The sequence below is a fragment of the Dendropsophus ebraccatus genome, chromosome 1 (assembly GCF_027789765.1).
Source record: "Dendropsophus ebraccatus isolate aDenEbr1 chromosome 1, aDenEbr1.pat, whole genome shotgun sequence".
NCBI lineage: Eukaryota > Metazoa > Chordata > Amphibia > Anura > Hylidae > Dendropsophus > Dendropsophus ebraccatus.
Genome location: NC_091454.1, coordinates 190,890,039 through 191,010,433, shown reverse-complemented (window position 1 = coordinate 191,010,433; position 120,395 = coordinate 190,890,039). Strand labels below are relative to the sequence as shown.

The following is a 120,395-nucleotide window of genomic DNA, read 5'->3' as shown; positions in this document are numbered from 1 at the left end:
ATCTGGAGGGTCATAGGTTCCCCATCCCTCATTTACTGAGACTTTTATTATATTTATTATAAGAGAAACGCATGCAGCATTTCACCGTGTGACCTGTAGCGCATGTTCCCATTGAAAACAACTGGCGCACGTTGTACGTTTTTTATAATGTGTTTTGTCGTGTAATATACGTCACTGTCTACACTGAGACACTCAATGTGAGTATAATCATGGGCTATAAGGCTTCTTTCATATCACGTTTTTCCATGCACTCCATTAAAGGGGTAGTGCGGTGTTCAACATTTATTCACTAAATAACACACATTACAAATTTATACAACTTTGTAATGTGTGTTATTTAAGTGAATGGCCCCCTTCCCCGTGTCCCACCACCCCCAGAAGTGTGATGCCGTATACTCACCGAATCACTGTCGACCCCAGCTGCCATCTTGGGTAAAACACGTCATCTTCAGGAGGCCGGCCGGACCGCTCCAGCACGTCATCAGCTGCTCAGCCATGATTGGCTGAGCATTGTTATGCTCAGCTAATCGCGGCTGAGCAGCTGATGAGGCACTGGGACCATTTACTTAAATAACACACATTACAAAGTTGTATAACTTTTTAATGTGTGTTATTTAGTGAATAAATGTTGAACACCGCACTACCGCTTTAATGTAATGCTGCTTGAAGAATTCTAAACCACAGATTTGTATGTCAACCGCACACGACTGCAGAGTTCATGCTAGTTACGCCATCTTTTATTACTTTTTAAATCTCAAAGGCAAAATTCAGATACAGTCTTTCACATGTTGTTAGTATACCCAATCAGGGCAACGTTTGGTTGCTTTGACCTTTTTCAACCAGGTATACACTTGTGTGATGCAGTGGAGAAAAGATGAGAAGAGGCCCTGAGATGTATATGATACAGCTAAGATGAGTGTCTGAGATGGACAGTGGTGCCTTGGATAACGAGCATAATTTGTTCTTGGACCGCGCTTGTAATCCATATTTAAGTTTTAGAAAAAGAATCCCAGTGCTGCCCATCAGAACCCTGGGAAAATGAATCTGCGTACTAGGAAATACGGCAATCTGCACGCCGTGGGTGAAAACAATATGTGGTTATAAATAATTACCTTTCCGCGCTATGCTGGTGTGGTTACATGCAATAGATATAGTAGCAGTGTATTATATTACCCACTCTGGAAGTGGACCACCGTGCTCAAAACGCTAACTAACCTGTTGCTGAATGTGAGCGGTGATCATTCGCGTCGGGATGGTGAAACTGGCCGATGCTGTATCCAATGAGGGTCCTGTGCGTGTACTATCTACGGCATCCACGTCGGAGTCCAACAGTTTGGAGAGTAAGTTGGTAAACAAGCACTTGATTCTACTTGTCCCGTAATAGAACAAGATGAGAAGGTTTTTTTTTTTGACAGATGGCGCGCTCCTGCCGGTAGCGTGCACACTCTGTCTGTGGTAGGATTCAGTCACTGATAGACTGCGTGACGTCACAGCAGTTGCAACGGATCCTGTTGAGGTACAGAAGGCTAATGCACTTCTACGCGTTTCAAGAGTCACGGCTCTCTTTGTCAAGAAGGGATACAGTCTTCAGTGCTATTCCTTATATAGGTAAGTTCTAATTGTTAGGAGACGTCTTTTCTGATCAGAGTTCTTTCCTTTTCATCTTTTCCATCCGTCCTGGGCCGTTATGAGAACTTCTCCGAGCCACGAATCCACAGAATCTTTCAGCCCAGATGCTGCTGCCACTGCCGCTGCTGTCGTTGCTGTCAGCAACAGGTTAGTTAGCGTTTTGAGCACGGTGGTCCACTTCCAAAGTGGGTAATATAATACACTGCTACGTAATCCATATATACTCTTAAACCAGAGCAGATTTTCCCATATGCAGATAATTGGTTTCACCCCCCCCCCCCCCCCCCAAAAAAATGATTTTTTTATTCTGAACAAAAGTTATTGCACAGTATAGTAATCAGCATGTGGAAAATAATGTATAGTAACTGCACAAACCTAAAAAAACAGAAGCAGTTTGTATATTCAGAATGGTGGTGCAGATCCCCATAATGCAGTAGTGTAGTACAATAGCCTATAATAGAGAAGCAGGGCTGCTGTCAGAGGTCTGTGTGGTCCCATGACAGCAATGGGGAAGGGGGGGGGGTGTTTAGCATGGACCAGGGAGTGAAAATCACAGAGCTGTGCAGGAGGACAGAGAAAAAAACTTTATATATAGCAGTGTGTATAGCTGAGGGTGAGTGCAGGCACATTATAGCAGCGATGTGTATAGCTGAGTGTAAGTGCAGGCACATTATAGCAGCGATGTGTATATCTGAGTGTAAGTGCAGGCACATTATAACAGCAGTTTGGATACCTGGATGTCCCAGTGGAGATGTATAGAACTGTTGTAAAATCTAATGAATCCAGCCTTAGAGGGAACCTTTCACCCCAGCACCTGGGGCAGAGCCTTTCCGACCCCTCGGTAGAGCCCCAGATACTTACCCCCTCCTACAAATCCCACTCCAGAGGCTCGTCCTGCCGCGGAGAAATCGACGCTCAACGGAAGATATGTAAATGACCAGAGATGAGTCCAACGTCCATAGGAAATCACTGGAACAGACAGTACAGCATGTAAAATGATGGACTCCTGACAGACCCTAGTCATTGCAGTGGAGGCTCCATTGGTGTCCTACATGTAAGGCAGGGATAGGGAACCTCCAGTTATTGCAAAACTACAACTCCCGTTATACGATGTAAGGAATCTCGGCCTCTGTTATTTACATTCTTCTGTTCCTATGACAGAGTGTAACAATGACAGTGGTTTGAACCACAAATTTCTGTCAGCTTCCAATATGGTGGCCAACTTCTGTCAAAATAAAGGAGATGTGTGTTCGGTTCTGATATTTCGGCATTTGAATACCAGTGACTGAAGAAGTTTGATGGAACTCATGGGAGTCCTGGAAAGTGTTTATGCTGAACGATCGCACTTGAGCATGCCTGAGTTACAGTCTTCTCTGCAACTTCTTCTGCAACTGATGGAGCCTCTAATGCCTATGATCTACAGGACATTGTTCTGTGTAGCTGACACACAGTCAGTTTTCACCTCCAGTCCATGCCAAATTCACCAAAGATTTTGCTTTGACTTGCAATAAAGCTCCATAGCAATGCAAAGGGCTACCTTGCCTAATGGCCAGGTAGAAGGAAACAGCATAGTAGGGAGGTGGCGTGGCCTCCTCCCATGCCTAATTTGTCATAGTGTATACTTAAAAAGGAGGTGTAAACCATTGTATAGATCTACACCTTCTCTGGAGCAGGTGTAGATTTCTGCGTAAGCCCTGTGACAGATGCATGATCCACCAGATTTACTAAGAGGTGGGCAACTCTTAGTAAATCCAGTGGGGGTAATCTAAATAAAACCCACCCTCCAATAACCTGCTGGTAATTTAGGTCAGAATTTCTTTCAGTATTTTGGTCAGTATTTGTAGCCAAAATCAAGAGTGGAACCAACAGAAAAAAATTATAATGGAAAGATTTTCCTAGTTCCTTCTCTTCCTTTTCCCTGGTTGCCCATTACTCTGAAAGTAAAATTTTTAACAAACGGTCCCCTCCATAAATCTCTGACCTAATCTCTGATCCTTACAAGACCTCCTTTTAAGATCACCTCTTGTCCATCCCTCTCTTCAAGGTCTTGAGTTTTTATACTCTGGAATACACTTTCCAACAAATCATAACTAGGCTTGATCGAACAGTGGAAAAAGCTAGGATCGATCGAACTCGAACCTAGCCGGACCTTCCGCATTTGATTCCTGATGCCTTCCTGGTCCATGGGGAAGGAGGAGACTTCCCGGGTACTGCCTGAAATTCCGGGATACAGCCTATTACCTAGGCTGAATCCCGGAATTCCAGGTGGTCCCCGGGATGTCTCCTCCTTCCGCACGGACCGGGAAGGCATCAGGAATCAAATGTGGAAGGTCCGGCTAGGTTTGAGTTTGATCCTAGCTTTTTCCACTGTTTGATCAAGCCTAATCATAACCTCACCAATGTCACAACTTTCTAAAGCAACTTGAACCCCATCTCTTCATAAAAGCTTCCAACCTAGAATAACCCTACTGCCATTACACTACCATATGAAGAGCTTTTACTAGAGATGAGTGAACTTACAGGAAGGTCAGGTTAGAACAGTGATTTTCAACCAGTGTGCCGCGACACATGGTCGGGTGTGCCGCGGGGAAAGTTCCCCAAACTATGGTGCCCCTGTGAAACAGGAGAAAACAATGGTGGAGAGAAACCTGGGGATGAGGGAGAAAAGGGAGAGAAGCAGGGGGGAGAGAAACATGGGGATGGGGGAGAGAAACAGCTGAGAGAAGCAGGGGGAGAGAAGTTTGGTGGAGAGAAGCAGGGGGGAGAGAAGTATGGTGGAGAGAAGCACAGGAGAGAAGCATGGGGGAGAGAAGCATAGGAGAGAAGCAGGGGGGAGAAGTATGGTGGAGAGAAGCACAGGAGAGAAGAAGGGGGGAGAAGTATGGTGGAGAGAAGCACAGGAGAGAAGTATGGGGGAGAGAAGCACAGGAGAGAAGCAAGGGGGAGAGAAGCATGGGGGAGAGAAGCACAGGAGAAAAGTAGGGCGGAGAAGCATGGGGGAGAGAAGCATAGGAGAGAAGCAGGGGGGAGAAGTATGGTGGAGAGAAGCACAGGAGAGAAGAAGGGGGGAGAAGTATGGTGGAGAGAAGCACAGGAGAGAAGTATGGGGGAGAGAAGCATGGGGGAGAAAAGCACAGGAGAGAAGTAGGGCGGAGAAGTATGGGGGAGAGAAGCACAGGAGAGAAGTATGGTGGAGAGAAGCAGGGGAGAGAAGCACAGGAGAGAAGTATGGTGGAGAGAAGCACAGGAGAGAAGCAGGGGGGAGAAGTATGGTGGAGAGAAGCAGGGGGGAGAAGTATGGTGGAGAGAAGCACAGGAGAGAAGTAGGGGAGAGAAGCACAGGGGCGAGAAGAAAACAGGCCCAGGTTTCACACTGAGTGAGTATAAATACATTTAGAAGCTATATTATTAACTATGTGTATAATATGTACTGTTTTAGTGTGATTTTGTGCCATTTTGGTTGGTGGTGTGCCCCGGGATTTTTTAAATATAAAAAATGTGCCGCGGCTCAAAAAAGGTTGAAAATCACTGGGTTAGAACACTCGGCATTTGACTCCCAGTGGCTGGAGAAGATGCATGCAGCCGATGGCTGTGTTCATGTTTTCTAGGCAGTCGTCCTAGGTCTGCATCCATCTTCTCCAGCCACTCAAATGCCGAACATTCAGTGGTTCACAAACCGGAAATTACTGTAAGTTTGTTTATCTCTAGCTTTTACCCTTACCTACTGCCCCTTCCCATGTAGAGTGCAAGCCCTTGTGGACAGGGTCTATAGCAGTCTCCCTCTTATTAGTTTCCATGTATTGCACTAGTTTCTTCTCACATGCGCCCTCTAATAATAATAATAATAATATGAGAAAAAACAAAGATCACGTCAGGGTTATACATCCCACTGTGAATTCAGTTTATTTTGCAGGTACAGCAGTAAAGAGAGGCTCCAGTGGATGAACAGCGAGAGAGAGAGGCCCGTGCAGTAAAAGAGATAGTATTTACATGGTCTTTAGATATCACAATAACAAAGTCATGGCATCTGTGAAGGTTTATATACATAAAAAGGAGCGAGACACTAAGGAACACCATTGTTACGATTGTCAGACAGGTGGAATACAAGACACAATAATATCCTATTGGGCCCATTCAGGCAAAGGGCGAAGGGTGAAATTGCGCAAAAGCAAAATATTTAGCGAGACGCTCAGCATTTACCAAGGAGGTGAGGAGCCTCTGAGCAACTTGTATCAGCTTCTTATAAATAAGGCAGAACTAGACCCCCCTGAGACATAGTCCTATATGAGTATATATAATCGTGTCCTCCACACCAGGGAGCAGTCACTGTACTCATAACCAATACCAGTTGGTAGACTGGCCATACTATGCCACAGCTATGGGGCTCTGGAATACCTGGTACCAACCTAGGCTTCTCGCAAGGGCACCACCTGGCTTGGAGTAACCAGGTTCTACAGAATAAATGCACAGATTTCCATTAGCTCATGGATTATTGAGGGCCTACATTTTCAGGGTGGTTCCAGATTTCTCTTTCGGAGCCTTCCCTATATGCTCCTTTAAACGGCCTCCATTGTGTATAGTGTAAAAGTGAACCTTAAAGGGGAACTCCGGATAAAAAAACTTGTTTTCTATTAAAAGTACATTAAAAGTCATATAGATGTGTCTATACAATGTATTACCGTATCTGTACGGTTCTGCCACACTGGTAGCTGATAGAAATCCAGGAAGTGAAGAAAAATGGCCCCTGTGCCAATTCACATTGTCTCCTGCTCCTGCTGCTACCCCCCCCCCCCCCCCCTAGGAGACAAATCTTTCATGCCTCTGTCTGACATTGTGTGTGTTTGCTGAGCACAGGCTGATGATGCAGGCAGGGGGCAGGGCGTGATGTCACAGGAGGCGGGGCTGGATAGCCCAATCCCCTGACTGATTCACCATCTCTGACGGAACAGAAGCAGCTGCTGCACAAATTTTAGAAAAGCTTTGCATTCTGGGAAATGCCAAACCAGGAAGAACAGAAACACAAAACAGAGCAAAAAACCCCCAGACAAATGGATTTTTGGTACTTTCAAAACTGGGATAGATAGGTAAGTAATGCCTTATGCTTCTGCATAACCTGGAGTTACCTGGAGTTCCCCTTTAAAGCAAGTATCCAGTAGTACAGTCATCATTTCCTGAATAGTTACAGAGTAAATACTGATTTTTTTTTTTATTATTAAAAATTGCTACCAAGGATCCTCTTTTGTGAGCTGTGGAAAAGCCGGTGTGTCAGCAGACGCATAGTATGTCCCATGCATGTATACACTGAGCAGAAGTATGTAATGTAAACTTTTACTACAAAAACAAGTGCGTGCAGAACACTTTCGGTTTGGTCCCAAAAGCTACAAAGTGTGTAAACAGAGCAGAGTCATCTGGATTATTGAGATTCCTCCATTGTATGCACCATACCTACACCTCCGATGTGTTACCCATGTGTTTCTACATACATGCATGCATGCACATACATATGCAACCACCTTTCAGATTATTATATGGTGTATTATGATGTCTCTTTACAATGCTTCAATTATTACTAATGTGAAATTATGGAATCAAAGTGAAGCTGCCATTAACAGAACCTTCAGAATGGTTACGTACATAGAAGAGTCCATTGGAGGACCCTAAGTAGTAGACAAATTGTCTGCTACTGTCTACTACTTCCTCTATTATGGTGCAGGGTTTTGTCACCATGGCCCTTTGGCTACCGCTCCATCCTCTTTTTTTTGTAACAATGTAGTTCATCTGGAGAAGGACCTCCAATAGCGTAGTAGCAAAGGGAATAAAACCAACCATTGTTGGGTCCTTTCCTTCTAAAGGCCACATGGTTTGCCTCTACGTATGTATAATAGAATAGTCCCTTGACATTGAGATTGTAAGTAACTGTCCTTGTGCAAGGAATCCCTACAATCACATATATAATCTGTGGGGAACCCCAGCAGTACGTTTCCAATTTCCCTGCAGCACCACCACTGGAGAAACTAAGAATTACACCATGCTCATTCAAATCAAAGATCTATCTGTATAAAGCAGGACAGCACAGGTCCTCCAGAGCTAGAGACGCTTTTTGTAACCCATGCTCCATTCTGGCCACAAGATGAAGATCCTGAACAGAAGATTCTTTTATATTATCTCAGAATTCCCATATAGGGTACAAGCAAATTGGTTTTCCAAACTGGACAACACCTTTAAGGATGCACATATTGGTTTATCTGCTCAGCACAACTGGTTATTACAACATTAACAACTTCCCCATACCGACAGAGGTTCGGCGATGGGTTCAGCTGCTGGATCCACTCCATATATCTCGATACATTAAATCAAAGCATAGCAACGCGTCCAGGGGACGTTAGGCCTCAATCTGATATTGCTATTGGCCCTTTGCCCACCAGTGTATGCTTGTGTCTCCCAGTAAAGTCAGCATTCCACTTATGCCACTTTTGGATGTTTTTACACATGGCACCAATGTACAGTAGAAAGCAATAATGCCATACATATCTTATGTCTATTATACATATATGAAAAAAGTATTTTTATATTTGATATTGGATTTTATTAAATATAGATGTAAATAATGATTGTCCAATGAAATCTCTTGGTAAGGAATGTTCACTTCTATATTACCTCTGATTGTTTGTTGGCAGGATGGTACAAATGGGCAGCATATATTGTGAAGATAATGCCCCCCTCCCTTCAGTATATAGGAAAGACAATAAAGGTATGTGACACTGTCCTATATTCACCTATTGCTTATACAATACTGCCTAGTAGTGACACTACTAAGTGGTCAATAGTATATGTTTTCTCTTGATACATAAGTCACTATTTTTTACATGGGGTTTATTGTACTCACTAACTCCCCCCTCGCTTAAAGTGGTTGTAAACAGCAAAGAATTTAAATTCTATATAATAGTTGTTGTCCTGTATATACTTGTATACTGTGAATAGAAGATTAGAAGCTTCTCCTCCTGTCCATCAAACCACGTCTTCTCTCTCTGACCAGAGAAGTGTTTGCCAACTTCTTGGGTTGGTATGTTGTCGCAGGGATACTACACGGGCTGTTGTAGATTTTGCATTAGGGTCCAGGACCTCAAGTTATTCCTGGTAGTTTACTATAGAATGAATATGCTTACATGCAATTGGCTGGGTACAATTCATCTGCTGATTGGTTCTGAAAATTATGCTGTGACTTCCTGCTGGATAGAGGAACATAGAGCAGCTTTATTCATTGTCTGGACTCTAGCTGGTACATATGGCGGCTGCAGAGAACACATGAACTGCTGATAAATTTAAGAAAACCATATACATTTACATGGGGGTAGTTCTCACACGCATCAGATGCCTGGGGTTTGTTTTTTATTGTTTTAAGGGGCCATTTTTCCTGCATTTATAACCCCTTTAAATTAAGTTCCTGTATGTCTAAGTGCTATAACCAAAGTAATCTACTGACATCACCATGAACAGAGAAAGTATAGAACAAACAATGCAATAAACGATAAGATTAAACGTTAGCCGCTGCCCTACAGGATTGGTATGAGTTTATGGTAGTGACTTGTCGACTCTTATTATTGCGCCATGTTTGTCAGGGCAGGCCCTTGGCAGCCATGTTGTAACCTTCACCACTTTCACATGACTAAATTAAACACATTGCACTCCTAAATACTCCAAAAATAAACTTAAAAAAAAAAAGAAAAAACCCACAAAACCAGTAATGTTGTCGTAGATGGAGTCTGTAATGAAGCCGGCTAAGAGGTGGACGATTATAAAAATGTATTTTCTTTGTGAGCCAAGCAGGTATCTGTCCCAAGAGTCAGAGACATGCTGCGCTATACAGACACAGGCAGTACAAATCCCCTAAAAAAAAAAGACACCTCAGGGATAAGCATCCCCTTTAAACTCTTAAGTCCATACTTAGCAGTAGTAGGTGTAACTCCCGTCACTGTCCCAGCCTGGACAGCAGAGATACCTCATCTGACAGAACAGTTTCATGGATCAGGAGATCAAGACTCTGCCTTTTCTTTTTCCTTCTTTTTTCCTTTCTTTAGGAATGAGGGAGTACGGAACTTCTTTTTCTTTTTGGAGGGTGATTTAGTGGGGGAACCTTCCGGAGAAGCATTGGGCACTGTCTCGTTTTTCCCTTTAGGGGTTTCAGTGACTTTAGGAGGTGTCTCCCCCGGGGGAGGTTGATCCTCCTCTTTGCCGTTGAGCACCACAGCTGGTTGGACCTTCGCTTCTGTGGCTTCAGTAGATTCCGGGACAGACTCCTTCTTCCCTGCTTCTTTAGAAAGACACAAGGACGATTTCTGGTTATTATCATGTTTACAATCTGAAGCATTTTCAAAAAGCTCAATGACTAACAATATTGCGGCCACTAAAGCTCCCACCAAGGTTATTACCGAGCTTTTCCTAGCTATATAGCAGTACAGGAGCAGAGGATGTATTGCTACAGATAAACCATGAACGGGTTGTCACCTAGCTTTCTACGGAACAGATTAAAACTGATTGATAAATTTTAGTAGCTTTTAGTAGTAGACATGAGCAAACCTTGAGCACGTTCGGGTTCATCTGAATCCGAACACTCAGCATTTGGTTACTGGTGGTTGAAGAAGTTGGATAAAGCCCTAAAGCTGCCTGGAAAACATGGATACAGCCATAGGCCATACACTGTATCCATGTTTTTTAGGACTACCTAGGGCTGCATCCAACTTCTTCAGCCACCGATAAACAAATTCTGAGCATTCAGGTAATTTTTTTCAGGAACTTTTGTCTTGCTTTGTGAGCTTGTACGTTCAACTAGAGATGAGTGCAACTCAAGCATGCTTGAGTCTGATCTTTAAGCGTTTGAATACTGGTGGGTGAAGAAGTTGGAGGCACCCCTAGGGAGTCCTGGAAAATATGGACACAGCCTATAGCCATGTTCACACAACATATCTGTTGTATAAATCACGGCATTATTTATACAACACATACGTTGTATGGTAATGAATGGAATCCCGGCCAGAGTGTATACACATATACGCTCTGGCCGGGATTCCATCCGGCTGCACAAAAAACGGGCGCAGAAGACATGTCAATTCACACAATGGAGCATGCGGCTTCGGCCACACACTGCATTGTGTGCAGCGGTGAATTGGGATGCTAGCGCACACGGGTGTGCCCACATCCAAATTCGTTAGAAGTGAAGATCATCCGGCTGGTACTGCAGTACAGGCCGGAATGATCTTCAGTAACACCGGACATTCTGTGATTTGGCCGGGTGATGCATAGTGTGAACATGGCCTATGGGTGTATCCATATTTTCCTAGAATCCCTAGGGCTGCATTCAACTTCAGCCACCAGTATTCAAATGCTGAAGTAGTGCTTCACACTTGGGACTAAGATGGCATTGCCCTGAGTGACTGACACTTTTTGGTTGACCAGTACAGCACTAACAGAGCATACTTTTGACAAGCTGATACAAAGTGGCATCCTAGAACAGTGCCCTGGTATTATATGTGCACATGCACCTTACAACTTAAAGGGGTATTCCGCTTAAACATAATTTTTCGTCTGTTGCTGCCCATAGTGAGACTAACAATTCCTTCCATACTTGTTATCATTTATTCAGTCTCCTTCTCCCAGTTCTGAGCTGCTGCTTTCTGCTGAAGACACAAAAACCTGTGTGAGCTTTTCTCTCTGTTCCCCCTACTTCCCCCTCCTTCTGAGACAGCTGATGTAAACAAGTCTCTGGCAGGCTTTATCTGCAACTTTGTAGCTTCATTGTATTGCTGGGAGGTTTAATCTGAGGTCAGGTTGCTAACTCACTGTGATTAATCCTCCCAGCATTGCAAAGAAGCTACAATGTTGCAGATAAAGCCTGCCAGGGACATGTTTACATCAGCTGTCTCAGAAGGGAGGGGGAAGAAGGGGAGACAGACAGAAAAGCTCACACACTGATTCTTTTTGTTTTAAGCAAAAAGCTGCAGCCCAGAACTGGGGGAAGGAGACTGAATAGATAATAACAAGTGTGGAAGGAATTGTTAGTCTCACTACGGGCAGCAACATATCAAAAGTTATGTTTGAGTGGATTACCCCTTTAAGTCTCCTTCATTCAAGAAACCAATGGACTCCATAACACATTAGATGTATACTTTATAAGATCTCAGCTATTAGGCCATGGGAGATGTTAGTTACAATATCTGATTTAAGCACTACATTCCCTACAGCAGCGCACACTATTGTTCCCACCAAGGGTTACTTGGAGATGCAAGTTCACAAGTAAATTATGAATGCAGCTGTAGAGGTACACAGATTTAAGGTATGTTCACACTGAGTAAATAAAAGTGGAATTCCACAGTGTATCATATGATCTCAATGGGAGAGCACACGCTCCTCCGTTTCCGCCGCTCTATGCTCCAAGAAGTGACATGTCACTTCTTTGAGCGGAGAGCCGCAGCAGTGGAGGAGCGCATGCTCTCCCATAGACGGGCTATGACACACTGAGGCAGGCGGAATTCTGTGGTGGAGAGTTCAGCCGCATAATTCCACCTATTTTACTCAGTGTGAACATACCCTTATCATTAAAACAGCTAATTATTTGTTAATTAGATGTACACAGGTGAATGTAAACCTTATCACTACTCAAAAATATTCCCAATTTCAAGCTTCATTTTTAAGGCAAGCAGCTAGTACACACCATGACTCTGAGTTAATACGTGTTATTGCCGCTCTGGCAGTTAGTTGAAAGGGAATGCATTAGTCTGTATGTGCCTGTGGCATCAGACATCACATCATAACAACATGCATCTGTAGGAGGGTCCTAAAGAAGATGTAATGTGAATACCTATACCTCAGAGCTACAGTGATCAGGACATTTAGTATAGGTGGGGGTGATGTGCTGTTAGAGAAGGCTTGATATACTGACCAAGAATTTGGGTACCATACAATAAAAGTGGGCCTGATATTAAATACAGTGTGGAAACTGCAGGGCGGGATTTCATTTTTAAAAGATAGATTTATAGATAGATTTAGCTAACATCTTGCATGGTAACCAAATGTTCGACTTTTATAGTAGGTGACTTTAGGGAGCAGAAGCAAAAGGGGTGAAAAACGACAAGCCAGGGCATCTATACTTACTACAGAGACAGGTATTCAGAGTCTGAGGTGACTCCTGCCATGAGACAGCACATGGAAAGAGAAGGGAAACATTGTGGCGACACACACACACAAAGACACAATGACAACGTATGATCACAATGAATACAGATAAAGCTGAGAGGGAAAAAGAGAACAGGACAGAGGCAAAGATCACATTTTAGGGAGTGACAGTGATATTCACAATCTATGGGCTCACATCAAGACTAGTGCGAGACTTAGGCCCGGACTGACAATCTGCCCAGCCGGGCAGATTCCCGGTGGGTTGGTCTTCCCATATTCACAGTGGGCCTCCCACCTAAAACAGCGCACAGGGTATTGACACTGGTATTAGGTCAGACTGCACACCATGGTGTAGGACCAGAGTGAGCTAAGCACCATTCCACTAATTTAGAGCATCTATTCCACTAATTTAGAGCAGGGATAAGACAGATTTGCTAATAATGTCTCCAATCTGATCCATCACTTCGTATCACCAGTGCCGGTACACACATATCTACCCATATAGTCTATATTATAACACTGAACATGATTGCTAATTCTTACCAAACACATGTAATTTACCTTCAGAGGACTTGGAAGGAGACACGATCTGAGGGGTGGTCTTTGTTGGACTCCTTACAGGAGAAGTAGGTGGTGTCACCAGTGATGGTTGTGTGTCCTCATCTGCAGCTTCTTTGTCTGTATATTGTAATAATAGAAGTCATATTGCAAAGATGTAGTATACAGCTATAGTGCTGTGTGTTGTGAAGTAACTGCAGGCTGGTAATAGGCTATAGCTGGTATAGCTTTTACATCTCAGACATAGACATAGTATAATGTTGCTTACCATCAGTTCCATGCTTCTTCCTTTCCACCTCTTTCTTATACTCCTCCAGCTCTTGGTCTGTCAGCTGACTAAAAGGGTTAGGAGGCTCGGGTTCTGGTGTGATGACTTCTACAGGCTGCTCCTTCAGTTCTGCCTCTGTTTTGGTGGCCAGGTTACCTTCTGCAGACTAAATAAAAAGAAATAAAAACAGTTTTTTAACTTACTGTACAATACAAACAACTAATAAAACCGATCACAGTCTGTACAGTCCATACATTTTCTACCATCTTGTCCTTGGTATCTATGTAAATAAAGCTTAAAGGGGTTATCCAGGCTTAGAAAAAACATGGCGGATTTCTTCCAGAAACAGCTTGACTGCTTGGATAACTGCTTTAAAGTGGAGAATTGTAAAAGGTATCACCTTCCCTACACGCCACTTCCTACCCCATACCAATATAGCCTGATGGGTTTTCCTATCTTAGGGTATGTTCACACTGAGGAATAGGTGAGGAATTTCAAGCATAATATGGGCTTAATTTTATGTGCATTCTGCTTGAAATTCCGTCTGTAAAATATGTACAGAGCAATGTCCCATTGTGTTCAATGGGATTTCCGCTCCGTTGTTCACACTGCGGAATTTGCGGAATTTGTGTGCGGGTTGTTCTTTTCCCCCTACTATTGTCTCCAGTTGGGGGGGGTTGCAGTTAAGCTCCATTTACTTCAATGGAACTGAGTTTCAAAACCCCACTCAATCTGGAGACAACAGTAGGGGGAAAGTGGCCATGTTTTTGTAGCGCTGGATAACCCCTTTAACATGACACTGGTATCTGTTCCCAGTTAGTTTATAGGCAATATATACATACCGGACTTCTGCTTTTATCCGTTATCACACTGGCCAGCAACTGAGACTGAGGACCAGCAGACTTCACGTCTTGGCGATTTTGCTCCCGAATCTGTTTAATACAATTAATAACATCAGGACATGTAGCCGTATCGCCCATCTGGAATTCCATATGTTATTGCTATCCTGGGGTTTTCCAGGATGTTTTTTTTCTATATAAATTATGAAGCAGGAGATTACAGTATGTATGATAATTTGGTTTGTTTTAGAATATGTGATATAAAAGCCCAGGATAGTTAAGATCATAGGTGGAGATTTATCAAACATGGTGTAAAGTGAAACTGGCTCAGTTGCCCGTAGCAACCAATCAGATTCCACCTTTCATTTTCCAAAGAGTCTGTGAGGAATGAAAGGTGGAATCTGACTGGTTGCTAGGGGCGACTGAGCCAGTTTCACTTTACACCATGTTTGATAAATCTTCCCAATAGAACGTCATTGATTAGATGATATTTGTTCTGATTATACACTTCTAGTACATTATACCAAGGGCAATAATAGCCAATATCAGTCTCTGCATTTGGTGAGGATGGAGAGTTTAAAGAGGACCCGTAGCACCCACCTTGTTTCTGGTCTCTAAAACCTCACGAGGATCGGTGAATAGCGGCACAAACTGGTTGGGGTTCTCTATGCGGATAGGCATCCCGCTGGTGGACTTTATCACTTCATCTGCTTTCATCCACTGAAAAATGGATCGCAAAAAATAACAGATTGGTACACACAAGTGTATTAAATATATAGATTGTTATGGTCGAAATTTCACAAATATCAAAAAGTGATAAGTCTAAAAGATTTGGGATGAATTGAGTTTGGTCGAGGTGCAGCTGAAAACCGCCAAGACATACAGTTTTAGGTTATGTTCACACACGGTATTTTGGTCCATTTTCCTTCTCAAAATGGACAATTTTTTAAACTTAGAGTTCCAAAAAGACAGCTGGCAATTACTATTAAGTAAATATCCTTTTTTTTTTTTTTTTTTGGAAAGTGGCATGTACTGTAGTTTTTCCCATAAAACCTGCTGGTTTGCAAGTTGCAAAAATAGCATTTTTGTGTAAAAAAAAAAAAAGGATGAAAATCTCCTCAAAAAGTCTGACAAATATTTTAAGAAACAGCAATAAACAGCAGTAAATGGCATTTTTGAGGCTGAAAATAAGAGGCTAAAAAACTGTTTGCACAAAAACTTTTCGGGAAATCTTTGTCGTTTTTAAACTAATTTTTTTTGTCAATGGTCACTGGTAATGAACCCACCCTATGGAGCCTCCAAATCAAACCTAAGGGGGAATTCACACATTCATTATGATTCCTGGAGCCCCAAAACTGTTTAAACCTGTTCTAAATTCTGGCCTACGGGCTTCAGCCTTGCACGGACCTAAGTTACAGACCACGTGACTAGCCACTAACTCCTGCAGATGGCAGAGCAGACTTCTGCTATGTGTTAAAATTGAAGAAATAAGTTCAGCGTTGTGTTTTATTAATTTAAATCTTTGCTCATTCTGGGTTTAGGAGTCAAGTAGGCGGTCCTATTCAGGGACTGACAGCTATGTCTAAATGCTTGTACAGGGAAAGCTGACAATCACCAGGTTTAGTCAAAAAGTTTTACCTTATACTCAATCTGTTCCCATAAAATATAGACTATATATCAGTCTTATTAGCTGTTCCTGTTCTATGACATGCTGCCACTAAATTAAAGGAGAAGTCCGGCCGTTTTCAAAAACGGTCATGTAATCACAGCATTTTGGCACATTATTTACACTTATGTGTGGTACAGGTGGCCATATACATTGGATTTCTGTTGTGATATCAAGCAGTGTCTTTTAAAAATCGGACGTGCATGGCTGACAAGTAACAAAGGGATGATAGCAAATTCCTAGAATAATATCTAAAGTCTATAGTGAACTATTTTGCTTTATCTTATTTTGCAGGTAGATAAAAAATATTCACCTTCACCTCTATGGGTAGCAGGTGTTTGCTGAGCAGAGATACTAGATGTATTATTTTAATGGCTGTTATTTCTGGATACAGAATTAGCACAGCAGGTTTCACTACTGACCTTCATCAAGGGAATGTGCTGTACCTGTATAGTGTATGGGAAATGCATCAGACATCTGTTTCCTATAAGAATATATTTCTAAGCAGTATATGTGATACTAAACATTGTTCCTTTTATCTCTATGGGGTTTACAGAACTTGGCGCCAAATACATCCCATTCAGACTGTGCTGAATGAACTGCTTTATACTGTAACTAGATCTGCCCCCCCCCCCCAATGTCTGGTGGTTGCTCACCGTGGTCTTACTCCTCTGGCTGCTCACATTCTCCTCAGCCACATTGACCCTCATGTAAGTATTGGGGGTATTCAGCCATCGGGTCTTCTCCTTCTGCTGTTTCTGGGCATGTTGTCTTAATGTTGAAATAGGGATTCCTTCTTCTTCAAAGACAAATGCGGTTACCGTAGCGGGTATCTCCACATCGCTCTTGTGTCTTGTCTTCTCTTGTACGAATGGGTGCCGGTATGTATAGCCTGTACGGTAACCCTATGGAACAGAAGTCACATTTTCCTAAATATTATGTATGTGGGATCCCATCAGTTTAAAAGTTTTAAAAGTTTTTTTTTCAGGCCATAATACTCGTACGGATTTCCTTTTTTCGTGACCAGTAAATAACAAAATAAATTATCCTAACAATAGAGGCATAGCAGAATCAGAGAATAACAGAATCCACATACGTTTAAAGGGGTTATCCGACGGTACAAAAACATGGCCACTTTCTTCTGGAGACAGCCCCACTCTTGCCTCCAGCTTGAGCAGGGTTTTGCTGCTTAGTTCCATTGAAGTGAATGGAGCCTAATTGCAAACCGCACCTGAACTGCAGACAAGAGTCGTGTTGTCTCTGAAAGAAAGTGGCCATGTTTTTGCAATGCTGTAACCCCTTTAATCTACATTCCTTATTACAGAACCTAGACAGGTAAGGTATACAAGAGTATACAAGAATTGATAGCATTAGTATGCATATTAGTCATAATTACTGATCTTATCCTGATAAAAGAGAACAGCAGAAACAGATACTTATTGTTGGATAACAGGACTTAGATAGGTTTGGCCATTATTCCTAATAACAGAACCTAGATAGGCAAGCCATACAAAGAGTTGTTACTTTATCCCTAACAACACAAATGACATATGGGCCCAGATGTGTAAAATATAAACTGGTGTAAACACAGCAACCAATTACAGCTCCTGTTTCATGTTACCAGAGCTGAGCTGTGATTGGTTACTGTGGGCAGTTTACACCAGTCTATATGTTACACCCTTTGATAAATCTCCCCCATGGTTTCCAAAACCTTTAATGCAATTCCATATTTAGATCATTTCAAACTTTAACCACAACTAAGCTTTTCGCAAAAGGAATAGAAAATGAGGATGCACACATGTCATATAAAGAAGTGTACAATTTATGGTATCAGAGATTAGCATTGCTTTTTTGCAACTTAAAGGCCCTATTACACCAAGTGATAATCAGGCAAATTCGGAAGATTATCAGCCGTTACATCCGATAATTGCATGGTGTAATGCTGCGTTTACACGAAACAATTATCGTGCGACGAACGAGAAATCGTTCATTTTGATCTTACAACATGTTCCAAAATCGTCGTTCGGCGTTCACAAAAAATTCGCAGATCGTTCCGTGTAAACAGTCGTTCGCCAATTTAACCAATGTGTGAGATAGGCTTAAGCGATCACAAAATGATCGCAAAACGAATTTCCGTACGATATATCGTACCGTCTAAACGCTGACCGTTATGAAAAAAAAATCGTTACTCCGACATTGTTAATCGTACGATCGGGCCAATTATCGTTTCGTGTAAACGCAGCATTATAGCTCCTGATAAAAGGCAATGATCAGCCGACATGCACAATGTTGACTGTTAAAATTTTAGAATGATAATGATGGTCTGCTGGCCGTCGCTCTGTGTAATAGAAGCGGCAGCAGAAGCGACCACCACTATCTCCTGGGGGCCCCCTGGACGATATAAAAGTCGTCCGGGGAGCTCCCGCCACAGTGGCGCTATTTCACATGCTGACAGTTAGCAGGGAACCAGGAGCAAGCGATCGCTGATCTGACAGGTTGGCACTCGCTTGTCCCTCACCATCGGCCTATGTAAAAAGGCCTTTAGTGTCCTTGGTGGAATAGCTCCTGTGAAAAGGAAGTGATCAGCCGACATGCATGATGTCCTTATCTTTCAACATGTTGAAAATTTTTAGAACGATAACGATGGGCTGCTGGCCGTCGCTCCATGCAACAGATCTGCAATCTCCTATGGGCTCCCCGGGTGATCTAAAAATCGTCACTCACTTGCTCCTCACCATTGGCCCATGTAATAGGGCCTTTAGTGTTCTGTGTGATGTACACCTGGATTAGGCCATATTAATTGCATGTTACTAGCTTGGTTTTTTACATTTATTCACATTTCCTATCAGTAGTGGATTATAATAGGTCTGTTTCGGGCGGTAGCCCTGGGGCCCTGAGCTCCTGGGGGGCCCATGGTCACCCTAACAGACTTACTGTATACTTTCAGTGGTGTATTGTTCCTGGCTATAGTTCTGCCATGATTTTGAAACAATCGCTGCTTTTTGTCCTTCGATTTTGCACAAATCAGGGCATCATGACATTATCTATCCTGTACTATGAACACCCCGCTAGTGCTACCATAGTTACAGTGGGGTGGGGGGGCCAAGGCTTGGTGAACAGCCCAGGGCCTACGGTAAAGTTAATCCACCCCTGTTTGCTGTGTATCCTTTAGACTTTGGTTACTTGGTTAGTTAATGTGGAGTTTTCCCTAGATGCCTGAATTTGGTGCCTCCTTGTTACTCCATGTACCTTTCTTTGGGAAAGTGGTTTGAGCTGGTGACTTCTGCTCTCTGGACTTGGTTAACTGGGTTAGGCTTTTGGCACCTACAGAGACTCTATTCTTGGCCTCTGTCACCAAATCACTTCAAATAACTGGTCGAGACAGCGCGGTCAGCACTATTTTATGCCAGTTAAAATCCAGTGAAATGAGGAATACCAGTTGGAAACCGAATGGTAGTCTATTAATGTCAATGAGGTCTGTTGGGTTCCTTTAGTGTCCATTGTGTAGCAGACCAGCCGGTCTCCGTGTAGTGCTGGCACATATCTGCGACAGAGGCCTCTGAACAGACGTTACAAACGCAAACCAAGTCTTAAATTACCCCTAGTGTGAGTATATTCTCTGTACAGCCCTATTGTATATATTGCCTCACTTGTTCTCATCAGTTAATGTGTGTTACAAACAGAAATCAGATGTAAGGATGATATAAACTCACCAAATTATCCATCATTCTCATCAAAGCCTCAAATTCATGTTCACCCAGTCTGCTCTTCTGCATGGGTCCAAACATGCTCCCCGCCCAGCCAACCGTGCCCACTTCATGTGGACGATACTTTTCTCGATCTAGTACAATGAGGTTCTCCGGTCCTCCGGCACTAGGCACAGCAGAGACCTGAAACATATGGTTTTATAGTAAGATCTCACAGGTCAATCACATTTACATGGCTATTACACTCCATTATAATGTTACATTTTGTAAGGTTAGATTATACAGGCTGATGTTTTACATGTAATCTCTTCTTAGACTTTCCCTACAAGCTATATGTAAAAGAAAGAGAGGGTTGCACCAGCGTGTTGGTATACAGTCCCCTGGGGCACACCCTGGTTAGCAATGTTCTGGCTGCTGGCAATTGGGATTCCCTTGATGGTATGAGTGCTGCTATAAACCATAATACTGGGACTCAAGGAGCTGTGTTGCAAATGGTTAACTTTACTAAACTGCAGGACTTTATCCATCACTTCTGAGAGGGGTGAAGGGGTATTCCCATAAGGGCTTGTTATTCCCTATCAATAGGATAGGGGATAACAAGCTGGTCGCTGGTGGTGCTACCACCTTGACCCCCACTAAGCCTGATAACAGGCACATGATCAACGCAGAAGGAACTAATTCTCTATTGACCAGCCAAACACTGAAGTAGAGGATAACAATTTAAAATGAGAATACCCTTTTAAATCTGTGAGGTAACAGAAATCACACTGCTTGGCTCTTGGAGGTAGAAGAGTTAGTCTATGCCTGACTGAAGCTTCACAAAGGCAATGGACAGCTAAGGGACCCTCGACATGTAGTAGATACAGGAAAGAAATGTCCTTTGGGTCATTACAAAGCTGATATCCAGGGTGTCTGTAATCACTTCATGCTGTGACCAAGGCTAGGCTTCACACCACCCTGGTACAAAATAACTGAACTCAAGACTTGAGACCAATGTTTGACACCAGGACTCCCCAAAGACCTTGAGGTGTGAAAAGCTGGGTATTTATAGACAGATAATATTGTTCTCTCCAGTGTGCATCTTAGAACTTAGTATAATTATTAATTATATTAAGTTCTAAGATGCAAACTGGAGAGAATAATCTTCACCAGTAGGTGGAAGTAGAGAGCGTTGAGGCCACTCCTACATGTGGTTGCCACTTGGGCTAATCACTTCAGCCAGCAGTCGAGGTTGTCTCCTTAAGCAGTGAAAAGTCCAGCTAGCCACTAGTGCTCAAAAGTCCCACACCTGGACTTCATGCTGTTTTAAGGGCTTATCCAGCATTTAATTTATTTTTATATATTGCTGTACTGTAAACATAATAAACATGTTATCCTTACCTGTCCATACTCCCCTGGTGTCCTGATGTGGTCTCTCTTTGGTGTGTCCACTGACTGCAGCTCCGCTTCTTCTAAAACAAACTTGTCTTGGAAGTGACAGCCCGCTCAGCCAATCACTGGCTGAGACAGGACAGCATCGGGGCCAGTGATTGGCTGAGTGAGCAGTTACACCTGAGGCAAGTTAGTTTAGGAAGTAGCAAAGCTGCAGTTAGCAAGGACACTGTAAAGGCCGCATCGGGACACCGGGGGAGCACAGAGAGGTAAGCATAATATGTTTATTATGTTTACCAACAGTGCAGCAATATATAAAAAATATGTAAACACCGGATAACCCCTTTAAAGCGTCAACTCAGGGTGCCGGCTGTGGTGATTGACATACACGGCAGCTGCAGGCTAATGTGGCCTAATGTGCCCGTGTGTTATGTGATTTACATTAACTTACAGAGCACACGGTAGAATATAAAAGTGCAATTAACCATCATCAATGGCAATATGAAAGTCCCATTATACAAAACACTATTTACTTGCTTCGTCAGATGGGATACTGCACTGTTACATGTATTTTTCATTACAGCCAAGGCACCACAAGCTTCTATATACAAAGCTGCCATTAAAGGGGCTGTTCACCAACATTTTTTTTCTTTCAAATCAACAGGTGCCAAAAAGTGCCAGGGATTTGTAATTTCTATTAAAAAATCCAGTACCTATCGGCTGCTGTATGCCCTGCAGGAAGTAGTGTATTCTTACCAGTCTGACACAGTGCTCTCTGCTGCCACCTGTGTCCATGTCAGGAACTGTCCTGAGCAGTAGCAAATCTTCATAGAAAACCTCTTCTGCTCTCCAGACTGGAAAGAATACACCACTTCCTGCAGGACATACAGTAGCAACAAATACTCTGGCATTTTCTGAGCACCAGTTGATTTGAAAGAAAACATTTTTTGGGTGAAAACCCCTTTAATTTAGACTATAGAATAAATTTACAATACAAGATGACAACAACATATGTGTTTGCGACTTTGATATGAGATATAGCATGTACGTTACAATAATATATACCCTACCTGGATTTCACAGGCCGCCTGCAGGTGAAAGATTTTATAAAAAGCTTCTTCTACCGATTCACCCAAAGCCACAACCCCATGATTCCTTAGGACGAGCACCTGGAAGGTTAAAAAAATCCACAATTTGTCAAGTCGCTCTCTACAAGACCTTCAAAGACTGTGTTGAGGGAGATCCAAATGTAGGAAAGTCGGACTCTGACCTTGCATGTTGGACCCAAACACTTCTGCAGTTCGATCCTGTCCTTCTCTTCTTCCATGTCTCCGTTAAAATCATAATACACCACTTCTCCTGCCAGCAAAGCATCATGTGAGATGGGCAGGAGGCCACATTTCATTGCCGACACCTGCGATAAACCAGAACAATTTCCTCAGACAGGAGATCTCTGTGGCTGGCAGTGATTGATTCCCCCATCTTCATAGGAAGGCAGGGGCTATAATACTATCTCACCGCAGTTGTGGCTGCTGTATGGAGCTGGATGATACATCTCACATCTGGACGCGCTGAGTAGATAGCAGAATGCAGGCTGAAGTCGCTGGTGTCCACCTCAAAGCTTGTGCTTCCGACTTCTACCATCTCTCCCAAAATATTAACTTTCACCTGTGGATGATATCGCCCAAGCATGAACTGAATATCAAGGACTCTGGATGAAAAGTTGTACAATTTCTCAAAATAATTTTCTATGAATTCTTTGTAGAGATGAGTGTGAATCAAGCATGCTCAAGTTGGATCATTTGACATTTGAACACCAGTGGCTGAAGAAGTTGGATGCTGCCCTTAGGAGTCATGGATATACACATGGATATAACCTATGGCCTATGGCTGTATCCATGTTTTCCAGGAAGCCTTAGGGCAGCCTTTAGTCACTGGTAATCAAATTCCGAACGATCCCAGTCCAGCATTCTCAAGTTACGCTCATCCCAAATCCTCAGGGACCAATGGTGATGTGGCATATGCTGGAACCTCTGCTTTGGGAACTAACTGATATGTCTTGTCACCTTGTGATCAGTAGTGGATTATAATAGGGGCGTTTCGGGCAGCAGCCCGGGGCCCTGAGCTCCTGGGGGGCCCATGACCACCCAAAAAGACTTATACTTTCAGTGGTGTACTGTCTCCTGGCTACACTTCCACCATGATTGGCAAAGAAAACACTGTTTTTTTATGGCGATTTTGCACAAATCAGGACATCATTATCTGTCCTGTACTATGAACGCCAGGCTAGTGCTGCCATAGTTACAGTGGGGTGGGGGGGCCCAGACTTGGTGAACAGCCCGGGGCCTATGGTAAAGTTAATCCGCCCCTGCTTGTGATTATGTAACCGATGGAAGTCACAACATCTGGCTAATCTTCACTTTGTTTTATTGCTTTTGAATAGCAGAGATAGGGGGTGAAAAATAATAGCTGTTATACATATATCTGTTAGGCAGCTATTCTTCTTCTATTCCCCATATACATTCATGATCAGTTTGTCTGAGCATGCATGTATATGAGGAATAAGATGCCACCAGACATAGGCTGCCCAGCTTTGTACCATGGGCACTTTAAGACAATATACTGATACAACAGTTCTATAGACTTTCAATATTTCAGAACTTACTAGGGTTGAAGCAGACACTTCATTACAAGCCACTCCACGCGGGCTAAATAAGAAATGATCCTGTTCTTTATTAACCCTTATCTGGAAATAAAAGTTTAAAAAAACAACATGAGATTTGTGACAAAAGAAAATTATTATATAACAATTTGGTATATGAATGTATTACCTGAAACACATGGGAAAGTTACTTCTCAAACATTAGTATTCTTATTACTTTAAGAGACTCTGTCAGTAGGTTTATGGTGTCCTATCTCAGGGTAGCATAAACTAGTGCCAGAGAAGCTGAACAGAATGAAGTATCACTTACATTGTTCTGTGCAGCTGATCTGGAGATATCCTCCTGAATAACATAGACAATAAGTAGTCCTCTCCATTATGTGTGTGAGCTCAGTAGTCCTGGATATTCATGAGAAGCAGAAAACTCCGCCCACCAGCTGCTGATTGGCAGTTATCTATCCATGCTGTGTATAGGCAGTCAGCTGTCAATCAGCAGATGGAGGGCGGAGGAGGGGTGTGGAAAGAATCCTATTCTCCTGCATATTAGGAGAACAGCTGAACAGAATGATGTAAGTAATACACCGATCTGTTCATCATTTATATCACTAATTTATGCTGCCCTCATTTAGGGCAGCATAAAACTAGTGACATATTCCCTTTAAAGAGAATCTGTGATATTGAACATGCAAGTTATAGAACTGGAGGAGCTGAGCAGAATGATATACAGTTTTCTGGGAAAAGATTGTATATAACTTTTATTACATTCATTGAAATCCATGCTAATTCTTGGTTTAGGAGTCCAGTGGGTGGTCCTAATCAGTAATTGACACCTGTCTATGTGCACTCTATAGAGGGGAAAGCTGTTAATTACTGAGTAGCACCACCCCCTGGACTCCTGAGCTAACAGGATTAGCAGGGATTTCAACTAATGTAATAACAATTTTATACAATCATTGCCAATAACAATATGTCAGTCTGTTCAGCTCCTCCTGCTCTATAACATGATACAGTCAGGATTGCATTAATGTGGCAGGTTCCCTTTAAAGAAGAGAGTCACTGAAAACTAAAATTGGTTTCATACTAGTAAATTGTAAGTTATCACTGCAGCCAAAGTTTGGGAATTCTACTTGCATTACAGTGACGTGTTTCCAGTGTCTGACTGGGATATCTGGGGCCCACCAGAGGAAATGATCCTGGGGGCCCACCAATGAAGTACCAGTGAGAATTGACATGTCAGTCAGTGTTTTTGCAGGTTCTAAAGCTGGGGGCCCACCCGAGTATCCTCCGGTCCTCTGGCAGGCCAGTCCGACACTGCATGTTTCTATAGCTCGTACCTTCATAAATTCTCATTTTATTACTACTTTATATTGGCAGTTTCCAAGAAGCCAATTTCTCGCATAGTAGAGTAACTGTAGCAACCATATCAGACATCATCCTCATCAGCAGAGAACACGTGTAAGAGGAAAAGATCACTTACTGAAGCAAAAGTACCGGAGAGCTGCCCCCAGCCGTTGAGGTCTATGAGCCTATAGATGCTGGCCAGCTTGCACCTCATTAACCTTTCACCCTTTGCCAGAGGAACCCCCGGATCATTACAGTGGAGGTCATTGATAGGCGCCACCATGGATGAGTCTGGAAAATAAAGGTTATGTTTTTAAAGGTTGAATCTGGGAACAAATTATAGCAAATGGTTCTCCAAAAATTCCATATAAAATGCTTGTAAATCCTAGTAAATGTAATTATATAGAATATCTTTTCTTGCCATGACCTACATTATCATTATATAAATGTGTTACAGTCCAGGTGCAGTACAAGGAGTATTTGCACAGTCACTGCTTGTTCTTAACCCTTTTGTGTTAGCATCCCTGGCAAACTTTTTTCCACAGTGTACAACCCCTAAATAGTCCCTTCATCTCAGATATAATACTGACACTTACTTTTCGATCTATCCACCAAGCCACAACTTTGAACAGGCTGAACATCAGTCATTGTTACTAGAGATGAGTGCAACTGGAGCATGCTCAAGTCCAGTCATTCAGCCTTTAATTACTGGTTGCCAAAGAAGTTGGATGCAGTCCTAGGGAGTCTGGGAAAACATGGATACAGCCTATGGCCATAGGCTGTATCCATGTTTTCCAGGACTCCCTAGGGCTGCAACCAACCTCTTCAGCCACCAGTATAATAATGCTGAACAATCGGACTTCAGCATGCTCAAGTTGCGCTCATCTCTAATTTTTTTTTACTAACAGCTCTGTTCTCCTGTTGATGGATCCATAATAGTGAGATCATATAGCGGATTAAGTTATCCCTTATTCACAAGATAGGGGATAACTACCTAAGGGGCCGACCACTGCACCTTCTCGAGAAGAGGACCCCAGCAGCATGTGCACCACCACTCCAATTATTCTCTATGTGAGCTGCCAAAAATAATGAGCCGTTTCCGTGGCTCCCATAGAGAATGAATGGCTCATTTTAACGTAGGACTCTGGCCCCGTTCTTGAGATTGAAGTGGGTCCCAATCAGCTAGTTTTTCCCTTGTACATAGGGAATAACTTTATCAGGTAGGAATGCCCCTTTAAAGCCACACCATCCTTGTTCTTAGATCCTGTGTGGAAGTATTGCAAATTTCTACCATCGGGGAAGCAGAAGTCCACAATAACTATGCAGGTGTTGGAATTTCTACAGATTTTGTGGGGGGGATTGTTAGCAAAATCTGCAAACATTGTACGAAATATGGTTTAGATGTAGGAACAAATATGCTTATATTTTATAGATATTACTGTCTCATCTGCATGGCAATGGCAGAAGAATTCTGGTTCCCAATGCAAATGATGCAACATCTAATATATACCATTTATATTACTCATGTGGCTGTAGAGCCTTTGGGCCCATGATGCCCCAGCATCCCCTATGGCTACATGCCTGACCATGGGAGCAACTGAAGTCTACAGCTAAGGGGCAAAAGAGAACATATTCAATCCTTCTGTGGAAATTTCCTATGAAGGTCAAGTTGTTCTTTAAATATTTTTTTTCTATGTAATGATACTCATTAGCGTCACCCTCCCTAGCCCAACTCCCTAGAGAGAAAGTGGAAGAACGTACTGACTGGACAGGTGGGGAAGACAGATGGTGCGGTGCTGGCCATAAAGTCAGCGATTTGCCTGAGAGCCCAGATATTGGAGGAGTTGTTTCCTTTCTTCATCTGCTCCTGAATTAAACTTTCCAGTTCCTCCCTAAAAGACTGAAAGTAAATTGAAGCCAATGTCACTATGAAGTGAGAAAACAAATATAACATCATAATACTACTACACAACACTACTACACGCATGAAGGGTTCCTGCAGTAAACATTTATTGGATATATGACCAGAGGGCCCAAAGACTGATGACAGGTATCATTATCACTGGTCAATAAGAAGTTTTTTTTCAGTAGGAATAGAGAGTAGTTTAGGGCTCCTATATATATGGTAGAGGCAAACCATACCACTACTATGGGGCTCCTGGGATGAGGTGGGACAGTCCTGGTTGGTCTTGTTTCTTTGTTAGGTATGAGCGAATTTACAGTACTAGTGAATTCAAGTGCTTCACTAGGCTCACAGTCTGCTGCCATTAAATTCTATGCCACTGTATGTTGCCCCGCTCCACATGCTGGGAAAAGTTGGATCCAGTCCTGGGAACCTATGAGAAGTTTCCCAGGACTTGATCCAACTTTTCCAGGCACCTGGAGCAGCATGGAGTTCAAAGGTAGCGAGTTGACAAGCTGTCCACCAGCCTAGTGAAGCACTTCGCTTCACTATTACTGCAAATTCACTCATCCCTATTCTTTGTATTGTGTGGTGAGAACCTGTGCAGGAACTGCATTGGGCTGGAAAAATATCCCAGGGAGGACAACAACACCAAGACCTTCTCTACTGAATACACAATACCATAATTCCTGCCTATGCTGCTCTTTGCTTTTAGGCCCCGTAGGGTTCTCTATTACCTACGCCCACTGAAGGGCACATTCAGTGTCCCAGAACAGAGTATTTTTCTGTGGCTTTATGTCTGCACCTTTATTATAGTCAGTTCTGGAAATATAGTCCCACTGCAAACTGTGTATATTGTGTCCCCCCTCTCGGTATTCAGGTCTGCTGTTTCATTTATTTCTCATGCATATTCAGTTATCAGTGCCTAATGGTATTATGCCACCCCCCAGTGTTCAAGTATGGTACTTCTCATGTATATTCAGTCCAATATGCCTAATGGTGTGATGATGCAATGGCTTGATGTCACGTGACTGCCCCTGCTGCCATGGCCGTCAAGCTTTGGCTGGGGATACCAATTGACTTTCTGTCCTACCTCAGTCTTCTCTCCACTTTTAGGGAAAAAGGGTGTGTTGCTCTGTTGTTCCTGATAACTGTCTTCTACCTTCAAAGAGACAGGTCGTGTGTGTGTCCTTTCTCCACTGTCAGGAGAGGGACATGTGTGCTCTGCTGCTTCAGCGTTACCAGAGGCGCTCCGGTCCAGTCGGGACCTGGTTTCCTATCCTCAAGTCCTTCAAGATCCTCATCTCCACTAAAGATCTGGGTGCCGTCTTCATTCACTACTTTCATCATCTCTCTCATCATCAATAGCAAGTATTCGTCTCAACTCCATTCCGCCCAGTATCATAACTCCAGTACTACTACTCTCATCATTTAATTTCCTTATTGCAAGTAACGCAACCATCACAGCCTATTGCAGCATCACCCATTACTCTGCCTTATCCACGTCTGTCTTATTTCCGGTTGCATCCGGAGAGACTGTTGCTACTAGTTATCACCGTTTCAATAAATGCACAACTACCGTTGTTTCTGAACCCTGGCATTGGTTTAATTATTGGTGCCTTGACTAGGGGCAACGAAGAATTGCTCTGCCTCTGCATGGTCAGGTGCCCGCTGGTTAGCTGCTATCCCTTGTGCCAAAACCGTGACCTAACATCAGGCAAGCGGCTACCCGGGTTCCTACCCAGTACTACCACCTACTACTACCCTCGGCGGAGTGGCCCGGCGCACACATATTACTAATATATTTCTGCCTGGACGTTGTAGGTTGGGTTGACGCTACCATTGTTCATTCCATTGTTCTCCTCCATCCTTGCAGCAGAACATTGGGAAAAAAAGAGATCAGGTGGGTTCTCCGCATGCATCAGGGTCCCAGTTGATTTTAATGGAGTTTGTTGGGTGTCTGTCCTCTTACCAGACAAAAGGCTGTACTTTGTCCAGACCGTGTGACAGAGAAACCTGAAGGAGCCCCCAGTGGCAGTGTAAAGCAAGCCTACACAAGTTGTGGAAGCATTTTCTAGTTCCTGCAGAAGTTATTGGGATGTGAAGCACCAGGAGAGCCCTGACTGTGGTCACAAAGGTCCATGGAATTAATCCATACAAGCTAACAGTATACCGTGCATATATATTTAACATATTTTCAAGAATAGTTATAGCAGTTATTGTAAGGAATATTCAGTGCAACACATATTTCTTTGTTCCCCATCCCAGGTAACTACTTACCGGGCTCTGTAGAATCATGGTTACACGCTTCTTCTGCTCCATGACATTGAAATCCTGTCTCAGGTCGGCTGCCATGTTCCTAATCCGCAGGTATTCTGGATCATTCTCTGTATATCGCTCAAAGTATCTTGGTCCCTCCGCAGGAGGGGAGGACACAACCTCAGGGGTGGTTTGGTTGCTCATCTTTATGGGTTATGTCCTTCTCTGATGCACATGAGTCCTATGAGTCACAAAGAAGATGGGTCAATATCTAATATCAGATGTGCCCATCACACTGTTATAAATAGTATACGGCATGCTTTCAAGATTAATGAATAGTATAGCTGTCTGGATTTTGTTAGGTAGGCTATGAATGTGTGATCAATAAAAACAACCTGGATCAATATGAGTCAGGTCTTCAAAGTGATACTGTCACCCCCCTCCCTTACTCTATGTGTGGTTCTCCGCACCATCCACAAGCTTAGATGCTGCACATATGATATATACCTGGATAACACTTGTCTGTTTCCTCTTTCTGTTCTAAAATTGCTTAAATTCATAGCTGGACAGTGTCAAATAGGCGGAGCTTCATGACAGTTGGGCCCTCCCCCTAAACAGGAGATGGGGCCCAACTACCTTGAAGCCCCGCCCAGCTGACACTGTTCACTAATGAAATGAAGCGAGAGTAATTCAGTTATTCAACCTTCATAATGTTGATATTTTTAGTCCCAAAGTTTTATTATTTAAAAAACTCTTTTTATATAAATATAGAAAGTTTAGTCATTCTGTAGGAATGTCCTACAAACCAAAGCTGCATGCAAAATCTTGCCGATTTCTATTGGAAGTAGCTTCTAGATAAAGTGGTTTGTCATCATTCTTTCTACATTATATCACTATGCATTCCTTGCTGGGATGACTTTACTCTCCAGTATTCATCACCAGATTTTGCTCTTCACAGATGCTGAAGAAGCAGAGGTATTAGAAACAAAGAGCTCTGACCTTAATAATATATGTTAGGTGGGGCACAGCAGCTTCACGTCAAAGGGGTAAAAAAAAAAATTACATATCTAATATAACTTAAAGGGTCACAGGAAGTAGTGTATTGTTTCCAGTCTGACACAGTGCTCTCTGCTACCACTTCTGTGCATGTTAGGAACTGTCCAGATCAGTAGCAAATCCCCATAGAAAACCTTTCCTGCTCTGGACAGTTCCTGACACAGACAGAGGTGGCAGCAGAGAGCACTGTGTCAGACTGGAAAGAATACACCACTTCCTGCAGGACATACAGCAGCTGATAAGTACTGACAGAATAGCGATTTTTAAATAGAAGTAATTTACAAATATGTATAACTTTCTGACACCAGTTGCTTTGAAAACAATTTTGTTTGCTGGGGTTCCCCTTAAAAAATAGTGTCATCCATAAAAAACTATTGGTTTTGACCTACTCCAGGCTATACTCCTCCCTGCTGAGAAAGGAAATCTTTTCTTGTTCTAATCACTCCTACTCAAACAGATTTGTATGACCCTTACGTAAAGGATCTAACTGACCCAGGACAAAACATCTCATTTCTCACTTTTTACTAACATTTCCATATGTTAATATATAGAGGTGGAAAGCTGTGGTCAGTATCACATGACCTAAATTTAACAGAGTCACAAACGATACTTGGCTTTATGTCAGGGCTTGTGGCCCTCCAGCTGTTACAAAACTACAGTTCCCATCATGACTGGACACCTTAACCTTAGGTTGGGGACAACTCATAAGAATAAAAAGGACCCAGTTTGAGTTTGATGGAATGGATTGACTCTATATAGATGACATATAGGGGGTTCCCCCTCTTAGGACCACCAAGAGTCTGCTAAAAAGTGCCAACCATGTCTTACATGAAAGGCCAGCTATCGTCACTTCACTGAATCCCTCACAGTAAAGGGATTGTCTGTAATGAGACAATGCCTTTACAGGGGTTTTTCAATGGTGGTCTATAATCCGGATAGGCCATCAATATCTGATTAGTGGGGTTCCGGCACTCCTGACGATCACCTGTTTGCTAGAGCTGCTTTGCCCACATACAGACTGAATGGAGCCAGCGGCTGACAGCTCTGTACATTGGGTAGTGGTTGTGCTGTGTAATTGCAGCTCAGCTTTCATTGGGAGCATTTCAATGGGAACAGCCGTCGTGTGCCATTTCTGTTATGTGGGCACTGTGACTCTGGCAAATAGCTGAGGTCTGCTGGATGTCAAACCCCCTCTGATCAGATATTGATTACCTATTCTTAGTATAGGCAGTCAGGGAAAGAACTCATTTAAAGGGGAACTATCAGTATGTTAGACGAATCTAACCTGCTGATAGCCCCCTACTGCACATGTGGTGCCAAGGAGGAGTGTATGCCTCTTACCTTCCTCCTCTGCGCCATTCCTGTGCAGTTAGCAGAGTAATCCTCGGTCCGGAGCACCGTTAGGATCACTGCCCCACCCCCTTTGCATAAGCCAGTCTGCTCCTTCTAATGATAATTAGTGGAACGGACGGGCAGGACTAGAGCTCTGGGGGTGAGGCAGTGCTCCTAACGGTGCTCCAGACCGAGGATTACACTGCTAACAGCACAGGAACGGCAACATACCATCCTACTCTGTGCCTCATGCACAATAGAGGACTATTAGAAGGTTAGATTCGTCTACATGCTGATAGTTCCCCTTTAAGGAATTTCCAGGCAAGCTGGCAAAAATCAGAGCATTGGTTTCTGATTTGTCCATTTTAATAATCTGGACAGGGCCGGGATGACAATGGTAAGTATTACTATCCAGACCATCAAACTTCCAGTATTACACACATACATTGTGGCACTGGCTCCATAGGAGACTGTCTCCTCCTCAGCATCTGTTCATTATAACAAGGACAATCTGATGGCTGACATACAGCTCTCACAATATTACATGTCATACAGCAAATCTCAACTATTTTCCTTAACTCTTTCACAGTCTGAGCCGCCTGGGCTCCATGGGCTCCAATCTCACGTGGCAGACATCATGGTAACGTCACAGGTTTCCATGACAATTGTTCAAATGTGGATCCTTCCTTCCTCCGTTGGGGCTGTAATGTTATATATAGCGTTCATGTACAGCTTTGTGGTTAGAACTTTTTGTGACAGGAGGCGATCCTGCTAATAGGAACTGTCTAACCTACAGAACCTCTTTAAAGAGACTGTCAGTAGGTTTCTGCTGTCCTATCTCAGGGTAGCATAGACTAGTGACAAAGAAGCTGAACAGTATGATGTATCACTTACATTGTTCTGTGTAGCTGATTCAGAGATATCCTCCTGAATAACATGGCCAATAAGTAGTCCTCTCCATTATGTGCATGTGTTCAGTAGTCTTGGACATTCATGAGCACCAGCTGCTGATTAACAGTTTTCTATCTATACTGTATATAGGCAGACAGCTGGCAATCAACATCTGGAGGGTGGAGGGAGTGGTGCAGCACAAAGCCTACATATTAGGAGAACAGCTGGACAGAATTATGTAGGTAATATATCGATCTATGCAGCATTTCTATTACTAGTTTATGCTGTCCTCATTTAAAGGCAGCATAAACTTAATGACAGATTCCCTTTAAGTCCAGTGAACTTTATAGCATGATCTACCATTATAATGTGGTCCTTGCTGGTGAACGCTGTGGCTACCACTCCAGAATGGAAGAGCTTTACAGATCGCTCCAACCCCTTTGTCACAGCCCAGAGATTCTGTTACAAAAATTCTGAAGCTAAACACGTGTTTGGCCAACAGCTACCTCCTGCATAGGCATGTATGGTCGGCTCTGCTGAGCAAGCATGTGTTCCCCGTGGTAAGAGGCGTGAAAGCCAATGCCAGTCTCCTCTCCCTAAGACCAAAAGGATCAGGCAGCTAAAATCCAGAAGCCTGATCCTGCTCTCATTGACATCTGTATCAAGAGAGTTGGGAGGTTGGGGTTAGGCCCCAATGGGTTAGGCCCTTACTTATCTAATATCTATGATCAACTTAAGGGGAAATTGTGATCTTAAAAATGCAATCGCATCTGCAGGGATCATAATATAGAGCAGGAAGAGCTGAGCAGATTGATATATAACTTTGTGGGAAAATTTCAGGATAAGTTCACATTAATTTATGTAAATTTCTGTTCATTCTGGGTAAGTAGTCAAGTGGGCGGTCCTACTCAGTTATTGACAGCTCAGTTATTAAGTAGGGCCACCCATATGACTACCTAGCCCAGAATGAGCAGAGATTTACATGAATAAATGACAAGTTATCCTGGAATTTTTCCTACAATACTATATATCAACCTGCTCAGCTGCTTCTGCTCTATAAAATGATGTCTGCAGACTGGGCTGCATTTTCCACAATACAGTTTCCTTTAAAGTGACTCTGTACCCACAATCTGACCCCCCCCAAACTACTTGTACCGTCAGATAGCTGCTTTTGATCCAAGATCTGTCCTGGGGTCCGTTCAGCAGGTGATGCAGTTATTGTCCTAAAAAACAACTTTTAAACTTGCAGCCCTGAGTCAAGTTGGTGTGGCCTAAAGTACCCATGCCCTAGGATTGCAAAGCCCCTCTATCCCTCCTCCCCACCCTCTTCATCATTAGGAATGCCCATAGAACAATTTCTCCTATTCATCACCTTTGTGAACACTGCACATGTGCTGGATCGTTGAGGCACTGAGGCACCTGTGCAGTGTTCAGATAGGTGATGAATAGGAAAAATCCTGCTATGGGGCATTTCTAGTGATGAGGAGGGCAACGAGGAGGGACAGAGGGGTATAACATTTCTAGGGCATAGGTACTCTGGGCTAATTTGGCACAGGGGTGCAAGTTAAAAAGTTGTTTTTTTAGGACAATAACTGCATCCCCTGCCGAACGGACCCCAGGACAGATCTTGGATTAAAAGCCGACATCCAAAGGTACAAGCGGTTTGCGGGGGTCAGATTGTGGGTACAGAGTCGCTTTAAGCAATGAACCATGCACACATCAGTGAATGCTGCGTCAGAAATCCCTGAGCAGTGCAAAAGGGGTTGTCCTTCAGCTGTACTGAATCACTTTGATACCCTTATGATGCATTTACACAGGCAGATTTATCTGACAGATTTTGGAAGCCAAACCCCGGAATGGATTTGAAAAAGGGAGAAATCTCAGTCTTTCCTTTATGACCCGTTCCCTGTTCATGATCTGTTCCTGGCTTTGGCTTCAAAAATCTTACAGATAAATCTGCCTGTGTAAACGCACCATTAGGGTCCATTTACACAGAAAGATTATCTGACAGATTATCTGCCAAAGATTTGAAGCCAAAGCCAGGAATGGATTTGAAAAGAGGAGAAATCTCAGGCTTTCCTTTATGACCTGATCTCTGTTTATAGATAATCTGTCAGATAATCTTTCTGTGTAAATGGACCCTAATGCTACGTTTACACGGAGCGATAATTCGCCCGATCGTACGATTAACGATTTCAAAATAACAATTTTTATTTTATTTTTTATAACGATCAGCGTTTAGATGGAACGATATATCGTACAGAAAATTTGTTTTGCGATCGCTTAAGCCTATCTCACTTATAGGTAAAATCAGTGAACGACTGTTTGCACGGAACGATCAGTGTATTTTTTGGGAAAGACGAACGATGATTTAAGAACATGTTAAAAGATCAAAATGAACGATTTTTCGATCATTCGCCGCGTTTACACGTACGATTATCGTTCGAATTTGATCGTTATCGCTAAAATTCGCCCGATAATCGTTCCGTGTAAACGCAGCATTAGTCTCACATCTATCTACAATAAATCAGAAGATCAGTTTGGGGAAGGTAAAGAGGCATACAGGGCAGTGCAGAAAAAAATCTAATAGCAAATCTGGGCCTTGCTATTAGTCATAAAACATGATGCTTTCCAAAGAGCGGGTATGTAACCCCATTAGTCTTCCTCCCAGTCCATTAGATCTCGGCACATCACTCTGGCGCTTTCTGGTCCAAGCACTTAGCACAATGATGCTGATGAGCCTGTGAGTCCAGCCTCCCTGCTCCATCAGAATGGTCTGCGGAGAGGATTAAAGCTGTGAGATCAGCCTGTTGTCCCAGAACTGCACATCCACATGCCATTAAAATGCACGCCTCAGCACATCAAAATTATACTATAAATCTAACGTTGAGTAACTGGCACCAGGTTATGAGCCGTGCTGAATGTGCTGTCTGCAGAGAGGCCGGGGGTTTAACTATTTATGTTCTGGACATTTGTAAACCTCTATGTGTACAAGACCCTATTAAATGGATTTATTCTTTCATCACTAAATCACAAGATGAATGCACTGCAAACCAGTGAATCTAAAAGATGCCTGTGATGTGTACTAAAAGGGTTAACTTAGAGGGCTATATAACACCAGGCTTCAAGGGACAGCACCACTGACTTAACCATGCATTTCAATGAATCGTATTGCTTCCAAGGGAGCAATAAAGCAATGTTTCTGACATTAGAGTCCTTCATCTTGCTTGTGTCATGTAGTAATGAATGCTGGGCTCCTAGACCACACGGGAGCTTAGTGAGCTTGAAGGAAGCTTGCACAGTCTGGGGGCAAAGGATGTGACTTTCACTAAGGAGATGAACAGGATTACAGAGCAGAATAGCATTAGGAGTATGTTTCCATATGCAGTACACACATATGAAGAACAGGACTGGGACTCTTACTAGGATGCAAACAGCATGGGAAGCGGGGGGCAGCCCTCAGGTTCTCATTGACTTTAATGGGGGCTTCAGTGCATAACTGCATTGAAAAGTTTTCATATTTTATATTCCCTATTAAACTTGCAGGGTTTTGACAGAAACACCACATCTTTTTGGATGCAAAAATGGGCATCCGCATCATAAACCTTGTGTATATTGCCAGTGTGAACATACTCTTATGAAAGGCATTCAGGAAAAAAAGCTCACTACAATGCTATTGGGGAGACTCTGAGAGGCACGGATATCCTTATAGATGCCCATGGGATGGTATTGGTGCCCACACATTTTAGTTTACTTATTTGACAACATGCTGAAACCAAGTTATGATGAGGCCTAAAGACAACTGCAAGCTACTATAGACTTGCTTCTTTTATTGGATCTGGAGTCTGGTACTATAGCTGTGCAGATCCTGGTTCTGGTACCATATCTACTGCACTTTGTATCCAAGGGATATGCCTAGGAGCCATGTGTTCTGTGATATACAATATCTGGTACACTATATCCATAGGCCTTATCCATAGCTAGTTAGCCGCATTTAGATACTGAGCACTACTATGTGGGTCCTCTGATGCATGGCTGCTTATACTGCTTTCAGTTTCTAGTTACTAGGTGGTGGGGGCCCATATCATTTTGAGTTTTAGTTACACCCCTGATTATATCCTTTCCCCAATCCCATAAATCACATAAATTGCCTGTGGAAATCTATTATGTATTATAAATCTCGGAGGTGGGCATGGTGTGACTGTTATGGCCCACAGGGTTAAAGGGGTTGTCCAGCAAAAATCTTTTTCTTTTAAATCTGGACAGTTCCTGTCTCAGACAGAGCAGAGGTGGCAGCAGAGAGCGCTGTGTCAGACTGAAAAGAAAACCACATTCCCTGCAGGACATCCAGCAGCTGAAAAGTATGGGAAGACTTGAGATTTTTAAATAGAAGTAAATGACAAATCTATATAACTTTCTGAAACAAATTCATTTGAATGAAAACGATTGTCACTGGATAACCCCTTGAAACCTCAAAGGAACCTTTATAATAAGGTTTTGCTTTTATCCGTTTCAGAAAAGGATCTTACTATGGATCATCCTATGGCTCTTCTTGTTGTTGTTCCCAAGCCATGGAGGATATACAGAACATATGACTGCTGATATATATATATATATATATATATATATATATATATATATATTATAGAGAGAGAGATGTCATGTGCTTGCAGTATAATAGGGGGCAGAGGTTATCATAGCAAATAACCTGTAGTATTGTTTGCATGTTACTCTAGTGTCATTTTACAATGACATTCATACAAATTGGAACAATAAATCCAGCGTCACGATTCACGACTCCATCTGGTGAAAACATCAGCCAGTAATGAGAAGATGTCAGATGACAAATCACTATGTGAGGCACTCGACATGGCAGTGAATCAGTTACTTGCATATGGTACCCAATCCCCTGTTGCCTCCTCCTCCTCCTTCTCCTCCTCCTCCTCCTCTCCCGGGTTGCAGCATCTCTGGAGTTGCTAGGACACAGACAGGAGGATGGATGCTCGCACAGCTCCCGCTGCATCCCTGCACACACACACACATATATTACAAGTACAGGCCCAGCTGCTGCCAGCCACACACACCTATCACCGCCAAACCAAGGCACACATGCCACTCCAGCTGAACCCGGCAGCTCCGCTCTAGATGTCACAACTTCTGAGTGGCAGCCAATTTGCAGAAATACAAACGCAGCAGAAAGAGATGGGAGATGGCACATGTACAGGATCAGGAATTTATAGGATTTATATATTTGTGCCATATTCTGCAACCAATGCGATATACAAAACACAAAGATGGTAGAGTCCTAGCGCTATACACACTCCGCCTAATAGAGACGGTTTAACATTTAATGGAGTCTTCAAGGACAATCCCAGGGCTGTGGGAAGGAACAGGGCCATGTGTTTACAGGGTTTCATTATGGGTGTATACCATCCGCAGAGCAGCAACTATGGACTATGGGGGAGATTTATCAAACATGGTGTAAAGTGAAACTGGCTCAGTTGCCCCTAGCAACCAATCAGATTCCACCTTTCATTTTCCAAAGAGTCTGTGAGGATTGAAAAGTGGAATCTGATTGGTTGCTAGGGGCAACTGAGCCAGTTTCACTTTTCACCATGTTTGATAAATTTTCCCCCATGTGTTTACAGGGTTTCTTTATGGGTGTTTTCCATCCGCAAAGCAGCAACTATGGACAAAGGGGGAGATTTACCAAACATGGCTCAGCTGCCCCTAGCAACCAATCAGATTCCACCTTTTATTCCTCACAGACTCTTTGGAAAATGAAAGCTGGAATCTGATTGGTTGCCGGGGGCAACTGAGCCAGTCTCAGTTTACACCATGTTTGATAAATCTCCCCAATAATGTATAAACTCAGCAAACCCTTCCCTCCATCATAAGTCTGAGGACTGTGTTGTAAAAGTATATAGTAGAACATATGAGCGCTCTCCTATTTTAGGCTATGGTTACATGTGAAAAGCAGCCTATGTATCAGGTATTCCCTGGCATACCCAGATGAACCAAGCGGCAACTACTAGTGACTACATTCAGTCCATTGCAAAACATTATACTGTTATTTGGAAGGACTAAAAGAATGCAGCTTTCTGGACTGTTCTAAAAATTAAGTATATCCTGGAAATGTATGTTGGGCCTAATAAACACAGAGAACTTCCTGCAGGATATACAGCAGCTGAGAAGTACTGGAAGGTGTGAGATTTTTAAAAGGAAGTAAATCACAAATCTGTAGTACTTTCTAACACCATTTGATTTCGCTGGAGTTCCCTTTTAACGCCGCGTTCACACACAATAAAGTCGGAATTCCGTGGCAGAGAGCGGAGGAATCCCGCCGTGCTCAGTGTGCTGCTTTGATTGAATGAGAGTGCGCGCACTCCTCCGCTCCGTTCAAAGAAGTGACATGTCATTTCTGTGCGCAAAGAGCAGCAGCAACGGAGTAGCTCTCCGCTGCGGAATTCTGACGTTCTTGCTCAGTGTGAACGGGGCCTAAAAGAGAAATCTGGCAGATTATAAAATCAGGCAGCCAGCAGGGGCAGGGGGGAAATGGATTACAAGTATAGACTTACCTTTCTCGGGACCCGTGGTGAGCGATGGGACCGGCCCTGGGACCCCCCGCCGGAAGGCATTTTCACCCGAAAATGCCTGTCCCTGCTGATGAACTGGCCGCTCAGCCAATCAGTGACTGGAGTAGCATCCCGCCCCAGTCCCTGACTGGCTAAGCGGCCAGTCCATCAGCTGGGTCGTGAAGTGTCATCCCTAGAGATCCAGGAGCCCGACGGGGGTCCCAAGGCCGGTCCTGCTGTTCACCGTGGGCACGGGGAGAGGTAAATCCATACTTGTCATCAATTTTCCCCTGCCGGCTGCGGGATTTTATAATCTAATCTAATATTCCAGGCTTTACTACCATACCATGATATAACACTTATATTATAGCAATGGCAAGTCATGAGGTATTGCATATGTCCTTGGCAATGTATACTAGCTTGGCTGTAATTTCCCTTTAAGCAGCTTGTAACATTCCACATTATAATGAAACATATAAATCATGCAATGGTTTTGTTATATTACGGGTTCCTAAACATCTAATAGGGTATACATTGATTTATTACATAAATCAGAAGCCTCTATTGCTAAACAAGTCCATAAAAGCTTAAATTACTTAGAGCTGCCAATGACAATGACATCAGGTATAACTCTGATCATATTGGTATGTATATATATATATATATATATATATATATATATATATATATATATATATATATATATATATTCGCATATTCATACAAGGGATTTTTTTGCTTGATAATTCAATGAAACAATAGAAGTTGTGATAACGCAGACCATTATGTATGGTGCAATACTTTGTACTCTCTCAAGTTACTGTATGACAAGTTTAGGCTATGCTCACAATGCATCAGAGGCACCTTCACAGTTGCCATTTGCACTGACAAAGGTACTAAATGACCCAGCAAGCCAACCCCATTGAATTTAATGGGGTCTGTCTGTTTTCCACTCTCATGTCTGTCATTTTACAGGAGTGTTACGGCAAAAAAAACGCTACATTCAGTGTTCTTTTTTTGGCCTATAATTCCAAACAAAACCACTTACACAGTGCAAACTTATCCTTAGCTGTAAAGAAGATAGGCACTACTCAAGAGCACACCAACACATTCCATAATGTAAATCTAATTAGAGCAAAGAAACATGGCAATGAAAACAAGGCCGTGCTCCTCAATCAGACAGAAAAAAATCCATACAACTAAATATCAATGCATTACATTAACATAAAAAACACTTTAAATGCATATAGCATGCAGCTCCAATGTGATGGCCCATGGTGAAGCCATAAAATCCTCACTGTGGAAATCATAAAATACCCAACCATAGGGAAAAGAATAAATAATCAATTAAAAAATATATAAAGTAAAAATAATAATAAAGATACAGAGAATCATAAATTGTGATGTGATATTTATTAGCACTCTGCTGAAAATAGGACCATATATAAAAGTGCATAAAACTTACTAGTGAGCGCATAAATAATGTAAGGACTAAAATGCAATAAAAACAAATAAATAACGTAAATAACATAAAAGAGAACACGCAGAGGAGTAGAGCTTGAATACATAAGTATCTGTCCATGCAGGTGGTGCACAGCAGTAACCAGCTTTTGTAGTCACGTGTAACCAATGCACATGGATAGTCTATAAGCAGAGCGTGGATTTGACTAAATTTCTATACAGCAAAGTTTTACATAATAAATTATCAGCTTGGCTTAAATATCTATAAGTATGAATGCAAAAAACAACAAACACCTGTTAATGCTGCGGCTGTCTGAAAGAAACAGTCCTCCTAGGGTATATCCTCAACCATGTGCAGTGTCAGGCTATGTTCACACTACGTAAAAGTACTTTATGCAGTATAGAACATTGCCTACATTTCTATGGGATCACGGCCGGAGCGCATACACACTGTATACGCTCCGGCCGGGATCCAGTGCAGACCCGCAAATAACTGACATGTCAGTTTTCTGCGGCTGCAATTCAATGAATTGCGGCCGTAGGAAACCCTGTCAGTTCACACAATAAAGCGAGCGGCTCTGGCCGCTTGCTTCATTGTGTGCTGTGGGAGGTTTAGATGCAGGCGAGCACTGATGCGCCCGTATCAGAACCCTGCAGCCGGAAAGATCATCCGGCTGGTACTTAAGTGCCGGCCGGGATGATCCGGGCAGAGACCGGCCATTCCGTGACACAGCCGGTCTCTTCCAGTGTGTGAACATGGCCTCACACTGCAGCTTCCTCAATACTTGATTTTAATAGGAGCTTTCGAAAAGCACCATGCACAAAGAAGTGGCATGTCACTTGTTTGTTTTTGTTTTTTTGCATCATTTAGGCTGTTCACACAATGTTTGGTTTTGGTTGTATTTTTGGACGGCTGTAATTTGGAGATGAAAATACAGCCGTATTTTGATAATTACAACTGTATTTTTACCTCAAGATGACGACTGTCAAAAAATACATCCAAAAACAAACGCTGTGTGAACATAGCCTCAATGGGGGACATTTATGAAGTCTGGCGGTTTTTACGCCGGGCTTACAAATTTCCCCGCAGCTCCGGAGCTCAGGGGATTTTTCAGGAGCCTGTCCGTGCGAAAATTTTGAAAACTACGCCAGGTCAGAGCTGTCATAGGTTTCAGTACAATTTTTCTGCCGGAAAAATGATAAATGCGGCGCACCCCCGTAGCGCACCCTCTCCGCCAAACTGATGAAGGTGGCGCAGATGCGAAAAAAAAATTGCAAAAATACCCTTTGCAAATATTTTACGCCAAACAGCCCTATCTGCGCGTAAAAAAGGCATTTTCGCCTTTTCATAAATGTACCCCAATGTCTCCAATACAATGGAAGATGGGAGTCAGTGGGAGATTTTTTTAAATTATAGTACGTTATGTTAGTAAACAGAAATAGCTAAATGCAGTTGTAATTTTTAATGGAAAGATAAAAAACAATGACTGTAATTTCCAAAAGAAGGTCGTAAACAATGAGCATGTTCCCTTTTTGGATGGTGGTAATTAATTATGTTATTCTATGTAGTGTGTGCGCTGCTGGCCAATTTCCCTTTGACTTTGATGGAGCACATTATTACAATGAAAATACAGCTGTATTTCTACCTCTAAATCATGGCCGTATTTTTATTTTATTTTACTGTGTGTGAACATAGCCTTAAAGAAGCAGTTCACTTTTTTTTTTTTTTGCCCCCCCGGGTAGCCGCTGTCATGTATACTTACATAAGATGATCGGTGTCCCGTTCCCGTCGGTCAGTTCCGTCCCGCGGTGCCGTTCACATCGGGCGCGCGCTCACTTCCGCCGGCGCTGTGACTCCTCTTCTCTGCCCAGTGATTATATGCCGGAAGTCACTCGCTTCCATGCATTCTCTATGGAAGCGCGTGACTTCCGGCGTTCAAATGACAAGGGAGAGAAGAGGAGTCACAGCGCCGGCGGAAGTGAGCGCGCGCCCGATGTGAACGGCACCGCGGGACGGAACTGACCGACGGGAACGGGACACCGATCATCTTATGTAAGTATACATGACAGCGGCTACCCGGGGGGGCAAAAAAAAAAAAGTGAACTGCTTCTTTAAAGTGTAAGTTTGGGATGGTTTTGATAAAGAAAAACAAAAAACACACAATGTCTATTAATAAATAGGTACATTAATATAAATCAATCAAATGAATGAACAAAGCAGCAGGCTGTGTGACACCTCATGGCTATGCAGCGATCTGTGAACGGATAAACCCACATCTGGCCACAGAATGCTGCATAATAAGTCCTGAATAATATCATCTGGATATATTATTATTTTTTATTTATCATGGTATGCGGCAGAAATCAGCGAGACATAAAAAATTTGACTCCTAACACTATTCGCACCCCCAATTTATTTTTTTTCCAAAATTAATTTTCAATAAAGATATACATAAAAAACAACTCACACAAACCTATCTACAAATAAAAAGGCTCATATGTGCAATTTCTGCAGTATAAATTACATAATCCCCATATTCCCCAATGCCAGCAAATGTCATCGATCAGTGATATGGAGCCCAGCTCATCCATTACTCACTCAGGGTGTACAATGACAGACCAGGGGCCCAGTAATTGGGGTCCGGCTACTGCAGACTGCCCTGTCCTGGGCTCAGATGGCAGTCCCATAAGGTACTGTCTACTTCCTATGGAACATGCGGAATCACATGTGTCGCAGTTCTGCTGAGAATCTACTCTGTAATCTGGTGACAGAGGGAGGACAGATGGCTGTTTTCGTGAGATAAACCCATTGCCTACTCCACCCACATTTTAACACCCCCTGCCAGAGAATCTTAAAAAAAAAAAAGTCAAATCAAACATCTCGGAAGAGACATTGAGTGATATCAGCCTCAAGGATTATCTCTCACAAGAGGACATGGCACATCAATGCATTACATGGACACTCCATTGATTTTAGTAGGTACTATGTTAAACTTAAAGGGGTTATCCAGCGCTACAAAAACATGGCCACTTTCCCCCTACTGTTGTCTCCAGTTTTGGTGGGGTTTTAAAACTCAGTTACATTGAAGTAAATGGAGCTCAATTGCAAACCGCACCTGAACTGGAGACAACAGTAGGGGGAAAAGTGGCCATGTTTTTGTAGCGCTGGATAACCCCTTTAATTTCCCCTGTGATGATGCTGAATATGCTGCTGGTTGTCCATTCTTCCAATGACCACTTTGGCAATTGTTTAAACAATCTCTTTTTTGTTAGAATTATCCACAAAAAAAGCTGGTCACAGACAAGAACCCATAGCAGTCAGGAGTAATTTGCATGGGAATTTGGATACTTGGAAGTATTTTCTCTACAGCGCCACCACAGGAGAAATGAAGGATTACACAATGCACATTAGAATCAATTGCACACAAAGAGAATTCCTCGAATTTTTTTTTGCATTTCTGATTTCCCTCAGATGCAAACTTTTTTTTGGCTGAAAAAAATGTCACAAAAAATCCACAAAACTGTTTGGCAGTTTTTCTGGCGTTTTCTCATTTTTAGTGTAAATAAGTATAGGCGGTTTATCCCCTGCAATTTTTTTTATTACAGTCATGTGATTCCAGGATTTCTATTTATTTATGAAAACATACATAAATAAATAAATATGAATATAGACATGGCACTCTTTTAGACTTGGACTTGGGGATGGAATTATAGTGCAGCATCCTGCCCCAGTCACTGACTGGCTGTGCAAGCTGTCAATCAGCCTAGTCTCATGACTTCGGCTGAGAGGAAGATCAGGGGTCCCTGATTAACAATCTGGCACTGGACAGGCACAGGGACGGGTTAGTAGTTGTGGTTATCGTGTTCCTGTCTTCTCACAAAATAATTGCACCCCCTGGACTTCTCCTTCAAAGAAATTTTTTCAAAATCTACATTTACAATTTACTTACATGGGATAGGTGATGTGTTCACTTGATGGTCAGTTGGTCACTTGATGGTCAGCCCCTAGCAACCAATCAGATTTCATCTTTCATTTTCCAAAGAGTCTGTGAGGAATGAAAAGTGGAATCTGATTGGTTGCTAGGGGCAACTGAGCCAGTTTCACTTTACACCATGTTTGATAATTCTCCCCCTATGTGTATAGTTGTAAGTTGGAATACTAAATAAATGTTAAAGTGTCTGTAAAAACAATAAAGAGTCACAATGACCGCAACTGGAACATGCTTGAGTGCAATCGTTTGGCATTTGATTACCGTGGCTGAAGAAGTTGGATGGAGCCCTATGGCTGTCTGAAAAATATGGATACAGCCCTAGGCCATATCCATGTTTTTCAGGACTCCCTAGACTGCATCCAACTTTGAGTTGCGCTCATCACATAAAAAGAGGCATTTACCCTTAGTGGTGCTCCATAGCCCCCTCACTTAGAGGTTTATAGACTATCCTGGGCATACAACCCCAGAAAACAAACAATATTTGAGTCTCAGAAAAACCCTTTAAGCCACTCCACAGACAGAGACGCTGACACTGAAGGCACCAGGCACAGAGGAGCCTTCATAAGAGAAGGATAAGGCCATCCTGACCCACTTCTGTCTCTGCTCCAACTTCTTCTCATCACTCAGCAGCAACAACATGCAGCACAGGGATTATCAAATCCTTGTACCAGAGCCCAAATTTGCCTGGGATTATTTCCGATGCAGTTTTAATAGGTTAAACCCTCCCAGATATCGCATGTAGACATTTTAATGCTTATGCATTAGTAAAATATAACCCAGCTAAACAAAATGTAAGTCGTCCCTGCAGGACTAGAATGTGCAATGACTGTACAGGGTTTCTTAGGACAAGGCCGGGATCAGTAGAACCCCCCCTCCACAGATTGCTCTATATAATACTGTAAGAAGAAAGTCAGAAACATAACAGGATGTCTCCTAACGTGTACAGTCCGGAGCATGACGGGCGCACCGAGAGGATGTCTGCCACTTAGCTACTCACCATTACTGGCAAATGTAATGTTATAGGAGAGGTCTGAGACACAGCAGCATCATAATAGGATTGAAAAAGTTACGGGACACAAAGGGGCAATTTATCATTCGATTTAGCATATAAATAGCTGACCATGTACTGGACGAGCGGCCAGTCTGCCAGAGCTCTTAAAGGGCAATTCTCCATTCTAGCTCCTAGAAGGGTTTTCAGTGGGGTGGGGCATCCTCTTTAATGTATATTTGCCCTAATAGACCATATATATTTCCCCCTCCAACACATCATTCAATGTTCTGTACAGATGAGGGTCAGACCCCGAGACAACTATGTACAGACTGGCAACTCTTAGAGTATGTTCACATACACAGTAGAGAATCAGCAAGGAATTTCAAGCAGAGTGGACTCCGCTTGAAATTCCCCGCAAATTCCGTAGTGTGAACATACCCTTACTTTAGAACGAGATCCGGTTAATGCAGAAAGTCAACGGCTCACCACTAGTGCCGGGAACCATTCACCTGTGCTTGGATCTGCTGTCTGTCAGTGTGAATAAGTGCCCTACTTATAAAGCCTAGTATGAATATAGGCTTTCTAGGCTCAGTGTAAATGGGTGTTATACCCACTAAGCCTAGTGGCAACAGGTACCACACCGAATCAAGATCAGTGTGAAAAGGTGATATATCCACTAAGTTCAGTGTGAATATGGGTTATGTCTATCAAGCCCAGTGTGAATATGTGCCATGACAATACATGTAATATAGGTGTTATAAATATGTTTAACATCAGGTATAATGTGATTTGTAATACTGTCTCTCTAATATGTAATAATGTTTAGATATATACGTTTATATATAAAATAGCACTTGTGCCCACAAACGCTTGTTGTTTTTCCTTATTTTTTTAGACTATGCAGGTTTTTAATATGTTTGTGATATGGGCGGAGTTTGGGAGTCACATGACCCCATCCCACATCTTGTTATTATACCATGACTAAGGGCCTACAAGCCTGAAACACGTTGGTCTGTAGATTTTGGAGCGTGTGTTTTTATACAATAAAGACGTATAGATTGGTCAACAGCAAGTTGCTGGATATTTCTTCCATTCGAGAATCTAGTTATGCTGATATGAATATGAGTTTTCTTCCTTCTGAATGAGAGCTATCCGCATACTTTTCCAATGGGCATTGCCTGAAAATACACCACTGTGTCTCTTCAATGAGAGTCATTCTCCTTCTAATGGTGTCCATACATTTTATACTAAAGTAGGCTAGGGTTAGCTTCGCACTGCCTTAAAATCTTGGAAAAACTTTTCCTGAATTCTATTTTGGCAAAACAAGTTAAGTATACTTTTTTCATAGTTTTTTTTTAATAATAATTTTAATAATAAAGAATTTTTTTTCTTTATTACAACTTTAAACATTTTATTAAACTTTTACTTTTCGCTCAGTACCTTGACCGTGTACTTATCTGAAGACTGATACAATACGATGCAATACTTCATCGGCCATAACCTAAAGAGCAGCACCTTTAAGGGTGCACCACTCTGTTATTTCTTCCCAAAAAGAAAATCAATCATCGTGCAAATGTAATGATTGTATTATGCAGCAAAATATTAATGATTTTGTCAACTTTTACCCTTTACACTGTTATAATACAGGCACTTGTATGAGCATTTATACAGGGATCCTTCCTCTTCTCCCTATAACTAATAAATCCTGGTAAAACCACAAACCTAATACAGATATAACTGTGCACAGGATAAGATTCTATATTGGGCCCTGGCCTCATAGTCCATAAACTTATAACCAAAAAGCTAAAGACTTCCATTAATTTTAGTTCTTGCGAACATAAAGCGAAAAGCTGCAAAACAAGGGGATCCAAGCCTTCAGTACAACCGTTCAGACTAAAAGTAAAGTCTGCACCAAATGAGAACAGGGGGGGATAACAAAGCAATGTTATTACATGTAACCTTTCCGGAATGAGTCACAATCCCCCTCTTGGCTCTTCATTTAGTACACCAGTGGGGGACTGTGATGGTGCACTTTCGCCTAAGGGCTTGAAGGCATTATTTTCATAGTGTAATTAATGGCTGTTAAAGTGACATTATACAACAGTGAAGCAGCGGGAAGGTAGTATAAGGCGGCACACTGTGTCCATGGCAGATTAGTAGCTGGAACTCCCCGGCTGTTGCCAAGACAGAGAAAATAGGTTCCCAATGTTGCTAGGTAGAAGCAGCTCCCATTGGGGAAAGCTGTTTTCTCAGGATAATAAAGTGGTTATGTCTACGACTTCACCCCAGATCCTCTTAACAAAGATAAATTACTGTAGGAGCGTCTCTATGCGGAGGACTGGTGGGAGGACGAGGGCTCCAGGGCAGACAGTACACTACCCCATTTACATTAGTTTCCCGATTTTATGGTTATTTATACATCTAAATAAAAAGAGGAGAAAAAGGTAAAACCTGTTTACAAAATTTCCATGGAAGCATAAAAAAGCATTAGAAACATATTTTGTGAATAGAAAATGACAAAAATAAAATACACAGTTAAAGGGCAGCAGGGTGGTACATGCAGAATAAATACTCCTTTTCTCAGTTAAATAACCAGAGATTTTTTTTAAATTATCTGCTTCTCTCCTTTGTTATTTCTCCTTGAAGATGGAATAAAATGATAACTGAGTAATACCAATCCTTTTGTCACATCAGTATACAGTGGTACCTGTAACCAAGAGTAACTTGGTTAAAGAGCGCTTTGCAAGAAGAGCTTACAGTTTTTTAAAATTTTGACTTGGTTTAAGAGCATTGCTTTGGTTTAAGAGCTCCCTGTACTGGGTGGGAGTTGGAGTGGAGGAGGGGCATGGTCTGCACAGCGGGGTCTACAGCACTGTACTCTGACCCAGGAAGTCTCCCTCACCTTCCAAATCACAGCAGATCCACTTCAGGCTGGGGCTCACATCAGGGGACAGGACTGTGGAGGTAATCTCTCCATAGCTGTAACCCCTCTCTCCCCGGACAGAGAGCGCAGCATGTACAGTATGTGCCCACATATGTCCTGCTCATTCCTTCATGCTCCCTGCAGTCTCTGTCCGCCCTTGTGATTCCCATCCTCTCCATTACTGTACAGTAATTTATAATATCACATATTCTGCTGTTTCTAAATGTTTGTTTCATTTGTTTTACATGTTATTCAGAATAAAATAAACTATTTTTTTGGGTGTGGAACCAATTGTCTGCATTTCAATTATTTCTTTTTGGGAAATTTACTTTGGTTTAGAAGTAGATTTGGATTACAAGCGCGGCCCGGAACGAATTATGCTCATAATCCAAGGCACCACTGTATTTTGTTGGACAATATTTTGTATCCATAGTGCATCTGTAGCATCGTCTGTATTTTTTGAGAACCCGTAAAAGTGGAAAGCACTGGAATGTCAGAGTTTGTAGGGACAAACACCATTAACACTACGTTTTTCCAATCCATTTTTAAATCAGTTTTTGCAACTGGAAAAATGGATGCATTTGTGTGCATCCGTTTTGATCCATTTTTCCATTGACTTCCATTCTAAAAAAATGGATCAAAACGGGCCTTTTTTTAACATACAAAAAAATTAGGTCAGGTACGTTTTTTGTGAATGTAAAAAAAAAATGGATGCGTTTCGATCTGTGCTTTTTTTTTTTTTAATAATGAAGGTCAATGAAAAAATTATTAAAACTGATGCACACAAATGCATCAGTTTTTCAATCCGTTTTTTAATACATTTCCAGGAAAAATAACAGAGGGAAAATAATATGCAAAATTAAAAGGAAACAATAAGCTCCGGAATTGTTATTTCATGGAGAATGCAAGTGTTTAATAAAATAGATCAGGGGGGCTCACATGTTCTAGTGGATGCCAATATTGTGCCCATTAATCAATGTGCGGAGTAGCATGCAGTATATGCAAATAACACTCATTGCTCCATATCCATGATGTGACTTAATGACATGATTCTCTTTGACTTTGACATGATGAACTCTTTTTTTAACAAGTTTATACCAGAGGCAGCTTGAGCACTCTCAGCACTCCAAGTAGACACCATAAACCCCATCTGCATATAGTAAATGCTTCATATTGTTCCCCATACCAGCCCATTGAGGAGGAACACACTAAGTCCTGTCTATAGAGCATCTTACAGCAGCTGTCACAATTAAAGGGATTTTTTCCACACACTTGCCCTTTCAGAGGGGTGAGGGTCCCTTTCATGTTGGCACTAACCAATGTGAATAACTAACTAGCAAGAATCCCAGTCTGCCCTGAGTCATTGTCTAGTCCTTATATTACATGAGTAATGAGCGAACTTGCCGAACATTCAGGTTCATCCAAACCCAAATGCTCGGCATATGACTCCCGCTGGCTGGAGAAGTTGGATGCAGCCCTAAGGAGTCCTGGAAAACATGGATATAGCCCTAGGCCATAGGCTGGATCTATATTTTCCTGGACTCTGTAGAGCAGCATCCAACTTGTCCAGGTAAATGCAGAGAGTTCAGGTCTCAGAACTCAAAGGTTTGGTGAGTTCACTCATCGCTAGTCATAATCCACACCGACCCTTTTCATGCGACCATCTCACAACAACAAGAAAAAGGACAGCAGTGAGTCATGTAATGAGCATGAGGCTATGTTCCCACAGCGTATCTTTTCGTAAATGTACGGCCATTGTTGCAATCTGCTACAACGGCCGTACTTTGTACAAAAGGACACGCTGCCTTATCTTCTATGGGATCCCGGCTGGAGTGTATACACATAGTATATGCTCCGGCCGGGATCTCTTGCGGTACCATAGAAAACTGACATGTCAGTTTTCTGCAGCTGCTATTCAGTGAATAGTGGCCACAGAAAACCCTGTCAGTGCTCGCTATGGAGCGAGCGGCTGCACGTTTCATAGTGTGCTGTGGGGAGTTCTGTTGCGGGCGCACACGGATGCACCTGCATCAGAACCCTGCGGCGTGAAAGATCATCCAGCCGAGACGATCTTTTCAGAGACAGTCCATTCCGTGATCCGGCCAGGTCACGGAATGGCCGGTCTAATACTACATGGGAACATAGCCTAATACTACATATAATGCCCAAATTTCTCCCACTTGTGAAATCAGGTCATATCTAATCCAAGCTGGGGCTATTTAAATTGTTTAAAAGGGTAGTTCCCCAAAATCTTTTTTCTTTCAAATCAACTGGCGCAAGAAAGTGCCAGAGATTTGTAATTTACTTCTAATAAAATATCTCCAGTCTTCCAGTACTTTTCAGCTGCTGTATGTCCTGCAGAAAGTGGTGTATTCTTTCCAGTCTGACACACTGCTCTCTGCTGACACCTCTGTCCCTGACAGAAAGTGTCCAGAGCAGCAGCAAATTCCCACTGAAAACCTCTCCTGTTCTCAAGACTTGAAAAAATACCACTTTCTGCAGGACATACAGCAGATGATAAGTTCTGGAAGACTTGAGATTTTTTAATAGATGTAAACAAATCTCTGGCACTTTCTGACACCAGCTGCTTTGAAGAAAAAAATTATTTTTTGATGAACAACCCCTTTAAAGACTCCAGTGAGTCGAAAAATAGGCTGGGATAAATAACATGACATTAAAGGCCCGACAATAGTTTTTTAGATAGATAGGTGGATACAGTAGATATCAGAGAATAACAAGACAGGTAGATAGATAGATAGATAGATAGATAGATAGATAGATAGATAGGAGATAGATAGATAGATAGATAGATAGATAGATAGATAGATAGATAGATAGATGGATACAGTAGATATCAGAGAATAACAAGACAGGTAGATAGATAGATAGATAGATAGATAGATAGATAGATAGATAGGAGATAGATAGATAGATAGATAGATAGATAGATAGATAGGAGATAGATAGATTTAAGAAAATAGGAGAGATATAAGATAGATACTAAGATAATTGACCAATAAATAAATATACAGACATGAGATGATAGATAGATAGATAGATAGATCCCACATACTGAGACAAAGATATAAGTAATATGGCATCACTATGTTAGCTAGATTTATACATTCCCATCCATGAGCCCCAATATATATAGCATACACCATATGCATGGAATCAATTATGAACACTGAAATAGATGTAAATATAATCGCCCTGCTTTTAGCGATCCACGTCGCCTGCGGCGTCTGCAGAGCTCTTGAGGTATAACTAATCCTTTTATCTTCCCCGGTTCACTACCTGTCTAAGTGACTTTTTTTTCCTGAGTATGTAAAAATTTATGTTGTGACCAGAAAATTAATAAAAACACAATGAAAGAGCGAGTATGTGATCACGTTCCACAGCACGACTAATAAGAACCCGGCCAAACCTTTATACTTCTTTTATGTGACCCGGTCATATAAAAGTTATGTTGGCTATTAAGTCTTATGGCACAGAGGTTTAGGATGCAAATGGGTGTGCTTTATAGTCTAAAACCCCTCATTTCCACATTGACATCTTGGGGATGGCTGCTGAATAGTCTTTTATGTCTTTTGTATATGCGTCTATGAAGCTGCTGCATGCTTTGACCAGGTTTTATCATGCCCATACCTATTTGGAGCTTGGTGCGGCCCTTTGCTCATGATATGCGGCTGAGTCTGCACTGTAGTCATGTTTGTGTTTCAATTATATATTTTTGCATTTGTCTGAGCTCTGTCTGAACACTGTCCTACTCCTTCTGCTTTGCTGATTGATTTATCTGCCACACCCGTCTCCTCCCTGCTGAGTTCCTTCTGGCCACTTCAAAGTTAACCTCGGTTTTCCTTAGGTGATCGACATCTTCACTTCCCACTCATTCTAGCTGTATTCTGGACCTCTGTTCCAATCACGTTCTGGATCGGAACCTCACTATATATATACTTCCTCAGTTTGTTGACCCTTTTCCAGCTATTAGTCTTCTTTGTAAGGCATGATAGCATATCTTGTGTTCTCTCGCTGTCTGCTATTTCTGGTTTCCTGACTTTGGCTTATCCTGGCCTCAGGTCTGTTACCTGACTATTCCCTTAGATTTTGTTTTTGTACCTTGCAGCCCATTTGGTTTTGACCCCGGCCTGTTGACTATCCCTTGTATGTAAGTTTGTCTTGTCCCCTTTTGTGTATCACCATATCGCACTGGAAAACATTTTGCACTGGTAAACAGAGCTTAACAGTCCACTGCCCCAATAGACATAAACAGAACCCAACAGTTCCCATTTTCTTTGATAGGGTCCATCAGGATTCTTGCTCATGTCCTTCTATGTCGATATATTGGGTCTTTATACCTGCTGCATACTTAGGTTAATGGACCTATAGCATGTTTAGCCTTTTATGTGGTGGGTCTATAGCCATGCCACATGCCTAATCTTTTATGCCTATATGGTAGGTCTATGGACCTGCTGCATGCTTCCATATATATATTGTAGATGTATGGACCTTCTGCATACTTTGTCCTCTATGTCTATATGGTGGATGTATGGACCTGCTATTGTATATCCATATAGTATGTCCATTAAACTGATTCACTTCTAGGCTTCTACATCAACTTAGTAATACTTATTAAAGACATTTTCTCTAAAATGTTTAACAAACTTGCCGACAGTTGAGGACCTGTAAAAATGAAAAAGTAAATACTAAACTCAACCCCTGAACCCTCACCAGTTTTTCCCTTCTGTTTTTATGTTGTTTTTTCAATTTTTGTTAGATATTGAAAATTACAAGTATTTCTGGACCAACCATGAGAGTAAGAGCTTATTTCTATGTCCTGTATTTTACAGATGCAATGGACGGGGAAGTCCTCTAGTGGAGTGTTTCCCCACCCGGAATGATCATGCTGGGAGCTGGGAAACTGTTTGAATCTCTGCAGCACTGTAGTCACACTGTGAAACAGTTTCCCCGCTCCCAGCATGATATTGATAAATCTCCACTACAGGGCTTTCCCGTCCGTAGCATCCATAAAATACAGGACGTAGGAATGAGCCCTTACTATAGTGCACTCCAAGAAGAGGATTGTAGTTGCTGTCCAGAGTGCTGAACTAAGAATCTGAGCTCTATTAAATAAGAAAGAATTATGGGTGGTATTGGGTGTGGTGCTCTGGTCTGCAAATGATAACCTCTGTCTCTCCAGCTTCTAGGACGCTACAACTTGCAGCATATTGAGAAATCTATTCTCACATCAGGAAGCATTGGTATCATGAGGCTGGACAGCTACTTGATGCAAAGCACTGAAGTAGTAAACGCTGCTAGTAAACCTGGTGTAAGATACAGTAGTGAGATGGTGGAACAGGGATGTTTGGTTAATTTTTAGTGAATAGAGGGGCTGCCATTTTAGTGCCATTATCTTTTAGCCAAAACTAGTTATATGCTGAAATATTTATTTTATCAAGGGTAGGATCATAGATCGGCTTCAAAAGTGCCTTGACAAAGGTAGCTGTATCTGCTGAAAAGGGCGTTGTCCCTAATCTTCAGGATAGGGGAAAATGGCTGATGATGGGGAGCCTGACTGCTGTGGTCCTGAGGAGGGGGACACAAGTCTTGGTGTCACGGTTATAAAGGAAGGAACTCAGCAGGGAAGAGACGGGTGTGGCAGATAAATCAATAATCAAAGTAGAAGGAGTAGGACAGTATTTAGAGAGAGCTCAGACAAATGCAAAAACATATAATTGAAACACAAACATGCCTACAGCGCAGTCTCAAACGCATATCAGCGCAGTGTCTCTTCCTCAGGAAGACCTGTATTGTCCTGCATTAAATATAAAACCTATTGATTGGAATAGGCTCTTTGTAATGCTTGTGTTCTCCTGTGGTGGCAGCTGATTGCTGAGGGCACCAGCAGTGGGACACTAAAAGGGAGATTCATCCAGGCTGCTGTACTCATACGCCAATATTAAACAAAGCCCCACCTCCATTCACCTCGCCTCACCTCTTAGTAAATCTGGCAGGACCTGAGCCTGCTGAACAGTGCTGCAAACTCTGCTTGTTAGCCACGGCAGCGTGCAAACTGCATTGTGTGAACAAGTGTGAGTGGGGTGCTGGCTATTCGTCTGCTTTTTTGTGTCACGTGTGGTGTGTTGCTACCTCCTTTTAGCCTATATGCCCATTTTTGTAGACTTATAGTCCAAGAGAGGCCAATAGCTAAGTAAAGGGTACAACTTTTTGTGGGGTCACCTTAACATGGTCAGTTGGTACATTCTATTTGATTAAATGGTTGGCTAAAAAAACTAAAATTCTAGAACAGGTCTTATTATGTGTTCACTAGGGGGGGGGGGGAGAGTATATTCGATGAGGCCTGACACATGTAGTTTGCTGCAATTTTCAATTTTTGCACTGAAATCTACATCTGCACGGAACCATGCATAAATCATGATAAATCAGGTGCTGGATGAGCCCACGCCTCTTCCCTGCTGTGCTTCACCCCCATGCCCGCCCAGTGGGCAAGCAGGGCGTACACCAGGGAAATTGTGCAGATTTTTGCGCAAACTGGTTTATTTGATAAATGTCCACCATAGTGTCTAGGGGAAATATATGGACTGTCTAAAATTCCCTTTGTACTGTATATTTATTTATTTTTTATTTAAAATTCAGCTATTAACATTGCCTTATAGTTGGTATCAATAATAAGCATAAGGTTGGTCCCACACTGCATTTTCTTGTGTGTCATTGCATTTAGTTTATCTGAATACAAAAACATATTCAATAAGCCAACAGTATACAGCACTAGAAAAAAAATGTTGCAATGCATCTTTTTTTATGATGGGAAATGGATTATACCATATGGCTTCCAAAGAATCAGTATGTGGCATTCATTTAATGTATACGGCACACTCAACATATTTTATGCATATGGGGAGTATGCCAGAAATCTCCAATTTGTCTTAGAAATCTGTCTAATAACACGTGCCAACAATTCTGGCGCACACACTTATTTATCTGTAGGGCACGGACTGCTAACATGTAGTTTATTGTTCGTAGGAAGGAGATACTGAGCCCATCACACCCATAGTACACCAGTATGAATTACAAAACACAGACACATAATAAAACTAGATTCATCAGCAACATCTTCTTCTTCAAATGTCACGTAGAAAGGCCACACGTATCGATCTGATGATATAAGGGCAGGCTTAAATGTCGCTTCCCAATCATCCGCTCATACTGAGGCAGCTTACTGGACAATATTTCCATATATATACAGTATATGCACAAGATTTCGATAAATTCCATCTAATAAAATTTTAATAAGTCATCTTATTTTCAAAAACTATTTTACCTATTTGCGCAGTGATCAGACTCTATTCAGACAGTGTTGTGTGGCTTCCATTTATAAATGAAGTCACAGCTCCTTCTATCCATTGCCTCTGGCAGCCAACAGGCCTCGCTGACTCATACTGGGGTCCCTAGGGTTCCATTGTGGTCGTGTTCTTTTGGTGAGAAGAATAGCGCTGAATGCAGTGGCATTCTCTCTGTCACATCTGCAAAGGCTTTTGATGGACAGTCTGAATAGAGCCTCTAATGTCAGTGTGAACAGAACCTTATTGTTAAAATTTGACGTCTACGGTAAGATGGTAGAATAGATCAATATGAATAACCCAGGCTCCATCTAGGCAATTGCTATTTTATAGGAGAGTACTCTGACAATAAACTTATTACAATGAGTCTTCCTGCACGGGTTCCTAGTGATCAGCTGTAAATCTGAGCGAAATCCTGGCAGTAGGGGTTAAATTTCACTGCGGCGCCATCACCAGGGACATTAAGCATTACACAAAGCAATGTGACAGGACAGGTCCTCCAGACCCAGAGACTCTCTTTCCGACCACTGTCTATTCTGGTTGAGAGATGAGAGTCCTGAACAAGGGAAACCCATTTATTATCTCAGGATTCCCAAATAAAGTGCTCTCATACTGCAAATAGTGGAACATTGGAAATTTATTATTTTACAGATTCTAGATATGTACAAGATAAGTATGAGGAATGAGGTATAGTCACTACGAAGAAGGATGAATCCAGCACACACTGATCAAAGTAAAGTCCAGCCTTCATCCCGGACATTTCATAGGACGAATGGGTTAAAGGGGTTCTCCAGCGCTACAAAAACATGGTCCCTTTTCCCCCTCTCTTCTCTCCAGTTCAGGTGCGGTTTGCAGTTAAAGGGGTATTCCCCCCAAGAGCTAAAAAAATAAAATGCTCCCAAACCTAGCCAGTCTTACTCACCAAGTCCCCCTGAGTATTTTGAGCCATCTCCCGTCTTTCTAGCTGCTTCCGTTCCATAGTTACAAGTTTTTTAAAAAGCCCAACCATATCCAACATGGTGCCGGCCAGAAAACTACATCTCCCATCATGCAATGCTAATGTCTGATTGGTACATGCTGTAGCAGAGCTGAGTGAGTTGTATAACAGAGTTGAATAAGTGATACAGCAGAGTTGAGTGAGCAAAACAGTAGAGTTGATTTAGTTGATGTCTGATTTAGTGGAGTTGATTGTGTGATGCAGCAGAGTTGATTGTGTGATGCAGCAGAGTTGATTGTGTGATATAGTAGAGTTGATTGTGTGATGCAGCAGAGTTGATTGTGTGATGCAGCAGAGTTGATTGTGTGATATAGTAGAGTTGATAGTAGAGTTGATTGTGTGATATAGTAGAGTTGATTGTGTGATATAGTAGAGTTGATTGTGTGATGCAGCAGAGTTGAGTGAAATAGGGGGGGGGGGTTGTATCTAGGGGGGGTGTGATGTGAGTTACGGAGGGCGGGGGGATTGCTGGGGGCGCTTGCTGCGGGCCGGGTGATTTCCGGGTGCGGGGGGGGGGGGGTTATATGGGCGCTTGCTGGGTGCGGGGGAATGCCGGCGCTGCTAGTGAGTTACCGGGGGGACTGCTGGGGGCGCTTGCCGCGGGCTGGGTGATTTCCGGGTGCGGGGGGGGGGGTTATTGCTATGGGTGCTTGCTGGGTGCGGGGGAATGCCGGCGCTGCTAGTGAGTTACCGGGGGGACTGCTGGGGGCGCTTGCCGCGGGCCGGGCGATTTCCGGGTGCGGGGGGTTCTCGCCGCCGTGGGTGAGTTAACGGGGGCGGGGGGGATTCTGAGATTGCCGGGGGGGGGGGGGATGCCGCTGCGGGTTAGTAAGTGGGATGCCAGTAACAGAGTTCCCTGCGGCTGGACAGCATCTGTAATTAGATGCTGGGAGCGGGAGACGACTGTATTCATAAACGCCGCGCTGTACTGACAGTGTCACATGGCTGCTTCAGTACAGTGCGGCGCTTGTGAAAACAGTCTCCCGCTCCCAGCATCAGCCGTATGATTGTGCACAGACCCGGTCACTCGCGGCACCCCTGAGTCCAGCGGCACCTCTGTCACCCGCGGCCCTCACGGGGCGGAGGGGTATGGGGTGCCGCCTGTATACCCCGCCACGAATGACCCGCAGGGTGAGCCGCCGCGGATGTCAGGGGTGGCGTGAGTGACCGGGTCTGTGCACAACCATAACGGGGGAGTGCGCCAATGCCGCTAATAACACCAGCGGGTGTGTGGGGGCCCGGAGGGCGGTTGCCGGTAAGCGCCGCCGAAGTTCCACAAATGAGCCCAGTGAGGGGCGGTAGCCGCTGGTGACGGGGGGAAGGTTGCCGATAAGCGCCGACACGAGTGAGGGGGCATAGTCAGGGGATGAGCTCTGGGGCTGGGGGCACACGGTTCGGGTGACGGGGTGGCTGCTGTTAGAAAGGGAGACAGTTTCAGCTGCACTGATCACTGTCTCCCTCTCTAACAGCAGCCACCGCTGTCAGTGTCCTCCATCACTTCGATTTGGCTGGGTTAGAAGCGATAACCCGGCCCATTGAAGAGATGCAGGACACGTGATGCCGTCTCGGAGGGTCGGGGCCAGGAGCAGGGAGCGGTGTCGGAGTGGACTGAGAGCTGATGATTCTATGCAATCCATGGGGGTGGGGGCACCTAGATAACAGCAGAACTGTGCAGAATCCGTAATAACTTATTACGGAAAGATGGAAAGCTACGGGTGGGCAACGTATTAATGCAAAAATAATTTTGGGGGGAATACCCCTTTAAGCTCCATTTAGTTTAATGGAACGGAGTTGGAAACCCCACCCAATCTGGAGACAGGAGAGGGGGAAAAGTGGACATGTTTTTGTAGTGCTGGATAACCCCTTTAAAGACAAAATGCACCATTTGACGCGTTTCAAACATGTTTTTTGAGGTATAGTATAGGTCCATAATCATACCTCCAAACATTTGGGATGGCCAAAGAGGGCGACTTGTTCATTCTAGGAAAATTTTACAGACATTTATTTTTCATTTAAGAGTGCTGTTACACATACAGGATCGGATGCAGATTGATGCATTTAGTTACATCGATATCTGCAAATCTGGAGCAGATCCTGTATGTGTGGATGCATCTTTAGATCCCATTCACACATTAGTAACACTGTCTGTAATTACGGACCCGAAACTGCGAACAGGATTACAAATGTGTTTCAGTTCCTGTCTGCATTTGCAGGGACCCCTTGTTAGATAGGTGACACAGACGCACAATGGCTTCATTGTTTTGTTGCAGCATGGATCATGTCCCCAAATGGATCAGAAACAGATGGGCCATAGAACTCAATGAATCTGACTGCACAGATCTCATAGAGGCCGAACAGACCGAGGCACGGACTACCGCTACAATACCGCATCTGACCGTGAGAGCTACCACCAACAGGGTGAGAGGTGGATACTCCACCACTATTTATTTGACTTTCATTTTACTTGAATAGCTACCGGCTATGAACCATACATGATTACAAGGTCTGCTGTTTACATTACAACTACCCTCTATAACACGTGAACAACTACCCTTTATGACACGTGATCAACAAGAGTTATATACCTCTAATGTGTAAAACCTGAAAGGAGAGACTATCTTACCAAGGCATAAGCATAACTACTACAACGGCTTAACAGCGATACGAGCTCATGTCAGACATCGGGATTCGGGAATACTGCTAAATCCATTTAAGTGAGGTATCTGCGCTGGGCCCGGCGCAGGTAACATCACCAGGCTCTTTTCACACATATACTCTTTTATATATATTTTTCATTTTTTCATCTTTTTTTTATTTTTATTCTTTTACTGGATATGAATTTTATGAATCTTCTATGTATCTAGATTGTCATTTGTCATAAGCTTTACTTATGTTATGGGTTTTTTACAGCTATGATCGGCTGATGAGATTCGGACCAAACACTCTATATGAATTTTAGTAATAAATGTTGATGTATAATCTACACAGGTGCATAAGTATTATGTCTTTATAATTTTTGCAACTTATCACCCGCTTCTGGAGAGCCTACTATATTGGTATATATTTATTCATTTATTTATATCCCGTTAGCGCTGGGACAGTGGTGCATTCGAAGAGGGTGGATTCCATTCGTACTGGTTAGGTGCAGCAGACCTCCACTATTTTTATTAAAAAGCTTAGCTGCTGTATGCCCTGCAGGAAGTGGTGCATTATCTTCAGTCTTTCAGTACTTATCAGCTGCTGTATGTCCTGCAGGAAGTGTCTGCCTGACACAGTGCTCTCTGCTGCCACCTCTGTCTATGACAGGAACTGTCCAGAGCAGTAGCAAATCCTCATAGAAAACCTCTCCTGCTCTGGACAGTTCCTGACATGGACAGAGGTGGCAGCAGAGAGCACTGTGTCAGACTGGAGATAATACACCCCTTCCTGCAGGACAAACAGCAGATTATAAGTACTAGAAGGATTAGGATTTTTTCCTATAGAAGTTTCTTTGGCTGGAGTCCCCCTTTAAATGGCACTGTTAGCCTTGAAAGTTGCATTTAAATGGTTAAATAGCAGATACAGATTAGTCCTTAATGACTATTAGAAATGGCAACTAAGAGGCACCAAGTAAGTATGGTTTGATTCCCCTGTTCAATGTACAGACAGCGGCTATTGTATTGAATGTCAAACAGCAGCTGTTGTGGATTGATTTCAATGAAATTTTCAAAGCAACAGCGGCTGGAAATAATTGACGTCAATTATTTCAATGGCCGCAGCAGTAAACAATACATTGTGTGAACAACGGCCGTTGTTTGCATTGACTTCAATGCAACACATTTCCCTATGAAAACAATGGCCGTTCTTTTCATAAAAAGTACATTGTATGAACATAGCCTAAAGGTACTATTACACGAAGCGATTTTTCGATGATCAACGAACTCAAACGACCGCTATGGCGAAATCGTACACCCAATTACACTGAACGATGATTGTTACTTATGATCGTTATTGCGTCCGTCCTGTCGTCGCCACTGCGTTCTCTGCCACTACGAACGACGTCTTATTACATGTAAACGATCATCGATAAAAATAGGTCCAAATTATATTAAACGACTGACGATTTCTCATTGGTCGTTTAATTGTTGTCTGCTATTACACTAAACGATTATCGTTCAAATCCGAACGATTTTTCAAACAATAATCGTTCCGTGTAATACCACCCTAAGGGTATAGTCACATGTCTAATTTATTGCAGAAATGTCAGCCTAAAAAATATTAGCTCAAATCATCAGAATGGAGTTGTTTCTGCTGCAAGAACACGTAAGCTCCATTCAAAGTAATGGGGCAGTCACCGAAACTTCTGCAACAAATATGCAACAAAATGTGTGACTACCACCATGACGAGATGCTGGCCTGATGCAGGTAAAGTACCATTCCCTATTAAGTACAGCTAAGAAACTGTGTATACCAAGGGTAGGGAACCTTGGCTCTCCAGCTGTTGCAAAACTATAACTCCCACCATGCCTGGACAGCTAAAGCTTTAGTAGTTTTGCACCAGCTGGAGAGCCAAGAATCCCTAGCCCTGCTCTATGCAGACCTATAACACTATAGGAATAAACGACCTTGCATCCAACATGTTCCATCACTTGTCATAATTACTTTGTTAGATTAATCAGCTCCACCACCATGAATTTTGCTGCCGTGTTCTGTACAATTCTCACAAGTAACAATTGCAGATTGCTGTCTCCTCTAAGGTGGTCATTTTCTTAAGTTGTTTCCATTAGGTGGAAAATGAGATTACCCCAAATGTGTGTCTGAGTTGATGAAACAAGTAGATTGTTCTTGTAACGACAGACATATAATTACAGGCTTGGAACCAATTCCACATCCAGGCAATCGGTGATTAATGGGAAATGGATGTTTCATGATGGGACCAAGTGGTAAATACAAATGAAAATTAATAATGCAACAATCCCAGTTCCTGCTGTCATACTGCCAGGCAGACATCATAGTGGAGCCCAGTTAACACTGTCCTAAGCAACATTGTAGGATCAGCTTATATTTAGTGAGGGACATGTATCCATGCTGTGTCCTTTATATTGTAATTCAAATTTTCATATATGGACTTGGTTCAAAGTATATGTATCAAAGTAGGATATAATATAAATATATTATATAATATAAGGCTAGGTTCACATTTGGCGGGGTCATGGAATGGCCAGTCTCAGAAAAGATCATCCTGGCCAGTACTGCAGCACCGGCCAGGTAACCTTTAGCGACGTTGTTTGCAATGAGTTCTGATGCGGGCGCATCCGTTCACGCCCGGATGAGAACTCCCCACTGCACACAATGGAGCGTGCGGCCGGAGCCGCTCGCTCCATTATGTAAACTGACAGGGTTTTCTGCAGCCACTATGCAGTGAACAGCGTCCTGCAGAAAACTGACATGTCAGTTTTCTACAGCGTCGCTAGGGATCCCGGACGGAGTGTATACCATGTGTATACACACCGGCAGGGATTCCCTCGGCCTGCAGCACAACGTAATATCTTACAATATATAATAATATATGGTTCAAACTAATATGTATCACTATGGCATCTAGATGACATTGCATAAACATTCCCTACATGAATTGGTGGGCAGTTGTCTTACCAAAGCTGCTGTAATTGCATTAAGATATATGCCGTAAAGTCACATGGACCATAGGAACCTGTAGTCTAGAGATGATTGATTAACTTGTATGGGTGTTGTGGGCATGCTCTGTGACCTGTGTGGTAGTCAATGTACAGGAAGGGGGAGGAAATGAGCTGGTTTTGTAACCTATTGTAAATGGTGAAGCCTTTGTTATCTATATATAGGTGTTACCTTCCATTGTAGCTCTGTCTGTGATGATAATCTCTCTATAGAATCTGAAGTGTCAGCTTATTATGAGGCTCAGTGGGCAGAGAGAAAATTTCTTTTGGCTAATGGACGTAGTGGCCCTGCCAACCAAATGTGATGCGATTGCTTAACCAGTTAATTGTCCTGGATTTTTACAATGCAACATGTACACTGACAATACTAATGTATGATCATACAGTGCATAATATGATAGACAATTATGCATTTTACAATATGATACAATGGGGAAAATAAGTACTTGATACACTGCCAATTTTGCAAGGTTTCCCAGTTTTATCGTATGTACACTTCAAAAGTGAGACACAGAATTAATTTTAAAAAAATCCAAAAAAAATCACATTGCATAAATTTTACATATTTATTTGCAAGAAATAAGTATTTGATCACCTACCGACCAGTAAGAATTCTGGCTCTCAAAGAACTGTTTCTCTTTAATAAGCTCCTCCTACTCTGCACTCATTACCTGTATTAACCCCTTGCCTCCGCAGCCTGTTTTGGCCTTAATGACCAGGCTCATTTTTCAAAATCTGACCTGTCTCACTTTATGCGCTTATAGCTCAGTGATGCTTTAACGTATGCTAGCGATTCTGAGATTGTTTTTTCGTCACATATGGCACTTTATATTAGTGGCAAAATTTGGTCATTCCTTTGTGTATTTTTTGTGAAAAACATCAAAATATCATGAAAAATTTGAAAATTTTGCATTTTATGAACTTCTGAAATTCTCTGCTTCTAAAAAAGGAAGTCATAGCACATAAATTAGTTACTAAATCACATTACCAATATGTCCTCTTTATTCTGGCATAATTTGGGAAACATATTTTACTTTTTTAGGCTGTTATGGGGCTTAGAAATTTATTAGCAAATTATCACATTTTGTGAAAGTTTCCAAAACTGATTTTTTTTAGGGACCAGTTCTTTTTTTAAGTTGATTTAGAAGGCTTGTATACTGGAAACCCCCATAAGTGACCCCATTTTGGAAACTAGACACCTTAAAGAATTAATCTAGGGGTATAATGAGCATTTTAACCCTACAGGGGCTGGAGGAAAGTATTCACAATTAGGCCTTAAAAAAAATCGAAAATTTTAATTTTCCAATAATATATATGTTTAGATTAAAGTTTCTCCTTTCCAAAAGGAACATGAGAGAATCTGCACCCCAAAATTTGTAACACAGGTTCTCTTGAGTACAACGGTACCCCATATGTGGGCGTAAACCACTGTATGGGCACACAGCCGGGCTCAGAAGGGAAGGAGCGCCAATTAGCTTTTTTAATGCAGATTTTTCTTTAAAAGTTTGAGCGCCAGGTGCGTTTGCAGAGCCCCTGTAGTGTCAGCAGAATAGAATCCCCCCAAAAGTCACTCCATTTTCGAAAGTACACCCCTCAAAGAATTCATCTTGGGGTAGGATGAGCATTTTGACCCCACATGCATTAGAGGAAAGTATTCAAAATTAGACAGTAAAAATGAAAAACACGTATTTTTCCAATAATATGTTCGTTTAGTTTGAAATTTCTCAATTTCACAAGGAAAAAGAGAAAAAAAGTACCCCAAAAATTGTAACGCAGGTTCTCCTGAATACAACGGTACCCCATATGTGGGCATAAACCACTGTATGGGCACACAGCCGGGCTCAGAAGGGAAGGAGCGCCAATTAGCTTTTTCAGTGCAGATTTTGCTGAAGAAGTTTCTGAGCGCCAGGTGCGTTTGCAGAGCCCCTGTAGTGTCCGTAGAAAAGAACCCCCCCAAAAGTCACCCCATTTTGGAAAGTACACCCCTCAAAGAATTCATCTTGGGGTGTGGTGACCATTTTGACCCCACAGGTATTAGAGCAAAGTATTTAAAATTAGACAGTAAAAATGAAAAACTCGAATTTTTCCAATAATATGTTCGTTTAGTTTAAAATTTCTCAATTTCACAAGGAACATGAGAGAATCCGCACCCCAAAATTTGTAACGCAGGTTCTCCTAAGTACAACAGTACCCCATATGTGGGCATAAACCACTGTATGGGCACACAGCAGGGCTCAGAAGGAAGGGAGCGCCAATTAGCATTTTCAGTTCAGATTTTGCTGAAGAAGTTTCTGAGCGCCAGGTGCGTTTGCAGAGCCCCTGTAGTGTCCGCAGAAGAGAACCCCCCTAAAAGTCACCCCATTTTGGAAAGTGCACCCCTCAAAGAATTCATCTTGGGGTGTGGTGACCATTTTGACCCCACAGGTATTAGAGGAAAGTATTCAACATAGGACAGTAAAATTGAAAAACTTGAATTTTTCCAATAATATGTTTGTTTAGTTTGAAATTTCTCAATTTCACGAGGAACAGGGGAGAAGCTGCATGCCCAAATCTGTAACGCAGGTTCCCCTGAGTAGAACGGTACCCCATATGTGGGCATAAACCACTGTATGGGCACCCAGCCGGGCTCAGAAGGGAAGGAGCGCCAATTAGCATTTTCAGTGCAGATTTTTCCGAAGAAGTTTCTGAGCGCCAGGTGCGTTTGCAGTGCCCCTGTAGTGTCCGCAGAAGAGAACCCCCCCAAAAGTCCACCCATTTAGGAAAGAACACCGTTCAAAGAATTCATCTTGGGGTGCAGTGAGCAGTTTGACCCCACAGGTATTAGAGGAAAGTATTCAAAATAAGACAGTAAAAATGAAAAACTCAAATTTTTCCAATATATGTTCGTTTAGTTTAAAATTTCTCAATTTCACGAGGAATGGGAGAAAAAATGTACCCCAAAATCTGTAACGCAGGTTCTCCTGAGTACAACGGTACCCCATATGTGGGCATAAACCACTGTATGGGCACACAGCAGGGCTCAGAAGGAAGGGAGCGCCAATTTGCTGGAGCAAAACCGCAGCTAGTAATGGTTATTAGAATAGCGCAGTTACTAAAATACAATTAAAAAATTAGATTACAGGTAATGTGGGGTGGTCACGGATAATCTGGGGTGGTTATGGGCAACCTGCGGTGGTTACGGGCAACCTGCGGTGGTTACGGGCAACGTGGGGTGGTAACGGGCAACGTGGGGTGGTAACGGGCAACGTGGGGTGGTTACGGATAAACTGAAGTGCTTATAGGTAATCTGGGATGGGAACCTGTAACGTGCGGTGGTCGGGGGCAACGTGCGGTGGTCGGAGGCAATGTGCGGTAGTCAGGGGCAACGTGCGGTGGTCGGGGGCAACGTGCGGTGGTCGGGGGCAACGTGCGGTGGTCAGAGGCAACGTGCGGTGGTTAAAGGCAATCTGGGGGGGAATTACATGTGATTAGGGGCAACATGGGGTGGTTACAGACAATCTGGGGTGGTTACGGATAAACGGAAGTGCTTATAGGTAATCAGGGGTGGGTACATGTAATTTTGGGTGGTTACGGCAATCTGGAGGGGGTCACTGGCAACGTGTGTGAGTTAGAGGCAACGTGCAGTGGTTAGAGGCAACGTGCGGTGGTCAGAGGCAATCTGGTGGCAATTACATGTGATTAGGGGTAACCTGGGGTGGTTACAGACAATCTGCGGTGGTTACGGGCAACATGGGGTGGTTACAGACAATCTGTGGTGGTTACGGGCAACATGGGGTGGTTACAGACAATCTGCGGTGGTTATGGGCAACATGGGGTGGTTACAGACAATCTGCGGTGGTTATGGGCAACATGGGGTGGTTACAGACAATCTGCGGTGGTTACAGACAATCTGGGGTGGTTACGGATAAACTGAAGTGCTTATAGGTAATCAGGGGTGGGTACATGTAATTTTGGGTGGTTACGGCAATCTGGTGTGGTTACGGGCAATCTGGAGGGGGTCACTGGCAACGTGTGTGAGTTAGAGGCAACGTGCAGTGGTTACGTGCAATATGGGGGGGTTACGGGCAATCGGGGCTGATTACGGACCATCTGGAGGGGCTCACTGGCAATTTGGGGTGGTTACAGGCAACGTGCGGTGGTTAGTGGCAACGTGCGGTGGTTATGGGCAACGTGCGGTGGTTATGGGCAATGTGCGGTGGTTATAGGCAATGTGCGGTGGTTATGGGCAACGTGCGGTGGTTATGGGCAACGTGCGGTGGTTATGGGCAATGTGCGTTGGTTATAGGCAATGTGTGGTGGTTATGGGCAACGTGCGGTGGTTATGGGCAACGTGCGGTGGTTATGGGCAACGTGCGGTGGTTAGTGGCAACATGCGGTGGTTATGGGCAACGTGCGGTGGTTAGTGGCAACGTGCGGTGGTTATGGGCAGCGTGCGGTGGTTATGGGCAACGTGCGGTGGTTAGTGGCAACGTGCGGTGGTTAGTGGCAACGTGCGGTGGTTATGGGCAGCGTGCGTGGTTATGGGCAACCTGCGGTGGTTAGTGGCAACGTGCGGTGGTTATGGGCAATGTGCGGTGATTACGTGCAATCTGGGGCGGATACGGGCAATCTGGGGCGGATATGGGCAACCTGTGGTGGTTACGGGTAATTTGGGGGGCTAGGGGTAATCTGGGAGTAAAGTGCAATTATTACTATAATAAAAAGTGTGTGTTTTTTTTTTTGTATGTTTTTCACTTTTTGTACTTTATACATTAATTTTCACTGTATTACTATGATTACTGTGATATTTTCTATCACAGTAATCATAGTTCAGTGACAGAGACCAAATTGGTCTCTGTCACTTTAAATTTTCTGAGATAACTGATTCTGGAGCGCATGCGCACTTCAGAATCAGCCTGGACGTCGAGGAGGACGGAGCTCCGTGGATCAGGTAACGTATGTGGGGAAGGGGGGGTGACTGGGGGACGGGGGTGACTGGGGGGGTGGGGGGCGACTTGGGGGGGGGCACGGTGACACTTTTTATCCCCTGTCACCAATGATTTATGGTGACAGGGGATAAAAAGTGCTGATCAGCACTGGGAACCGGCGATCGGCGGTATATAGTATATACCGCCGATTGCCTGCTCCGGGACCACACGGGGGGGTCCCCGATCACTGCCCCATGCTCTCCGCTACCTCCGGTGGCGGAGAGCATGGGGCTTTGATCACTAATTAATTTCTATCCCTGCGAACAAACATCAGATCCAAGATGGCCGCCCGGGTAGGGTGATCGGGGGGCTGATCTGGGGTCTGAGGGGACATTTTTCATCTCCCCCCACCGTGGATTCACGGTGGGGTGAGATGAAAGCTATCGGCGGCGCCGGTAATGCCCGGTACCGGCGGATCGCCGCTAAAAACGGTAGTAGCGGCGATCCGCCGGTATCGGGGGACGAGGGGAGGGGGCCAGGGGACACAGATTGAGTGGCGGTGGAGGGAGGCAGCGTTCTGCAGCCTCCCCCCGCCGCCCGATCGGCGGGGGACACTGAATCTCCCCATAGACGCTGCGGTTGCATTGACCGCGGCGTTTATGGGGTTAACTGCCCGGGGGGGAGCGCGGCTCCCCTCCGGGCAGTGGCAGCAGGAGGAGGCTGTGTGACACAGCCTCCTCCTGCTGCCCGATCTCACCTAGGGACAGAGGGGGGAGGCAGGGAAAGCATGACGTCCAGGGACGTCATGATGCATTCTGCCACTGCTTTTCATGACGTCCCTGGACGTCATATTGGGGGAAGGGGTTAATTGCACCTGTTTGATCTTATCTATTTAAAAAAAAAAAATCACAATTCAACCTGTCCACCATGTTCAAGACCAAAGATCTGTCTAAGGACCCCAAGGGCAAAACTGTAGACCTGCACAAGGCTGGGATGGGCTACAGGACAGTAGACAAGCAGTATGGTGAGAAGGCAACAACTGTTGATGCAATTTTTCTGGCCTGGTCTGGTCTGGTCAATGACCTGAATAGAGCTGGGACCTTCTGGTAGGATAAGTACAACCCCAAGAACAAAGTCCAAACTGTGAAGCATGGAGACGGAAACATCATACTTTGGGGCTGATTTTCTAACTGCACACTATAGGAAGGAGGGTGGATGGGTCCACGTCTTACACGATTTTGAGCAAAAACTTTTGTTCACTCAGTAAGAGCATTGAAGATGGGTCGTAGCTGGATCTTCCAGCATAATAATGACCTTAAACATGCAGCCAGGACTACTAAGGAGTGTCTCTGTGAGAAGCATTTCAAGGTCCTGGTGTGGCCTAGCCAGTCTCCACACCTGAACCCAATAGAAAATCTTGGTGAGAGCTGAAACTCAATGTTACCAAGTGAGACCCTCGAAACCTGAAAGATCTGAAGAAGATTTGTATGGAGGAGTTGCTGCAGTGTCTGCAAACTTGGCCAAGGAACAACAGGTAACGTCTGATCTCTGTAACTGCAAACAAAGGTTTCTGTACTGAATATAAAGTTTGGTTTTCTGTTGTACCAAATGTATGTTTTTCATGCAATAAAATGCAGAATAATTGTTTATAAATCATACAAACAAACAATGTGATTTTCAGGAATTCTCTTTTATAGATTCTGTCTCTCACAGGTGAAATGTACCTACGATAAAAATTACACACCTCTCCATTATTTGTAGGTGGGAAAACTTGCAAAATTTTCCCACATTTTCTACTCGTAAGGGGCTCTGTATGGGCCTAGGGTGAGGGCTGTGTGACGGGCAGTGCTGTGGGTAGAGGAGTGTCTGTACCCTGGTCAGTGAGAGTGGCAGCTTTAAAAAGAAAAGTGCTCCTGGAGCAGGAGACGAGTCACCTGTGAGTGGCGCTGTAACACAGCCAGTGTGTACAGAGACAGCCCTGGTCTTGGGTCTATCATAGGTTCTGAAAAGGACAGGGCCCTATGCTATAACACCCCTAGAAATTGGCCCTGAACGTATTTTGAACCCTTATCCCAAAGGAGGCAGAAGAATAAACTTTTAAAGTATTTCCATGCCTGGAAGAACTAACTAAGAATTAGATATTTAAGGTCTACAATAAGTTAATGAGTCTGCAAAATTCCCACTAGGGCCATTAATTTGTGCGGAGGATAAAGAGAATTCATTATGCAGGATGCGTCTGATCTTATGTGATTTCACATTGTTACTTAACACTGTTACCCTTGTGCACTCTTCTAAATGGAAATGCAAAAACAAAAGCTTCAGGCTTCTTAAAGGGACTCTGTCACCTCCATAACGCCACTCAAACTCAAGTTATCAGTAAAAAGATTAAACAGTGCTCATTCTGAATCTCCAATTTTTATCTATGTTCTTGCATTCTTTTGCTATAAGCCCCAAAACCAAGAAGTCTGAAGCCCCTATTGTCAGCGCTCCGCTTGCTCCTCGTTCCCTGCTCGCTGCCGTCACTATTACACGCGTTGGCAGCAAATGGGTAAGATCCGGGGGTGGCGCCCGGGTGATCGCCCATAATACAGGGCCCGACTACAACTGCTACCTCATAGAGCTGATCAAACAGCAGGAATTACCTAGGCGGTATCCCTGTTTTCGGACTGTCTTCACCTTCCCCATGGAACGGGAAGGTAGCGGGAGTCAAATGCCGATGGTTCGGGTTCGAACAAACCTGAAAATTCACGCTGTTCGATCATCTCTATCAGGGTCTGTCACAACTGTTCCCTCACTATACCCTATAACTACTCCTCCATCTTCAGAATATACAGGGCCTCCCACTTTATACCCTACAACTACTCCCTTGTGTCTATAATATGGGGCCCGGCTACAATTGCTATCTCATCATACCTTATAACTATGCTTCTGTCTCCATAATACAGGGCTTGGCTACAGCTGCTACCTCAGCATGCCCTATAACTGCTCCTCCATCTTCAGAATACACAGGGCCTGGCTACAACTGCTCCCTCACTATACCCTATAACTACTCCCCTGTCTCCATAGTATGAGGCCCGGCTACAACTGCTCCCTCACTATACCCTATAACTACTCCCCTGTCTCCATAGTATGGGGCCCGGCTACAACTGCTCCCTCACTATACCCTATAACTACTCCCCTGTCTCCATAGTATGGGGCCCGGCTACAACTGCTCCCTCACTATACCCTATAACTACTCCCCTGTCTCCATAGTATGGGGCCCGGCTACAACTGCTCCCTCACTATACCCTATAACTACTCCCCTGTCTCCATAGTATGGGGCCCGGCTACAACTGCTCCCTCACTATACCCTATAACTACTCCTCCATCTTCAGAATACGCAGGGCCTGGCTATAACTGCTCCCTCACTATACCCTATAACTATTCCCCTGTCTCCATAGTATGGGGGCCGGCTACAACTGCTCCCTCACTATACCCTATATTAACTACTCCCCTGTCTCCATAGTATGGGGCCGGCTACAACTGCTCCCTCACTATACCCTATAACTACTCCCCTGTCTCCATAGTATGGGGCCCGGCTACAACTGCTCCCTCACTATACCCTATAACTATTCCCCTGTCTCCATAGTATGGGGCCCGGCTACAACTGCTCCCTCACTATACCCTATAACTATTCCCCTGTCTCCATAGTATGGGGCCCGGCTACAACTGCTCCCTCACTATACCCTATAACTATTCCCCTGTCTCCATAGTATGGGGCCCGGCTACAACTGCTCCCTCACTATACCCTATAACTATTCCCCTGTTTCCATAGTATGGGGCCTGGCTACAACTGCTCCCTCACTATACCTTATAACTACTCCCCTGTCTCCATAGTATGGGGGCCGGCTACAACTGCTCCCTCACTATACCCTATAACTACTCCCCTGTCTCCATAGTATGGGGCCCGGCTACAACTGCTCCCTCACTATACCCTATAACTACTCCCCTGTCTCCATAGTATGGGGGCCGGCTACAACTGCTCCCTCACTATACCCTATAACTACTCCCCTGTCTCCATAGTATGGGGGCCGGCTACAACTGCTCCCTCACTATACCCTATAACTACTCCCCTGTCTCCATAGTATGAGGCCCGGCTACAACTGCTCCCTCACTATACCCTATAACTACTCCCCTGTCTCCATAGTATGAGGCCCGGCTACAACTGCTCCCTCATTATACCCTATAACTACTCCCCTGTCTCCATAGTATGGGGCCCGGCTACAACTGCTCCCTCACTATACCCTATAACTACTCCCCTGTCTCCATAGTATGAGGCCCGGCTACAACTGCTCCCTCACTATACCCTATAACTACTCCCCTGTCTCCATAGTATGGGGCCCGGCTACAACTGCTCCCTCACTATACCCTATAACTACTCCCCTGTCTCCATAGTATGGGGCCCGGCTACAACTGCTCCCTCACTATACCCTATAACTACTCCCCTGTCTCCATAGTATGGGGCCCGGCTACAACTGCTCCCTCACTATACCCTATAACTACTCCCCTGTCTCCATAGTATGGGGGCCGGCTACAACTGCTCCCTCACTATACCCTATAACTACTCCCTTGTCTCCATAGTATGGGGCCCAGCTACAACTATACCCTATAACTATTCCCCTGTCTCCATAGTATGGGGCCCGGCTACAACTGCTTCCTCACTATACCCTATAACTATTCCCCTTTCTCCATAGTATGGGGCCGGCTACAACTGCTTCCTCTTTATACCCTATAACGAACCCTCTCTCTCAGTAAGATGCGGATGTATTGAGACACCCTACTAAAGTGATGCAATTGTGGTTAGAGTAGAAGCAATGCTAAGATTTGTGAATCTAATGGTTTCTATCACAAACCAAGATGTCAATAGCTGCAAAATGACAATAAAACAAATTCATGTTAACACTTGTACTTTTTTAGCTTGTGATTGCTTGTGTATATATCCTTATCTATTACTTAATGCCAGGCCACTCAGCTGTTACAGTGTAGAAGAAGCTGCATTAATCCTATATATGAACACAGGATGCAAACAGCTAATGCATATAAAAATCCTATAGTGAGATCATTAGCATCTCATCTAGGCCTAGAAATGACTGCTGATGGGAGTGCGCCCTGAGGTTTGCCGCTAGCATCACATCTTACAGTGAAGAACGCCCTCTTGTAGAGGAACAACCAGCTCTCTCCTTTTTAAGTGTTAATTTTTCCATTAAAAATCAATGCAATCCTTCCCCACAGCAGAGACTTCAGATTGTCATGAGGAGCTGGCAGATTGCTATTCACACAGCTGCGTGGGAAGATCACATAGGCGTGAATCTAAAATAACTGGAGTGAGTCAGATTGGAAGGTGATTTATATGTAACCCACTCCTATAGGCAGTGACACACATTGGCCACTTGGCAATCAGCATGGGAGAATGGGAGAGCAAGGAGGATGATGTATGGCAGATGAGACTGAGGAGGCGTTCCCTGTTCCTACTAGAATTAAAAAAAAAAAAAAAAAAATTAGCAAAAAATATTTTTTATGCATGGATTCATGCGATGAGGAAAGTTTCACAAGTATTACAATTTCATGTCTCAAATGATGTTGCATCTCTGACCCCTTAATCCATTAGCTTGGGCAGCTGCATGACTTCATTGACATTACACTGGGTTAATGTATACAGTTTTTCTACTTTGTGCATTTCATTAGATCAATACAGTATTCGTATGTCATACGTGTAGCAACGTGGCTGACTAGATTAACCTTGGCTATCCTCCATAGAACAGGTCAGTCCGTCAGCTTCCATTCACACCTCGTTCTGTATAGGTGTGGACAATGGCCTTCAGACTGGACTGTATTGCGGCTACAAGATTCTTGGCTACCAGAACGTGAATGAGTAATCTGACATTGATAATAGTAATAAAAGTGCCACATGAAGCCGAGATTGCGTTATTACCTTTAATTTACACCTGTGTAAATGAAACATTGACATACATAGAGAATGGGGGTGGACCCATAGCAAAGATAATTATTGGGTCCTTAGGAAGTACTGCTTGACACCACCACACTTCTAACCACTTCATTTAGGCATATATTTCACTTTGCTATCAGCACCAGCAAAGACCATGCTCTTGTTCAGACTCTCGCCACCCATTAGGATGTGTTCCCACCTTTAGCTTTTTTTTAACAGTTTTTGATGCCAAAGCCAAGAACAGATCCTAACAAATTTAAATTAAATCCACTCGTTTTGGATTAAAAAATGTTTTATCTAAAAACCTTAACACCTTTGAAATTGGTTCTCTCTCCCCCTCGATTCTATAGAAGCCACATGGGCTCTCACTATACTTTCCATTATCTCATCATTCATTCTAAACACTTCTAATAAAAAACGACTGTTTTAGAGGTTCCATTATTAGGCAGATAACTAGAAATTCCAAAAGACCAATGACAAGATGGTAGGTCTGTATAACCTCCGAATGTATTATGAAGTAGTGAAAGGGTTAAAGAGAGACAGCTTTGAAATCCATTACTGCGCTGCAACAGATGACCTCATGCAATACTGCAGATGAGCAAACTCCTAATGTCCAGAAATATGACCCGAGCATTGCTATTCGCTAATGCAGCAAATATCACATCCAATTCCCCTTCTCTACTGGCAGAATAGGATTATTTGACATAGCGCACCATTTTTATTTACCTTAAAAGGGGTATTTTACCTATTTTAAAGGGGTATTGCAGTCAATAGGTGACCAATACCTCTTTTACTTCTATACCTCCTATTGAGTTGTATTGAGTTGAGTGGTTGTGTTGGTTGGGAGGGAGAGAGAACTAACCATCAATAAAAAATGTATCATCACCTATTGATTATTAACAGTGGAGGACTAACCATCAATCTAACACATATCACTTATTCAAATGTTAGTGATGGGGGAGGATGGAGGACTAACTATCAATCTACAATACATTATTTTGTTCTATGTTAATGATGGGAAGGAATGGAGGACTAACTCAATCTAAACTAGGGATGGGAACCTTCTGCCCTCCAACTGTTGCAAAACGACAACTCCCATCATGGCTGGACAGCCGAAGGCTCCCCATCCCTGATCTAAACAGTATAAATCATTTCATGTTAACGATGGGGAGGAATGGACATCTACCAATCTAAAATATACAACTTATTCAATGTTAATGGTGGGGAAGAGTGGGACCACTTATCTTACATATTGTATATGAGCGGCTGGAGAACCCATTCAAATCTAAATGAAAACTTTTATCTTTAAGTCCGTGGTCCTATAGTAACTAATAGTTTTAGTTCTGTCAGTTTCTGAGCGACACTATGGCAGTCATTATAGCTCTTGTATGGAGCCATTCCCAAGTTCTCACAAGGACATGCCGGACCATCCCCATCGCGTGGCATGACAAGGCAGATTTGCCCTTCAGGGGTCTGGGAAAGCAGAGTGTGTATAAACGTACTAAGAAATGGCCGAAAAGAATATTAAACAACTTTATAAAACAGAATGACTGGAGGACTTGTTTTTCGAAGTTTACAGGTTGATGTTCTCTGAACCCACATTAATGGATGCAATGTCCAGAGGCCTAGGCTGTAAGCTTATTACAATACACAGTCCCGCCTAGTATATAGTCAACCATTGGAAACATTGTTGTATTCAGACTGATACGGTCACACCCTCGTAATCCCTTTCTCCAGGCTTGTACGTTAAGGGTTAACAAGAACCTTTCCACTCATTTACACATTTTTCATGGCTTTATTAAATTAAACCTTCATGTTAGGCACTTCCTTTTGGGAGCAGCAGGTACGTCCATGGCTGGTGACAGCACATATGTATAAGCTGAGCTCTAGCCCCAGTGCCTCTCCCATCCTCCCACTCTCTGGCTGCATTCATCACCGCTTCTGCATTGCAACAAATGGAACCTGCCGGACAGCTTCATAACAAAGCAGACGGGCATGTTTTCCCATCATCTGTTTTGTCATTATTTGCCCTAACATTAATATCCACGATTTTATTATTGTGTGGGTGAATCCCTCCGCAGCCTGCATGCTCCCTGGTGGCCGCTGCCAGTACTGCAGCCATGAAAACCAATCTCAGCAGGGTGCTTTATATCGCAGCTCCATTATACATCCACTATTTTTTTTTATATACTCGTACGTACAGGTCTAGAAAGGAAAACGCATACACCCGCCTGTCGCCCAACAAGGAGAAAACGTTCAATAAATTACTTTAAAATGGATCTGGATTATTCTGCCATAGCATTATTTATTTTACATGCAAGAGAATAAACTGGCTTCCTATGGAATTGGCCCTATATAGTATAAGAGAGCTCACGACGAGGGGGATATTACATCATATAACAGGGAGTGACGACAATCTCTGTACAATGCTGCAGAATAGGTTGGCGCTATATACAGAACAGGTAATCAATAGTAAGTCATGCATCTATCTACTAATGTATACAGTGGCTTCAAGGAGGGAAGCACAGATGTGACGCTGCCCCATTGCAGCATGTCGGCGGCATCAGACAGGGTTCTCTATGACAACCTGGTAATAAATAAGGAGAGGATGGAGACATACCTTTAATCTCTGCAATGGGAATGTTATCTCCTGCAGGTTGGGAAGCCCATGTTATCTCCTCCTGATTTCTGGCTATGGAGCACAAGCCCTGCCCCTGGCTCTGTACAGCTGGCAAACAAAAGGCAGTGACAGTGATGTGTGTGTGCCCTCCCCCTACCACACCCACCGCCCAGCAGCATCCCTGGGATGCTCTCTACAACCTCATCACAATAGCCCAGGGAATATCCCCAGCTGCACACGGCGCATATGGACCAGGGAGGCTTCTCAGCCTGCGAGGGGTTAACACAATCACCCCCATCAGGAGATGCATCCGCATGCTGGCCATCAGGGGGTTAAATGCATATTGAAGGTGGAAACAAATTGTATTCTAATTTCCATAGAGGAAACGGTGAAAACAAACAAGGAAGAAGCTTCGCTACAGCTAAGACTCCGGCTCTGCCAATGTGGAGGTGCAGCCAGAAATTCAGAATCCTCAGGATGGTGGACATGTCGTTGTTAGGAGATACTAAAGAATATAAATCGCATAGTATCAGGTTATAAGGCGAGATCATACGTAGTGTCATGTCCAATGCATCCGAAAGGGTTTGCCGAAATCCGTACAATCTGCAGCTACAGCCCCATCCGCATGCACTGAATTCAGATACAGTAATGTCTACTACAGATCTGCTGCAGGTCCCCAAAATAGTAATAGGATCAGAGGGACATCCCAAGCCCCAGTCCTAGAGCAGTACGAGGTAGCCACATTACATAGCACGCTTGCCATTTATACTCTCTTATTTAACCCCTTAAGGACCGGGCCAATTTCAATTTTGGCGCTTTAATTTTTTCCTCCTTGTGCTTAAAAGGCCATAGCAATTGCATTTTTTCACTTAGAGACCCACATGAGCCCTTATTTTTAATGCCACTAATTGTACTTTGCAATGACAGGATGAATTTTTGCATAAAGTACACTGCGAAAGCAGAAAAAAAAATTTAATGTGTGGTGAAATTGAAAAAAACAAAAAACACTTTTTTAATTTGGGGAGGTTTTGTGTTCACACCGTTCGCCCTGGGGTAAAACATTGTTATGCATGTTACGTAAGTTGTTACGATTACAACGATATGTAACTTGTCTAATTTTTATATTATTTGATGGCTTATAAAAAATGAAATCCTCTTACAAAATAAATGTTCCTTAAAATCGCTCCATTTCCAGGCTTATAGGGCTTTTATCCTTGGGTCTATGGGGCTGTGTCAGGTGTCATTTTTTGCTCCATGATGTTTACTTTGATGTTTACCTTGATTGCGCATATGCAACTTTTTGATTGCTTTTTAGTGCAATTTTTCTGGATTTGATGCGACCAAAAATGCACAAATTTGCACTTTGGAATTTTTTTTGCGCTTACACCATTTACTGTGCGATATCAGGAATGAAATAAATTAAATAGTTCAGGCGATTACGCACGCGGAAATACCAAACATGTTTATTTATTTATAAAATGGGGTGATTCAAACTTTTATTTGGGGGGAGGGGATTTTTTATTAATAAAAAAAAAATTTTTTTTTTTTTTTTTTTTTTTACACACATACTAGACGTCCCCCTGGGGTTAGGGTTATTTCTCCTGGGAGACTTCTAGTATCACTGCTCTGATCTCTCAGAGATTTATGGAGTATAGATATGGCTGCTGCAGCCGAGAGCAATAGAATGCAGAGCCGGGATCAACACCATTAAGGCGCAGACCCCAGCCGGGTAAAGATGCAGTAATCCCCCCAGTAGACACCAGGGAAGAGAAAAATATGCATTTTAAATGCAGCTGTCAACTTTGACATCTGCATTTAAAAGGCTAATTAGCGGACACGGCAATCGGACCATGCCCACTAATAGCCACAGTCCCAGGCTGCAGAAAGCACCCAGGATCGCCGCGGTTCAGAGTGAGGTCACCACACAGCCCCCCTCTGAACGCCCTTAATGACGCAAGGGCGTACATTTACGCCCTTGGTTGTTAAGGGGTTAAAGGGGTACTCCGGCGAATTTGTATTTTTTTTTAAATCAACTAGTTTCAGAAAGTTATAGAGAATTGTAGTTTACTTCTATTTAAAATTTCCCGGTCTATCAGTACTTATCAGCTGCTGTATGTCCTGCAGGAAGTGATGTTTTCTTTCCAGCCTGACAGTGGTCTCTGCTGCCACCTCTGTCCATGTCAGGAACTGTCCAGAGCAGCAGCAAATTCCTATAGAAAACCTCTCCTGCTCTGGACATTTCCTGTCAAGGACAGAGGTGGCAGCAGAGAGCACTGTGCCATAATGAAAATACACAACTTCCTGCAGGACATACAGCAGCTGATAAGTATGGGAACCCTTTAGATTTGTAAACAGAAGTAAATTACAAGTCTTTATAACTTTCTGAAACCAGTTGATTTGAAAGAAAATTTTGGCTGGAGTACCCCTTTAATATAAGGTGGGGGCACATCAAAATACAGTGTAGGAATGTATGATTATTTCTGAATGATCATCATCCAGTTGCAGTATTGACCCTACCAGTCATTCTTAACATAATACAGGCATCTTAAGAATAAACATTTTGCTTGCCCTCTCCATGATGGCAGCCCATTGTGTGCTTTAAGGTTTCCAATTTGTGGGAAAGCGGAGGCGAGCTGCTAAACAACTGTTGTTTACTATGCCATTGTTATCCTGTCTCCCAACAGCAAGCTCTTTCCTATTTTTAGGGGCGCTTTCACACATGCCACTTTGATGCTGTTTTTGAAGCACATCTCAGGAATGGATATGGGTAAAGGGAGGGAAATCTATTTTTTTAAAAAAAATTTTATTCACAACTAATTTCAGCCTGAAAAACGTCATTAACCCCTTAACGACATCGGCCGATGTTTACCGCTGTGTGTAAACACACGGCGATCCGGTAACGATGGCTGCTGTAATACACAGCAGACCATCGTAGCTTGTTGGCATGGGGGATGGATTACACCCCCCGTGCTGATGATCGCTGTAATTGGCTGATTTATTCAAATCAGCCAACTACAGCGATTTTCCGGTTCCCGGGTCATCGGTGACCCGGGGCCCCGGAAATCAAGGGTGATTGGTGCTGTCTGAGACAGCACCAATCACCATTAGTGTATACAGTAAAGGGGGCCATGGTGCCACCCTCCCGATCGCCACTATTGGCCGGCTAAGCCTGGCCAGCCAATAGCGGCGATCTAAGTAATAATAAATATTATTACTTTTCTCTGCACACCTCAGTCAGTTAGCTGAGGTGTGCAGAGAAGGTGTGTGTGTGTGTGGTGTGTGCACCATACTCACCGGATCCCGGCACTGGAGAGAAGATCTGCGGTCCCGCGGCGTCCACGTCGTTCTCCGTCGTCTCCCCTCATCTCCCGTCGGTTTTCTTCGTAGATCTTCGTCCAGGTACTTGTACTGCCCCCTAGCGGCTGATTAGTGTATATAATACACTAATCAGTGGCGTTGGGGTAAAGAGGTAGCTTTTTTTTTTTTTCTCCCGCCCTTCCGCCGCTGAGTGCTGATCAGCATCGCACGCAAGTGCGCCGATGATCGGCAACTCCTCTTTTTTGGCGTAGGTTTTTTTTCCCCCCCTTTTATTTTCTATATCCTACCGCCACTGTCTGCTGATAAGTAGCGCACATAAGTGCGGCATTTATCAGCAACTCCTTTTTTGGCGTAGGTTTATTTTCCCCCCCTTACTGTGAAAAACACGTATAAAACACTACATTACACTACACTACCCTACATTATATTACTTGAAATAAAGTTTTACACTACACCACATTACATTTACATACCCCCCATACACCAATCCCCAAATAATGTCCCAGAGAGTGTTTTCGGTGGAGAAGGCATACACGCTTATTGCCTCCAACACCGAAACGGTCAAGAAGGATGAATGTGGGGATCCTTCTTTCCTCCATTCATCCTCATCATCATTATCATCATCATCCAGTGATGATGACTTTCCACCTAGGCGTCCTCAATGAGGACGCCTCGGGCTGCCTGCCAGACATGTCATCCCATCCCGCCCCCTGCCCCCCAGACAGGTGACCCCATCCCGCCCCCTGCTCCCCAGACACGTCATCCCATCCCACCCCCCACCCCCAGAAACGTCATCCCATCCCGCCCCCTGCCCCCCTGACAGGTGACCCCATCTGGACCCCAGACCCCCAAAATTATCAGCCCTGGATTCCTGGCTTTATGGCAACGGCGGGAATCCAAATTAACCCCACAGGTCTCAGAGAAATAGACTTTTTCAAGCTCTATTTCTCTGATGACCTTGTCAATTTGATGGTGGCGCAAACAAACATGTACGCTCACCAATTTATAGCCCAGAACCCCTCCTCTTCTTTTGCTAGGCCCATGGCGTGGACCCCTACTGATGCAGCCGAAATGACAACATTTTGGGAGCTCCTGCTGCACATGGGCCTAGTAAAAAAAAACTCCACAATTCGGCATTACTGGAGTGGGGATATTATGTATAATACCCCGCTTTACAGTATGGCCATGGGACGGTTTCGATTCGAAGCCCTCCTAAAATTCTTGCATTATAACGACAATGCAAGGTGCCCCCCGCGAGATGATCCCTCGTATGACCGACTGTACAAAGTACGGCCGGTCATAGAGCACTTCTCAGCCAAATTTACTGAGATGCATATCCCAGAGAAATACATCTCAAAAGATGAGTCCCTCCTGAGCTTCAAAGGAAGACTCCATTTCCGCCAGTACCTTCCCAATAAAAGATCACAGAATGGCGTGAAATTCTACAAACTCTGTGAGAGTACCTCAGGGTACACTTACAGATTTAGGCTGGGTTCACACTATGTATATTTGAGGCTGTATTTGTGAGGCTGTATAGCAACCAAAACCAGGAGTGGATTGAAAACACAGAAAGGCTCTGTTCACATAATGTTGTAATTGAGTGGATGGCCATCATTTAATGGCAAATATTTGCTGTTATTTTAAAACAACGGCTGTGGTATTGAAATAATGGCCGTTATTTACTGTTATATGGCGGCCATCCACTCAATTTCAACATTGTGTGAACAGATCCTTTCTGTGTTTTCAATCCACTCCTGGTTTTGGTTGCTATGAGGACCTGACATGAGGACCAAATACTGCCTGAAATATACATAGTGTGAACCCAGCCTCAGAGTATATGAGGGTAGGGACACCCAAATCCAGCCCCCAGAATGTCCCTCCATCCTCGGAGTTAGTGGGAAGATCGTTTGGGAACTGATCTTCCCACTGCTGGATAAAGGTTATCACCTGTACGTTGATAACTTTTATACAAGCATCCCCCTGTTTCGGTCCCTCGCTGCCCGAGCTACTGTAGCTTGCAGCACGATCCGAAAAAATCAAAGAGGCCTCCCAAGTCACCCTGTTAGACAACTGATACAAAGGGGGGAGAGCAGGGCCTATGCCTGTGAAAATACGTTGTTGGTCAAATACAAGGACAAACGCGATGTCCTTATTTTGACCACAATTCACAGGAATAGCACCACCCCTGTCACTGTACGTGGTACCACAAACGTGGTGAACTAACCTGATTGTGTTTTAGAGTACAATCAGTATATGGGAGGAGTTGATCTCTCAGATCAAGTCCTCAAACCATATAACGCCACAAGAAAAACCAGACGGTGGTATAAAAAGGTGGCCGTATATCTGGTACAGACAGCGATGTACAACGCTTTTGTGCTGTACCGATATGCAGGCCACCCGGGGAAACTCATTGAATTCCAGGAAGCAGTAATAAAAGCCCTGATATTCGGCAGCTACGGAGCAAGCCCCAGCGCTTCTGGATATGAAGGACCCCGTATCGTACAGGGACAACATTTTCCAGGTGACGTCACACACACTGGTAAAAAGGGAAGATCCCAAAAGAAGTGCAGAGTGCAGGGGGATCAGGAAGGACACCATTTACCAGTGTGACACCTGTCCTGATCCCCCCGGCCTCTGCATATAGGATTGCTTCAAGGTGTACCACACGTCATCGGAGTTCTAAATTTTCTAAATTCTTTCCCTTATTCCTATTTCAGGGGTCACGTTGATCCAGGGATTATTCTGATTGCCATTATGGAGTCGGGAAGGAATTTTTCCCCTTTCATGAGGCTACTGTCGTCTGCCTCACGATGGTTTTTTGCCTTCCTCTGGGTCAACACAGGTTGAATTTGATGGACACCTGTCATTTCCAACCTTATAAACTAATAATTGGCCTAATACTCGCAAATAAATTAAACCATTAAGAGACTTGCCATGGTGCAATTACAAAGCCTCTGTGCGGCCAGGACAGTAGAAAGCCCCCATAAGGAATCTAACAAGGGGGGCACTGGGGATATGGCCCCCTGGTGACGGCCACATATGTGCCGTGAAAATGAAAAAAAAAATGGTATTTTTCATCTTCACAGCAGGGTGAAGACAGGGTCCATATGCTCACTGCACCCCTTGTTAGATTTCTTATGGGGTGTAGTTTCCAGAATGGGGTCACTTGTGGGGGGTTCCTACAGTCCTGGCAGCACAGGAGCTTTGTTAATGTGACATGGCCTCCATCCTCCATTCCAGCCTCTAAATGGCGCTCTGTCCCTTTGGTGGCTTGCCCTGTGACATATATCCACATGTCGGGTATTTTCGTACTCAGGGGAAATTACCCTACACGTTTTGCATTTATTTTCTCTTTTAACCCCTTGTGGAAATGAAAAAAATTAAGGCTAGACCAACATTTAGTGTAAAAAAAAAATAAAGTTTTTACACTAAATCATTGATCTAATCTTTATTTTTTCTTTTTCACAAGGGGTTAAAAGATAAAAAAAAACACTAAATGTGTAGCGCAACTTCCCCCAAGTATGAAAATACTCCACATGTGGACATAAAACACCAAGCGGGTGCAGGGTAAGCCTCCGCAGGGAGGGAGCGCTATTTGGCTAGAATGGATGGTGAATGCCATGTCGCATTTACAAAGGCCCTGTGTTGCCAAGACAGTGGAGGCCCCCCAAAATTTACCCCATTCTGGAAACTGCACCTCTTAAGGAATCTAACAAGGGGTGCAGTGAGGATATGGACCCCTTGATGACGGGCACATTTGTGCTGTAATAAATGAAAAAACTAAATTTTTCACTTTCACGTCACATTGTTCCCCATATGTGCCCGTCACCAGTGGGGTCCATATGCTCACTGCACCCCTTGTTAGATTCCTTGAGGGGTGTAGGTTCCAGAATGGGGTCACTTGTGGGGGTTTACCACTGTACTGGTAGCATAGGGGCTTTGTAAATGCAACATGGCCCTTGAAATCCATTCCAGCCAAATCCAGCATCCAAAAGCCAAATGGCGCTCCTTCCCTTTAGAAGCTCGTCTTGCGGCCGCATGGCGCTTTATGTGCACGTGGGGTATTTTCGTACTCGGGACAAACTGCTCTACACGTTTTGTGTTTTTTTTCTCTTTTAAACCCTTGTGAAAATGAAAAATTCACAGCTAGGCCAATGTTTAAGTGTAAAAAAAATTATTTTTACACAACATCATTGATCTAGTCTTGACATTTCTCATTTGCACAAGGAGTTAAAAGAGAAGAAACAGAAAAAAACATGTAGAGAAATTTCCCCAGAGTACGGAAATACCCCACATGTGGACTTAAGGCGCTATGCGGGTGCAGGGTAAGCCTCCAATGGGAAGGAGCGCCATTTAGCTTTTTGGGGCTGGATTTGGGTAGAATGGATTTCGAGGGCCATGTTACGTTTAAAAACTCTGTGGCCAAAGCAGTGAAACCCCCCACAAGTGACCCCATTATGGAAACTACACCCCTCAGGGAATGTAACAGGGGGTGTAGTGAGCATATGGACCCCACTGGTGACATTTAGCCTTGAATTTTTCATTTTCACAAGGGGTTAAAAGAGAAAAAAAAAAACACACAAAATGTGTAGAGCAACTTCCCCCGAGTCGTAAATACCCCACATGTGGACATAAAGCGCCATGTGGGCGCAGGGCAAGCCTCCGAAGGGAAGGAGCGCCAATTGGCTTTTGGAAGCTGGATTTCACTGGAATGGATTTCATGGGCCATGTCACATTTACAGAGCCCTCGTGCTGCCAAAACACTGTAAACCCCCAAGTGACCCCATTCTGGAAACTACACCCCTCAAGGAATCTAACAAGGGGTGCAGTGAGGATATGGACCCCTTGATAACGGGCACATTTGTGCCGTGAAAGTGAAAAAATGAATTTTTTCACGTCACATTGTTCCACATTTGTGCCCGTCACCAGTGGGGTCCATATGCTCACTGCACCCCTTGTTAGATTTCTTGAGGGGTGTAGTTTCCAGAATGGGGTCCCTTGTGGAGGGATTCCAGTGTTTTGGCAGCACGAGGGCTCTGTAAATGCGACATGGCTCCTGAAATCCATTCCAGTAAAATCCAGCTTCCAAAAGCCAATTGGCGCTCCTTCCCTTTGGACGCTCGTCCTGCGCCCGCTTGGCACTTTATGTCCACATGTGGGGTATTTCCGTACTCGGGAGAAATTGTGCTACACTTTTTTTTGTATTTTTTTCCTTGTATCCCTTTGTGAAAATGAAAAATTGAAGGATAGAACAACGTTTCAGTGTAAAAAATGTTTTTTTCTTTTTTCACGCCACATTGTTCTGAAAATCCGTGAAACACCTGTGGGGTCATAATGCTCACCGCACCCCTTGTTACATTCCTTGAGGGGTGTAGTTTCCAGAATGGGGTTACTTGTGGGGGGTTTCCAGTATTTTGGCACCCCAGAGCCTCTGCCAACCTGAACTGGTACGGTCAGAAATGACCAAATATAACAGAGGCGTTGAAATTTACTAGGCGCTCCTTTATATCTGAGGCTTGTGGTTACGTCAAATAGGGCAATAGGGTCACATATGGGGTATTTCTATAAACTGCAGAAACGGGACAATCAGTATTGGGGTGCATTTCTCTGCTAATAGGTTTATCATTATGAAAATATTGGATTACAATGAAATCTCTGCACAGAAAATTTTAAAATTTCTAATTTCTTACACACTTAGCTTTATTTCTGTGACTCCCCTAAAGGGTTAAAACACTTTCTGGATGTGCTTTTGCAGAGTGTGGGGGATGCAGTTTCTGGGTGCTTTGTGGGGCTTTCTAACATACAGTCCCCTCAAATACACTTTAAAACTGAACAGGTCCCTAAAAAGATCAGATTTTGAAATTTTGCTGAAAATTTGGAAAATTGCTGCTAATGTTTTAAGCTTTCCATTGTCTAAAAAAAAGGAAAGATAATTTAATAAATGCCGCCAACATAAAGTAGACATGTTGCTAATGCTATTTAATATATAATTTATGTGGCATAACCATTTTCTGTATAAGCAGAAAAGTTTCAAAGTTGGAAAAATGCATTTTTTCACGTTATTTTGTTTTTTTTTTCATAAAGATTCGTTATAAGTATCGACTCCAATTTACCAGAAGTGTGAAGTACCATATGTCAGAATCAGCCGGATAGATAAAAGCATCCCGAAGTTATTAATGAATAAAGTGACACAGGTCATATTCAAAAAATTTGTCTCTGTCCTTGAGGCAATTTCAGGCTCTGTCCTTAAAGGGGTAGTGCGGCGGTAAAGAATTATTCACAGAATAACACTCATTACAAAGTTATACAACTTTGTAATGTATGTTAGGTCTGTGAATGGCCCCCTTCTCGTGTCCCACCCCCCCACCCCCCGTGTACCCGGAAGTGTGGTGCGCTATACATACCTGTCACGTGCCGACCTCAGTCTCCGATCTTCAGTCAGTGACGTCTTCTTCAGGCGGCCGATGTTCTCCCATCTTCCCGAGTGCGGGCCTCCCTCTGCCGCGTCATCAGCTGCTCAGCCGCGATTGGCCAAGCACAGTTATGCTCAGCCAATCGCGGCTGAGCATCGGATGACGCTGCAGGGGGCGGCCGGCATTCGGGAGAGTTGGAGCTGTTCGCCGGCCACCCGAAGACGACGTCACTGACTGAAGATCGGAGATGGAGGTCGGCACGTGACAGGTATGTATAGCGCACCACACTTCCGGGTACACGGGGGGGGGGGGGGGGACTGGGAAGGGGGCCATTCACAGACATAACATACATTACAAAAAGTTGTATAACTTTGTAATGTGTGTTATTCTGTGAATAATTCTTTACCGCCGCACTACCCCTTTAAGGGGTTAAAGGGATTATCCAGCAAAAATAATTTCCTTTCAAATCAACTGGTTTCAGAAAGTTATACAGTAATTGGTAATTTATGTCTATTAAAAAATCTCAAGTCTTCCCATACTTAGCTGCTTTATGTCCTGCAGGAAATTGTGTTTTTTCCAGTCTGACACAGTGCTCTGCTGCCACCTCTGTCCGAGATAGGAACAAATCCCTAAAGAAAACCAGAGTGCACTTTGACTGAAAAGAATACACCACTTCCTGCAGGACATGCAGCAGCTGATTAGTACTGGAAGACTCCAGATCTTTAAACAGAAGTAAATTAGAAATCTATATGGCTTTCTGGAATTAGTTGATTTGAAAGAAAAAAAAATCTTCGCCGGAGCACTCTTTTAACCTTTTAAGGACGGGGGCCCATTTTCGTTTTTTCCTCCTTGTGTTTAAAAGGTCATAGCACTTGCATTTTTCCACCTAGAAACCCACATGACCCCTTATTTTTTGCGTCACTAATGGTACTTTGCAATTACAGGCTGAATTTTTGCATAAAGTACACTGCGAAACCAGAAAAAAATTCAAAGTGTGGTGAAATTGAAAAAAAAAACGCATTTCTTTTATTTGGGGGAAATGTGTTTTTACGCCATTCGCCCTGGGGTAAAACTGACTTGTTATGCATGTTCCTCAAGTCGTTACGATTAAAACGATATATAACATGTATAACTTATATTGTATCTGATGGCCTGTAAAAAATTCAAACCGTTGTTAACCAATATAGGTTCCTTAAAATCGCTCCATTCCCAGGCTTATAGCACTTTTATCCTTTGGTCTATGGGGCTGTGCGAGGTGTCATTTTTTGCGCCATGATGTGATCTTTCTATCGGTACCTTGATTGCCCATATACGTCTTTTTGATCGCTTTTTATTAAATTTTTTCTGGATTTGATGCGACCAAAAATGAGCAATTTTGCACTTTGGGATTTTTTTTGCGCTGACGCCGTTTACCGTACGAGATCAGGCATGTGATTAATTAATAGTTTGGGCGATTGCGCACGCGGCGATAGCAAACATGTATATCTATTTATTTATTTACTTTTATTTAAAACCTGGGAAAAGGGGGGTGATTCAGACTTTTATTAGGGGAGGGGGCTTTTTACTATTAACAACACTTTATTTTTTTTTTTTACACATATACTAGAAGCCCCCCTGGGGGACTTCTAGTATATACACTGTGATCTCTCATTGAGATCTCTGCAGCATAGATATGCTGCAGAGATCCATGAGATCGGCACTCGTTTGCTTTCGGCTGCTGCAGCCGAAAACGAACGAGTGCCGAGCCGAGGACGGCGCCATCTTGGACGAGTCCCCGGCCGGCATCAGTAACGGAGATCGCTCCTCCGGGACAAGGTCCCGGAGGAGCGATCTCCCCCACTAGACCCCAGGGAAACGTTGCCTCCGGTAATCGGAGGCAGCTGTCAACTTTGACAGCTGCCTCCGATTAGCTAATTAGTGGGCACGGCGATCAGACCGTGCCCGCTAATAGCAGCGGTCCCGGGCTACTCGCGGCACCCGGGATTGCGGCACTTCAAAGCGGGGCCGCCGCGCGGCCCCGCTTTGAAGTGCAAGTGAGGACATATGACGTAGGGGTACGTCATATGTCCTTAAGAGGTTAAAACCATACGCAAGTACCTCAACAGGAACTGTGCTTCACTGTGATCAACAGCTCTGCTTTACAACTAGTTATAGGCCTCATGTATAGTGGAGACGCATACTCCATATGGCTTGGTACTGAAGAATTGTGCTCTAATAGGCTATGTTCCCCATAGAAAACCTCTCACTCTAGACAGTTCCTGTCTCAGCCAGAGATGTCAGCAGAGAGCACTGTGTCAGACTGAAAAGAAAACATTTCCTGCATGACAGTATGAGAAGACGTGAGATTTTTTTAATAGAAGTAAATTACAAATCTATATAACTTTTTGAGGATCTGGGAGACTATGAAAAGGGCCACATTGTAAGAGTAAGACAACTGGGATGGGACAGGTCACCTCCAAAACAGGTTTGGAGGGGGGGGGGGGGTTCCCGCATTAAGCGGTTAGTACCTACCAATAGTCCAAGGAAACAACCAGGTCCCAATGTTTATTGATGCATGTGGGGTGTGAAAGCCGCCCCATATGATCTGATAGGCCACTATAGCAAAGGCCACTATAGCAGGAATTGCTAAACATTTCCTGGTGGCTGTAATAGAAGGAGGTCAATCCACAGATCTCCATCTGTCCAAGCATCTTTGTCTGATCCACTGATTTGCTGCCAAAATCTTGCTGCCAGAAATCACAGAGGTGGAGTCCATCCTGCCACCCCAGTGCCCACCTACAATATCATACACTGATCCCATAGCCACCATCTTTACATGTTAATATACACTTAAGAACAAGGTATCCATCGCCATAATGCAGGATACTGGTCTGCACCCACACAGTATTATCTATAACAAACCTACATAACAGCTGCCTGCAAAAATATTTTATTATAACATAGGATAGCAAATTTGCATTTTTACATAATATTAATTACACATAACAAAAATAGGAGTCTTCAGGATTCAGGTCACCTCCACAGGAACCTAGAAGAGGACATTAAGCTTGTTAGCCAGTCATTAAAGTGCTATTATACATGGATTTGGGTTAAGGTGTGTTCACACATTCAGGTTTTCAATAGCAGCTATTGACTACAAAGCCAGGACTGGATCTGAAGAGAAGAGAAGCCTCAGTCTAGCTTTGTATTGAAAACCTTAATATGTGAACACAGCCTTAGAGTTTCAACTAAGGGCCCTATTCCACGGGACGATTATCGGTCGCATAATCGTTAACGATAAACGATTCAAACAACCGCTATTACGGAAGACCTGAAATTGTTCACCCATTTACATGGAAAGATAATCGTTACTTATGATCGTTCTTGCGGTCGTCTTGTCGTCGCTATTGCGTTCATCACTACTGTGAACGACTTCTTATTCAATGCAAACGATTTGCGAACGAGCAACGATAAAAATAGGTCCAGGTCTTCTTAAACGATCAACGATTTCTCGTTCGGTCGTTAGTCGTTAACTGCTATTCAACCGAACGATTAGCGTTTAGATTCAAGCGATTTAACGATAATCTGAACGATAATCGTCCGGTGGAATAAGGCCCTAACACTGCGGCCCTTACTAAAAGTCTCCATTCTTCACAAATAATAACCATCCGCAAACATCTTTAAGTAGTTTATACATATTGCTCTAGAAAGCATCTCTTACTATGATGTTATATCGTATGGAAGAAAATACAGGGAAACCTTGGAGTATGATCACAATGTGTAATACAAATCACTCGTGTATCAAAGCAAATTCCCATATTAATCAATGGAAATGCAGATTTGTTCCACAACTCACCAAGGTAGGTAAAGTGTTCTGTATCAATAAAGGGGTTAATCGTTTGCTCTCCCTCCACACACACCCACCCCTCCCAGGTGGCTGCAGACCTGCTGGTGCTGGTACTAGTGGTGGCTGCCTACGATTAAAGGGTTAATTCACGAGTCAGAGGAAGGCGCCTGATCACCGGCAGAGTTGATCAGGTAGCAGTGGGTTAAAACATGGCTTCCTACCCAAGTACAGTCAGGATGGGGACCCAGGGGGGCTTGTATTAAAAGGAGTTATCCAGCGTTAGGGTAGGTTCACACAACAGAATCTGCGCAGATAAGCTCTGGCGGATTCTGTCGATCATACCCATGCACCTCTCCGCCCGGGCCATAGGCACCATTCTATGGCCGGGCGGATTCAGTCTTCCGCCGAAACTGACGTGTCAATTGTTTCATCAGACAGCGAAATTGGCCCGGCAATAGAATGGTGTGTATGGCAAGGGCGGGTATGAGCAATGGAAATTATCCGCGCAGATTCAGTAGTGTGAATCCACCCTTAGAAAGACATGGTCACATCCTTCCAGAGACAGCACCACTCTTGTCCCCAGTTCAGGTGCGGTTTGCAATTAAAGGGAATCTGTCAGCACCTATAGAGGGGGAGTGGTGATGGCTTTGTGCCGCACTTTGGCCCGCCTCACCACTACCTCCTCCCAGCTTGTATTAAATATTCATGGCGCCCGTCACCCGTCCTCCTGACGACTGCATCTGTAGCTTCCTGGTTCAGTGTAGTGCGCGCACACTCCCGCAGCGTGATTCGCACATGTGCCGTAGTGTGTCGGAGCAGGAACTGAGCGATGCCATTGAGGGCATAGGCTTTGGCCCTCAGTACGCCTGCGCCGCTCTGACACACTACGGCACATGTGCGAATCACGCTGCGGGAGCGTGTGCGCACTACACTGAACCAGGAAGCTACAGATGCAGTTGCTAGGAGGCTGGGGGATAGGCGCCATGAATATTCAATACAAGCTGGGAGGAGGTAGTGGTGAGGCGGGCCAAAGTGAGACACGAAGACATCACCACTCCCCCTCCATAGGTGCTGACAGATTCCCTTTAAGCTCCATTCACTTCAATGGAACAAAGTTGCAAAACCTGCACCCAAACTGGAGACAAGAGTCAGGTTGTCTCTGGAAGAAAGGGGCCATGTTTTTTTAGTGTTGGACAACCCCTTCAGGCTGGCTACACACTGCGTTAAAATCTTGGCAAAACACCAAAAAAAAAAAAAAAAGCCAGCAAACTGATATTAGCTGGAGTTTTGTGTGTGTGTGTGTGTGTGTGTGTGTGTGGGGGGGGGGGGGGGGGGGTAGCTGTTTTCTCTCCTCTCTGGTGTTTTTGAGGCTCTGGCAATTTTTCCAAAAACTGTTCAGCACACAAAAATGCCTAAACCACAAAAACAAACAAAAAACAAAACAAAACACAAAACCCATGAAAACTAAAACATTGACAGTTTTTCTGGCTTTTTTGGAGGCCTGAAAAACACCCCACAAGAAGGAATCTTGCGCATTTACCAAGATACTTTTTTTGATCTTTAGCTTGACTGGCAAAATGCTTTAAAACCAAGTTACTTTTACTCCAAGGTTTCACTGTATATGAATTTCAAAACTGCACAATGCAACAATGACCTACAAAATGAAAAAAAAAAAAAAAAAAAAAATATATACAATGCTGCCCCCTGGGGGTGGCTCCATTTAACTACAGCTTTTCATGTGTTTTAGTGAATACATTTTATTGAACAGTTCTTTATCATTTATGTGAGATTCATACGAATACCAATTCTTTCAGCCGGAGGCCCCGGATTCTGGTTTTTATTTGCAGTTACTGAACGTAAAGCCAGGAACAGATCATAAATGAAGAAAAGAGGAAATGCTAATCTCTCTGCTCCCTTAGTATTCACTGCAATTAAAAACCTGAACACGTGAACACAGCCTACACATTAAGGCCTTACACACGTTTCATATTTCACAGAATCGTGGAATCCTTGTAGGTCTATTTTAGGGCCTCTGAGACCCAGCAATTTGTTCTACAGTATATGACAAGTTGTAGTTTTTATGGCATAATGTCAGGGTTTATAAGCTATTCAAGGATTGCCATTACACTTTTTTTAACCAAACCCTTAATGGCAGTCAGCATTGAAAGGGTTAATGACAGGTGGGAGAGCGATCACTGTGGCTCGTCAATATTGATGAGGACCTGGCTGATAATAGTAGCCGGTCCTCACCCTCTAAGTAAGCACAGCCCCTGAGCTTGCATCATAGAGCCCCCTGGACCCTATTGTGTACTGGTACATCATAGGTTGTATGGGAGAAGGCGGCCATGCTGTACCGGTACATTAAAGGACAAGTGCCATGAAAAACTTTTCCCCAGTAATTGAAGCACATTACAAAGTTATATAACTCTGTAATATGCTTCAATCACCTATCTGCCTCCCTTCCCTGTCTTTTTTCCCCTCCACCCCCCACCGGGAAGTGTTAGAAACTCAGACAGACCTGATTACTGTAGTCACCGTCACCAGGCAGCTCCTTCTTGTGCATACATTATCTGTCCAGGCTTCTTCTCCGCGATGTCTTCATCCCCGGGTCCCGCGCGCTCCATCTTCTGAATGGCCGGTCAGCTGACGGAGCGCTCAGCCAATCACAGGCCGGGACCGCCGCGGCCTGTGATTGGCTGAGTGTGGCCTGTCAGCTGACCGGCCATTCAGAAGATAGAGCGCGTGGGACCCTGGGTTGAAGACAGCGTGGAGAAGAAGACCTGCAGGTAATGTATGATGCTGCAAGGACATCGGTAACTATGTCCTTGCAGCCCTTGCTCAATGATCATCGGGCCGTGGAATAGGCCCAGTAAACGAGCGGCGATCTAGCAGATCGCCGCTCGTTTACATCGTTGATCGGGCCCTCCTCGGCCCGTGGAATAGGACCCATTAGGACACTTCCTGGTGGTGGGTGGAGGGGGGAAAAGACAGGGAAGGGAGGCAGATAGGTGATTGAAGCATATTACAGAGTTATATAACTTTGTAATGTGCTTCAATTACTGGGAAAAATTTTTTCATGGCAATTGTCCTTTAAGGTTAAAGTATAGGTTGAATACCAATAATTATGTATTTGAGAAAAGTAAAAAAAACCTCAATATTTAATGCAGCACTTACTGTTTTGACAGAGAGAAACTGCATTTCTGTGTTTGTTACCCTAATGGGAAGTCAATTTGTTATTGCTTTCCTATTAAAAGACATCCCCTTTATGAATTGTTTAAGGAAAAACGCCTGAATCTATGCTTGACCTGAATGCCGCCATCAGTAATTTGCATACTCACCATGTATATATAATGCAAGGCTTTGCTTACTGACTGCCCTGAAATGCCTGTAAGAAGAAAAAAAAAATAAAATTCATCCAGACGATAATGATACAAAGAATAAGGCTTACATCTCCATTTAATTGCAGTGATGTCACCTATAAAAATAAATAAAGTATATTAAAATTTGAGATAAGCAAACCTGCCAAAAGTTTAGGACTGTTCATGTTTGCCAGGCAGTCCTCAGGCTTCATCCACCTATCAGGCCGTTTGTTTGGGTTTGTGCCAACCCAAACTTCTGTCAGATTCGCTCATCTCTAGTTACAATACTTGAGTTGCTGATCAGTCTATTTCACGGATGGGAAAACTACAATTCTCATCCCCCAACATCTCTCAGTTCTTCTCCCATACCCCCCCTTGCTATCATTCCACCTAGCTGAATACTGGAAATGTGGGTAGCCGTTGGGTGTAAGGTTACTACAGACCATTTCGTCGTACCAGTTTGCCATTTTTCTGAATCTGTAAGATGCCCAGATAGCCAGGAAACATGCCGGAGGCCCTCCATAAACCCATGGGGTCTTCAGTCTTAACCATGAATGGCATTCCACCTTGAATATCTCCAAGTGGTTTTACATGGAATTCAGCAGACAGAGAGTTCATGAAGTCCGGCCCCACAGGCATTGGCCCCAGGTACCTCTCATTAGATTCTACATCAGGAACATCTTCAACTTTCTAAGAGAAGAAAATAAGAAAAGGAAGGGGGAAAAACAAACAAAACACTTTATTGTCCTTGAAGATGTACTACACGCCTCATCTCCTGTGGGTACCGCAAACTCACATACTGGACATTGCAACCTTTAGATGATGTGGACAATAGGGATCACACAACTAAATTGATCTATAAGCTCGCTGGAATCCCCATGTGTTTGACAGGTACCAATTGGTTCGCTGAGACAGCTGGGGGGGCACAGCCAAACCTTCAATTAAGAGACAGTCAATTGACCTATCTAAGGTTATGTGCACACTACAGAATCCACACGTAGAACTTTTAAAAGGATTCCACCGCTCCCCCGCTTGAAGTTCCTCCCGTCCCATAGGCTCCATTCTATGTTCAAGCAGATTCCGCCGCCCACCCAAAGAACTGACATGTCACTTCTTTCAGCAGAATCTGCCTGCGCATAGAATGGAGCCTATGGGACGGGTGGCACTTCAAGCGGGGGCGCGGCGGAATCCTTTTGAAGTTCTACGCGTGTATTCCGTAGTGCGCAGAGATTTTGGGCCTTAGCCAATTAGTAATGTAAACGAGCGCTAATCTGCTAGATCGGTCCTGACTTACTGAGCCTATTACAGGCCTCAATAATCAGGCAGCAAAGGGCTGTGTGTAATATAATATGTATGTATATATATATATATATATATATTAGTTAGCGATGTCTGTGCAGCCCTTGCTTTAAAAGTGTAAAATAATAAAGTATATACGTTAACTCTCCATGCTCCCTGGTGTCCTCCTGGCTTCTCCTTCCAGCCGCCACTGGAACTGCAGAGCTGGTCTCTAAAGTGATAGGCTGCTCAGCCAATCACTGGCTGTGGCGGTCCCATCCCAACAAGTGATTGGCTGAGCGGCCTGTCACTTCACTTTTCAGTCAGCCATTATGCGCACATCAGTATTACATGTAGTGATGCGTGGTCAGTGGTCGATGATTTTATATCAAGACCAAAATACACGATCAGCCGATGATCATTTTCATCAGCTGATCATTTTTATTACACAGAGCACTGATCTGCTGAATTGGCCTGATTTGGCAGATCGCTCTGTGTAATAGGGCCCTCAGTCCTGGGAAACTATGCATATTGCCTAGGCAGTAAAAATGTGGTCTTACATCTCAGGCTATTTTCCACACAGTAAAATATCAAGATACATCTGCAGTAGAAATCCAGCCGTATTTTCAGTGTAGTAATACGCTCTATGGAAGTCTATGGAAAATTGCCGCTAGTGCACACACCATATAGAACGGCTGTAATTGATTACGACCATCCACATTAGGAACCACCTGCTTTTGTAAAATACGGCTGTTTTCCTTCAACTGTTCACATGTTTTATCTGCACTAAAACTATTGCTGTATTTAGCTTTTTTCCTGTGTGAACAGGAAACATAACAATGGCCGTATTTGCGCAAACGGCCTTTATTTGCAAAATAAAGGCCATTATTTGCGCAAATACAGCTGTTATGAAATACACCAATCACTGGCTGCGGCGGTCCCGGCCTGTGATTGGCTGAGCAGCCTGTCAGGCCGCTCTGAAGCTGGAGTGCATGGGCCCTGAGGAGAAGCAGAACACAAGAGGAGCCCTGCAACATGCATAGGTAATGTAAGCACTTTGCATATTGTCAGCCGCAGGCCGCACACAGATGTTACACGTAGCGATGTGCGGTCGGCGCCCGACAATTATAGGTCCAAACCTATATCAACGATCAGCCGATGATCGTTGTCATCTGCTGATCATTGTGTTTATTACACGGAACGATAATCGGCCGGATAAGGCCGTTTCAGCCGATTATCTTTCCCTGTAACAGGACCCCTCATGTGTGCAGGGCCACTAGACTGATCACTTGTCACTGCACTCCCCGCTGACCAGAACTGCGCCAGTCTCGGCAGTGACAGCCTTCTTAGCCAATCATTAATCAAGACAGGACAGCAGCCAGTGATTGGCTGAACTAAAGCTTCGGCTGTCCAGCCATGATGGGAGTTGTAGTTTTGCAACAGCTGGAGAGTTGAAGATTCCCCATCCTTGGGATAAAGTATCCTATTCCATCATAAATAACCTTTGTAGTTCTTACCACAAACCCTCCAGTTTCTTCCAGGATGTCATGCAGAAGTCTTATGTATTCTGTGGCTGCTTTCAAGGTGTCCACCTTACTTGGTTTTCTGTCCTTGGGGATCAGCGGCACAATGGTCTTCAGCTTGGAAAACCCACTGTTGATATTTCTGATCTGTAAATATACAATAAAAGCTGATACTATGAGGTCATCTGGTTAAATGTCACCTACAGGGTCTCTACATAGTATAGGGGGTCTTCTGTAAAGTCTTCTGCTCTCACCTCTGTGTTAGACTGGGAAGAATACACCACTTCCTGCAGGACATACAGCAGCTGATAAGTACTGGAAGGCGTGAGATATTTGAATAGAAGTATCTGACAAATCTGATTAACTTTCTGACATGACAATGAAAGTCAGGCACGATAATAGTAATTTCTCCTACTTATTAAAGAGGAACTCTGCCAATTGTTTTTTCTTTCAAATGAACTGGCGTCAGAAAGTTAATCAGATTTGTTACACTTTTTTTTTTTTTTAAATATCTCACGTCTTCCAGAACTTATCAATTGCTGTATGTCCTGCAGGAAGTGGTGTATTCTTTCCAGTCTGACAGAGTGCTCTCTGCTGCCACCTCTGTACATGCCAGGAACTGTCCAGAGCAGTAGCAAATCCCCATAGAAAACCTCTCTTGCTGTAGACAGTTGATTTGAATTTTTTTGCTGGAGTTCCCCTTTAAGAGTAAATAGATACGATCAGGCTGCATTGCAGTTTGTAACTGCATGACATGAGTTTCCACGGCAATGCACTTGATCACATCTTTTTCACCCCAAGTTGCAAGTCCAAAGAAGAACTTACGGCATATATTCATGTTTATGAACATGTGAGTGTATGATTTCTAACAAACATCATGCTATTTCATGCTCACTCGCTCTCGCTCCTTGGCATTGGCCGCCTGCCTTCTTTCTAGAACTTCCTCGAAGTTTTCCAAACACAAGTAATGTCCAGACGGCAGCTTCTTCATCTTATTGATGGAGGCCACATAGGGCAGGTTGTTGTAATGTTCCTTCAGGACATCCCCCAGGAGCTCGGGGGAGGGTGTAATACAGAACGGTGGACTGCACCATGTCTTCTGTGCCGGACCAGAGGGGGACGTGTCCTGAAATACAATAAACCATAAGTAAAAGCTTCCTATTGGGGGACATAGGCAGGGGACAGGAGGCTTCCATGACATCCTTCTTTTTCTGAGGTCCTTGTAGCTACTAAACAGCATGGAGACAAGGTGAATAAGCAAGTTTGCTGAGCTAGGGTCACCTAATGTCCAACAAAAAACACCAGCTGGGGCTACTTCTAAGATAAAGGGGTAGGGAGATATAAAACCTCTTTATAACCAAGGGTGGTATTACACAGGCCGATGGGGGCCCAATAATACCTGTAAACGAGCAGTGATCTGCTAGATCGTCGCTCGTTTACTGGACCTATTACACGGCCCCATAATCGTTAAACAAGGGCTGCAGGGACATAGTTACCGATGTCCTTGCAGCCCTTGTTTAAACTACATAGATTACCTATCCACGCTCCAGGGTTGCTGCTGTGGTCTTCTCCACGGGTCCGGCGCACTCTAACTTCAGAGTGGCCTGTCAGCTGACAGGTCGCTCAGCCAATCACAGGCTGGGACCGGGCCTGTGACTGGCCGGGCGGCCTGTCAGCTGACAGGCCACTCTGGAGCTAGAGCGTGCAGGACCCAGGGAGAAGACCGCAACATTTTTTAAAGATTTCCAAGCAAAAATGTCAGACTGGGTACCTGGGGCCACCAGTAGATCTAATCCTGGGGGCCCACCAATAAAGAACCAGTAAGAAGTGACCGGCTGACCCGGTTCTATCCTGGATTTGTCTGTATCCGTACTCACAACTCTCTTGTATAAGAAGGTGTTACTACAACTCTCACAATGCCCTATACTCATGGAGCTCTCACCACTAACAGGTCTCTCGTCAATCATCCCCACACTGCACACCGACAGGGAGAGAGGGTGGTGACTAGTCATAGGCAACTCCCCTACCAGATGACTAGTTGCTGCCCCTCTCCTGGTCTTATGTGATGGTGGGGCGACACTATCTGCTTACTAAAGCTACTGCTGTGGCCGCTACCTGCCACCAGCTGCACAGTAGCTCTATACGGTGCTGATCGGTTCCCTTTAAGGTCCTTCATCATGTTCTATAAGGTTACTGAATTGTCTCCCGGCAGCAGTTTTGCTCTACTTTGGGCAAAACTGTGGTAAACTGAAAGTATACAGTATGTCTGTTTATGTGCACATGCCCCCCCCCCCCCAGGAGCTTAGGGTCCCCTCTGCACCCCCATCTAGTAGTCAGGCCTCCTCTTTGCCCCCTCCCATATAGTATTTGATCTCTGTGCAAGTAGGATCCCTGTCTGTATCTCTCTGGTAGGCATCCCCTTATGGAGATTCCCTGAATATTTAGCCCCTCTTTTGCAGGTGGTATCCCCATGTAGGTATCCTTCCTGTAATCATTTTTGAGTAATATCCCCCCAGTAGGCAGTATTCCCCATGTAGGTAATCCCCTAGTGCAGGCAACCCCACACTTACTGGGCACTATCCCCACATGTAGGCTTCCCCTAGTGGTAAGCACTACCCCAGTAGGCAGTATTTAAAAAAAACAAACAAACAAACACCTCTCCTAATGCTCCCCTGGTTTCTGTTCAGTCTGGCAGCATCTGCATCTGGTGACAGGATTCCAGGTATATACACAGCCCGCGGCTACAGGAGTGTCAGGGCGGGGAGGCCAATAGTTCCTCGCGCTGTCATTCGGAACACTTGACTTGGTTAGTCGCTCTTGCAGTAAGAGATGTTTGTGTGTAGCGTGCGGAATCCGCGCCTGGGCTGCGCCCTCCATCACCACGTGTTTAGCTTCTATCACAGTACGCTGCATTTTGCTGTATATAAATATACGGGGCCGCCATTTCCCTCTCCGGGCCCCTCCTCACCTTGTCCGCCGGCTCCCGGTCCCCCCTCACCCTGTCCGCCGGCTCCCGGTCCCCCCTCACCCTGTCCGCCGGCTCCCGGTCCCCCCTCACCCTGTCCGCCGGCTCCCGGCCTTCCTCCCTGTCAGCTCCGCTGGTGGCGGCCTCCGCGGGCTCCACCGCTACCTCTGCTGTTACCGCCGCTGTGTCTGACGCCATGATGTAGTGTCCGGTGCTGCTGGGGGGAGTGGGAGACATACCGGGCGCGCTGATATAGGGGCCCGGCCCGGAGACACCGGCATAGTCTATAAATACAGGTGAGACAGCTGAGCGCCATCTTATGTGGTATACAGGTGCAGGGCTGTACAGAGCTCGGATACAGGTGTATATACAGGTGCAGGGCTGTACAGAGCCCGGATACAGGTGTATATACAGGTGCAGGGTTATACAGAGCCCGGATACAGGTGTATATACAGGTGCAGGGTTATACAGAGCCCGGATACAGGTGTATATACAGGCCCCAGCTATACAGAGCCAGAATACAGGTGTATATACAGCTGCAGGGCTGTACAGAGCCCGGATACAGGTGTATATACAGGCCCCAGCTATACAGAGCCCGGATACAGGTGTATATACAGGTGCAGGGTTATACAGAGCCCGGATACAGGTGTATATACAGGCCCCAGCTATACAGAGCCCGAATACAGGTGTATATACAGCTGCAGGGCTGTACAGAGCCCGGATACAGGTGTATATACAGGCCCCAGCTATACAGAGCCCGGATACAGGTGTATATACAGCTGCAGGGCTGTACAGAGCCCGGATACAGGTGTATATACAGGCCCAGGCCATATAGTACAGCCCGGATACAGGTGTATATACAGGCCCCAGCTATACAGAGCCCGGATACAGGTGTATACACAGGCCCCAGCTATATAATATAATACAGCCTGGATACAGGTGTATACACAGGCCCCGACCATATAATACAGCCCGGATACAGGTGCGTACATAGGCCCCGGCCATATAATATAATACAGCCTGTACAGAGCCCGGATACAGGTGTATACACAGGCCCCAGCTATACAGAGCCCGGATACAGGTGTATATACAGGTGCAGGGCTGTACAGAGCCCGGATACAGGTGTATACACAGGCCTCAGCTATACAGAGCCCGGATACAGGTGTATATACAGGTGCAGGGCTGTACAGAGCCCGGATACAGGTGTATATACAGGCCCCAGCCATATAATATAATACAGCTCGGATACAGGTGTATACACAGGCCCCAGCCATATAGTACAGCCCGGATACAGGTGTATATACAAGCCCCGGCCATATAATACAGCCCGGATACAGGTGTATACACAGACCCCGGCCATATACTACAGCCCGGATACAGGTGTATATACAGGCCCCGGCCATATAATATAACACAGCCCGGATACAGGTGTATATACAGGCCCCGGCCATATAGTACAGCCCGGATACAGGTGTATACACAGGCCCCAGCCATATAATATAATACAGCCTGGATACAGGTGTATACACAGGCCCCGACCATATAATACAGCCCGGATACAGGTGTGTACATAGGCCCCGGCCATATAATATAATACAGCCCGGGTACAGGTGCGTACACAGGCCCCGGCCATATATAGGTGTATACACAAGCTCTCCGATGTGCCTGGCAGACTGTGGCAAAGCGGCAATTATAAAATTGATCTTTCCTCCTCCGGTAACCGGGCATGAGGGTGAAGCCGCAGCTGCATGTAGTCACACTGCACCCACCCTGTACCCAGTCACTTAAACTCCCTCTGCCCAGCCACTCACACCTGATTGGCAGCCTGGGTGCTGGGGAATTAATGCAAAACCCAGGCTGTCAGGTGGTTGGAAAGAGGCAGTGTGACTACTGTACATGCCGCTGCGGCTCTGCCCTCGCGTCTGGTTACTGGGAGATGAAGGATTAAAGGAGTCCAGCGAAAATTTTTATTAAAGTATTGTATTGCCCCCCCAAAGTTAAACAAATCCTCAATATACACTTATTACGGGAAATGCTTATAAAGTGATTTTTTCCCTGCACTTACTACTGCATCAAGGCTTCACTTCCTGGTAAAATGGTGATGTCACTTCCTGGATAACATGGTGATGTCACGACCCGACTCCCAGAGCTGTGTGGGCTGTGGCTGCTGGAGAGGATGATGGCAGAGGTATGCTCAGTGTCCCTCCAGTGCCCTGTGTCCCTCAGTGTCCCCCTGCCATCATCCTCTCCAGCAGCCACAGCCCACACAGCTCTGGGAGTCGGGTCGTGACATCACCAAGTTATCCAGGAAGTGACATCACCATGTTATCCAGGAAGTGACATCACCATGTTATCCAGGAAGTGACATCACCGTGTTATCCAGGAAGTGACATCACCATTTTATCCAGGAAGTGACATCACCATTTTTATCCAGGAAGTGACATCACCATGTTATCCAGGAAGAGACATGGCCATTTTTATCCAGGAAGTGACATCACCATGTTATGCAGGAAGTGACATCACCATGTTATCCAAGAAGTGACATCACCATGTTATCCAGGAAGTGACATCACCACGTTATCCAGGAAATGACATCACCATTTTTATCCAGGAAGTGACATCACCATTTTTATCCAGGAAGTGACATCACCATGTTATGCAGGAAGTGACATCACCATGTTATCCAGGAAGTGACATCACCATTTTTATCCAGGAAGTGACATCACCATGTTATGCAGGAATTGACATCATCATTTTTATCCAGGAAGTGACATCACCATGTTATCCAGGAAGTGACATCACCATTTTTATCCAGGAAGTGACATCACCATGTTATGCAGGAAGTGACATCACCATGTTATCCAGGAAGTGACATCACCATTTTTATCCAGGAAGTGACATCACCATGTTATGCAGGAATTGACATCATCATTTTTATCCAGGAAGTGACATCACCATGTTATGCAGGAAGTGACATCGCCATGTTATCTAGGAAGTGACATCACCATGTTATGCAGGAAGTGAAGCCTTGATGCAGTAGTAAGTGCAGGGAAAAAAGCACTTTATAAGCATTTCCCGTAATAAGTGTATATTGGGGATTTGTATAACTTTTGGGGGGCAATACAATACTTTAATAAAAATTTTCGCTGGACTTCCCCTTTAAAAGTCAATATTTTTTAATTGCTGCCTTGCCAGGGTCTGCCAGGCCCAGGGTGGGAGAGCTGTGTGTGGCACCTGTAAGGTACTGGGGCCAAGTCACACTCTACCAGGGAGGTAATTGGTTCCCTTTAAGGGGTTAAGTGCCTGTTTTTGGTCTGCATGCAGGTTATATTTTTTTTATATATGCCGATATATGACAGACAGATGTTAGCTGTGAATCAATGGAGAAAATGACCCCCCCTAGAAAATGCAAAATGCTAGGAAAAAAGTCATGTCTGTATGCATGGTGGCATTTTTCAGTTGTTTTTTCCTCCAATTCTTCAATAGAAGTACTGGAATCACATGATAAAGAGTCACATGACTGACAACAAAAAAACACAAGGGATAAAAACTAGAGATGAGCGAGCACGCTCGTCCGAGCTTGGTATTCGTTCGAGTATTAGGGTACTCGATGGTACTCGCTACTCGGACGAGCATCTCGCGATACTCGAGACAATGGCATCTTCCTCTTCCTGCATGTTTGGCGGCTTTTTTTCAGCCAATCATTATGCAGGAGAGTCTTTGGGAGCTCGTAGCATCACGTGGGAACCCTACATGTCGATAGCAGCGATTGGTTGGACAGATCAGATGACCTGTGCATATAAGTATCTGGGCCAGCGGTGCTCGCTTCAGACACAGACTGGAAGAGATTAGGGAGAGATCTGCTGTCTGTCAGGGAGAGTGTTAGGGTGGGAATTAGTGTGCGTTTAGGGTGCGTGCACACTACGGAATTCCCACGCATGACCTGCGGCGGATTCCGTAGCTCGTACCCGCACGCGGCGGCGCGCATCTACTTCCGTGCCATAGACACTATTATATGCAGGGGCGGATTCCGCATTCTGCCGAAAGAAGTGACACTTCTTTTGGTGGGGAATCCTGTAGTATGCACGCCCGGGAATCCTGTAGTATGCACGCACCCAACGGCAGGAATCCGACATTAAAACCCAACAGTCCTTCTAAGGGCTTAGGGTACAAACACAGACATATTTCCTGCTGCGATACGCAGCAGATACGCAACAGATACGCAGATGATTAGATCTAAATAACTGAACACAGCATCAAATCTGCACAATCAAATCTGCACCATCAAATCTGCAGCGTATCTGCGTGTGTTTGTACCCTTAAAGCGACTCTGTACCCACAATCTGACCCCCCCAAACCGCTTGTACCTTCAGATAGCTGATTTTATTCCAAGATCTGTCCTGGGCCCCAACGGTCTTGCCTAGATTGTGTATGCATTAGGCTGGCTCTCTGTCCCTCCTCCCCACCCTCCTCATCATTAGGAATGCTCCAGCAGATTGTCTCCTATTCGTCAGCTGTGTGAATACTGAATATGAGCTGGATCGTTAAGACACCTGTGCAGTGTTCAGCATGGAGAAAATGTTTCAGTGGCATTCCTAATGATGAAGAGGGTGGGGAGAAGGGACGGAGGAGTGGTGCAAAGTTAGGGCACAGATACTCCTGTAGGGCACAGGGCTGCCAGTTTAAAAGTTGTTTTTTAGGACAATAACTGCATCACCTGCCGAACTGACCCAGGACAGATCTTGGATTAAAAGCAGCTATCCGAAGGTACAAGCGGTTTGGGGGGTCAGATTGTGGGTACAGAATCACTTTAAAGGGGTTATCCAGCGCTACAAAAACATGGCCCCTTTTCCCTTCTCTTGTCTCCAAATTGGGTGTGGTTTGGAACTTTTTTTGCTACTCTTGGCAGCTGGCTTGGACTTGTAGTTCAGCTGTCAGTAGTGAATTTGTCCTGTTGCTGACATTACCTTGGCTGGCTGGGAACTGTAGTTCAGCTATACCTATCATCACTGTGCTGCATCCTGTGCACGGGGTGGTCTGGGTCAGCAAAATTGTATTGAGGGCCACCACCCAGCTGTTGCCCAGAATTTGGCGTAATGTTGCAATTAGGCAGCCCCAGAGGTGTCCATACATGCTGCCCCTGCTGTTTCTTGTTCATTTCTGTGTTGTTCCATAATTTTCTGAGGTTTTCAGACAACCTTCCCTGGGCGGAACCTGGGCTCCCTGCAAAAATGCTCAATTTCCCCATTGACTTCAATGGGGTACGTTACTTGAAACGAGCACTTGAGCATCGGGAGATATTCGTCTCGAGTATCAAGCACCCAAGCATTTTAGTACTCGCTCATCTCTAATAAAAACGTCCATAGTAATTTACTCTAAAATGAAAAAAATGCTAAAAAGGCAACACGCCCCCCCCCCCCCAACTTTATGTTACCCTTCTCTGTAAGAATACAGTACCTGAGGCATTCTTAGGCAAAGAATCATCCTGCATGTGAACAGTGTCAGTGTGCATGTGCTGCAGAAACACCCCATGCCTCAGTGCACACATATAAGAAATGATAGACAGCCTTTCCTTCCGTTATTTTCAGCTGTTTTATTTTCAGTAGTTACAGATTACTGATGACTTCTGTGTAATATTGCTGTTTCACCACTAGGTGTCAGGCGTTTACCTATTAACCTGTGCTGGAATGTTTTGTAACACTACTGTTTGATGTAACTTTTAACTCTTATGCAAAAGATAAAAAAAGATACTCTATGTTTTATCTCTCATCAGTCTTAGTGTACCTATCTTTATTTACACATCCGTGTTTTAAATGGCCGCCTGTATAATTCATTGAAAAGTACAAGCGTTTTTTTTGGTTTCTTTGTTTTTTTTGCAGGTGATAACCACAGAAAAGTAAATATTTTGGGGGAATTTATCAAGAACAGGATATCTATACACTGGTCTTATCTACAGTCGTACCCCTCTCACCCATTCCCCCCCCACACCTGGCTTGCAATACACATCCAGTAGAAAGGTGCAAAGTATTCTGCAAATGCTCTGTTTGCACTTCATCTGCATCTTTTTGCCAGGTCTGGGCCAGCCACACGTATGATTAATCCCTCCTGTATTCATTACACAGATTTTCCAGTGCTCTTAAACATCCCTGTGTTAAAGTATACATGCAGCCATCTTTATATTGATAATGCATCAGGCTGGAGATGATGATGGATCCCATACCTTTATCATTAAAGGGGTTATCCAGCGCTACAACAACATGGCCACTTTCTTCCGAGACAGTCCCCCTCTTGTCTCAAGCTTGAACGGGGTTTTTCTGCTCAGTTCCATTGAAGTGAATGGAGCTTAAAGGGGTTATCCAGCGCTACAAAAACATGGCCTTTTTCCCTCTACTGCTGTTTCCAGTTTGGGTGGGGTTTTGAAATTCAGTTCCATTGAAGTAAATGAGGCTTAATTGCAAACCGCACCTGAACTGGAGACAACAGTAGGGAGAAAAGTGGCCATGTTTTTGTAGCGCTGGATAACCCCTTTAATTGCAAACCGCCCCTGAACTGGAGACAGGAGACATGTTGTCTCTGAAAGAAAGTGGCCATGTTTTTGTAGCACTGGATAACCCCTTTAAAGGAGAAGTCCGGCGAAAATTTTTATTACAGCATTGTACTGCCCCCCAAAAGTTATACCAATCCCCAATATACACTTATTGTGGGAAATGCACATAAAGTGCTTTTTTCTCTGCACTTACTACTGCATCAAGGCTTCACTTCCTGGATAACATGGTGATGTCACTTCCTGGATAAAATGGTGATGTCACTTCCTGGATAACATGGTGATGTCACTTCCTGGATAACATGGTGATGTCACGCCCAGACTCCCAGAGCTGTGCGGGCTGTGGCTGCTGGTGTTCTAGGTTAGCAGTAAATGGTTGTGATCTAACTTGCTTGGAGGGCTCAGTTCTTCACAGTCTGTGACAGGTAGCTGTATGCACTAAAGTCCCTATTCCACGAGGCAACTATGAGGAGCAAACGAGCGCTGTCATCGCTCGTTTGCTCCTCACTCCCCGCTCACTGCCACTGCTATTACACACAGCAGCAGCGAGCGGGTGAGTGCGGGAGGGGCCGTGGGGAGGTGCAGGGAGTTGCTGGGGTGATCGCTGATCGGTCGGGCAGCCCATAGCATACAGCAGAGATCTGCTGCTGCCACTCCTATATTGCAGAGCGACGGCAGCAGATCGTTGCTGTATGAGTCGTTTTTTTTTCAACATGTTGAAAGACAAACGACTGCAACGATCGTCTGCTGATCTTTGCCTTCTATTCCACGGTACGATTATCGGACGATAATCGTTCTGTGGAATAGGGCCTTTAGCTGGGCTCTGCCAACAACTCTACCAAGCCAAGTAGCTCTGGAAGACATCTGCCATGTACCGTACTTAGTCTGTCTCACTCGGCTACATTGATAGAAGGGATTTCCAGATGTCCCCCCTTTGTGTGTATAACATAGTATACAGGTCTACAATGCCATGGCTTACAACTAGAGATAAGCAAGCTTTTCAAAAGTCTGGTTTGTCAGGTTAGCCGAACTTTGTAGTAAAGTTTGAGTTTGTCTGAACTGAACCTTAAACAAACCGCACTAAAACAGCTAAACTACAGCAGGCACTTAGCTGAAATAGTGTGGTGTATTAGTACCTTTCTGTGCTCCCCAGGGGCAGTGTCAAACTGGGGTATCTGGGGCCCACCAGAGAAAATGATCCTGGGGGCCCTCCAATAAAGAACCATTGAGAAAGGACCTGTCAGTCAGTGTTTGTGCAGGTTCTAAAGCTGGGGGCCCACGGAGGATCCTCTGGTACTCTGGTGGGCCAGTCCGACACTCCCCAGGTGTCCTCCTTCTCCGGTGTATCCCGCAGCTGCCAAAAGCCCACTCAGGCCCACTGCGCTGTCCGGTCTCTGTCAGTCAGTGATTGGCTAAGTGGATTGTCACTCTTGTCTCAGGGGTGATGGCCCCCTCAGCTAATCACTGACTGACAGAGACAGGACAGCCCCACGGACAGTGATTGGCTAAGGCTGGGTTCATACTACGTTTTTGCAATCCTCTTTTTTTCCTTGTTTTTTTGCAAAAAACTGATGAAAAAAACGAATGCAACAGCGTACACAAAAACGTGGTCGACCTCATTTTTGTGTCCTTTAAAAAAAAACGGATTTGTTTTGATCCTTTTTTTTTTATAATGGAAGTCAATGAAAAAACGGATGCACACTGTTGCATTAGTTGTTTTCATCAGTTTTTCATCTGTTTTTTGCTAAAACGGATTGCAAAAACGTAGTGTGAACCCAGCCTAAGCAGGCTGTCATTGTCCTATCTCAGTGATTGGCTTAGCAGGCTGATCAGTGGGGGATACTGGAGACCCGGTGTAGGACACTAGGGAAGAGCGGACAGGTGTGCATACCCATTTTTTGTTTATTATGTCTATTAAATTGTGCTGCCTCCATCTTTGCCAATTGGTTCCGAACTTTGCAAAATGCTTGTTTTGGTAGCAAACCAAACTTTTTGCAAAGTTCAGAACAGATGTCGGTTCTTAAAATTCAGTTCGCTCATCTGTACTTAAAATGTGGGCGTTTTTAAACCTTTCCGCTATACGACGTGCTCTTCACTTATACTCACAGCGTCTTGCAGTCTCTTACTCTATACAAGCCTGCTTCCATTCACTGACAGCAATCGGAGATTTGAGAAACGGAGAGGCCAAACATAAAATAAAATTGCCTGACTTTTTACCATGTATTTAGACAGCCCAGTCCTTGCTCAGGCCTTGCATCAGGCCATAGAACTACAAGGTATTGGGTATTACTTTCTGAGGATTAACCTAATAACACAGCTTCCACCTTACCATAATAACATATACACTACTGTATTCTATGTGCACTACGATAAGAATACAGCTGTATGTGATGAATACTATTGTTGTGTTCCTAGCTCTCCTGCTGTTCTCCTTCTCACCTTTCCATATGAATTAATAGAATAATCACCTATAAAATGCATAATATTTAGACAGCTTATAAAGTTGAGGTCACACAGCTGAGGACAGCTGGAGGAAGATGATACGCTGGGGCCGGCAGGTCAGGCCTTAGTTATTGATATCTTTGCTAAATGAAAACCCATTGACCTCATTTAGAGCTTCTACAATTAGCCGGGAGATCCTGTCCTTGAAGCCGTGTGATCTGTGACCACCATAAACTATTAGCAGGGGTAGACGTGAGCGCACATGACAGGCTGCATGTGTTACTGATGTGTACTGCTCTATACACAGGATATTTTCCTGTCTGCTCATTCATAGGAGAGTAAATCTAAAGAATACTAGCGCTGATCTGGTGGAATATTTGTAGGTATTAGATTTTGGAGGTGACGAATAGCTTCATCTTAGGCCTCATTCACACATTCTGTGGTTTTTCAGGTCCGCAGAGTCTCCCAATATTTTCTCACTGTGAAAAATTCATCCATAATTGCATCCATGGTGTCCATTGTATTCACTGATGTGTAGTGCCCCCCTCCCCAAGACCTGACAGCACATCCCTACAGATGAGCGCCCAACCCCCTGCCCCTACTGGTAGTGCATCACCACCCAAAGAAGACCCCCCCATTCCGTGACCTGGTAGTGCATCACCACCCAAAGAAGACCCCCTGGTCCGTGACCTGGTAGTGCATCACCACCCAAAGAAGACCCCCCGATCCGTGACCTGGTAGTGCATCACCACCCAAAGAAGACCCCCCGCCCAGACCTGGCTGTGCATCACCACACATACGAACTCAGCTCTCAGCTGGCATAGTCTCCCACTGCTTCCTTCTCCTGTCATTTTTGTGCTTAAGAGCCGGGAGAAGAAAGCAGACGAGGACTATGCCAGCTGAATCGGGGCAGGGCACTGCTGGGTGGGGATTGGGTACTCATCTGTGGCAATGCGCCGCCAGGTCAGGGGTAGGGGAGGATGCAGGTAACATGGGATCCCTGTTTTTCACGCGATCCACCTCTGCACTTGGACATGTACTATTTTTTCGCAGTGCGGATCATGGAGCGGATAGCGCCACTGATCATGGAATAGTATCATTGGATTCAATGGCCCCTAAAATTGTCCGTGGTCATGGATCTACGATCACGGGCAATTCTGCGGGACGTTTCAGTAAAGGCCCTATTACATGAAAAGATTGTTGGCCGTATTCAGTCGATAATCGTCTCATATAATAGAAGACAACGATCAGCTGACATGAACGATGTCGGCTGATTTGTTGTCTGTCATTGTCTTTCAACATGTTGAAAGACAAACGACTTAGATAGAAGCAAAATGCTGCCGCCGCTCCGCGGGCTAGAGGTGGCGGCAGCAGACTATTGCTATCCTCTACGGGCTGCCCTGATGATCTAGCGTTCAACCGGGAATGAGGAGCAAGCGAGCGCTGACAGCCAAAACTCTCTACTTACTAAAGTCAGTAGTCTCAGGACATGTGTGGCCTACAATGAAAAAGTCCTGAAAAACCCTTTTAGAGGGGTCATGTCAATGATAAAAGTTCAATTGAATAAGCACTAGAGATAAGCGAACCTCGAGCATGCTTGAGTCCATCCGAACCCGAACTTTCGGCATTTAATTAGCGGGGGCTGCTGAAGTTGGATAAAGCCCTAAGGCTAGGTGGAAATCATGGTTATAGTCATTGGCTGTATCCATGTTTTCCAGACAACCTTAGAGCTTTATCCAAGTTCAGCAGCCCCCGCTAATCAAATGCCGATTGTTCGGGTTCGGATGGACTCGAACCTGAACCCGGTTCGCTCATCTCTAATAAGCACCTGATTGGTGGGGGTCCCACTGTTGGGGCTTCAGCCAATCACAAGAACAGGAATTCCTTGCCCACTGAGTGAATGGAGCAGTACACACATGCTTGGTCATCCCTCCATTCTCTTTCTATGGGATTTCCAAAGATACTGTATCTACAGTAAATAACTTTAACCTTGAGATAACATTATCAACCTTCTTTTGTGTCAGTAGTTGACCTGATAATACTTTTGTATTTCAGTGTATCATGCCTGTCAGTCTCCCCAAGTTCCCCATACACTTTCAGTAACTGATGGCTGAACGATTGTTTGGCCGTCAGTTATCTCTCCCTCTCTCCGCCTGTCCTCCCCATACACAGGAACGTTCAGCAGAGCTGAACATTCCCGTGTTCTCTATAGTGAGGTGTAAAGCCCCTATTACACGGGGCGATTCGGAGGAGCTTATGAGCGTCAACCTAATAGGTCAGCGCTGGCTTGCTCCTCGTTCCACCCTTGTTAGACTGACCCAAGTCTAAGGGTGGTATTACACGGAACGATTATCGTTCGAAAAATCGTTAAATCGTTCGGATTTGTACGGTAATCATTTTGTGTAATAGCAGGCAACGATTAAACGACCAACGAGAAATCGGTGATCGTTTAATAGGATCCAGACCTATTTTTATCGTTTGATCGTTCGCTCATCGTTCGCACATCGTTCGGTAGAATAAAAATTCACAGCTGAAACGTACTTAATAGCGACGACTAAACGACCGCAAGAACGATCATAAATAACGATCATCGTTTCGTGTACTTGGGCGAACGACTTCGGGTCGTTTGCCTTAACAGTCGTTTAAGATCGTTTATCGTTAATCGTCGGAAAATTGCGGGGTGTAATAGTACCCTAAGGGTACTATTACACGGCATGTTAATAAACTGTAAAACAGCACCGATCTGCTAGTTTACTGAGCAATTAGGCCGACTATTAGGCTGCAAGAGCTGCATTGACATTGTTAGTGATGTCCGTGCAGCCCTTACCTTTCGTATAAAATAATAAAGTATTAGCTCACCTTACCACGTTCCCTGGTGTCTGCAACTCTGCTTTCTCTGCATTGACAGGTCACCATCCTGTCTTAGTGATTGGCTGAGCGGCCGGCGGCCTCCTCCCTCTTCTTCATGAATGATCAATGCTGCCCAAACTCCTCCTCACTCAGTGTGTTGAAGCTGGGGTCTAGGGGTAACTCACCTGTCTAGAGACCTGCCAGCAGTTCTTTCTTCGACTTAAATCCCCTGATGGAAATGAAATATAGGTCTTTGTTTTCTCTTCTCATTATTGTATAATTTTTAAGGCTATGTTCACACACTGTATTTTTCCCCAGTGTTTTGCAACCAAAACCAGGAGTGGATTGAAAACACAGAAAGGATCTGTTCTCATACTGTTGAAATTGAGTGGATGGCCGCCATTTAACGGCAAATAGAGGCCATTACTACAAAACAACCGGCGTTGTTTTAAAATACCAGCAATTATTTGCCATTAAATGGCGTCCATCTCAATCACAGTTTGATAAAAGGATAACTATGTAAGGCTGCTTACGTGCCATGATTGTAGTCATGGAATCATCAACAAAAAGGAGAGGGAATTAAGGCATCCTATAAGAAAAATCAATATTGTCTTTTGAGCCTAAAAATGAAATGATGTTCATGGTTGCAGATACACTGTAGTGTAACATTCATTATAGTAGGGGGATTACTTCTGAAACAGTGCTGAGTCCACTCTAATGAATGGAGATTGTGTCAGAATAATCCAGTCAGCCACTGTCATAATCAAGACAAGCACCACCACCGGCACAGAGAGGTTGGAGCGGTCGTTGCACTCTGTACCCACAATCTGCCCCCCCCCAACCACTTGTACATTCGGATAGCTGCTTTTAATCCAAGATCTGTCCTGGAGTCCGTTCGGCAGGTGATGCAGTTATTGTCCTAAAAAACAACTTTTGAACTTGTAGCCCTGTGCCAAACGTCTGTGGCCTAGAGTGTCTATGCATTAGGCTGGCACAACCTCTGTCCCTCTTCCCCGCCCTCTTCATCATAAGGAAGGCTCCAGGTCGATTGTCTCCTGTTTAGCTGTGTAAGCACGGCACATGGGCTGGATCATATGACGCCTCCTTATATGTAGCAAGATACCTCCCCCATGTAGTCAGATACCTCCCCCATGTAGTCAGATACCTCCCCCTATGTAGTCAAGATACCTCCTTATATGTAGCAAGATACTTCCCCGATGTAGTCAGATACCTCCCCCATGTAGTCAGATACCTCCCCCTATGTAGTCAAGATACCTCCTCCCCATGTAGTCAAGATACCTCCTTATATGTAGCAAGATACCTCCCCCATGTAGTCAGATACCTCCTTATATGTAGCAAGATACCTCCCCCATATAGCCAGATACCTCCCCCATGTAGACAGATACCTCCCCCATGTAGTCAGATACCTCCCCCATGTAGTCAGATACCTCCTCCCCATGTAGTCAAGATACCTCCTTATATGTAGCAAGATACTTCCCTGATGTAGTCAGATACCTCCCCCATGTAGTCAGATATCTCCCCCATGTAGTCAGATACCTCCTCCCCATGTAGTCAGATATCTCCCTCATGTAGTCAGATACCTCCTCCCCATGTAGTCAGATACCTCCCCCATGTAGTCAGATACCTCCCCCATGTAGTCAGATACCTCCCCCATGTAGTCAGATACCTCCCCCATGTAGTCAGATACCTCCCCCATGTAGTCAGATACCTCCCCCTATGTAGCTAGATATCACTTTTCCTTTTCTTCTCGATCTGGCCCAGACCACCATGATGATTTCTTGCAGCTACAAATTATCTCTTGCCAGAGAACCTGCCAAACATCTTAGGTGCCGCAGTTTTCCTTTAATTTCCCTCCCTTTTTCCTACCTATAGGCTCCCACACAGTAATAATTCCGCTGTTTGGTGTTATGCGCTGTAAAGTGAGTAGGTGTGTGGGTTGTCCCCGTATTAAGAACCCTCATTTAAAAATAATAACCCTTCTATGACCCCACATATAGTAATAATGCCCCCATAGTAATGTCCACCATTCTACTCCCTCCCCCTCCTGCCCCAACACACAAAAAATATTCATACTCACCTAATCCGGGCCTGGAGCGGGTCTTCCTCTATTCTCCAGCCTCTGAGCCACGAGGAGATCAAGGGGAGAGTTAGGGTAGTATTAGACGGCCGATGGGGGCCCCATAACAACGGTAAACGAGCGCCGATCTACTAGAACGGCGCTCGTTTACTGGGCCTATTATATGGCCCGATAATCGTTTAACAAGGGCTGCAAGGACATCGTTTCCGATGCCCTTGCTTAAACGGTATACTTTACCTATCCACGCTCCGGGGCTGCTGCTGCGGTCGGCTTCTCCCCAGGTCCCACGCGCTGTAGCTTCAGTGCGGCCTGTGATTGGCTGAGCGACCTGTCAGCTCATATAGGACGCTATGAAGCTAGAGCCCTTGGGACCGGGGAGAAGCAGAGCGCAGCAGCAGCCCTGGGGCATGGATAGGTGATGTATATCGCCAGTCGCCGGCCGTGCACCGCTATTACGTGTAGCAGTGCTACACCCTCATGGGTGAGTGGCAATACTTGGCAGCATACAGTGTGGACCCCGAGGTCTAAGTATCTTTACTCTACTAGTTTGTTTTATAGCTTATTATAGCTTATGTGATTTTGCACCTTTAACTCCACTTGCAACAATAACAGAGAGGTTATCTTAGCACTTTCTCAGTCTTTTTGTTTACTTGCACTAGCACACTTTTTACCTCCGGGAGTCAATTGACATACCACTGTTTATCCAGTATATAGTGTATTGAACATCTATTTATTCCTGCCTTGTATACCATTTGATATATGCTATGTATCTTTTTGCTTCCTTTTTAATGTTTTTAAATATATTTTTTGATATGTAACAATAAAGTATTCATTTATAAATGGTGATTTTGTTGTCCAGCATTTTTATATAGTTCCAGGTTGTATATATCGTGTTTGATGCTTATGGATAGTAGTGACTAATAGTCTTCTGTTAGGTCACCTAAAAGTGTGAACATAGCCTAATACAGCGCTCTCTGCTGCCACCTCCCCATATGCATAAATCCCCATAGAAAACCTCTAGTGCTTTGGACATTTCCTGTCATTGACAGAGGTGACAGCAGAGAGCACTGTGTCCGACTGGAAAGAACACACAGCATGTGGCTCTTTATTGTAAAGTTTTTCTGAGCCTCAGGAATTCCAATGTTTCTGTTTCTCCTTTCTGCTCTAAAAAAGTTGCTTAATTTTACCGGTGGACAGTGTCAACTAGGAGGGGCTTTATGACAGATGGACCTTCTCCCAGGAGATGGGGACCAATTGACTCGAGGCCCCACCCATTTGCACTGTTAACCAATTAAATGAAGAGAGAGTGAGAAGGTGACAGTATCACTTTAAGGGTAGCTTCACACACACTGTATCGCAGTGGAATTTATGCTGTGGATCTGCAGCAGATTTGATCTAAATAACTGAACACAGCATCAAATCTGTTGCAGATCTGCTTTGGATCCTGTACATGTGATTACACCCTAAAGAGGTTATAGATAGGTTGTCAGTATCATGTTGGCAGGGGGTTGGCTTCCAGTACCCACACTTATCAGCTGTTTATAGAAGCCACCTAAGTGTTTCCAAACACCTGCTCTTGTACGTGCAGCAGTGCGAGTGAAATGCTTGTGAAATGCTTATAAAGTGCTTTTTTTCCCTGCATTTACTACTGCATCAAGGTTTCACTTCCTGGATAACATGGTGATGTCACTTCCTGGATAAAATGGTGATGTCACGACCCGACTCCCAGAGCTGTGCGGGCTGTGGCTGCTGGAGAGGACTGAGATGTAACTGCTGTGTGTCGGTGAGTATATGTGTGTATCTGTGTGTCAGCCACTGTACCTGTGTCAGTGGAGTGTGTGTGTGTCATTGCTGTCTGTGTCAGTGGCGTGTGTCAGTGGTGTCTGTATCAGTTTAGTGTTTGTATGTCAGTGGTGTCTGTGTCAGTTGTATGTATGTGTGTGTGTTTGTGTGTGTCAGCAGCGTCTCAAGTGATTAACAGGTTTGTTTCTGTGTATGGTGAGCTCCGATTTTTAGTTGTAAAACCCCCTACCCCATTACACATGGAAGATGTTCCCCCCTATACATTGCTCCATTTCGCACTTTAGTAGTATTTATCATGTGATTGACAGGTCTGCTTCCAAAGAGTTTCTGCAGCAGCTGCTATTAATGCTGGGTTCTGATTTTCATTGCTACGATCATCTACCACATGGGCAGTCTACTGGAAGGTATCTTACCTCTATCCTGTCCCCTCTTGCTGTCCTTCTGCATGTATAATTCCACATAAAGTCCTCTTCCAAAGATGTTCTGCAGCAGCTGCTATTAATGCTAAATTCATTATTAATCACAAGGGTTCCCACCACACATTGAAGGCACAATAAATATTATCTCTGTTTTGCATCTTTGGGAGTGATCCGGTCTCATTGATTCGCCTTGTGAGATCATGTGACACAGAAATGTGATAGTATGATTTCACAGTTATCCAGTGGAGAGATGTAGCACCTCTCTGACACACTGGTGGACAGCGTTCACACTTAGGTGTTTTGATTATTCACAGTAAACACACCAGAACTGAGAATCTAAGCTATGATTGCAATGTAATGGATACAAATGCAAAGAAACAAGACACATGACCGGTTCAATGCTTCCGGTGTGCACTACGTGTCCCAGCTTATCCCACAGAAATTACTAGCTTAGGAGAGAGCACACAGGATTGCCGAGCCTCACTTTTCTCACAATTGGTTACGGTAACAAGGATAATTACTGATACTTCTGGAATTTTAATGTAGCGTTCCTCAAATCCCTCAAGACAAGATATGCAATATTACAAGTGCGGCTTTGTTAATGACGTCCCATATGCTTGATATAGCTCACCGCAAGATTTTCAGGCTAATAACTGTTAAAATCAGTATTTTCCCTGCAGAGTCGAAAAACATATCAGGATCCCGGCCACATGAATGTGTCATCAGAAAATGACTTATCAATTTAATCAAGTGTTTATGTTAACGGTAGCTTCATACGTACCGGATCCGCCGCGGATCCTGGTAGTGTGAAGGTCTATGGGGTTACATATCCACAGCAGAATTTTCATTCCACTGTGGATATGTAAGCCTGCCCCTTTATCCCCCGCCGCCTGCAGCCCCCGGCGCGGAGCATACATTACCGCGGCTGTGTGTGAGGCTCTTGGTTCCCCTCGCTCCCATCAGCCAATGAGTGCTGCCGTGCACTGATTGGCTGATGGGGAGCCTCAAGGCCCACGGGCCGACTCGTTCCCAGCTCGCTGCCACCGCTATTACACGCAGCGGCAGCGAGTGGGTGAGTCCGGGAGGGGCCGCGGGGGGGCTGCCCGGGTGATCGCTAGATTGTCCGGGCAGCCCATAGAGGATAATGGTGGTCTGCTGCCGCCACTCCTATTCTATGGAGCGACGGCAGCGAATGGCTGCTATCATAGTCGTTTGTTTTTCAACATGGTTGAAAGACAAGCGACTGCAACGATCAACTGAAATGAACGATGACATGAACATGAATACGGCCGATAATTGTTCCGTGGAATAGGGCCTTTACACACAGCCGTGGCGCTGAGCAGGTAATGTATGCTCCGGGGCTGCGGGCAGCTGGGGGTTAAAGGAGCCGGGTCACATTCAACTTCACACTACCAGGATCCGCAGTGGATTTCGTTGCAAACTCGCAGCGTGAAATTCGCTGCAGATCCGGTATATGTGAAGCTACCCTAAATATATTTTAAGAATCTTTGGTGATTTTTTTTCTAATTTTTCTTTTTACTTTTCACTATCATCACAGACAAGTGAAAGGTGAAAATGATATATAGAAAACTGCATTTACAATATCTTAACTTTAAAGGTCAGCCCCCTACCCTCCCTGGGAAATGACCTACACTGGTCGTAGAGCATGCCCAGAAAATGTTCCCATTTTAGTGAATAGGGTCTGGGCCAGTCTATTTTGTCTATTTCCATGGTGTTTGCTGTAAAGCAGGGGTCTACTACTCATCCAGATAAATGAGCCATGCGTATGCTGCATGCCTAAAACTACAGTGTGAGACAGCTAGATGGGTACAACTGGCTTTGGAAGTGTTTTTTTTAATTTAATATTTGCTCCCTGTGCCCCCCCATATAGTAGTTATGCCACCTGTGCCCCCCATATATTAATAATGCCCTTCTGTGCCCCCATATAGTAATAATGCTCCCTGCTGTGCCTCCATATAGTAATAATGCCCATGCTGTGCCCTATATAGTAATAATGTCTCTTGCTGTGCCTCCATATAGTAATAATGCCCCCTGCTGTGCCCTATATATTAATAATGTCTCCTGTTGTGCCCCCATATAGTAGTAATGCCCCTCTGTGCCTTTATATAGTAATAATGCCCCTCTCTGCCTCTATAGAGTTATAGTGCCCCCATATAGTAATAATGCCTCTCTGTGCCTCCATATAGCAATAATGCCCCTTTGTGCCTTTATTCAGTAATAATGCACACTGTGCCCCCATTTAGCAATAATATTCCCGGTGCCCTATATTGTAATAATGCCCCCGTTTCTCCACTCAGTAGAAAAACAATACTCCCTTTGTCCTGCTTCCAAGGAGGGTCAATCTCTGTCTCCAGGTCTGCACTCAATGAGCCACATGGATGTATTCCTTGGGCCAGCCAGTGAGGGGATCGCATCCCAGTAGCTCTGGTGTCCTACAGGCTGTTTTAAGGACCCCTGCTGTAAAGCATCTCAACAGTTGTGCTCAAAAGTTTACAGACTTTTTGCTTTCTTGATAATACAAAAAGATAATACAAAAACTTTTTTTCCACTCATGATTAGTGGTTGGGTGAAACTATTTATTGTCAAACTGCTGTGTTTTTTTTTTTAATCATAATGACAATGCCCCCTCTAACATCAATGACAGCTTGAAATCTTTTGTGGTAGTTGTGGATGAGGCTTTTTATTTTCTTAGATGGTAAAGCTGTCCATTCTTGTTGGCAAAAGCCTCCAGTTCTTGGGCTGTCCCCAGAGCGGGAGGTCAGGAGGCTCAGATGGCCACTCCAGAACCTTCACTATGTTCTGCTGTAACCAGTGACAGGTTGACTTGGCCTTGTGTTTTGGATTGTTGTCATGCTGGAACGTCCAAGTATGTCCCATGCACAGCTTCTGGGCTGATAAATGCAAATTTACCTCCAGTATTGGCTGATTATGTGCTGCATTCATCTTTCCTTCAACTTTGACCACATTTTCTGTGCCTTTGTAGCTCGCACATCCCCAAAACATCACTGATGCACCTCTGTGCTTTATGGTCTTCCTTTCATTATAGGCCTTGTTGTCAAAAAGTTTGATTGTGGTCTCATCACTCCAAATGACCTTGTTCCAGAGGTTTTGAGGCTTGTCTCAGTGCTGTTCGGTGTATTGTAGGCGAGTTACTTTGTGGCATTTGGGCAGTAATGGCTTTCTTCTGGCGAATCAACCATGCAGCCCATTTTTTTTCAAGTGCCTCCTCATTGTGTATAATAGTCCTCTATTTCAGCTGATGTTATTTGTGAGTTTTTCTCTGCATCCCAAACATGATTTCCTGGCAGCTGTGGCCAAAATTTTTGTTTGTCTACCTGACTGTGGTTTGGTTTGTACATAGCCTCCTTTTTTCCATTTGAACACTGCTGACCGGCATTATCAATTCCTTGGATATCTTTTTGTAACCCTTCCCTGTTTTATACAGTTCAGCTACCTGTTCCCGTAGATCCATTGACAATTCTTTTGTTTTCCCCATGACTCACAATCCTAAAACATTAGGAGCTGGATGAAAGATTCAAGAGTCTGTCTGGATCCTGGACACTCACTTAGATTTTATGTACACACTGTACACACAGATGACAAGCAACCAGGTCACAGATGAGGATGTTACCTTTAGTAGCCATTCAAAGCCATTTGTGTCCACTTCTGTGCATGTTGTCAGGCAAAATCACCAGGGTATGTAAACTTTTCATCAGGGTCATTTGGATGTTTTTGGTGGTCATTATGATTTAACCCCTTAACGATATCGTGCGTAAATTTACGCCCTCGCGCCCTGGTACTTAGTAACATAGTAACATAGTAACATAGTAAATAAGGTTGAAAGAAGACAAGAGTCCATCAGGTTCAACCTAGGAAAATCCTACTGTGTTGATCCAGGAAGGCGAAAAACCCCTATGGGGCAGAAGACAAACGCCCCACCACAGGGAGAAACTCCCCCCCCCCTCCCCCGACTGCAATGGCAACCAGAACAATCCCCGGATCAACGTATCACCAGAAATCTAATGCCCATAACTTGTAATATTATATTTTTCAAGAAAAGCATCCAGGCCTCCCTTGAACTTATTTACTGAATCAGCCATGACAACATCATGTGGCAGAGAGTTCCACAGTCTTACCGCTCGTACAGTAAAGAACCCGCGTCGATGCTGATGATGAAATCTTCTTTCCTCTAGACGTAGAGGATGCCCCCTTGTCATTGTTACAGACCTAGGAGTAAAAAGACCACTACAAAAATCTCTGTACTGTCCATTCATATATTTGTACATTGTGATCAGATCGCCCCTAAGACGTCTTTTTTCTAGCGTAAATAACCCCAAGCGTGATAACCTGTCCTGGTACTGTAACCCACCCATTCCCTTAATGACCTTTGTTGCCCTCCTCTGCACCCGCTCTAGGTCAGCTGTGTCCTTCTTATATACCGGTGCCCAAAACTGTACACAGTATTCCAAGTGTGGTCGGACCAGTGATTTATAAAGAGGCAAAACTATGTTCTCATCTTTAGCATCTATACCTCTTTTGATGCATCCCATTATTTTATTAGCCTTGGCAGCTGCTGCCTGGCACTGATCACTAAAGTTGAGTTTACTGTCCACCAATACCCCCAGGTCCTTTTCGGAAGTAGTTTTACCCAGTGTTTTATTATTTAGCACATAACTGTACTTATTATTTCTATGGCCCAAATGCATAACCTTACATTTATCCACATTAAACTTCATTTGCCATTTCTCCGCCCAAGCCTCTAGCTTCTCCAAATCCCTCTGTAATATGATATTATCCTCCTCTGTACTGATTACTTTACCCAGTTTAGTATCATCTGCAAAAATGGAGATTCTGCTCTGTAGCCCCTCTACAAGATCATTAATAAAAATATTAAAAAGAAGTGGACCCAACACTGACCCCTGTGGTACCCCACTAGTAACTAAAACCCAATCTGAATATGTTCCATCAATGACCACCCTCTGTTTTCTATCACACAACCAGTTACTTACCCATTTGCATACGTTTTCCCCGAGTCCCAGCATCCTCATTTTGTAGACCAACCTTTCATGCGGCACAGTATCAAATGCCTTTGAAAAGTCCAGATACACAACATCCACAGCCTCCCCCAGGTCCAGTCTATAACTTACCTCTTCATAGAAGCCGATCAGATTAGTCTGACAGGACCGATCCCTCATAAATCCATGCTGGTGCTGAGTCATAAGATTATTTTCATTAAGATACTCCAGTATAGCATCTCTTACAATCCCCTCAAATACTTTACCTACTATAGATGTTAGACTTACGGGCCTGTAGTTTCCAGGATCACTCCTTGACCCCTTCTTGAATATTGGTACCACATTAGCTATGCGCCAGTCCTGTGGAAGAATCCCTGTCGTA

General features: G+C 44.0%; 2 protein-coding genes across 4 annotated transcripts; both read right to left on the bottom strand.

Moving 5' to 3' along the window:
• Window positions 1–5,536: 5,536 nt before the first annotated feature.
• Window positions 5,537–76,219, bottom strand: ADD2 (adducin 2). 3 transcript variants are annotated; one of them, XM_069942755.1, is made up of 15 exons: window positions 76,140–76,219; window positions 29,394–29,613; window positions 26,972–27,110; window positions 25,347–25,501; window positions 23,873–23,953; window positions 22,726–22,875; window positions 22,478–22,621; window positions 22,278–22,376; window positions 19,843–20,019; window positions 16,786–17,034; window positions 15,064–15,183; window positions 14,467–14,556; window positions 13,625–13,790; window positions 13,360–13,476; window positions 5,537–9,940 (listed from the first exon to the last, which is right to left on the bottom strand). In XM_069942755.1, exons 2-15 carry the CDS (start codon window positions 29,574–29,576, stop codon window positions 9,663–9,665), a joined length of 2,148 nt encoding a protein of 715 aa, XP_069798856.1. In that variant the 5' UTR covers window positions 29,577–29,613; window positions 76,140–76,219; the 3' UTR covers window positions 5,537–9,662. The 3 variants fall into 3 exon arrangements, with proteins under 3 accessions (XP_069798856.1, XP_069798873.1, XP_069798864.1); XM_069942772.1 differs by lacking the exon at window positions 76,140–76,219 and adding an exon at window positions 70,447–70,520; XM_069942763.1 differs by lacking the exon at window positions 76,140–76,219 and adding an exon at window positions 44,638–44,655.
• A 16,813-nt stretch (window positions 76,220–93,032) lies between these two features.
• FIGLA (folliculogenesis specific bHLH transcription factor) lies at window positions 93,033–99,033 on the bottom strand. The gene is made up of 5 exons (XM_069956814.1): window positions 98,915–99,033; window positions 96,752–96,982; window positions 95,851–96,003; window positions 93,512–93,745; window positions 93,033–93,081 (listed from the first exon to the last, which is right to left on the bottom strand). The coding sequence occupies exons 1-5, from the start codon at window positions 99,017–99,019 to the stop codon at window positions 93,061–93,063; spliced, it is 744 nt and encodes a 247-aa protein (XP_069812915.1). The 5' UTR covers window positions 99,020–99,033; the 3' UTR covers window positions 93,033–93,060.
• Between the last annotated feature and the right edge of the window lie 21,362 nt (window positions 99,034–120,395).

Coding starts and splice junctions, on each gene's coding strand:
- ADD2 (XM_069942755.1), bottom strand. CDS start 29,576: ATGAGCAACCAAACCACCCCTGAGGTTGTGTCCTCCCCTCCTGCGGAG. Junction 22,622..22,725: donor ATACAGCAGCCACAACTGCG/GTGAGATAGTAT, acceptor GGTTTATCGCAG/GTGTCGGCAATGAAATGTGG. Junction 14,557..15,063: donor TTTTAGAGACCAGAAACAAG/GTGGGTGCTACG, acceptor TGTATTAAACAG/ATTCGGGAGCAAAATCGCCA.
- FIGLA (XM_069956814.1), bottom strand. CDS start 99,019: ATGGCGTCAGACACAGCGGCGGTAACAGCAGAGGTAGCGGTGGAGCCC. Junction 96,983..98,914: donor GCCGGGAGCCGGCGGACAGG/GTGAGGGGGGAC, acceptor ATTGTATTTCAG/GACACGTCCCCCTCTGGTCC. Junction 93,746..95,850: donor AAGAAACTGGAGGGTTTGTG/GTAAGAACTACA, acceptor TTCTTCTCTTAG/AAAGTTGAAGATGTTCCTGA.